Raw genomic sequence first — 144,179 nt, forward strand, 5'->3', positions numbered from 1 at the left:
TGTATTGTATTTCCAGGCTGGAAACAAAATCCAAACAAGTCTGGAATTTAATCAGTTATGAAGGGCATAACTGAAACCACGTGCTTGGGGCCAGTTAAGAGACACTCAAGTGGCAGCTTCTGTCTTTATCCAAATTGAGTATATTCTACTTCGTGGGGGTGGGGATGGACAATTCTTCTTGCTAAAGCATTAAGGCTCCATTTTGAGACCAAAATTTGTCACTACATCTAGCTTTTAACACGTCCATAGAATCTTGATGCATAAAGTTGTGTAAAAACGGATCACTGCTATGTGCTGCCTCATCATTAACTGCTATTTACAGCCAAATGCATGAGTGCCCTGCTTCCCTCTGGTGCTGTCTTCCTTTAACCTGTCTCAACCATGAGTGCAAAGCACGGAACTAAGTTTTGCTTCTTATAGATCTATCACAGCTATACCTCGGCAGCCCCTGTGGATCATACGCTGTTCGAGGGTATCTGCTGTTCTGTGTGTGGCTGATGTCATTGCATTTGAAGGACCCTCATTCAAAGCCCAACTGCAGATGGGTTGGTAGAGACGTGGATGTTTCCGATGAGATATGTGATCTTGCCAAGGCTAGCGTGGTAACTTGTTTAGAAGTTGTCAAAAGAAAGTTTTTCACCATTTTTGCCACTGCCTTTAGCAATAAATTCCACTGTATTGACTGTGCTAGGCCTGCTTTGAGTTTTGTTTATACGCAGACTCGTGCCCTTTTGTGAAATCCTTAAACAACTTTTGCTAAACTCCCTTAGGGCCATGCCTGATACGCAGTAATTTACTGATGCTGAGTATGACCATGGATGGTTACAGTGCAGCTCTGTGGGATATTTTGGGGTTTTTTTTCTGTGCATACTTTGGCTTAAATCACAGTGGATGTCTCAGGGAAGACTTTAATTTCACTGAATAGAAGGCATTCTTTCAAAACCTTTCACTATGTTAAAAATCCTCTAACTTTAACATTATGTTTAGCTTCTGTTAACACTAACCGATATTTTGATTTGGGTGGACTAGCTGTTCACCTTTAACCACTGATTGCAAGCTGAGGCAAAATGCGCAAGTGTTGAATTCAGCTGTGTCTGCTGAATACTCTGAAATGATATGTGGGATTATAGAGCCCATAAAGAGAAAAATGGCAGGGATCTATATAAGGGCTATTTCCTTTCTCCCCCTTGGTGAGATTTTGACACAAAAAACCAGATCTGTGAAGAAATGCATGGCCTGGCTCTCTATAGCTTTATGCATGTATTTGAGTGCCTGCCTAAGCCACCTGGGTATGAATTGGCCTCTGGTTAGAAGCTGTGCAGACATGCTGATGTGGCAACAAGCCTGGGGCCTTTGGGATGTGTAAAAGGGCCCATGTGTCTATCAGCCAGAGGAAGGCTCATGTCTAGCCAGCCTCAAACATGGGCTGCTTGTGGCTGCTTGCAAAGAGAGTTTAGATGAGCCTTCAATGGATGCAAGTAAAGGTGAGGACCACTGGTCCCCTATGCAGGGTAAGAGTCACAGTGCCTTTCTGACCCCTTTTGCTGTGCTGCTCTTCACTAGCTGGGGAGAAACAAGACTTGGACAGCTAAAGAGTCAAAGGAAATCCTTCTGCTGTGCTTTGTTTGCAACCTACTGGGATTAAAAGAGAAAAGAAAGCAGTAGATCACTAGTTTCTTCCTTTAGTAAGGAAGTGTCACAATCTCAGCCTAGGGTTTTAGCTCAAGTTTTAACAGCCTGTGTTTTCAGCTCTGGAAGCTGTGGGCTTGCTCTCTGGAGAAATGATTTAGATGGTGATTTTTCAAGCATCTGTTTGTGTGGAACTGACTGCAAAGGTGAAAAAAATGAACATGACAAACACCAAATACCAGGCCCTGCTGTAAAGAAACTGCGTACCACTGTTTGCCCTCTGTTCCTCCATCCATAGCCCTGTGAGTGAAGGTCCTTGGCTCCCATACTGAAAGCTCAGGCAGAAATGCTCCTAATTAACAGCTGACTAATGTTCAGCTGATGAAATCATTTAACCATAATCCCAAATGGCAAAACTTGTAAATGATGGGTTCACATTTTTGTTTTGAGTGTAAAAAGGGGGTGGAAGGGGAGTTGTTTTGATTCCATTCTTCTTATCTGTTTTTAACCTCAAAAGCAGTTGGCGTGGAAAAAAGAATTCTCCAAAGACTGTGAAAATAGCAAATCTGAATAAGAATATTTTGCAAATGAGATAGCACAAGCACACACAGTGTCCCAGCGGTAGTGCCCTGAGAGGAGGAACATGAGCAGTCACCTCCAAGGAACGAAGGCATTCATCTCAGGAGCAGAAAACAAAGAGGAAACATTGAAACAGACACCTAAACATGAGTCATTACACCATTTGTCTCAATTAACATACAGAGACAATGGACTGATTGTCTCAGTGACACTGGGTCATGTTATACCCAACAGTATGTGTCAAGGAGGAATTAGCCTCTCATCATGAAGTAATATATAATGTCCTCCTTAGACAGTAGCTGAGTACTTTCATCAGTCATGAAAGAGGAAATAAATCCTAAAGAGGAAAAGTGGTTAATTGATTAGAGCAAAGGAGCAAGAGCTCGGGGCTCCCTGGTCCAACCTCTGACTTTAAAATGACTCATTGAAACCCTGGCCAAGACATCTAACCTTTGTGTGCCTCTATTTCCTCCAAATGAGATAAACTATATTTGTCTCACAAGAAGGGCTGCCTTTTGACTCTTTTGTTATTGAACACAGTGTCTCACAGTCATTACTGGATATATATCTCCTCGTTCCTATGAGGATCCAACATTTCTGATTTAAAGCTGCAACACTCACAGAGAAGTTAGATGACTACCCTAAGGTGCAAACAAGGGAGGTGGAAAACAGGCACAAATGACATGAACATTGGAGAGGGGAGGGACTACTGAAGTGAGAGAGGTAATGAGAGTTTGACCATTAAGGAGCTTTTTTTTTTTTTGTTTCACAGTGATAGAAAAAATGTTAAATGTGTTCCGCATGAGAAAAAATGTTTCTCTCAATCAGTGAGCCATTGATGTTGCAATACAATAATTAATGTTGTTGACCTGTGATTTTTTTTTTTTAAGAAACTTTTTATTTTCAATTCCTGTTCTGTCTCCTAGGAACTATACAGGCAGGGACTTATGAGCTTTTCTGTTTTTCTGTTTAGCAGAGATCGATTTTTCTCGATGGAGGAGATTGAAAACAGGACTTATCCTTGCTTCTTGAGCTAAGAAGTGAGATAATACTTCTCTGGCTTGTTCTAATTCTATATAGCTAGGAAAAAAATGGTAAACATATTTCAGCTGAGACCAACACTGGTTTGGGAAGGGAATTTCATTAGTGAAACAGACTTGCAGAGACAGGAAGGTGGCAGAAACAATCTTTGGTTTAGTATTTAAAGTGGGGCAGCTGTTTGCAGTGTTGCTTCTCTAAAGCTTTTAAAGAATCTGGTTTATCCTCTTTCTGTATCTGTCCTCAGACTACTATGTGCTGTGATAGCTTCAAAAGCTGGCATAACTTTGCAGACTGATATGTTGCAATGCATGGCATGAAGTGTTTTAAATTACAAGCTAGTTACTGGTTTTGTCATCGAAGTAGTTTATCTACAGAAGTTTACAGGAGCTTGCCGGATGCATGGTGCAGTTACAGGTGTTGATGGGAGTTGCAATGTTGCAGGGAGAGGAGCGCTAGCTCTCCTGAAGCCCAGTCCTGCCAACACACCAGGAGAAAGGAAGGTAAGCATGAATGGAAATGCTAAAAGGTTAATGCAGCATTCCACTTTATATTGCACTGCTTTTTCCCTGTGAGCCTTTTTCATGTGTAAATTACCTAAGAACAGATTTAAGAGTAAAGATTTGCTGTTGGTCTTTATGCCATCTGTGTCTCACCTCTTGAATAATTTTACTGCTGTCTTTCAGTGAGCAATGGTGACTCTGCCCCTCAGATTCCGCTACACTGTCTTACTAATGTCTGGTTATAACATCTCAGCTCTCATGTCTGAATTTCTCATCTTTACAGTCCAGAATGTTTCCTCTTCCCTATAAGACTCTCCAGAGACTGTGTCTGCTTGGTTACCTGAGCCTTTGCCAGATGTCCCCTCAAGATGCCAGCCTATTCATTAAGATGCCACCACGTAGAATCAGGCCCTACCTATGCCTGTTAGAAACAGCTCTCCAGTTACGTTTTCAGACTATGCATGCTTTTAGGAAGTCTTGCATCAGACCAGACCTCAGTCTCCTTGTGTATTTTACTTCTCAGTAAAGCTTGTATCTCTTCTGTTTCTTCCCTGTTTTTGCCTCAGTCTCCTTCTTCCTCCTCCTGCTCTGTCTTGCCTTCCTTACATGTGAGAATGCTTCTCCTTTACAAAGGAGTAATAGCTTGTTGTAGCCTAAATAGCTAAGAGTGAAGAGCCTCTCTACAAGCAGTGTGGAGTCGAGGGCATGTTTTCAGTGACAATGCAGGCAGACCTTATTTGCACTACTTCTGTTCCAAGAAAGCCTGACATCAGGCAGTTCAGATCCATACCAAGAGAGAAGCAAGGCATAGTAACTTGTACTCTGGTGTCCAGTTAAAATGGTTGCTACACATCTGACCTACTCAGAGTATAAGTAAGTTTGGCTCAACTATAAGGCAAGACTTTAAAACAGAGTTTACTACACTTACAGTGTAAGGTTGGTAATGCACTTGCATTTCCCATTTCTGTGGTATATCCATAAAATTCTGGACAAATAGTTGAAAGAAAAAAAAAACAAAAAACCTGAGTGATCCACCATCTTATTTCTTACAAAAATGATAAAACTGGCATATACCGACTAGTATGTATGACAAAACACATCTGAGTGAAGGAATATTCATAGAAAGGTTTTGGATCTACCTCTGAAGTTTAGCCTGGTTTTCAGAATCTCCCCTACCTTATTCTGTGTAGGAAACATAATGGAATTGGTTCCAGACTGCGATACTGTTACTGACAGGGAGCTGCATCTTGCTCCAAATATGTTTTCCACCAATTCCTGCCAAATGTGACATAGGTAAGGGTGTGTTGGTGAAGACTGGCCACACAGGGAATGTACGTGGAACACTGCTGTGATGCTGTGAAGTACGTGCTTGCAGGCTTCCTTTGTGGCTTACTGGTTAATCTTTGGATACTGCTATTTCTTTTCCTACTGGGAAGGGGGAATTTCATTCCCTACTGCGTAAACCCACGGCAGCTTTCTGAATGAAATGGAGATGTTAGCAGGTATTCCAAAGGAGTGGGTCACAAAATGCTCCAATTTCCTAGGTAGTTGCCCGTAATGAAGGACTCCTTTATTCACCGCTATTTTTAAAAGAAACAAGGCAGTTCTAGTGTGTTTGCATTTTCCAGCCTATGTCAAAGAAAGTGTGTCTGTGTGGTCGGTCTGTGAATGGGGTACCTCACCTACATAAACAGATAATGATCATCCCGGTTTATGCAAAATTTTGAGTTTTGTTTTTGATAGCAATGTGACCAAAAAGTATGAGGTAGGTAGTGTATGCATGGAAGGTAATGATTTCCTGTGAGACAGTAATGTCTTTAACAGAAAAAGCTTTCAGGAGGGAGCAGGATCACTGCAGATAGTTGATAGCTTTTGCAGGGATTAGTGTTGTTAAAGGAAACACCTCAGAACATTCCCTGGAAAAGTAAATTCACAGTTGAAATTGTGCATTGTGTAGAAATTAATTACAGGGACCACAATGCCGAGCACTTCCAGAAACTCCTGACAAATTAAAGAGGGGGAATTGCTTAACACCCAGATGTGACACAAAGGGTAGGGAAGCCTAAATGCATTTGCAGGGTATGTAATTGTAGCAAAAAGCCAGCACGGCATGGCAAAGCTGAAGAGAAGCCTCCTGGTTCCTGAGTTTCTGGCCATTGCTCTGGAAAGCAGGTGACAGTGAAGCCCTGATCTCCCTCACTGGATTTGTTAGCTGCTCTTAGATTGTTTTAACCTGAGCTCAGCAGACAGGACAAAGCAAAGGGGGAGCTGCTGCCTGGCCATAGCTTTCTCATCAAACATAGTTATGGAACAAACTGATAACCAGACAATTAAAAGGTTTCGCCATCTGTCACAGGATGTGGAAGACTCTGTAAGGTTGATTACCTCCCAGGTTTCCTAGGAAAAAAAAAATCTCCTGTTTAACTACACTTAGGTTTTTGGGCTTGGCAGGAATGTTGTGGTTTCTTGCTTGTCTGCTCAGAGGGCAAGTGAGCTGTAGGTTAAGAGCTGATTTCCTCAAAAGCTGCTCTTGCATGTCTGGGTTGGTTGCTGCTTTCTTACTGTAAGTGATCAGCTAAAGAGATAGTGCTGAAGACTGAGTTCCTGTCTTCTCTGCTCCTCTAGTTCATCCCCACCCAAACCCAGAGCTACAGCCAGTTCTCTTGACATCGGTCAAGCCCTACAACACTGGCTGCCTCAGAGCCTGGTCCCCAGAGTCCCTGCTCCACCTGAGTAGGGAAATAGCTAAGGAGTGGTAAGAAAAATACTGTGTGGTGATTGCATTCCTCTCTCTTTGTTACAAGTCTTCAAAAAGTAGCTGCCATGGCCTTTTGAGGAATGTCAGTCAAGCGTTTAGAAAAGCAATGAGTTTGTGGTTTTTCCAGGGGAGGCTCTGTGAGCATGGTGCACAGTTGGCCGAGCAATATTGTGCTTTTGACCGTCACTGCAGACTGTCTTTAAAAGAAGTAGCAGAAAGCCAGCAGGGTTAGTGATGAGTGAGATTTTGGAAAAGATAATGCTCTACCATCTGCCAGGGTATTCTGCAATTTAGGATGCTAAAGCAGTGGATCTTCTAGATAAGTGATCTGTTAAAGCCACATAGGTATGTCTTAACAGTTCTTGTGATAAGGATCGAAGCTGCAACGTGAAGCTTCTCCAATAATGTCTGTGCCTGAAAGAGTTTGCTGACAGGAGTATTAATGGCAGAGATCTTAGCTTTGCTGAGTTCCCCTGTTCTTGTTGTTTATCTGGTGAAGCCCAAAGGGTGAATATGGATCTGTTTATGTTTTTAGCAGTTTGCTCTGCAGCAGATGACTATGCATTGAAGCACTCATTTCTTCTACTGTAGTACAAACAACTACAGTCTGAACTTGTTTGTTGACAAACCAAAATGTTTGGACAGCAGACGTTCATGGGGAGACACTCTAAATCCAGGGAGTGAAATACATTGTGGTTTCACGTGATCTCTTTTAATTGAAAAGTAGAAAATAAAACAAATCTGATCGCATCCCGTGTCAGAGCTTGTAGCTGGTTTAGACATTCAGATCAACTTGCTCTTGAGCACAAGATGAGATTCTTGTTTCCTTCCCCAGCAGTGAAGAAAAATGATGGTCAATGTAAGTGGCAATTAAGAGCACTGAATTCCCAGGGGAAGATGCTGTACAAATGGCTTTTGATTGCTTGTTAATGTCTTATTTTGGTAATGAACTGTTTCACAAATACTTTAATCCATTTTGTATATTTATTACTTGACAAATGAAGCTTGGTTCTTTTAAAGACCCTAAAATAAAATAAACCTGAAATCATAATAAGAACAACTTGATGGTCTTCAGATGTGCAGCTTGCAACAATTACTTTTTGGCCTTCTGAAAGCAGATTTCTCGAAGTGGTGAGGTTTGCTGAACAGTCTGATTTGCGATGTTGGTGTGACAGCTGCCCCTTCTGCAGGCACATGGTGGAGATCTTCAGAAGAGTGGCTGTATTCCAATAGCTGGTTCTTGATTCTTATAAAAGTATTTTAAAACAAATAAACCCCCCAAACAAACAAACAGAAACCCCAACATCAAACAAACCCAAAACAAAAAGAGTAAGAAAAACAGGGCTTCTGTTAATTGCCAGATGTGCAAATGGCCACAGTTCTTTTTTTGGCCTCCTGAAACGGGATTTTCCAAGTTGTTTGTTTTGCTTGACAGTTTCTTCCTACTGGCAATTAAAAAATTACCTGTCATCCACTGCTGGTGGTGTTTGCAGGATGTGCCAGTGCTTGGTTTCTCAGAATCAAGCTGCAAACACTGCCAGGACTTCTCCAGCAAGCTGCATGCTCAGCTTCATGCGGAGCCTCATTTTACTGAGGCGTGACGCTTTGAGCAGTAACTTGAACTTACTTTAGCACAATTCTTAGAAGTGCAGTGGACACTAATTTCTTAGCTATTTCTTGGGGTTTATAGTTAGTTTTCTGAATAGAATGAAAATGTTTTTATTTCATCCTAATGTGACATGAAAAAAAAAAAACATTTGAAGTTTTACTTTTTTTTTAGCAAATGGGTATAATTTTTTTTTTCCAGTCATCTTTTGTAGTGAAATATCCTGATGTTGCTGCAAGTTCCAGAATGTGCTACAGAGCACATGTGAGCGTGAGAGATGTGGTGAATATGGTGAATAGTGCCCTATTGTCTGAATTTTTTATCTTGATAAGTGGATTGACTGCAATGGTAGTTCTGATCCTGTTACTCTGATTTAGTTACTGAACACAAGATTTCATGCTTAATTTTAATCTGTATTAGGATTGCCTCATATTATTGGTTTGAAAGCAGACAGCAGACATGAGTTATCCTCCTTCCAACATCCCACTCGCACTCTGAGAAGCTTACGTGTCGGTGAGATCCACGTGCCAGCTGCAATGAGCAGCCTGCTGTCCTGTGCCGATGCGGCACTGTCTTGGTTTAGCCCTGATGCTGTAATGTGTTAAACATCTTCATGTTGGCCTGACTTTAGAACTGAGTAGGACTCCAAGAAATTTGCAGTGACGTACGTTGCCACTGCAAATCATTTTTGTATGCCTCATATGGAAGAAAGGGCCAAAGCTGTGCTCTGTGCTAGAAATGAGCAGAACTTTTTGGATAATAACACTGGACTGATTTGATTTAAATGTGTGTAACTTCTGAGATATTTTGCAGAACAACTTTTGAGTGTTGCAACAGTATTTTTTTATCACCATTGTTATGAAATAGGAAAAATTCTCAAGTATCTCACAGAAAGAAGGTAAAATAAATTGAGATTTTCTGCTCAGAATTTTGCTTCTAGAAAAAGCAAAAAAAAAAGTCTGCACTGCAAGTTGTGGTAGGGGCAGCCTTTGCTTAATCCTCACAAAAGTGACTTTGACAACTAGCCCTTTTAAAGGAAAACTTTACTGGCAATAATTTTTTTCCATTTTTTTGTGAAGACAGAAATCTGGCTTAATGTGCATGCTGCTACACCATTTGGGCTCAGAGTTTAATTTATGAGTGATAAGGATCACTTTGTCTTTCTGTTTCCTGAAACGCATGTTTTCCTCCATGTCTTTGCTTCATTCCCTCCAGTAGTTTGTTCTGCCTAATTACACAGAGTGTCACAGCACGCGCAGGTGGTAAGTGCCACAAAGAGCTGTGCTATCCATTTTCCCAGCCAGAAGCTGCCTCTGGTGTCACTAAGGTTTCCATAAGGCTTGTTTTGCAACTTGTTCTCTTTTGCAGAGCTAGCATTTTCTCCAGAATACACAATTTTTTCTTACTGTCAGCCTTTCAGTTCAACTATAATAGAGGTTTACAAGACACTTAACGAGTTTTCACTGTCCCTCAAGACATTTTGCTGAGTCCTGTTACACAATTTGCAGATTCTTGTGCTTTACCTTACACATTAATTGGTGTGGTGTATCTAACTGCTGAGGGCAGCTAGCTGTATCTGCCTCACTATAGACCTTCATGGTATATCTTGCATCTTCAAGCAGTTTTCTTGTTCTGCTGCAGCTCAGCCTTGCAGCTGTGGGTGTTCCTCAGGCAGCGGGGCCAGTACCAATGGAGAGGTAACAGTGAAGGTTCTGAATAATTCACTCTAGCTACTTGCAATGTAGTGCTGTTTCCTTAATGATATAGCAATTAGTGCCTGACACTAGGGAAAATGCCTGATGTAGTTGTTGCTCATCTTTTCTCTAACTATAGAAGCAAACATAAGTCTGTGCAGCTTTTTTTTTTTGAGTAGAATTTGTGGTTGGTGAGAGTGGAACTAGTTTGCGTAAAGTAACTAGTTGAAAGAGAATCACCCCTTTATAGCTGTGCTAAATTTAAATCAGATCTTGACTTCTTAGTTCTCTGAAGTGCATTGTGTGTATTTTATTTGTATGTTCTTGGCACACTTGTCATATGCTGGGGCAAAAAAAAAATGCCAACCCTTAGAGAAAACAACTTTCTTCTAAATTAAAGAGGATCTCTTCTTCTTGGTAAGCAAGCCACTGTTTAATTTTCTGCATTTGATGTTTGAGTGTAAAAGGAGGTTGCACAACAAACCATATTCTTAATTTACAAATGAATCAACATCTTACTAAGAAATAAACTGCGTAAAAATCCAGCCAGCATATTGATATACAGCAGCTTTTATTGTTGCTTTGTTGTTTCCAAGGAGGCGCCCAGATTGAAAACTTAAAGGAAGTCCACGATCCTTTTCTAGTTGTGAGGAGCAACAGAAACATGAGGCTTTATGATAGAACAACTTTTCTGTTCCCTTTTTACCTGCTCTGTCTTGGATGGCATCAAGGACACACTTTTCACACTGACATTCTGATATGTAATAAGAATTTTAAAAGTCTGCTAAATGGATATTTCTTAGAATCTTGATACGGTTAAAAGTAGGATAGATTATTCCTCTGCTTGTATAACACAAGTAATCATGTAATCTTGAGAAAGCTGGCTTTGCATATCCAAGAGGACTTGATCTTACATTTCCAGGCAGCACAGGAAGACTGGCTGTAGGACCCTGGGTACCCTGCTGTCCCTCCGAGTGTGTGCATCTGCAGTTGCTCTTTATACTCTCACTCAGCTGCCAGCTTGCCATGCTTTACCCCAAATCTCTGAATCTTGATTTTTATTCCTAAAAATCAGACTAAACTTCTGCTAACTTACGTTCATCCATGACAACACTAACGAAGCTGACAGCTCTTTCACAGTACTAACTTTCAGTGTAGATATTGCCTTCTCTATGTTGTGTGTCTGATTCAGCAGCTGGACTTGGAGAATGCTTTGATCTGCTGGGGAAAAAAAAAACTTCAGGTGAAAGTGTTCCCTGTTCCATCTGGTAGCTCTGTAAGTAAATTCTCCTTCTGCCTGGCTCAAAGACTTGGAAATGGTCTTCTCTAGCAGCTCATCTGGGGTGACTTGCTCTCCCACTCCAAATGCTTCACTTGATATGGGGTATGACACAAATACAGGAAAAGCTTCCCATCCTTGCTCCAAGAAATGTTTAGCTAGTGACACAAAGCAGAGCAAGTTCATGAGGAGAAGCTGAGAGACTGCCAGCTGGTAATTAGTGACTGCTGTGGGAGCTTTGACTCAAGGGTTCCCATCCTTGCTCCAAATCTAACAAAGCTGGGTCTTGGTCCTAAGTCTCTTTAACCTTAAAAGGCTTTGTTTGAGTTTGAGCTGAAGAGGATAGCACTACCTGTTGTCTCCTGGCTTTTGTGTGAGATGGGATTCACCTGCGTTGGTGCTGGAGATAAGCATCTCCTTTCAGTCCAGAATTAAACACTGAATTTTCTTCAAAGTTCACCTCTCTTCAGTCATTCTTAAGATCTTAGTGATCTGTTGTTCAATATACCGGCTCCTTGCTGCAAAACCGTATGAGACACCGCCTTTGTTATTGTGATAATTGATGAAGTTTTTGCATTTCTCAGTAATCACAAATGGCTGGGCATAGGATCAAGAACCTGTTCTTATTTACCTTGTTCTTTGAAGATTTTTATTCTAAATGTGAAGCTTCTCACCTCAGCTGCAGCAGGAGAGGTGAATAGATTAGGGGTAAATGAAGTGTTGACATAAATGGAATAGAAAAAGTATAAATGAGACAGAAGTGGAATTTAAAATAGTATTTTTCAGTTTGCTCAGAAGTTTGCCTGCTTTTCTTGCTCTGAAATCAAAGTATAAATCACATTGGGTCTAATCTCAAAGCAGCATCTCCTAATCTTGAAAGCATTTTGCTTTGTGACACCTCTCTAAGGTCGGATTGATGTTGGGGTTTTCCAGGTGAGTAAGAGTGACATGAAAGGACTGAGCATCAGCTGAAATCACACAAGATTTCTAGTAGGGGAGGGGGGGGAATGTTGAATACACATCTTTAGCTAGTACCTTAATCTCTAACCTCTTAATTTCCAGAGTGAAGGCTCTGTATATGGGAAAAGAGTGAAAAATGAAGGTTAAGCAAAGCTGAATCCTATACTGTTGATGTCTTTCTCAGCTGAAGTTTTCCACTGTTCCTATAGTCACCTTCAGCTATTTCAAGTTGTTGTTGGGTTGGGTTTTTTGCACTCTAATATTGCTGTTAGCAATTAGGATATCACTGAACTGATGACAAAGTGTGCTTAGCAAGAAAGATGTGACCAAGGCTGGCATAAATATTTTATCTACCTCTACTCTTGTAAAAGAAGGATGGGAAAGGTCTTCCCTAGGTCTGCAAATGTGCTTCATTACAATGAAGTGAGGTATGTTCTTATCTGACCTTGAAGGAAAACCTTGATCGTGTGCATCTGGGCAGTATCCCTGGGTCAGAGCTACTATATTCGCCCAGGCAGGATTACTCAGCCTGTGCAATTTAGGGAGGCACAAGAGATTGAGCTGTTCTGAAAACTAAGTGCCACAAACATCACCGGATGCAGAGTCACGTGAAAACAATTGTTTAAATGCTAAATGAAACCTCGTAACAAGGCCCAAAACACCCCATTTATGGTCTGATTTGAGCCCCAGCTGTGTCTGAGTGATTTTTCACTGGCTTCGTGGCCCAGAAAGTTGAAGCTCCAGCTGTGTTTCTGGGAGAAAGCTGTCCCGTGTTGCCCCAGGAGCACGATGTGGAGGTGGCAGAGGAGGAGGAAGCCACCCCAGCCGAGAGCACTAGGGACACGCAGAGGAAGTGACTGCGTACCGCTTTTGAGGTTCGTTTCACAGAGGAGGAGTTGGCTAAAGCCCTGCAAATATGATTTGGCCTAGGGCCACGCAGAAGCTAGGAATGACCTTAAATAGTAGTCTAGCTTGTGTTAGCATATGCTGCCTGCACGGCAGCTAGGGACATCCCCGACTGCTGACTCACCGGCTGCTGGGGTGAGAGCTGGCGACGCCACGGCTTGCTCAATGTGGAGGATGAATGTTGCGTTATTCATCACCGTTTGGGATGGGATGTTGTAAGGTGTCCATAGGATCTTGCAGGAATTGGCATGTCCTGATTTCCTTTGCGTCAGAGCAGGGTGTCGGTGTTCCTGTGGAATAGAGGCCGCTGGCTACAAACTTTGGCAAAAGCCAAATTCAGCTGAAATCCAGATCAGACTCTGGGTGTACTGATCTGCAGCATGGATGTTGTCCTACCATTTCAACAAGGAAGCTTCATGGGCATTTCCATTTGTACAGAACAGTGCTTTGCCCCTGTGCTTTAGGGGCAAACACACATTTTTTAAAAATTAAGAAAAAGCCTCTCATTTTGCATAAAGTTTATAAAAGTGTGTACTGGGTGAAGGTGGCAAGGTTTTGGCAGTGAGGGGAGGCCAGGGCTGCCCGGTGCTGGACACAGCCAGTTCCAGCCGGCTCCAGCAGCCTCGCTGCGGGCCACAGCTGGGCCTGCAAGATATGCTGGTGGTGCCTCTGTGAAAAATGTGTTTTAAGAAGGGGCAAAACACCACACAGGTAGGGAGGATGAGGAAAACAGTGTGAGGAAGCAGCCTTGTGAGCACCCAGGCCAGTGAAGGAGCAGAGGGAGCAGGTGTTTCCCTGCAGCCTGTGGTGAGGACCGCACCAGAGCACAGATCCACGCTGCGGGCCCTGCAGGACCCCATGCTGGAACAGAGGGATATTTCCTGACAGGAACTGTGGCCCGTGGAGGCCCCATGCTGGAACAGGTGAAAAATGTGAGGAGGGATGTGTGTCAGAGAGGAGCTGTTGTGGACTGACCACAACCTTCTATTTTGCATCTCCCTGCACTGCTCAGGGTTGTTGGGGGGGAGCAGAGGAGCCAGGAGTGAAGTTGAGCCTCTCAAGGTGGGGAAATGTGTTTTAATTTGTTTCTCACTTTCCAAACTTATTTTAATTGCCAATACACTAAATTACTTCTCAAAAAAAGTCTGTTTCGGCTGTGGCTGTAGTTGGTGAGTGATCTCCCTGTCTTTATCTCAGCCCACAAGTTTTCCATCTTGTTTTTTTCCCTTGCCCAGTTGAGGAAGGGGGAGTTTTCCTAGTCTCCTAACATTTAACCAAAATCTCTTCAGGAAGAATCAGTACCTCGGTATCAGCTTTTTCATCAGAACAGCCACCACTGCCCACGGCCTTGACAGCTGCTGCACCTCCCTGAGAGCCTGGGAGGTCTGCGAGAAGTGCAGGAGGTACCATACAGCTAGAAGCTGTACACAATTTTCAAGCGCTTACTAATGCTAGATAGGAATATAATGTTACCTTGGGCTAAGAGTTTTAAAATAAATCATCTGAATAGACACCTGCTGAGGTACTCACCATAGCAATTTCAAAACAAACAATAGTAACCTTAAAATTATCAAGAGAATCTAAGGAAAATGAGGACCTGCGTTGCAGTTTTGGAGAGTATTTAAGTTTATGCCTACATGGTCTTCTGCAGGCAAACATGAGCTTGTTTGCCACATGCACTGACCTGACCAAAAGATGTGACTATGCAGGACTGTGCCTGAACTAGTACACACATCTCCACAGATTTCATTAACTTGAGCAAAAGTATTTACTTGCAAAAGCTCTACCATGTTAGTTTCCAAGGGACTGTGGCTGTCTGGACCTGAACAAACTCCTGCCTGTCTGCTGGATACCATGTCAACATATCCAAAGTGAATCAAGAGCTGAAGCTTATGGCCTGTTAGTGGATCAGCCGTCCCTGAGCCGCCCTGGTATCAAAACTGTTCAGTGGATCTTCAGCCCTCAAGCTGTTCAGGGAACATCTTCCTAACTGTGTGTATACATATCTTTCCCTCAAAGTCACGCATGCAGCTGACTGAGCTGCTTGAATTAATCATTTGGATTAAAGAGAAAAACCAGTAAGTATGATTAAGTGGATATTAAAAGGAATCTGAAGGAAGAAAAAGGGCACAGGCACCCGTATATCTCACTCTGGAGTATCTGTGTCAACAAAGCCAGAAAAGCAGCTGTTGGGATTGTTAGGAAAGAGCTCTTAAGTGATGATGTCTTTACATGAAAATGTGCAGTTAGCATCCTGCTGTGATAGGATCAGCAGCTGCTTCTAGCTTCAGCCATTCTCTGGAGTTCAGGCTACACATGCAAACCAGCTGAACTCTGTCTGTCCACATCGAGAGGGGAATACTAGGCACTTGGACTGGCTTCCCTGCTCTAATCTGGAAGAATCAACGAGTTCACGGTTCAGGAATGCTCCTAAGAAACCACAACAAGGGAATATGTGCAACTGCAGACATGGAAAGTCTGTGCACCACAGGCCGAACTTCCCTGCAGAGAAGAGGAAAAGGGAGAGGGAGGTGGAGATGACACAAAGAAGGAAAAGCTCCAGGATTTCTGACTTACCTTTAAAACAGCACATCATTCTGCTTCCTATGGACAACATGGGATTTCCTGGTGCCACCTGTAATAGGCAGGGGCATGTCTTGCCCCTCTGGTCCTCCCCTTGGCATTTGTGAGCTGTGCCAAATGTGATGTACGTGTGCAGGCAGCAGGAACAGCTCTCGTAGCTGTACCTCGTGGAGGAAGGGCATTGAATAAGGAAGCATCTCCTGGATGACTAGTGATCTTCAAAGACACATGGCAAAAAGGATTGTATGCCACAGACCCATAGTTTTACAAAGAACCAGACCTTCAATGTGTGATTTATTTAAGAAAAAAAAAAAAGAGAGAAAAGAGGAAAAAAACCCACCATTACAACCGTTGAATGCCAGCATAACCTGTTTTTAATGATATCTCTCCTTCATCTGTCTCACAAAGCAGATGGGTGTTATTTTGCCTGTGAGAAGATAGAGGCTATAAAAGGCAATTAGTTGAAGAATGTTTCTGGTTTTACAGATCCTGGAATTGTGCTAGCTCTGCATATTGTTTATGATTTTTCAGTTACTCCAGGTTTTTTTTCCAAAATGTCCAGTGACTTTGGATACCCAAAGCTGGGATGATTGGTGCGTGTGTGCAGGTATATACAGACAAAAACATGCTGCGGGTGTGTTTAGAAAAGAAAAAAAATAGATGTTTATACATAATGGGAATGCTGTAATTTCTCCAGTATGTTTACAGATAAAGGACAGACCAAACAACAAAAGAAGCACCATAAAAGATTTTAATAGGTATTTTTTTTTTTTAGTACTGGTCTCCCTTTGATTATTTTTTTTCCAGTCAGATGTTCCTAATAGAAAATTACAATATAGCATCAAACAGCTCAGACTGAAATGAATATGAGCAGTAATTCTGATGTGACAAACACATGTTTATAAAGCCTGATAATTATTAACAATTGTAAAAATTGTTGTAGAAATACTTTTTACTCTTTTCGGCATAGTGGTATAAGTATCTACGAAGGACAGAGTCTTTCAGCTGGGTTATGGGGAAAAATTCTCACTTGGGACCAAATACCATTTTTGGCTTTGGATTGTAAAATAGAAAAATCTCATTTCATGGATTGTTGTGTTTGTTTACATCATAGCTTTTGACAAGGGCTGTCCCAGCTTTGACAGTATTCTTTCACACCCCTCTTTCTCCAGCATACCGAACAACCCTGCGCGCTTCCCAGAGCAACTCTGTATGTGCAAAACTCCTCTGAGACCGATAACCCTGCTAGCTTCCTGGTACAAAACAAAACATGCAGGAGGTTGTTGCTCCTGCTATAGAAGTCATGCCTAACTTAAGAATTTCCCAGGGTTGTATAGCTAGCCACCGATGCCCTAAAAGCCTGATTCTTCTGAAGAAATGCATACTGCACATACTTGATTGTCTGACTCATAACACTGGTGCCAGGACTTCAGCTTTTCATTTCTATTTATTCACCACGGGAAACCTAAAGTACAAATACACTGGATGAAAGCCTGGCTCCAGTGAAGTCAAGGACAAAATTCTCATTGATTTCTGTAGGCAGAGAGCTTCACTTCTGTGCTTTTGGTTGTACTTCCCTGTTCCTGGCTTAGGGCTAAAGTGACATTTGAAAAGGCTCTATTACCCATAGCGATGATGAATTCCAGTGGCACTGTCAAACACAGCCCATGTGTACAAGAAGCATCTGTTTCTGTCCTGAAGAGCTTGTAACTTATGAAGTATGCCAGATTTGAAGAAGTGTGCAGTAAAAATTTTCTGACTGCAGCACATACTGAGACCTTGAGTCTGCTTGAAGCTCCCTTATGCTAGGCCATAGAGGGGAAAAAAAGGTAATTGTGGCTCACCTGGGTGCTGATTAGCTTTTAGCAGCACGCAGAAGCTTGGTAACAAGCAGTTTCCATACAGTGAAGCTTGTGCTCGCCTGCCCCACACGGAGAGGCTGTGTCCCACCAGCCCAGGTTTTGCCAGTCCTTTCAGCACGGAACCAGCCGCGTGGTGGTATAAGGTGCCCAGCGTACATCGCAGCAGCCCTGCTTTTGCTCTAATTTGTGCTGCAGTACCTAGTTTTGCTGCTTCTCTACAGAAGCGAAAAAACTTATTTTGGATTATACTGCAGTTAGGGAGCTGGACTTGGCTGCAGCCTTCTTATTAACGCATTGCAAGGGCTCAGTGTCTTTTCATGTGCTTTGTCAAATACAAATTCTGATAAAGAATCTTTAAAAAACAACCAACCAGAAAACTCAAACCAAACTTATGAACATAAAATTTCAAGGAAAAAAGAAACAAGTATCTTGGAGTGCTTAGCATCTGAGTTGAGAAAGGCTCATTGGTTAAAAAACATAATACCGACAGCTCCCCAGTGCCCAATTAATCATTTCCTTTAACAACAGAGACTCACAGGCGGACACAAAAGTGGAACAGGAAAGCAGGAGAAATGAAATGGTCCTTTGTCTTGTGGCTGAACTTGGTGCTCTTGCCGGGATGCAAACAGTTCATCTGGGCAGAGAAACCCACTGGCCCACTTGGCATTCTGCAGCTCCTGGCACGTGTTAAACAGGTCGGTAGGTGGTCTGGCACAGACCTCTTGGACGTGCTTTCTCACAAGGTTCCTTGCTTTGTGAGGGGAAAAACAGTTCATCAGCAAGATCTTTTCCATAGGGTTCGTAAACTGTTTCATGGTGCTTAGAGTATTCTATTAAACATGTAGCTGAACTTTAAAAATGTAAATTAATTCTGTAAGGCTGTGTAGTTATTTCAGTGCTACCCCATATAATTTCTGTGGAAATCTATTTGTTTTGTCTCAATGATCTACGCAACCATTTTAGTAGAGAAATTGTAGATAAAACAGAATTTGTGCATTCAGAAATCATTACAATTAGCAGGTGAAATAATCTGGCTGAAACTTTTAGCTAGTCTAATGAAGAATCACAGTGCTTCTCTCTGCCTGATATCTATCAGTGTGTTTTGACTCTGAAGGCTCTGACAGATTTTACTTGCTAACTTCAAATCTACTAGGGAGTTGATTATGCTGGTAGTTAAAGTGTCTTTTACTGCTTTATTTTTTTTATTATTATATTATTACTGCAGGAATATATTAATCTTTATATAAGTATGCCTGGCTTACACTAAACTCTTAGAAGAACTTTCAAGTTTTAAGTGGGGAGTGAGATGGAAAAAGGAGGAAGGATGTGGAACGTTTAGGACATACTGGCCCAATTTGACACATTTTCTGTCAGCTTGGTGTTACCTCTTAGTGCTTCTCCCTTCAGAGGTTGTTGGTATAACAACTGATGGTTACTTGCAAAGATAACAATTTTCCTCTACAACTTTTCATTTACGTGCAGCAGCGGCAACACTAGGCCATGACTCCTAAGGTTGAGGCTGTGAGACATTACTGAAGTCTGTAGTTACAGCCTCAGCAGCGTTACTGCTTGTCAACTGGATCAGCAAAGAAATGACCTGAGGTGGAAGATTGTTTGTCTTCCATCGGTGTTCAATCTGAGGTGCTTTTGCTCCTTTTCTTTCAGCAGCTTAAATTGGTGCATTTTGCATGGGATTACGTGTGCTGATGACCTCATGAGTGGGTAACTCCTCAAGCAGATGTGCTTAATTTGATAGAATTGTCCAAATCTTTTATTTTAAATATTTGAATTTACTTCCATTACTCTTTACTATAAAGCGCATAAGCTATGGATGCTCTTGCTCTGTTAACTCGGTGACTGTTTGGTTGTTTTCTATGAACTGGCTTTAGATGGATTGTTCCCCACCAGTGTAAAAGTGGCAAAGTGGCCTACGGTTAAAAACAGCCCTTCGCATACATGAGCTAAACGAACTATTCTGTGAAATGAAGAAACAGGGCTTTAGATATCAAGGGGAGTTTTACTGGAAAAAAAAATGTAAATAACAACAAAGTTAAAGGGGCTTTTGAAACTGTTTGAGATGCCCAAATTCTGCCAACATTCCACTTCAAAATACCTAGACCTTATCTTTCCCATGTCTCGCATCTTTAGTGAAGGCAGTAAGCTGCCTTCTTTCACGAGGAACATTGTGAGTCTCCGCTCTTGGAAGCTGTCAGGCAAGTGGGTAGCGCAGGAAAGGGATTCCTAAAATATATATGAACAACAGCTTTTCATTCAGAGTCTGTTCTGTCTCCCAAATCAAGGAATTGAATGTGCTACATAGTAAGCTGAAAAATTTTGAATTGAATATTCTTTTTTAAAAGAAGGGAGTGCAGACAACCAGCTTTGTGTCCCACTATCAAGCAGAGTCTTGTCCATGAAATCTGAAGGTCCAGATGTTGCCACAGCTCTTTAAGTCACTGAAGATTTAATGAGTTCCACCAGCAGACATGAAGTCAAGGCAGCAGAATATTGTTCGGAGATGCTCCCACTGCCTTTCTAGCCAAATGTACCCCCTTTGTTGGTCTGGATTGGACTCCTGAATCATAAAATGTTTGCATCTGCTTCCCATTACTGCCGCCTCCTTCGTCGTTAATTCCATAATGTCAGGGACATTTCTGCCTGACTGGTTTTTGTACAAGTAGATAACACACTTTATTCCTTAAGCATCTGTTCCTAGGGAGAAAAAAAAAAAGTCACTCTTTTCCAAACAATTGTCAAGAGCTCCTAAGCCTTCTGGAGCATCACACAAAAGCAACTTAATCCTGCTCTCTGCAAATGTCATGTTGCCTTGATCTCTCTTAACAGGAATTTGTTAAGTTGCCGCTACAACGTTTGCAACAATCGTGCCCTGTGTCACTGCCGCGTGCCACAAATCACATGCAGAGAGCTGTTGGGAGTCACAATAACATATCAGGGATGAAATGGCTTACGTCCCATGTGAAAGGAGTGCCATAATTTCAGTTTGTTCGTTGGTTTTTCTCTGTGTGCTTCTGCTGGTTCCTTTGAGACTGAATTAGGTCATGGATCTGTAGAAGTGGTGGAATTTGCTGTGTAGAGTAAAAAGACAAAATCTACTGCAAGTAGTTTTGCAGTGTGACCTAGTCTTCAGCTGCAGAGCCAGCATGGGGAAAAAGGGAAATTGCTACAGCTTTGCTGTCGGGGCAGAGCAGAGAACAAACTAGCTCAAGAGCTGTCTGTCTTTACTGCTGTTAAAGTTCATTATCTTACTTTTTTCTTTTTTTTTTTTTTTTTTTTTTTTTTTTTTTTTTTTTTTCAGTAAATCCTCCGGTGGACATTCTTCTGAGGGCCTTCATGCAGCTTCAGCTCATCTGCTTCTGAACTGGGTTAAGGTAAGCCTTATAATAGCTACGTAGACAGGAGCAGACAAACACGTATTTGTACATGAGCTCTAAGTTGCCAGATGTGCACCAGCTCTGGTTAAGGAGCTGTAACTGTTAAAATGGCATTGAAATCCCAGGTGGTGCCAAGGAGGATATATCACCTTGGGTTTAGTGTTGGGCTGTCATAGCTGCAGATTTGCTGGCTTGTGACCTGCCAGCGTGCTTGCACGTGCCCTTGTACGTCAACTGTTAGTACTGCACAGGCATCTCTATGGGAGGAGAGTAAAGGCAAATTAAGTGGTTCACAGTAGTTTTTGTCAACTCTTTCTTCCTCAAAGCCAGAGACCCCATCTCTTCCTTTACTCAAAATGAATAGCAGCTTACTTCAAAACTCTCTGCAGCAGACTTCCCTTTCCCCCCTCCCCGTGTAGTAGCCAGCTAGAAAGAGGAGTAATTGAGGAACTACTTCTCTCCCTGGCACATGCATGTCAATGGGATGATAAACGTGATGTGTCTTACAGTTAGCTGTAGTGGTGTAGACCTAGCTGAGCAGCTGTTTGCTTAGTAGATTTATCTGAAGGTTCAAGTACTGTTCAAGAGATTAAAGGTATTTCTGCTGTAGAGGTACCACACTGCCAAGCTATTTACTTTCCCATGGAAGTTCTAGGTAATGCCTTGTTTCATACAAAGCTTAAAATCCCTTTATTAGGCAGAGACTAAAATAGTATGGCTTGATTTAACTCTGAAAGAGATCAGCTGTGCTGAAAATAAGCAAAAGATAAAGCATTCCAAGCTTCCTCATCTTTTTTATTGACTCTATTTTTAGCATGTTTTCCTAGGGAAATGAGGTTTATATGACTTACATATTAGTGAATTTAACCATCCAGCCTGCCTGGCACGTCTCCTTTCCCTGCGCTCCACATGTGCCTTTATCATAAACATATTGTCAGATTCTGATCAGATGTTTGAAGGGTGAAAGTCTTTATGTTAGTAAATCTGTGCGCATTCATGAACCCAGAAACTATGCGGACCAGAAGAGCCAAATCTGTGTGCCCAGTAATGGCCAGGCAGGAAGAATTCAGCTGTGACATGGCTTGGTCACAGTCAGCTGACCCGTCAGCCTTGGATGTACGGACTGGCCTGCTTGGGCTCTGTAGGTCTTAAATGGGAACAGAACATGATGTCTTATGCTTGGTAGAACTATTGTGGCAGGGAAGGGCAGAGCCGGAATTTTGGGAGCAAAAGACAAAAATTGATAGGAATTCAGTCTGTCCCGCTTTTTCTGGAACAACTAGTTTTGTACACAGCGTAGTTTTGAGCTGTATGTATATATTTGGCAGGGGAAGGTACAAGACAGGATAAAGATTGCAGTAATGGTTCTTGTTTGAAATAAAGCCTGTTCACACCAAATTAGTCCCATAAGGAGCCTTTAAGTCATTAATTTCACTTGCTCTCCCTCCAGGGCAGGCAATTCAAGTGGGAATTAGTACAACTGAGAATCTTCTCTTTAGTTTGTACAGTGATGTTTTATTCTCCTCCTGTACAAGAAAAGATGACCTTCACCTTAAGATTAAATGAAAACCTTTACTAATGCATTTTTGATGCGTATTTATTCTTGGTGACCGATAATTTCAAATGGTTTGCAATTAGACGTCACACTTGCATCTCCACACCTGCTAAAACTACATGATATAGGCCCTGAATCAGCAAAACTGTTAAGAATACACTAGACTTTAAGCTTAATTAGTGAATTTGAAGATTTTGGATTGCAGTGTTTTGGGTTTGTTTTTTTTTAAGGTTAAATACAGGCACATATCTGAAGTTCAGCATGTCATATGGCGGAGTTTGGGGTACCATGCAGGCATTTCCATTGTAAGTTATGTGCTTTCCAAACCTCTTTGCATCACCCCTTTGAGGAGAGATGGTTTCTTGTCTCTGGTGTATTAGAAGCCCCTGACTCCCTTTGTCATTCAAATGAAGTCTATGATGTATGAGGGGGAGGCTTTTTTCCCCTTGTCAGATGCTAGAAATATTTCTTTTGACTGTGGATATACAGGTTTTGTGTTCTTACCTGGGTGTACATTTTCTGGTACCAGAACAGTATCTGTGAAGTCCCCATACATTCCTACTCTAAATGTGGCTTTCCCAATGGTCTCCACACAGAAATATCTTTCAATTGGAGAAGGAAATCCTCTGGAATTAATTTTCCAAACTGATTTCACCTTTGTAATTTCCAGTCATAAAATGGGACTTTATAGACTTTGGGGAGGAGGGGGAAAAGACAGACCTACAGCCTTGGCCAAAGGTAATGAAGGGAAATGACAGGATAAACAGCTTACCCCAGTCCTCAACTGATTTTTTTGCAGATCTGTTCTCTTAGAGTGAGAACCCTACTGAATACATAAGCGTTCCCCCTACAGCTCTTTTATTTAAGAAAGTATTTTTCACATGTGAATTCCATTCAGTTGTCAGTGGTGACTCCATGACACCAGCTGTGGGACAATGCACATCCTATGGAGGGGGCAATTGACAGTGGATGTAGAAAAAAGTGCTGGAATTAGCTATGCAAGTGGCCTTTGCACATGCACGGTTATAGATCATTAGTTGTTACTCAGTTTATTTTGGTGGTCTAACTTCTCCAGTGAAAGATACACAAAAGGTGCAGGAAGAGCCTCCATCTCTGTGTCCTGATGAAAACATTCTTCACCCCTGGAACAGTAAGTGGCAAAGGAAACACATTTCTTTTATTATGATAGTAGGATGAAGTGGGAGGAGATCCAGTTCTTCTAACAGGGCTTTGAAAAAATTTGTCAAAGTGATTGCTCTGTCCATCCTGCCCATTGAAGACCTCTGGGACTTGCAGGGAGCTTGTGTCTTCTGTCAGAGGGGACTGGCCTTCAACAGAGAATTAATATTATTACTGATTTCCAGATATACCTACTAGATGCAGCACCTTACCACCTCTATGGAAAAAAAAAAAACAAACTTGTTTCTAGAGAGGATTTAATGGCAGTAGCTTCTCTTTTCTCTTATAAAGTAACTCCTAATCAACACTTTAAAGAGAACTTTGTAGAGAAGGAATTCTCTATCTGGAGGAAAGATGTGGTGTGTGGATTCAGATTTTCTGTTATAATAACAAAACTGTATAGTCTGCTAGCTGATTTCTGCAGCTAAATCACTGAGCCAACTGTTTTGAACCTGAGCTGAGTGAAGGTTGATCAAGAATGGTGCATAATGTGCTTACAAAGTTTTCTCAAGGGCTTGCAATTAGAGACTATTGTGTCATCACGGAGAAGGGGCAGCCTGGAGGTCATATCTGGTATGGGAAACCCCAGGCAGGTCTTTTAAAATAGCAAGGGCAAATCAAAATGACACACTAATGAGAGAAGGCCAGCTTGTTACTCAGCATGACTTCACCAAAATCAGCTGTGCTGCATCAGAGTAGAGATCTGGCCCTGAATACAAATACATTTGCAGCATATGTGAACTATAGGATGTCATACCCTTATAAAGTATAAATTCAAGCAGAGTCTTTTCTTGTAGACCTTCCTCATATAAACAGTCTATAAACACATGAGTTGTTGGTCTGATTATTCATGTAAGTGAAGATTAAGATCTGCCCCGTGATTTCATGTGTGTGTGTCTGTGCAAATCACAGAAGGGCTGTGAGACATGAAAAGAGTAAATCTGCTGGTGTGTTTGGAGGCTCGGGTGTCTGTGGCTGAGACAGCAGCAGATGTTTCTGTGTGGATACCCACGCAGTTTGGGAGAATTGTGTATCCACTTCATTTGTTTCTGTTCTGTGTGCAATATCACTGTGACATTAAAGAAATGGTTCCTTCAGTCATGAGGTCAGAACATGCATCAAGTCAGGAGCGCTAGATCAGCAGCATCTGGCATGCAGAGTGTGTGTTGTTTCAAGAGCAGCAGGACAGAAGGACACTTTAAAGCAAACAAAAGGTTGAAACAATCTGGCTCCAGGCAGCTAGGAGAAGGAGGACGTAGGTTCAGGGTGTGGAAACACAGCCAACACATGCTCTAACCCCAGGCTGCATGACGTTTCACAGCAGCTATGTAAAACAAGAACTCTTTCACACTTGAGTCCCCCACAGCTATGGCGCGTTGCACTGGGCTAAGTGTTACCTGACTTTGATGTTCTCCAGACAGACCCCGTATTTGTTCATGTTTACACGTTTTGACAGGGAAGGAACAGCTCTGCTTAATATCCTTTGGGTTTCCTTGCAGCAGTTTTAAACACTGCAGTGCAAATACCAAACTCAGCAGGTCCTGCGACAACTCGGCTCCCACCAGGCAGGGTTTGTGTCTGGCAGGGCAGTGGGCGACAGCACAGATTGCTGACATAGATTTCAGACCTACAGCCTCTGCTGCATCCAGATATTTGGAAAGCTCCCGTTCCCTCCAAATAGGGATAGGAAAGTGATGGAGAAGCTGTGATAGGCCACTCGGTTATCTCCCTCCTCCTCCTTTCCTTTTTAATCCATTTTAGCATGCTTCAGAAATACTTTTCGCAGTAGCTGGACATTGAGGAGCTATTCCAACATACCAGTTGTGGAGATGTATTGGAATTGCATGTTCAGTCAGTAGTGTCCTGCCTTTAATATCATGTGTGACTACATTGCTAAATCCCAGGGGTTTGGAACATTTGGTTTTATGGAGTTGGTGCTTTCTTTTTGACACTGAACTTAATTCCGATTTGAGCCTTTATATATAACTGAGGTGGGGCTGATGTACTGAGCACCCTTGGTCAAATTTTGTCCTCAGTTGCACTGGTTTTACACAGTACTTGTCCTACTACAGGCTCTGCTTTAATCTGTTGTGTTATGCGCAGAGAACCTGGAAAGTAACGTAGTTCCTGCCCTGAAAACTTGAAAGAAATAAAGGACTTATAGGTATCACTGGATTTCTGATGAGGAAACTCAGGCACAAAGACTATTAAATGATTTGTCTTGGGGGTAATCAGGGCATTTACTTCAGGACTGTCTTTTCTCATCATTCTGAACTTTGATTATATTTAATATCTTCTTTTTAAATGATTTTTCCTTTTGAGTTAAGAAGGAGAAGCAACAAAGAAGCCAAAAGTGAATCTGAAATGTATAAAGTCTGTATACTGAAGTTATAGCATGCCTTCCTCTGAAGGACCTTTCATCTAAATCCTAGGAAGCTGTATTATCACTACAGGGAATAACAAAGAATTACAGTTACCTGAAAGACAAGATAAGGCAGGAAGGCAGGCAAGGAATATATCCACATGAAAACAAGTGGCCTGTATTGAGGTGAAGCTTTTCTCTTTGCAAACAAGCATATTTGGTTCAGTGAATTCCAGCACTGGTCTTCTCTCGATCTTTTTGAGAACTTGGACTTTTCTTGATTTCTTTTTCCCTCCTCTCTGAATATTGTGAAATATAACAATGTGTCGTACTTTAAACTGGAATCCAACAAGTTGAAACTTTACATGCAGAATCAATAAGGTTAAATGCTGCAGCCAAAACTTTCATTAAAAGGCATTTTCAGTGTCCAACGTGCAGGAATGCAAAGAAGCAGCAACTAGAAATAATGAATACACTGCAGAGCTGTTGAAATTATGTGAGTCTATTTATATCTAATAGCTGTATTCAATAAAAGACAACCCGGTCTTACTAGTAATTAGAAATACAGGACAAAACTGAGAAGGGTGAAGCCTCATTGTCTCTAAATGGATATTGTAAGAAAACAGACTGGCCTGCTGCTACTGCAGTATCATCAGTGTTTGGCTGTAAGGCCTGGGTTTGTGCTGTGAGGAAGACGAAAAGAGAGTGAATTTAGAGCCTTCCTCTTCCCATCCCAAAGTTTCCTTCAGTCTGTAAATAAAATGTGGAAGAAAACGAAGCACTGGGCTAAAAAGCCAAACCCAATGCTTGTGGTGTTCTGTACTCGAACTGTGCATTCGGTGACAGCACCCATCTACTCAGTTCATACAAACATCACGGATAAGGAGCTGTCATATGGCTGAAACTCATTACAGTTCATAACTGGGGTAGAATTTGACATGCACTGGGCTGGGAAAGAATGGACCAAATAGCCTAACCCCATTCTTATGTGTGAGATCAGTATCAACACTTAACAAGACACAGAAAGCTTAGTGAGGCGAAGGACTTTTGGGGAGCAGCAGGAGAAGGTGTGCAAGGTTATGTGTGTGAAGCTTCTGAAGTTTAGGAGGGACTTCTCAACTAAACCGTGAGAAAACATAGCAACCAAAGTAGACAAAACAGGTAGTCTGGAGATCTCATAGTAAACCAAAGAAACAAGTGGTGTTATGAGGTCCTAAATGGAAACTGTACACAAAACCAGATCTGCAGCTGATGAAAATTGGCTGAACTCTATTTGAGCAAAGTTGAACTGTATTGCTTTATATTTCATGAGTTCTCTGTATTTGGCAGTGTAATAGTTTAGGCTCTCTGACACACTTAAGTGTAGATGGCAGGATGGAACAAAGTATGATTTCATTCAGCTAGTTGTTGTAAATATTTATGAGCATAGCCATCATTGGCAGGGAATGCGTCGTTACTTGGCATAATAGGAATGAAAAGGGCAAACATGACTGAGGCTTATGCGGGCAGAACTGGGGCCAGTGAAATTTATATAAGGGTCTGTTCCTTGCCAGATCTTGGATATCCTTCTGAAGCTCTAGACAGGTAGGTAAACAGCTACGCAGAGGTGTAGACGCCTGTTTCAAGCTGAGAATTACTCCTGCATTGATATTAATGTACTGAATTAGAGGAAGTATTTTGGTTTGTTGAGGACAAAAGTTTGGTTTCAGTGATGTTTGTTCCATGCTGACTCTAATAAGCCATAAGATTCATTCTCCGTGATGCTTGGGGTCCCAGTGAGCCATTATAACACTAATGAAACAGATTTTGTGATGTGGGTTGTAGTTAACTGAATGTGTGTCTGCAAGTTCAGGGTCTGACAGTTATCATAAGTCATTAGGAAAAAGTATCCTTTAACTTAAAAGTTAGGAAAGACTTGTTGGGTTTTTTTTTCCTTTTTGAAAAGCTGAAACAGTTTTTTCTCAGAGATGTCTATTCCAAATAAAGTTTCTTTCTATTTCTGCCTTGTCCAGAAGCCACACATTCCATTGCAGACTTGCAAAGTGATGAAGGATTTAATTTGGCTGAGGCATCTTCCTGGGTGCAAGTACATCTAACTGCTGCTGGCTCTGTCACAGACACTGCATGTAACCTTATCGAAGTCATTTGGTCTTTGTTTCATTTTCTGTTTGTAACTATACAAAGTGTAGTGAGTTTCATGTAGAGGATTTTAGAAAGGCAAGGAATAGAACTAATATACGTTCGTTTTTTTGGGGGTCACTTTCAAACTTATCCCTATATTATTCCAGAAAGGATTTTATTGTGGTTTGCTCTACTGGGAAGAACAAGATCTGTATCATGGAATATTCATCCTTTCTCCTTTATGAGACTATCTATACAAGTATTTCCATCCTTCACTGCACTACTCTAATACTTTGATTATCTTACTGAAGGAAGAATCTGCCACAATAATCTGAAGCAGACAAAGGTGAAACCAAACATCTTCACTCGCACAGTTCTAGTCCAACACCTTAGGGACCTGTTTTGTAGGCACAGATACATGTCTCCAATTCTTCTGGCTAACACTTCTGCAAGACCAGGTGTGTTTAGGTCTTTGGCTTGCTGTCTTCTGGCTTCCAGACTTCATTCTTGGAGTGAGAGTCAGGAAAGAATGTCCCCGGCTCCTCTCTGCCGCCTTTGCCACAATCCTCTTTAGCTTCCAGCCTGCCTTACCGGCACCTTCCTTAGCAGCATATGATTTCTGGAAGTCTCTACACATTGCTTAGATTTCAAGATGATGGGCTTGGCCAGATCCTGGCCTGTGGAACTCAGTGGTAAACATTCTCATGAAAGGCTTACCGTCTGTCACAATAATTTGCTAATCTGTTTATAGCTGAGATTCTTACAAAATGAAAACAGTTCCCCACATAGCTTTTTCATCCAAATATCTCCAAGAAATAGACTTGATGTCTTTGATGACATCACTTTGCTTCAATGACATTAAGCAATGTGCCTCCAGGATTTTTCCTACTTTGGAGCTCACAAGGTAGAAGAACAATTAAAAGGGTTCTTACATCCCCCTTCCTTATTACAAGGGGCCCCTGAACTGAAGATGTTCAGGATTGTCTGCTGGAAACTGATTTATAGTAAATGTTGGCCAGACAGTGCATGGGAGCCAAAGCCATGTTTACCAAGTACATTTGGAGCTTCAGTGAGTTAGAGAGTCATTAAAGGGTGGCCATTAGCCACTTAAATGGTTGCACTGTTTCTGTTATCCTGTGTTAGAAGTTCATGAAGACTCTGTAGCTAGAGAGCTTATGGATGTCATTTGTGCCATAACTTTGGGGCTCCTCCAGCTGCTTTGAAAGGAACCTGCACTGAACTTGTTCAGTTACCTGTCCTTTCTGTCCTCACATATTGCCAGCAAAACAGAGAGCTGGTTGTACTATATGCAGGCATGACTTCCAAGTACGCTTCAAACTGGGTGGCATGAATAGTAAGGACTATTAAAATACACGATAATTTTAGTACTGGAGAGATGCCACATTGTACAGCTACAGCCTCCAGTCGGCTCTCAAAGCTGAGTTCAGTTGCAGCCAAATCCTCCACTGCCACCTCCTTATTACGGTCATTATCTGTGTCACTGAGGTGAAAGCAATACAGCAAGTCGCACATGTATTTTGCCGTGCAGCTGCGTCCCAAGAATACATTAGTGAACAGCAGTAGCCTTTTCAGAGCAGATCGTACAGCTGCAAGGCTGAAGATCAGTGTTACTCTAGGGCAGGGCTAACCTAGAAGCCCCTGTAAAGAAGCTGATGTTAAGTATCTCAAAATAACTCAGTAACTGTCAATACAAAGAGCTTCCCAGTCTTTACTGTGGACAATTTGCACAGATTCTTAGCAAAATTATGCTACCCTGTTATTTACATTCTTCTCTTAACTGATATAAAGGGATAAGTTTTGCAAATCTGTGCACAGCTTTTAAAAAATACATATTTATTATCAGTCCCCAATCCAGCTGTCGTGTTCCTTTCTTTTGTGCTTAATGTGTATTTGAAAGTGCTCAGTAACTCCAGATAAATCACTGCATCCAGTCAAGAATCATCATGGAAATGTAAAATCCCTAGTTGTCTGGCTGAGGACGCTCAGACAAGGCTGTGTAATCCGTGCAGAGCTGTTCTGCTCTGTGAAGGGACGCACACAGCCCTGTAATATCCGGCTCAGGTGCAGCCTAAACCCCTGGCAAAGGGGAAAGCATAGGCCAAAAGTCACTCCAGAAAATATTTCATTTTCTAGGAGTTTCAGGTATTTGGCATGTATCTTTGTTTTATTTTCTCTTTCAATTTGAAAGAGCCAGACACTTATATGGAGCCTTTGGGTACGTCTGTACTGCAGGCCAATGGTGTGATAGCAGTTTAACCTTGTCTCAGCTATATGCCTAGAAACGTCCTAGTTCTGGTAGAAGAACCACTGTGGTGCTCAAAGAGGCCTTCAAAACTCAGCTGGTATTCTGAAACACACCTTCGGTGACATCTCTGTTGTAAGGCAACCTCTTACCAAGTAGTCTGTGTACACTTTCTTTCCTATGCCTTCACATTCATTCCTGCCTTTGCCATCTGGTCTAAAACCAGTTGGCATAAGCTGCTTTCACGATTTTTAAACTGCAATTTTTCTAGCAATCAAAAGCATGTTGTATGTTGTTTAAAGGAGATACTTAAGAGGCTGCAACAGTTTGCAAGAGCTGTATGCGATGCAGGGGTAGATTATGAAGCAGGAGAAAACATCTTTACAAGCTGTTTCTGAACCTTCCCCCGGATCCTGAGTTCAGGTTGAATACGGAGACATACGGCTTCACAGTGCCTGGCTGCTGGAACAGAAGGTACCGAGCACCTGCTCCTCTACCCGCCATTTCCACTGCAGGTACGAGAATGGACAGGATTTTGTGCAGAGGGTGTAAAACGAATGAGACAAGTTGTTTCTCCAAAAATATTTTGGCAGCAGTCTAGTATCAGTTGCACATGCTGGACAGGCTTATCCTAGGCGTGAGACTACAGAGGCTGCAGAGTGTGCTGTGGGTCTGAGGATAAAAGAAACATTGAGCTGATTTCTAAGGCCACCTTCATTGTTTCTGTAGTTGTCCGTCTAGATAATACCTGTCATGACTTAGTGGGAATGACAGCTAGTTAAGTTGTGATATAATACCTTCTGGTATTCAGGACTGGAAATTCATAGCAAGAGCAAAGTGCCTTTCTAATGTGGTGGGGTATGTGGTCTCAAACTTGCATGACATAGATGGGGTCATTTAATATCCTTTGACCGCCTTGTCTAGAGAGTGGAAATCATTAGGTTTGCCCAGTTCTTATAATTGACTTCAGGATGGGTCTGTGATCAGGAACCTTCATCAATGAACTTATTGGAAAACTAAGTTAGCTATTTATTTTAAGTCCTAAAAACCTCCTGTGCAGCTTGCATTTAGCAAGAAAAGGAAACCATTCAAATTATGCCTAGCAAGTCCCATTGCTCTCTGAGGAGGGCTGGGTCTCATGCTGTGCTCAGCCTAGTTTCCAAGCCAATGTGGCACAGGGGGGGTTGGAGAAAGCTTTGTAGAAGTGTCCAGATTGTTGACGTTTTCTCCAAATAGACCTATTAACCTGCGAAGGAATTCGAGATTTGCACACCCTGAGTCGTGAGGGTCCCCGAGGCACACTTTCAATGATCACATTATTCATATTCTCGAGGTAAAAAAATATTCCATTGACATATTATGTCTGGCTGTGTGTTTCCTGATACTATATAGGAGGCTGCACCTATGCATTTCTGATGTCAAATTTGACCACATGTAGAAACTTTCTTTCTCGAGGTGGAATATGGTCTATTGACACAGTTGGCTTTTTACGGTGCGGTGAAACATTAACCGCTTCCCCTTCTCCAGTCCACAACATCAAACTTTTAACCTGTCATTTAGGACACAAGCTCGTTTATACTGATCAAAACCTGAAGTAATGTTGTTTTGTTTTTCAGGGAAGTTATTTTGGATTTACACTCCCTTAAGAGCAGAACTTGCTTTTGAGTGCTCTCCTTCCTCTCAGCCTCTTCCTGCCTAATTAAGACATTCAAGTTTTTGTAGGCTCCCACATTAAATCCACAGCAGCCTGGAGGTCAGGCAGTCCTGCGCCACTGTGGTGAATATATCAACTGGCTTTGAAATAGATTTGCCTTTCATCAGATTCTTCTTTAATGAGGTAAGAGATTTCATTTAGTGGTTAAAAAAATAAAATGAAATAAAAGATATGTGATACATCAGCAACTCCATTAGACTGTAGGAAAAGGGGAACTGCCACATGAGGTCTAGACAGCAGTTCAGTAACTTGTCTCTGAAATGGTTAATGATGGAACAAACAGCTCACTCTCGATGCTGCCTTGAGAAAAGGTATGACTATCAGATAGTCCAGAACCTGGAAAGGAAATGAGCTTGGTAATAAGCGCATCTCGTACAATCTTGCCTTGGCAAAGTGCAGTACGCTTAAGCAAAGCCTAAGTATAAGGATTGGAGAAAAAAAGGGAAAGGGCAGAGCAGGTGTATCTGTGCAAAATAAACAGGTTTGTACACGTATGTATGTATACGCCTGAACGACCACCGTCCTGCGCAGACCCTTCTGGCCAGCCCGTGGGCACGGGCCAGGGCAGATCCCCACGGGTGGGGGGAGGCGAGAGCGCAGCATGGTGTCACGAGTGCCCCAGTTGGGGGGGCTGGATTTGACCCAGGAAGAGCTGCGCACAGGGGCTCTCAGGCCTCTACAAGCAAATCCTGTAGCTTTTAATCCCAGTCTTTTATGCACAAGAGTTGTTTGCTTTGTTTTCTTTTCTTTTTTTTTTTTTTTTTTTTTTTTTTTATACAGTCTGAGAAGTACTAATTCCCTGGACTGCTTTCAGAAAAGTAAACCTGAAAGGCGTCTGTGGTGTCTGTTGTTCCCCTCAATATAGTTCTTACACCAACAGTACCCTTTGCAGTCAGCTTCTGGAGAGGACACGAGTTAGAAAACTCAGAACATTTTGTATGTTCCTTGCCCTCGTTACTGGGCTGTTTGCTTTTGTCTGTTGTTAGATTAAAAACAGGAAAATATTTTTTTCCTCTTTTACTGCGGGTTAATTTATTCATCTGTACCATAGTATTGCAACAGGCACAGGTGCCAAGAGCCACTTCCAAGATTATATCTTAATAACTTCCTCAAGTGTCTATTAGCCTGGGGATGCAAATTGTTTTACTGAGGCATTGCTTGTTATTCTCTCTGCGCTTTTTATTTTTTTTCTGAATTGGAGACCCCCTGAATCCATGTCTCTGCTGTTTGAGCCAGCTGCTGAAAGGAGTAAAATCTGCTGTACTATCCTTCCTGAACTGTAATGTGTATTTAAACATATGCAACTCATAACAGAGGGCCCCAGAGAATAAAAAGGGCATTTTTCCCTAGTTCTCTTGCTGTCTTGGCTGGCTGACTGCTCAGGGGCAGCTTACCTTACTTGTTTTCAATATCGTAGGACTGCGACACCTCCACTGAAAAGGACACAGGCTTGCTTATACCTGCTCACACTCCTGACTGGTTACAAATACCTGTTAAGCCAACTAAATATGAGTATTCAAATCAGTCGTGTTGCATTCACATTGCTAGCACGGGGCTCTGGGCCGGTAGGAGAGTCAATGCAGCCAGGGTTCGTATGCCCCTTGCAGCCCTGTCTGGAATGCCTGAGATCTGGGAACAAGGATGGGGACGTGGCACAAACAGGAAAGATGCTTGCTGGCTCTGTGAAGCCTTCCTGTGCTGCCTCACCTAAAGGAAGAGCGGTTTAATAGGGGCTCAGTGTCTTTTCATGGTAGTCTCTCAGTGGGGCTGAGCATCCTCTACCCGTGGAGGACAGTTTATTTGTGTTGTGGCTGCTCAAAAAACACTGAGATGCTCCAGCTCTTTTCTTCAGCTACCTTGTGGGATACTCTGAATGCAAAGGAAGTTATTTGGTGGCTTGTTTCAGCAGACAATGTCACTGTTATTGCCAAATGCTTTTCTCCTGGCTTGCCTCAGAGTGGGCAGGCAGGGGAATACCCGCAGCTAATTAGAAACAGGTATTCGTCTGCAGGTGACACTGCCAGACAGAAGCCCTTTTGCATCTCACGGAGTCCATGCAATCTGCTACATCTGAACAAGCCCCATGGGGAAAGAGATGAATTTTTCACACCTGTTTCTCCAAATGTAATAATAATAAAAAATTCCATGCGAGCTCAAGAAGGCAACATTCCAGTAACATTTTGCTTTTACTGACTGAAATTTCCCGTAAGATGGGCCTCTGGCTATAGAATGGAAAATCTGTCCTCACTCACTTCCCCCTCAGTACTGGGCGGACGTATGGAGTCTGGTTGCTTTTTTATTCTTGCCAGGGCTGCTGCAGTAGCTCTGTGCCTGTTAGTCCCGGGTGCCATGAAGTCAGAGCCACTGACTCCCCGTCGCAGTAGGCGATGGGAGTTGGTGGTTTGTTCCAGGGGACGTTCCTAAGCCCTGTGTCACTTCATTACGCAGCAAATTGGTAACAGACACCAGTCATGTAGACAGAAGAAAAAAAAAAAAAAGGGGAGTCATAATACTATCGGAGAAATATGTGTAAAGTCCGTAAGTGCTCCTGCGCCTTGGCCAAATGCCAGGTTGAAATCCAAGACGCTTGATGTGTTGAACTCTGAGTTTCCCACCACGCTGCTCTTTTTTATATTTTATTTTTATTTAAACCAGGTAGTGAGATACAAGCTTTATTCTGTAGCAGTTAACATGTTGAGGTGGTGGAAAACTACAGGAGGAGGCTCTGGGCTGAATTTGGCTATAATTGACTGGAATTCATGACATGGAGTATCTTTTGTTGGCTTTACAAAATGGAATCACTTCCTAACTGTAATGAGAAATCTTGGACTTAATCATTTTGGGATACTAAAGCACTGGCTGTTACATGAGTACTTCTAATCCTCATTGCATAATGGTGTCTGTAAAAAGCTTTCAAAGAAGAAATAAAATATTTGGAATGTGATACCTATATGGTTTCTGAGTCCTCTCTCTTCTCCAGGCATCAGTTTTAGAATTCAGCCCTGTGGGAGGCACTGCCTTTGCCAGAATAAATGCAGTTTAAAACAAGAACAGTAGAAAAAAAAAAACTCTCCTAATGTAAAACTTTGCCCTAAAAGTTGCTTTAGATGAGAGAAACCTAACTGCATTCTGACAAAATCAGGGCTGTGCTGGAGATGACAGGTTAAAGCAGAGGTCTACAGCAGGAACTTTTTTTTTCCCCCTTCCTTGCTTAGATGCTCATTTTAGTTGTGTGCTTCTGAGCATTCCTCGTTGTAGACAGTGACTGAGATTTGTTTGGGATAATAAAAGTGGGGATAAAGTTGAATTTACCCCTGTACACAGTAACAAGACTTCTGCTCTGTCTCAATTGTTTTGAAAACATAGGTATTATTAAATAATTGATAATGATCATGAAAAAAAATAAAAAAAGAAATGTCTGTTCTTTTGTGAATTGAACTTGTGCATTCAATTAACTTCAATTTTGTAAATGAAGTTTTGGAGGAGTGTCTGCACAATACTGTCATACAATTTGCACTCCAAAAGTATGAGGATAAAAGAATTGTATTCAGAATAAAAGCAGCATACATGATTTCTATTGTTGTGCTGTCCTATAAATAGGTTGTAAGCATCCTTATTTCAATGTGGAATGATTTGAATTACTCTGTTGTGGATGGTTTGCCTTGTTTTCTAGCTCTGAAAGGGAGATAATCTTAAATCTGAACTAAGAAAGATGGTTACAAGCAAGAGAGAAGGTTTAAACTGACCTTTTTTTTAATTTCTTTTTTTCCACTGTTGATGTTAAGAGACATCCAAACTTATAAGTAGATAACAGGATTTTAGAGAATGCAGGGAAGGCACTTTGTAGAAGTCAGTTATGCATTATCCTGTCTTACTCTAGTGTGTTTTGCTTCTGCTGTGTTATCTGATGGGTCCCAGTCTCAGCTGAGGGTGGACTGCACTGCCCTATTAAATATATGAAGAACTGGGAAATAAGAAAGAATTGGTCAGGGCTCAATTACAACCTTGCACTTTTTTGTTAAATCATGACTTGGATGCTTTTGACAAATGCAGTCTTTTTTTGGGGGGTTGTTTTTTTGGGTTTTGTTTTTTTTTTTTTGGCTCAAAATTTTTGTTAAGCCTGGATTTCTAAAGATACGGAAGCAACATAAGAAGTGAGCTAACCCACTTGAAGAAGTCTAGGATTACAGCTGTGTTTAATAAAATCTGAGTTAGCTACAGAAAATGTTAAGTAAGCTAAATCCCATCTGCTTTGAGGTTTCCCTTTGGTCCCAGAAGAAGGCAAATGCAGGATATGAGGAGAGGTGTATGGGCTCCTACCGGAAATGCTGGGAAAAAGGCAAGGAAAAAAGGTCTCCCTCTGCTCCTTTGGTCTGCTTTTATGATGTGACCTCACTAGCGACACAGTGCTGTGTGTTGAGCGATGCACAAGGAGAGAGCAGAAAGAGCTTGTGTTTCTCCTCACAGCTGTAGGAATGGGATCAGAGCTCTGTGAAGAGCCAGCATCACCTCTTCCTGTTCCCATTGCTTTGCCGTGTCCCTAGATATCTCAGGTGAAACCGGCAGCACCAGGAATTGGGCTGGTAGGACTGTGCTCCTGTCTCTCTGTGCCTGGGTGCAAACTGGAGATGAACAGCAGGATGTTTCTGAGGACCCTTGTGAGTGATGTGGGATTAATCATGCAGCTGGTCCTTGCCAGTCTTTGACAACTTGGATATGATATCCCAGCTGGTCAGGGAACAACTCTGAGAAAAAACAGACCAGAGGGAAAGACTAATTAGCACTTCTCACTAAATATCAGCAAGACTGGAGCTGGGCAGTCAAGTGCCAATTCTCACAAGTCTGCTTTTCCTTGACCACATTTCTTGTTACATTGTCAAGAAGTGAGGCAATAATTAGGCCAATGTAGGTGTAAAAACTTTTTTGTTAGTACTTGAGGAAGCCAGAAATTACATTTTCAAGTATATATATCTATTGTACTTACCAGCCCCCCTCGCTTCTCGCGGGCTATTTCTCTTGAACCTGAGGTTCAACATGCAGAGTTAGTTCTTCCTTGAAAATGAACAGATTAGTTCCAGCTCTCACACTAAGGCATTTGGCTGCTCCATAGGAATGCTGTGCAGGTCAAACAGCTCTGCTGTCTGGCTGAAGCTTCTGCTGTTTCCGTGAACCTTTCACCTCTTCAGCTGGTTGCAGTGGCTGCAGGTTACAAAGCAAGTGATCGGTTCTCCCTCAGCCAGATTCTTCGCTATCTCCAGTGACTTTGTCTGCTGCTCATCCCCAAAAGCTGGACAGAGAAGTTAAATATCCCTGTTTGTGAGTCTGGGACCATGATTTATTAGTTTAGAACAATTTTAGGATATATCTAGAAGACTAGAGACACAAGTGCTTAAGGCCAGCGCAAACAGGTAGTTTATAGAAGGTGTGGGACGTTTCCTGTCTTCTCAACCACACCTTGAGATCTCTAGTGCTTAGACAGCCAGCTTTCCTTCAAGGCTTGTTGAGGGACATTTTTTTTTTTTTTTATTTTCTTTTACTGGAAGGACAGACAAACAGGTCTCTTTCTCCGATCAGGGTGCTTTGAATAGAAATATTTTTTTACCTTCTCTTTCCTATCAGTCGATCAGGACTGGCTTTGTAAAAGCTAGTCAAACTGTGTGTCTGCTTATTCTCACGTGGATCTTTTGTGGACGCTGTTGATAGAACTGGTTGAAATACTGATCATAAATACCAATTTGTCTATATGCTTGCTTACCTTCACTCACAGGAATGCCAGTGATGATGTGGATGGTTTGTCCTTTGTAAATGTGGCTAAAGAGCAGCTTTAATTTCCAGGGGGTATGTAACTGAAGGTCCTTCTGCCACATTTTCCTACTGTGTCCTCTTGCGTCAGGGTTTTGCTTTAGGATTAAGACAGCTGTTGTGACCAGCTTTCTACTTTAAAGGTTGGACATGGTTACCTTGACAGCCCATGCATCCTCTCTCTCCAATTAGCAAAAATCAATCACTGATCAGTGATCATCAAACCCACCACCTTCAAGTCCATGTATCCAAACCTTTGTAAAGTTTCTCTTTTGTTATGCATATGTACATTTGTTATGGGTTACCTGCTTAATACCTAACCAGGCCAGGTACAGCTTTTAGATTAATTGACAGCTTTGCCTGAAGCATGAGTGACTAAACTGAGCTGCAATCTTTCTACTTTTTATCTTCTTTTTTTTTTTTCCCTTTAGAAAATATTTTTTTTACTGTTTTCCTCAGAATAGAGGCCTTCATCCTAAGGCAGGAATTATAACAGAACTGGGATGTTGTGTATTTGGGTATGGATAGCTGAAAAATGTCAAATTTGTTGTGTAGGCTTCCGACTGGGTATTAGAAAGTCTTGAGCATTGTCTTTGATTTCTTATTCTGCCACTGACATCATGTTTAATTTTGGTGTAGTTCCCCCTCAAAAAAAAAGGTGCTGTACTCTTTGCCAAGCTTGTTTCACTAAACTGTATAGGTTTGGTGCAGCTCTCAGCCTCTCCCCATCTTTCTTCTAGGCCCCCTTTAGGCACTGGGAGGCTGCTCTAAGGTCTCCCCGGAGCCTCCTCTTCTCCAGGCTGAACAGCCCCAGCTCTCTCAGCCTGGTCTCATAGGAAAGGTGCTCCAGCCCTCTCATCATCTTCGTGGCCCTCCTCTGGACCATCTCCAACTGGTCCATGTCCTTCTTGTGCTGGGGGCTCCAAAACTGGACACAGTACTCCAGGTGGGGTCTCACCAGGGCAGAGTAGAGGGGCAGAATCCCCTCCCTCGACCTGCTGGCCACGCTTCTCTTGATGCAGGCCAGGATGTGGTTGGCCTTCTGGCCCATAAGAGCACATTGCCTGTTCATGTTGAGCTTCGCATCCACCAGCACCCCCAAGTCCTTCTCCTCAGGGCTGCTGAAGCTTTGATTTTTCTTGAGTGAATTTTGCATAGTACTGTCTAGATTATATTTGTAAATGTTTGTGATATCACTAACAACAAATTATTGTCTAGTGTATATTATCAATGTGTTGATGTCTATCTAGCAAAAGACAATTATTTTATAGATCAGGGAAAGAGATGATCAGGGTTAAGGCAGATCTTGTGTTAGCATCCAAGTCATCTGGCTCCACTCTCATGTATCCCTTAACAGGCACGTAGCTTTTATTCACTAATGTGATAACAGAGTTTGAAATTTATTAAACATCAACATATTCTCGGTTATCTCTTGTTTGTGGTTAAGCTTGTGATCTTTCCCGGTCATGCAAATACTACCAAGACACACTTAGCTCTTAAAAGAACAGTTAAAGAAAGGCTAAATTGATATCTGTCACAACCATCTTCCTGTGTACAGGCAGTACACAAGCCCTGTGGATCTGCTCTCAAACAGCTGCTTCCTATTTATTCATTTAGGGAACGAATACAACGCTTGGGAAGTGTCCTGATAATAATAATAATAATAAATACAAATAATAGAGGAAATTTCCTTTTCCTTTTTGGAGATAATCTCTTAAAAATTCCAAAATTGACAAGTGTGTTTTTGTAAGGTAGTGTTTGGTGTGATATTTAGCATTTTAATGGACATTATGGGGCCCCAACTTTACTATCTTTACATGTGCAGTTGATTCCACTGAAGTTCACGGTAGTGCTGATCTGTGCAGCAACTGCAAACTTGCACCTTCAGTTTCCGTGTTTGTTTAGGTCAGACTTCCCCTGGGTTAAGAACGAGCTTCTGCATGCTCTGACACCGAAACAGGGGAGACTTTTCCTGCCTTTTAACACGGGTTGCAATTATCAGGATCAATCCAGCCTCAAAGCAGTGTTGTCTTTGGCATGGTTGAACACGGTCATGCCAGTGCTCATAACATATGGGGAAGGATGGTCTGTGTATAACTGTGTAGTGTTCTCACCAGCGCTGGTGTCCTGGTTTTGGCAGGGATGGAGTTAACTTGTCCTACTCTAACATTAGTTTTCCATGAGAAATATTCTCCCTTCCAGCCACAGGCATTGAATATTTCTGGCTCCTAAAATTGTTCATATCGGGTACCTGTTTCCCTGCCCCAAAGCAGTACCATCTGGCCATTTCTGTTTCTTAAGTTCTATTCCAGTGGCTCTCTGCGTTACCAAAGTCACTGCACTATGTGCGTGGCAAAAGACACCTCAGGCTATGCTAACGGTAGCGTTAACTCCCCCTGTGTTCATGTCTTGGTGTTCAGGGCAGCCTTCAGTCTCTCAGATACACTGCTACGAAGTAGATTATTCCTAGGACTAGGGGAACCAACAGAGGTATTAAACTGGAACTGAGTCTAATTACCTGTGTTGTAACAGTTTTGTCCCAAGGCAATGCTGAGTGTACTTCTTGCAATTCACTAATATTTTCCCAAATGATTACTTGTCTCTTTTATGCTTTCATAAATATTAAGATATTCCTAGATTTGTCTATCTGTTATGATCTTCCGTACATGTTTGAATTTCATCTCTAATATGAACTTGTAAACACATAAAAACATAGCAACAAACTCAAGACTGTGCAGTTCAGTGTTCATTTAACTTCTCCCTGTTCCTTTCATTTAAAAAAAAAAATCAGTTGCTATCTGTGTTTATCTAATGAAAGAGGACACCATGGGGCATAGAATTCATTTTTAGTCTCGCTTGTTACAGATCACAACCTAAAGCTATCTTTGTGATTAAAATACATTTTCCCTGTTTTTTTCATGTTATCATTTACTTCTGACTCAGTGTATCATTCAGTGTTTGCAATGGAGCATGATTAAGGATGGGTGAGCCCCAAAAGATAAAACAAGAACAGGTCTGAACTCTTACCTGAAACTCATCTCATATGGCTTTTTTTTTAAGTCAGGTAAGTGGGTGGAGAATTATTGGAGAAAAATTAAGTTTAAATTTTGATTCAACAGCTGTTGGCAGAAATGCTAGTATTAAGAAATGTTCCAAAACCAAATTCTGCAAGTCGCTTTCCGCAGTTTACACACAAGTTTTAACTACCTTGTTTAGCCCTGTGGGTATGGACAATGAAATAAAATGTTTTGCAAGTGTATGTGAAAGGACTACTGAAGTAAGAGACAGCAAACTGTTCACCACATGGGGAACTGTATTTTTCTGAGTTCCCATCAGATTTTGTTGGAAAAAATTGTGTTACATCTCACGTTCGGTTTTTGGCCTTGAGTACATATCTTAATTGAATTTCACAGGACTGTAATAACTGAGGGAGAGCTAATGTAGGCTGGTATCAGGACCATCCCAAGAATATTTTGAGAAGAATTACACCCACAATTTGGAACCTTAGTACTGGCTGTATACAGTAACCCCACTGCCTTTGAGCTTGGTGGAGATATCCCGACCAAGATTTGCTTTTAAGAAGTCATCAGTCAAAGAGGATTTGATGCCTTTACTGGGGATTAGTCAACATTTCTGACCCTCTCTCCGACAGACTCTCATTTATTCTCTTAGGGAATGACTGCTATGAAACACAGCATGTCAAAAAATTAACATCCTTCAGATGTGTTCAGCTAAGTCTTGTTTTCTAAATCGTCAAGCAGAAGAGTGTTTTTGTCCATTATCCTAGAAGACAGACCTGAAAGTTAAAGATTAATCTTTCTCTCTCACCCTGTGGCACTGTGCCCCCCTCCTTTCAAACAAACAAACAAACAAAAAAACCAACCCCAAAAAAACCACAAAATCCCCCCAAAACAATGAAACAAAATACAAACCTACATTGGACTGGGGTGTAGGCAAAGGAGAGGCAAACTTTTAGTATCAGGTAGGAGGGAGACCGGTGTTAATGAGAATCCTTTGACTGTGATCTTTGTTTTGCCACAAGCCTGAGGTTCACGGGTGCTCAGAGACAACAAACAGCGCTGAAAGGGTCCCAGACGAGTGCTCTGTTACTGACAGCTCTGGGATGGGAAGCGGAGAGCATGCAATGACTGAGAAACCATAAGCTTCACAAAAGTGACTGGGTTGTCTTTACAGCACACAGCCAGTAATCTGTTCTTATCAGATCTGAGAAGAAAGGGAATCCCGACTGTGTCATTCTCTTCGGGCTTTTATCTCTCTCTCCTTTAAAAGAAAATAAAAAGTCAGGCTAAGACTCTGCTCCCTAGACCTTTCTCTTGACGTCTCCACTCTTCTCCCTCCAGCGCTGGAGAGAGCAGGAGTGCAAAAGGACGCAAAGGGGATCACAGGCTTGAAAATATGGGGATATGCCAGCTCCTCAGCTTGTGTACATCTGATTTTTTTTTTTAGTTTATTCCACTGGAGTGGGGTTGATTTGTATTAACTGCACATTAGACTGGTTACATTCTGTATCAGTTCCTGGAATTGAATCCTACTTTTAATTCCTTTGATTTTATTTAAGTTTGCTACTCTTTCGCAATGTTAAAATAATGGGCATGAGGGGATTAAAACTCCTGATAATGTGCTCTGCTGATGCTGTAAGGAAAATATTCTGCTTTCTGAGTCATTTGCCCTGAGCTAACTTTCTTTTTTAGTGGTTCAGGGGTTTCCTTCTTTAGCCATAAATTGCATGCAAATTCTTTTTTTGTGTGTGTGTGTGCATGCCTGCGTATGACAGCGTGTGTCTGTGAGTGTGCGTGTGTGCCTTTCAGAAGCTCAGCCAAAGAGAGAGGCTGTTCCTTTAAAGCAAAACTGAAAAAAAATGCCTTCAGGCATCCTATTACAGTGGAATGAGCCAAGGATCAGGATTTGCAGCTCAGCTATATAAACCCAGCAGAATCTGGCTGATCTGACCAGTTTGCCTTACTGTCAAACGTTTCTGTCTTTCACACACTCACATGAGAAATTAGGCAGCACAACTTCCCTGAGTTCTGACAGGACGGCAACAAAGTCAGAAGCAGCTAGCTGACTTGAACATCATATTTATTTCATGGAGGCTGCTCACAGCGGGATCTAATCTCTGTCAGTCTGTAAGGTAAGTCTGCTTCCTTCCTGAATTAAAAAAACAGGAGCTCTTCTCCCACCCAAGTTTGCAGTAACACAGAGTTCTGTCACGACCTTCGTGCTTACGACTGTCAGGCTGAATAGTCAGGGATCTTATTAGGGAATGGTCTCTAGCTGAAGCATGCCTGTCTTTAGTTTGTCTTTATTATCCGGTGTATTAGTGTGAGAAATAACTCAGTGGCATCAGTCTGATCCCAAGAATGCATGAAGGATGAGTGAGTTGACTGCTGGACACCTACAGAAATACAGACAGAAACCTAATTGACAAGAAGGGCAGAAAAGCAGATTTGGGATTTCCTCTTGGCTACTGAAGTAGCATTAATGGTTCCCCCATCCTCACCTCGTGTACCAGGCTAAATCCACTTGCAGTTCTTAAACCTGCCAGGTAACTCCGCTTCCTGTGCTGTTGTGTATGCCTCGAGAAGTCAGGCCCTTTTCCTTTTTAATTTGCTGTCTGCACACTTATTTGCACTGCAGCCTTTGTCACCTTCCCTGCCCCCGCTGGACTCCCGTCGCTTTTAAAAGTATGGGAACATCAGTCTGCAGTGGGGAGCAAAAGACAAAGGAAGATTCAACTGGTATCTTATTACCAGTGCTTAAATGGGTGGCTTCTGGGAAGCGGGAACGTGAAATTCTCCATCATCCTGGAAAAATGGAAACACTTGCTTTACAGTGCATCTTAACTACTTGCTCCCTTGTGCACTGAGATTTTCTGCATGGCTGCATCTGCACTTACCAGTTAGGCTCAAATGGGCTTAAAATAGAGAAGCTGACTGGGAGAAGGTGATTGCACTTGGGAGTTAAGCCCACTTACTCAAACCTGTGTGTTACATCACCTTTGCAGAGTTTTCCCTGGCTGGTTTCCTCTCTGGCTACCGGGAGATAGAGTTTTTGGCAGTTATTCTAAACTTTTGAAAAGTCAGTAGCATGTCCTCTTGCACAGTGGAGACATTGTAGAATTAAAAAGAATAATAAAGATATTTATCAAATTTTCCTTAATGAAAAAAAATAGTAACCAATGAAGTGTATACAATTCTATGGACTGGGTAAAAGCCTTATTGTGAAGCTGTTTGTTTTTCTCTCCCAGTTTATTTTTTTTTAAATCATATTAAATGGGAATTCATTTTACACACTTCCTGATTAAGGTTATATGTAGGGTTTTTTTTTTATTATTATTATGCTGGGGTTGTGCACTTGCCTTTTAAAGCTGTGAAATCTTAAGGGTGCTGTAGCCTGACTGGGGGCTAGCACCGGTTCTTTGAATCCTAGGAAGACTTGCAGAAAAGCGTTATGATGTCTTTTGGGTTTTTTCTTACTGCTCTTGCAAGCTCAGGAGCAAATGTTTGATCAAATAAAATTACTTAGCCAAAAGAAGAGAATCGGTCTATCTGCAGTTCACCTTCCCTGGCAGTGGATTTTGAAAGTACCTGGAAGAGCTATGGGTGTTCCCAGCGCATCCCCTTTGCAGCTGCTGCACCTCTGCTCCGTTGCTCAGGAAGGGATGGATGCGCGTCTGAACGGAGCAGGGGGATTAGCAGCTGAAAAGGGGCAGAGTGAGAGGGATGCTGTACAGGGGACTGTCACTCACCCTACCACTGTCACTATCCTGAGCAAATCGCTATTTGTTTCCTGTAATTTTACTCATTGATTTTATTCTCTAACTCCTCTCAGCCCAGAGAAAATTCTTTGCAAGTTCCAATTCTATAACTACAGTTACTTTATCGGGGTTTCCAAAGCTGTAGAACAGCCAAAGGATCTGCTGAAAAGCATACAGCCTGCAGATTGTAATGTCATGTTTCATTTGGAGACCAAACTCATGTTCTGCTGAAGAAGTCTCATCCAGGTGCATTGTGGTGACAGACACACACAAAGAGAACCACCCAGATCCAGTTCTCCTGTTGAAATAATGATACTTAACGATGCTAGAACTTGCTGGGAGTATCCCTGAACTCAGCCTAAAAAGTGCTCCACGAAATTATGAGTAACTGTGTTAGCTGGAGATTTTTTGTTAATGGAAATCTATTCTCTTTTTTTGATCCCAACTCTTTTCAGACTGGACCATTTCTCTTTGGTATTCACTTAAATTTAGTTATCGCGTTGCTAGAACAGCATTTCTAAAGGTGTTTGAAGTTCAGATCAGGTGACTTTTTTTCCCTATTACTGCTTTTTATAAAATATTTTAAAAAAAGCCAAAGACTAATAATGTATGAAGATGTTCTGACTTGCTGTAAAAACTGTCAAAATTTGTTCTTGAGTATTGTTTCACTTTTTGATGAGAAAATGAGATTAAATGACAGAGTCTGTGCTTCTCGGGACTTTTTCATCCTTCTCAAGAGTGAAGCAGAACTGAGAAGCAAGCGTGCATTTGAAACAGTGATGTGTTTTGGAGCCAGAGCTTTAACTCTTTCATCCCCTCTGGTAAAACCATTTGAAATACTGGACCTGCTTGTGCGGTTCTCTGCTGTTTTCCTCGTACAACACAACAGCGCATCTGTTCATCTAGCTTTGTAGGGTGTGTTCAGAGGCTTGAGTGGTGCTAAATGGCAGTGAGGTGTACTGAACTGTGTAATAGTTTTCTGGTGTAACTAGATGTCCCGTATTGTCAAATCTGTGAGGGAGAAACAGTGTTTGTTCACTTGACTGTTTCCATAAGTGAACCTTGGTATCTGTCTAGTTTGAATATTACATTTGGAAGTAAGTGTAAATGCAAAGGGTGGTGTCTGCTTCATTATCAGCCCCACATTTACCTGTCGTACCTCTGTGACATATATTGAAACATGAGAAATTCAGTGTGGTTAAAAATTACTCTAATTTGCAGCCTGTGACTTGATATATTTGTCCTTGGATGTGTGCCATCACAGTCTGCTAGGCTGAATGGCCATTGACAGTTTTAAGGTCCAGTGTCTTATAAAGCTCTAGGCTTAGAAACGAATGATTTATGTCACTAGAAAGTTAAAATCTCAGCTTTCCAATAATAAAAAGGCATTTGCTTTGAACTGTGGCAGTTTGAGATATTGGGCTTTAAAATTGTGCTCTGATTTACCAACATGCACTTTCTCACACTCAATTTCTGATGTGAATTTAGCACACTCGTCTCAAAGACAAAGATGTCTCTGTTATCAAAACCAGGGGTTATAAATTACAGAAGTCTGAAGCTACTGTAGAATGTAATATCTACCCTTAGTAGTTTTAAGGAAGTTGCTGATGTAATATTGCATTAAAATCGTTGTTATTGAAGTAGGAAATCAAGGAAGATAGCAGAGTGAATTAGATTGAGTAAATATTTTATCTTCACCCAGGCTGAGAAATATGCAAAAGTAGTGCAAGCAATTACAGGACTAGTAACTAGTAAGTTCTGGCCAGGAAACATCATAACTTGTGGTCAAGAGCTGAAAAATAAGGGATGTGTACAGATCACTCATGAATTTAGAAGATGCAATTTAATTCATTAAACTGCTTGATATCAAAGTGGACTTGCTGTCCATGGCTTCTCTTGGTTTTGTGTAGGAATGTATCTGGAGTTGATGATGTTGTCACTATTGCTACAGCATTTTAGGGCCTTGTATCGGGAAGAGTGAGTAGACATAACAAGTGACACTCTCTGCAACAAAGAATTTGCAATTGCTATTATTAGCTGTTTCAAAAAGTTATTTGTATAGTGAAGAGGAAGAAGGCAGCTCTTTGAGGAATGGGACTACTGGAAAGAAGGAAAATTAACAACCCCAAGGGGCAATCTTCAGCCGTCTCAGTTTCCACCGAGCTCTGGGGTTTATACAAGTGTGAAACTTCTCCTAACTCAGTGTTACTGTCCACTCGTGCGTTTGACCCTCTGTCCAATCTGAGCTGAAGTTAAATGCCTTCCACATGTGAGAGAAGTTAAAAACCGGGCGTTCTTCCAGCTAGTGAAATCTTTCAGTGTATGATGTAACTAAACTGTGCAGAACGGGCAGACGAGGGAGAAGGAGTTAGAAAGGGATTCTGCCTGACAAGAGACATCTCTTGATTCATCAGGAAGTGTTCAGACATTGAAATAAGAAAAGTAAAAAGGATCCTTCTCATAAAAGGACAAAGTTTGAATTACTTTTAACATTCACTGAAACAACATGCATGCCCTTATAACTAATGCCTTAATGTAATATCTTACTGGATTTCTATAGGCATCACTTTTTTTCCTCTCTTATATACTGCATATCCTGTTGCTGACACAGTGACAACAAAGCTGTTGTCAGTGAGTGTATCTGAATGTAGACTTTAAAGGATACTGGTTAATATGCATTATATCTCATAAACAAATATGAGATTTTGCTGCTCAGGTTGTGGAGTCAATGAGAATAACTTTTCATTTATGTTTTTCTTTTTGGCTTATGCATGAGTCAATCACCAAAGATAAATTCATCCTGACTTGATCTTGTTGCAATAAATTTCTCCAAATTCACATCCTTAATTGTTTTGCCCTCTAGTTTCAATTAAACTAAGGTGGGATGTTGCCAAGTTTTCAGAACTTCCAAGTAGAGAGTCCCTGTGTACGAATTGCCTGTGGCATTTTGTATTCTTTGGGTAGCAGGGAACAACGTTGCCAAGTTTGCATTCAGTCATCCATCACATATTAGCCTACTGGAGGTCCATTCTTCCCTAGCAATAGGGGAGCTCTGCTTCCTACTTGGAAAGATTACTCACACAGAAAGCTCTTTCCCCATAACCAGAACTGCACAGGGAAGAGAAAGGAAGCTTTCTTCAATTCATACAAGTGCTTGCTTTCCAAACTCCTGACAAAAATGATATTGTTTCATGCTTAGAAAACATATTCTTTTTAGTAATTGAGTAGAAAGGACAGAGTGGTAGAACAGAAATCTTTAATACAGATTTTAAAAACAATTGCTTGAATCACAAGCGCAACAAAGGTCTGTTGTGTTAGTCTGCCTCTTCCCCATGCCAGGCTGGGGCATTGACTAGATGGGTGTAGATATTGGCCAGGGTACTCTGAAAAGTCTGAAATTGGGTGCCTGGCGAAATTCCACCGTAGTGATTCTGCTTCCACTACATACTTGAGCATTTGTCCATGCCAAGATGCATCAGAACATCATAAGCTCATAAAGCTGAAATTACAAATGCTCATTTTCTTACCAGATTAGTATATTAACCATAATTTTAATCGAAGCTCTTGATTCTTCTTTAAATTGATGCTCTTTTACATCATTCTGGCAGCACAAAGCTAAAAGGGGATGTACATGTAGTCTTCTCAGAATGCATGAATGTTAAACTGTGAGGTTGTTTTCCTGTGTGCCCATCAGAACTGGCTAAACAGTTATTTCTACCTTTGAGAATCTCCTGCTGGAAAGGGATTAAGAAAAAGATTTCTTTCCAAGAAAGGAGTTTGCTTTTAATTCCCAAGAAATTAAAATAACTGGAAAGAGACAGATTTTGCCAATCAGTTTTGGGCTTGGCTCAAAGACACAAGATGCAGGGCTAGCAGGTGAGAGAGCCAGCTGTGAGCTGAGCACTTGTGACTGTGGTGTTCTGCCTCTTCAGTCTGGTGAAAAGCCTTTATTTGGACAAGAAGGGGTCACTTTCAGTATGTGCTACACACTTCGGTACAAGACCTCACCGGTTATCTTCCTTCTTGGCCTGGCATGTTCTCATTTTGCCAGAAGTCTGTTTGTTAGACTTTCAAAAGGAGCTCAGTGTCTACTTTGCACTGTTTCTTTGTTTTTACTGGTTCTTTCGGAAAGCTGGCTTCTTTTGGATATGCTGAATTCTCCTAAATAGTTCCTCTGTGCTCTGTGACAAAGGCCTATGCCAAGAAAGATATAAAGGTAGTCTGTGATGTGTGGGCAATCCATTCCTCTTAGTGAGACAGCATAATGCATATTTTTCCTTTACTTGCGGCTTGTACTTCCCTTCTGCATTGCTTGTACTGCAGTAATTCAAGTCTGACTCAGAATGAATGCTGCACACTGTAGACTACAAGTCAAATGAGAACAGGATGCGTATTAAGGGAAAGATCTCAGATCATTTTTCTTATTGAAGTATTTTGGCAATGTACATAGTTTCCAGGAAAAAATGCTGGCATTTCCCATGGTGAGCACTCCGTATGAATGTCCTATCTATTTTTCCAGTTTGGTGGCCAAGTGAAGTGTTTATGGAAGGATATACTATCTACAAGCCAGGGATTTTATATTTTCACTGCCAAGCGTTAATTATAATGTAGACTTATACACTTTACAGGTTAGCAACTCAATCACAGTGATCCAGCACTACAAGTGCTGCAGTGCCAGATTTGGTGGAAAGAATGCAGGACCTAGAGAGAGCGCCATTCTCAAGTGCATTAGCCATTGTTTGTACTTTATTTGTCATTCTCAGGCTGTTATTTCATATACTGTTTATTTGCCTTAGTGGAGTACACTGGGATTTCACAGGGTTGCTGTAAGAAGGATGGTTTACTCCCATCCAGCCACGTGTCTCTGTCCGGGCTCTCCCCATCACTGGACATGGTGCCTAGGCTCTTACGTCTCTGGGAACTCAGTGTCACCACCCCATCTGCGTTCTTGGAAGCCCTGTGCTTCTGGTATTGTAATGCCATGTCAGTGCTGAGGAAGGTCATTTTGGACACAGAGTTAATTTGCTTTGGTTTGGTTGGGGTCCCTCTACATTTGGATGTGATTACATTTCCACATTAAAATGGTCCCACTGGCACCACTCAAATGGGTGAAGTCTCATCTGTAAGGGAAGATCCTGAATTAACACAGTGCTTTCCAGGCTGTGGCCTGACTCTCTTTTGTTCTATTTAAGCTGCTCAGAACATGTGCAGGAACTCTTAAACTGCATTTGTTTATGTGTATTTATATAAAACTCCCACTTGATGTAAGAAAAGTGCAATTCCTATAAATAGAAATGTGCCCTATATATCCTATAATCCTATACCCTAATATCCCTAATATACCTACTACACTGACAAAAAGGGGGTCTTAATGTAAATAAAAATTGAGTCTATAGTGTCTAACTTCAGCAGTTTCACCTGGGGAGAGAGCTTTTTCCGCTAACATGAGCAATGGTTATTTCACTTTGATACGGGGTGTTGAATATGCACATAGTACACCTGCTTGATTATATAGTCTTAATTATAATAGTAGAGAAGTCTCTTTGTGCAGAGGATCTGTTTTAGTTTATGCTCATACAGGTCAGGAGTACTGCTCATGGAGTAATAAGGGGATAAACCCAGTCTGACAAAGGGAAATTAGAATCCACCGAGCGTTTTTCATGCAGAGAGTGGCACTTCATTGTCTGCATTATTCCTTGTCTGCTTCGCTTAAGCTTGCATTTCTGAGGGGATGGTTTTCTCCTATGCAGAACTCAGAGGCTGCCAGCCAAATTCTCATGTGACACAATTGCATTGATTTCACTGGAGATCTGTTGCTGGATAATTGAGCTCCACATCCCTTCTTTTATTCCACAGCTCAAATTGCTGTCAGCTAAGACTTCAGCACAGACAGGTCTCAAGTCACTGTGGGTTAAGAGAACGAGGTCAGAGCGTTGTTGGTGGAGGTCTCTGAAGTCTCCCATTAGTGTAACAGTGCCCAATTTGTTGACATTTGAAACAGCAGCACAGATTTTTGTCCAAGTTCAGTCACCATCGCAACTAATCACTTGCTCAGGGCTGTGTATATGGCTGTATTTTCCATTACATTACATAAGTGCTTCTGCTTTACATCAGAGCACGGAGAAACATCCTCAGACCGGACTTTTTAGAAACAGTCTCCTCTCTTTTTCCAAATGCCTTGCACTCAATTTGTTTCATATTTTGTGAATCTAATTTGTATTTCATTTCGTTTTGCCAAGCCGTGGTTGATTTAGCTTCGTCTTCACTCTCATTATGTATTTTGTTTTACTAAGAGTTTGCTACCCTACCCTAGGTTGCCAAAGATGCAAATTCTTGATGCTACCACATCTGACAGAACTAGGCCAAGCAGAATCTAGCCTGAGGGGCTGTTACTGGAAGTCAGATTTCAAGGAACTCCTTCTGTGGTCTTGGGAGTTGGAAAAACGTGCACATTCCCGCACGTTTCGGATGCTAGTACCAAGGACAGAGGAGCTCCGGCAGGGAGGAGAGCCGCCCAAGGAAACGAATAATTGGCTTAAAAGCAAAGAATCGTCTGGGGAAGGGTTACCCATATATTTCCCCAGCTTCTTTTAAGATGACGACCAAAGTCTGCTAATGATAGGAGAGAAGTAATAATATTTCTGGTCACTGAGAATAGTACAGGCTTTCATGACTGAGTTCCGAAACGTTTTCAGTGCTTGACTAAGTATATGGTTAAATCAAAGTAAAATTACAGGCTGCATGCAAATAACCACAATGAATTCTGGAAGTATCCTGCTGCCTGCTGACCAATATCCTCCATAGCAATCATACTTCTTAAACACTTTTTGTTATTCCAAACCAATACACACGTAAATTATTTGTGCTCTTAGTTACAGCAAAGTCATTAAACCAGAAGAATTCCATACCACTTGCCTCTGTACATGACACTCCTTCAGCTAAAATCACTGTAAATACGGAAAAGTGTGATGCTGGGTGTATGGAGTAGAATTTTGGCTGACTTCTTCCTTCTGACCTCCAGGAGAAATTTAGAAACCAGCTTCATGAGAGATGTTGTACCAAGCAACGTTGGCTCAGTGTGCTTAGCCTATTCACTTGTATACTACGTGAGTATCTATTTAATACGCCAGTAGTTCATGGTTCTTATAAATGCAAAGATCCTGTTTTCTACAGCACAGATTTCTCCAATATTTTTTTGCAAGTTTAGTAGTTTGGCATCTACTTTTTATAGCAGATCACCTCTTTGTTCACCTATTCATATTATATTTATCAAGAGTATTGATGATTTATTTCCCACCTTTCATTATCTATAGAAAAGCTAATGTTTGATACCTCAGTTGTGAATTTTAGGGACAAATGAGACTGTCCAGGCTCCTGTCCCCAGAATTCCCAGACCTGGCTGCTGCTTTGTTCTCAAAAACGTTTGCTCAGCATGAAAGGAGTGGGGAAAAAATTCAGAAGTCCTGAATTTCTGCTCTTCCCATCTCATCACAAAGCCATCTAGAACTTTGTGAAATGGGCTGTGGAAGAAACACTGTGAAGGGTCTGAAAATGAAGGAGAGCTTTGTATGTGGAATGAACGTAAGTTGCTGTGATTCATGCAAAAAAAAAAAAGCACACAAACCTCATAGTTTGAAACAGCAAAGCCCTCGAAATAATTCAGAGTGAAGTCTCTAGTGTCTACCCAGAAAATAATGAGCTCCTGACAAAGTGTAACTTGGCAAAGAAACTTTCCAAAGACAAGTTTAGAAAACCGTAGATCTTTTCCAGCTCTGCATCTTCGCTATGAGGAGGAAAAAGCCAGAGACCAAGCGAATGCTTTTGCTATTAGGAAAGGCTTTATTAAAAGGTACAGTACATACTTAGGAGACAAGAGTGATTTCTGCTGTGAGAGTATGCGCAAAAGTTGCTTTTGCTGTGAAAAGAGTTTTTTATATTGGAAAAGTCACTAATCTGGGCTTCAATGTCTGTGTCAGATCTCTGGTGGACCTGATTCAATTCCACATTTAGCAATCCAGAGCTCCACATACGTCTTCAGAGTCTAGTGGATAAAACTCACTTCTGTGCTGTAAATGCAAATGGGGATTTCAGTGGGAAACTAGGCAAAAGGAAGGTGCAAACACATCCCTTCTGCTCTCCAACGGAGTCCTTCTGAGATGACCTGTTTCTATAGTTTTGCTTCTGTTTTTAGAACAGTGACAGTTTTTCTGAATCTGTTTTCTTTGTTACTGTTGACATCACTGATGTGTCCTGCTGTTTCTAATCCACTGTTTTTGTCTAGGCTTTGTTCTTCCAGCTCTGAAAGCTACAGTAAGAGCAGACATTGCTTTGCAGATGTGAGAAAAAAAAGTATTTAGCAGTTGCATAGTCCCATCTTTTTTTTTTTTTTTTTTCCCCTCTCTGAAGTTTATAGAAAATTGTTCTACTTGGCCAATTGCTGTGCACCCTGCCGTGAGTCTGAATGCAGCTCAAAAGCACCCCACTGACCTGCTTGTTTTGTTTCTCCTTTCTGAGTTTTCATTTCGAGAAATCGATGCTCAAGTGTCCGAGCTCTTAACAAAAAGCCAGCTCCAAGGACAGACTGAATTCCCTATTAACTTGTGCCTCGTCTCAGTCACTGGGAGCTAGATGCCCAGTGGTGCAGTTCTCCCAGTTAATTCTTCTGTTTCTCTTTTTTTTTAGTTTATATGTAACACATTTGAATAATCTGCCAAAAAATAACTAGCTTGTTTCTTGTGGCTTGTATAAAAATCCTTCTGTGGTTTGAGCTGGATGTAGTATTCTTCTTTAGTTCCTGTCTGAAATGAGTCACTTCAATTGTGTAACAGCAGAAGACGTTGCTACCCAACAGCTCGTCATGGAGGAAGACGATCTGTACGTGTGTGTGAATGATTCCTCTGATTTCATAAAACGTCTGGAGGTTGTTATAAATGAAAGGGCATTCTGTAAATATAAGATAATTAGATGGGCCCATGAATTTTGTTTCAGTTGCAGATTTTTCTCAAATTTTCTCATATGTTTCTCTGTGGGTTTTGTTAACCTTATTTATTTCCATGGATTTATCTTCTTATTCTGGTAATTGGCTTGGCACATCCTATGTTTTGGCTTCAGAATAAGTCTTCCATTTTCTGTTCTTGCTCTAGAATTTCAAGCAGTAGTGCAGTTACCTGCATATTTGCTACACATCTCTGGTCAGAGTTTCTTCTTTAGTGAAGAAGACATTTCCCTGTCTGTGATTCTTTTTCTCCTTTACATTGCAGGGCATAACACTCCAGTTCTTTACTTTTTACTAATATATTTTCTGGCAGTTTTATAGCACTCTTCAGGAAGATGTTTAATTAAGGAAACGAGGATTTGATGGTACCTTTCCTGTGGGGTCCTTGGAATACTTAATTCATTGAGGCATACATTCTCCTTGTGAGGTTTTACCAGTGGAAAAACTGAGACACACCAGATGATTCAGAAAATAATTTCAGTGCAGGATGCCTGATATTCAGTCCTCAATTCTAACCACGAGACCACACTATTAATCCCAAGGTTGTGAGCACTTTCTGGAGTCTCTGCCGAGAGCACGTGGTTCTGTGGGAGCTCCACGCGTCCAGCCCTAACAAGCCAGCTCTGTTTAGCCTAATTTCTCTCATTACGGGGTTCAGAAGACTCTGAAATGGCAGACCCTTGGTTGGGAAGCTTTTGTCTCAACTACTGTTGAGATGTAGTTTTTCTGGGCCCGGGGAATCCATTCACTGGGAGACTTGTTAATTTTTCACCTTGCAATGGTACTGGAACGTAACAGTCTATGCCTCACCATTCCTTTGAACTGTAACTCAAGACAAATATGTTCTTTGGCTACCCTATATATTAGTTAATCTTAAACTTTATTTCCATTTTGATTTTTCCATCAGTCAGCAGTAGACTTCCTAGTAAGTCCATCTGGCAGTTTGTATTCCCAGTTTTCTTAAAGGAGAGGCTTTGCTCTCCAGAAAGATCCATCCTCACAGCACCACAGACCAAGAGTCAGTGGTAGAGCAAGGTGAGCTGCATGCTCAGGACAAATCCACAGGATAGATCCGTCTTTGCTTATGCTGCCTGAGTAGCAGGACCCAAATCACACTAACATACAAGCCCCTCTTGTCAATGTCAGCTGAAATATCTATTTTTTTTTTTTAAATTACTCCAAATGAACATTTGTTTGGCTTTTTCAGCTCAACATTCAGAGTTTCACTTCTTCACATAATAAAGGGAATAAACTTAATTTGTAAGAAAAGCATTTTATAGATGCAACATTTTAATTTCCTGGGCTTTGCACCTCTAAGGCAGAAAGAAGCAGCAACATAAACCATGTGAGACATTACTTCAGCCAAACCACTGCAGTTTGCATTATTCCCTCCAACTCATTCAGCGACATCATCTTATGCTTATTTTGCCTCAAACAAAAACTATTTTTAAAAAAGTAAGAGAGACATATTTTTAGCTGCTGTGAATCACTGGAGTGCCACAGGTCAAATTCACCAGCTGGTCTAACATGCTTTGTAGGAAAAGAGAAACTGAAGTTGGCTGATCCACCAGAACAGTACAATCAAATTAGAAAACTGAAAAATCTCAGTATCTGTCTGCTCTGCTCCCACTCCCCAGCTCTTCTTGTCTTGTCTTTTCCCAGGCTTTCAAGCTGTTTGTTTCACATCCTAAGCCAAGATGTTTTCCAGACAAACATGCTGAGGGGGAGCGGGGGCGAATGTTATTTATCAGTAGTTAGGATACTTTTTTGTATAATAAGCAGAACGTGCCTTGCAAACAGAAGAATCGATGTCCTCAAAGATGGTAAGAAACAGGAAGGTAATTGGACAGTGAGTCAGCCATCAATAAAAAGCTCATTGGCTCTTGGACCACTATTTTTGAAGTATTTTACTACCTGAAAATTCAGTGCGGTGTGTAATGGTGTTTTAAAATGCACTGATGTGATACTGACGTGTCTTACTTCCCATGGGCACATCTCTGCACTTTTAGAGATGTAAATGAACAGAAGGTTAATTGATTAATTCTCTTTCTTCTGTCTGGGGATGAAGGAGAGCATGAGCGCTGTAGTTTCACTTTTGTAATGCTTTTCACTTAGTAACTGCAGTTCAGGCTGCTCTGTGTTTTATCAGAAAAAGGAGGTTGAAGAAATTATTGAGGTGGTTATTCTTTGAAAAAGGCCATTTTGTTCAAAGGAAACCATAGCAGGAAAATTACTGGCTTCAAAGATTTCATTTTCTCAGAAAGCTTTTTCAAGGGTAGGATGGAATTTCTTCTTGAGAAAGGGAACTCCTGAAATGCTACTGACTGTATTTCAGTTTTCTTCTTACAGAGTTTTCAGAATTGAATGCAAAATGGCATCTTTCAGTGGCAAAATGTGTTGTGAAAAAATTTCAACCAGTTGTACCTGTTACTTTATGATCCCTTGGTCACAGTTCTTTCATAGTGCTCTTTTTACAGAGCCAATCTTTATACGTCTGTTTGGTTGCACAGACCAATCGAGAGGACAGGAAAATACTGAAAGAAATTATTCAAAATAAGAGGAACTGAGTTAATTTTTTTCTAATATATGGGATGACTGATGCCACTAAATAACTAATCTGAAATTATGTACTTCTAACAAGTACAGGTATTTAACAGCAGATATCTTACAGTTTATAAGCATCTTTGAGTGCTTACAGATAAATCAGTGCAAACAACTCAAATTGTGCCGCTCTCAGACTTCAGAAGCTAACGTGAGCTTGGATGTGTGCCCTGCAAGGGAAATTAGTAATGATTTTGTTATAACTCATTCTTTCCCTGCTGTCAGAGCTGAGCTGGTGTTCCTGCCACATGGTGAGGGGTACTACAAAGCATTACAAAACTTGTCTGACCTGCAGGACAAAATATTCTCATCCAAAGGGCTCTTTGTCTTCAAGTCAAATAAAAATTGGGGGCACACTTTAGTTTACCTGACCCGTAATGGAACAAAAGCCCGGTGTTTTGGTAAGGATTTCACTACTTCAGAAGACAGACACTGTGTCACTCCAGCAGTGAGAGGCATAGGATGGCTCCTGGGAGGCTTGCGCTGTGTGGATAGTGCACTGTGGGCCTTCAAGGTGAAGCTTGCCACATGGACGGATGTAACGAGTATCTGCCACAGGGTTGGGCTCTGTAGAAAATTTGAAAATAGATTAAGACCTTTGTTCTGTCAGCAGAGAATAATGAATCCCGTTCTTGTGCCCCTTTCCCATCTTATTCCTCTCTCCTTTTTCTGTTGGATGAAACAAAAAGAAAAAAAACCAATTTATTTATTCACTTCTCAATTCTGCCTGAGACTGTTTTTTAAAGACCCTTCTTTTGTGAGTTTAATCAGATGCTTGATAACAGAAAAAGCGTTGCTAACTAACCCAGGGTACAAAGAAGCCCCTTCAGAGAAACACATGACCTCATCGGCAGGATTACTCTATCACATGAATTCAGACTCCATCGCACACCCCAAATAAATGTTAGGCTCCGTTTGCAGTGAAGGGTTTTATTTGCCTCCATTCTGCAGGGCATATGCTTTGCCAATGTCTTCCTCAGTCCCTGGGATTAAACATGTATGGAAATTCAGCACAAGAAGCAAATTTTCCTGGTCACAAACAGCCTGCCGTGCACTCAAAAGCTGCTGGCTGGACCGTGCCTTTGGGCCAGTGCCCTCCTGGAACCAGTGAGCTCTGGCACAGGTTTGCAGTCGTGGAGCAAGTCTGGTTTTCACTCACAGCTCCCATTGTCTGCGTTGGTTTTGTTGTGTACTCAGAGCCTTGGCAGCCAGGAGCTGACTCTGGGAACGCTTGTAGGGTCACACACAGCGGTCCTAAAACTAATCCTTTGCCAGGAGGTGGCACGCATCCTTCCTTAGTATACAAGAAGTGACACCACTGTATTGCCTCAATGCTGTCAGGATTTCTAGCACCTGATGTTGGGCAGCATCGCTATCCTCAGGATATCGTTTTATAGACACTTCTTGGGAAGTATGTGGTTTTCCGGCCAGGTGCTTTGAAATCCCACTTTGGGTGTAAAGAGGTTGCTTGTATTGCCCCTGTGAATGAAGAGGAGCAGTGCAGCCTTCCACCCTGACACACTTTTGCTGGACAAGCTATAGCAGCAGAGACCTTATGGTCTCCAAGGAAAGGCAGGAAAGGCTTCTACAGTTGTTGAAGTAAAATTAACTAAAAGGCAAGACACTGCCAAGTCACAAGCTGGAGGCATATTTGGTGTAAGCCACATTATCCATAGTCAGGAGCCGTCATGCTGGAAGACAACACATTTGCAACTCACGTTGAGCTGTATCATTTATTTGTTTCCAATTATGCACATTTAACAGTATATTACATGAGAGATTAAACACCAAGTTATGAGCATGGTCTGATTAATTCCGCATTATGAATGTAAGTCACCCAGAAACTACCCTCATTCATTTTGAACTCAGATAATGTTATTAATTCTGATGGTACCAAAAATGAGTTATGAAGAGTTTTTGATTTTTCTGTTTAGTATGGGTCTCTTCCTGAGTCTGGCTGCCTATGTGTAGCTATTAAGTAGTGCCATTTTGGATGCTTCTCATATAAACAACTGTGTTTAAATAGCCATAAGGGTCTGAGAAAAAAACAAGAGAAGCTGGGGTATTCTAGGATTCAGCAGATGCCATTTCCTTAGGGTCCGATTCTGTACACGTGAATGTTGCACGATGTTTGTGATACCTGTTGGTGAGACAACAGAAGTCGCAAACCCTTGTTGCTGAGTTTTCCCAGTTGATATTCATGATCGTTTTGATTGAGTGAGGATTCAAGGCATTATGAGAGCATCGTGTTACAATATACGCTGTGGCTTTATGGGACAGCAGTCTGCTTTTTAGCGTGACAGCCTGAACATGCAGTATTTCCATAAGACTAATCTTCTTTTAATGATGTTGAACACAGATTTGTTATTTAATTTCCTTCACTGGTGGCTGGCTTCTGGAATGACTCCAAAGGAAGCAGTGAGTTTATTCTATAAATAATTGCATAGGCATGGCCTTAACAAAAGTATCTGATACCCAGCAGCCCTAAACAACATGGTAGTTGCTTCAGAGCAGCTCTGCTCTAGCCAGATTGTGAAATTTCCAAAGGCATCTCATTTGCACTTTCACCATCAGCCTTGTCTGCTGTATATCTGTGGCCTATTTAGGTGACTGTGATTAAACGTTATTAAGAACTGTAGCCGCTTGGCTACTGTTGTTTAACACACTTGGGGCTTCCTCTAATGTAGGTACTACATAAATGCATTAAGAGAGAGCCTCTAGCATGAAGATCATAAAACTTAGGCAGAAAAATTGAGAGCGCAGGGCAAGTCTTTTCATAAAGAGTAAACTGAAGAATCTGTCTAGAGGAACAATTGGAAGCATAAAAATAATTAAGTAATTTAGTTTAATTATTTGCACTTTGTTTAGGGTGCAAATCTGCCATAGACTTATTAGAAATCAGGATGATAATTGACTTGGCTAACCTCATGCCAGAAATTAGGCATGACCTCAGATCTCGCAGGTCCCAGCACAGTGCTGTTTCCACAAACCTGTCTCTCCTCTGAGTTCTTGCTCCTTTGCTCTTGATGGAATAGCAATAGCAGTAGTAGTGTGTTCAGGCAGAATTTCTTTGCTTTTCTCATCATCAGCTAGGTAATTCCTAAGAAGCATAAATCAAAAAAAAGTCCTTAGGACTATGAAACTGGAAGGCACGTCTTGGTTGTTGAGTTCAATATCCTGTAATTGCAGGCACCTCATCAAATAATCTGTTTTTCACTTCTGTTTAATTATTGCATGTTTTCAGCAGTCATTTTCCCCCAGCTGTATCTCTGCCAGCTGACTTAATTTTTCATTTAATTCATGAGTTTGCTCATTATATTTAATACTTTATTGATCAAAAGTGTTACTGATACTGGGAGAAGACCATCTCTGATCTCTGAACTTTTGCTCTGCTTTGAAAAACAGCCAGACTCATTGTTTAGTTTGGAAAAGTCTGTTCTCTCTCTGAGATCCTGAACAAGGATAGACCTAAGAGATTTTCCATGGCTAAGAGTACAAAACTTTTGAAACAAAGTAGTTTATAATGGAATAATCATGCTAATTTAATTCAAAATAGTCACTGTACGGCAGAAGGTTTAGTCTCTCATGGGGCTCCTTTTATGCTTATCATTCAGAATTTACCATAGCTCTTTCATGTTTTTATGGATATTGGCTGCAGTGGCTTATTTTTTCCTTCCCCTTTTGTGGCACTGTCATGCTGATGGCTTTGAAATATGAGCCTTTGCTAAATTCTAAATTGTACACAAAGCAATTAATTAAAATTCCTTCCAAAACAGCCTTGGCAAAGCCCTGCCTATATGGTGCTTTTCAGCCAAGGTAGAATGGATCCAAATGGTTTTATTTAACGATGACGTACAGTAGGATCTGTGAACCAGAAACTTTACAGCTTCCCCAAAGTAGAAATGTCATCTAAGAGCTGAAGCCAAAGATGAAAAATTAACTGGAGTGAAGAGTTCATGCTTAGCTGAGTGGTGTTTAATTCAGGACCTCAAGGGCAGGATGGGGCAAAAAAAAAAATCTCTATATTTGTTTTGATTGTTGTTCTTTGAAACAATCTGAGGTATAAATCTGATCGCAATTCTAGTGATCACTAGGATCTACAGTAGGGTTCATTTATGACAAGCTAAAATTTGTTTTGTTTTTATTAGTAATTCCAGTGGCATGGGCAAGGCCCTCAAAACGTATGATGGATGCATTCTGCACATGAAAACTCTAATCTAGGAGAGCTCAGAAATCAACCATGAATTAACTGTGAAAATCAGCTCCCACCTCTGCATTCAAAGCGATCAGATATGTAAGTGTTCTCCATCCCATGAACGGGACTGCTCTTAAATGTGCGGTGCCAGCACTAGACGAAACACGGGTAGGTTCAGGGTGTGTCCGGAGCTCTGAGTTGTGGGTGCTCACCTACATCAAACACAAACTGCCAGTTTGCCCTCGAAGAAAAAGGATTTAAGTCATCGGGGCAGACTCATGAAAAGGGTCTGGTGCTGCAAGGTGCTATAAATGCCTTCTGGCAGGTGCTTGTGTTTGAAGTACTGCGGTGGGACTTAGCAAAGCTGGATCAGCTTCATTAGTCTTGTAGGGGGGGAAATAATTAGACCTAATGTAGAGGCTTCTAGGAGCTTGGGTGTCTCAGTGCCAGCCTCTCAGTGCCTCAGTTTTCTGTATCTAAAGTGGAGGAATGATGCTTTATGTATCCACTATAATTACAAAATCTTTTGGAGAAAAGACTTTCTGCCTTTCCTCTACAGGACACGTGGATGCTGTGGGGCCCTTGTTCTGGGGCTACAGACCTCACTGAATTACTTTTGAAAGAGGAAGTGTATTTTTGTACCTATACCATCTTATATCTTTAGACTTCATACTTCTCTAGTTAAACAAACGTGTTTTAAATCTTCCTTCCCAGTTGTTTCCTCTCTGCCTTTCTCCATGCAGTTGTTCCAGAGGGTACTTCCTCTCCCTTTTTCATTGTTGGTGAACATCCGCAAACAGATCTTTTTGGTTAATGTTTTCTTTTCCTTTTAACTTCCAGGAATAGGTTCAGACTGCAAATCTGGAGCAGAGTGGGGTTGCAAAGGCTTTCAAATCGGTGCCTTCACGTTTTGCTATTTATAAAGGTAGGGGTGCCACTGAGTCTGGATCCGCAGGTTTTCCAGATATGGGATTTCTTATGTAGAAAACTGTTGAGTATATGCAGGATGTTTTTTTTCTTCATGAACCTGGTCATGGAGGTAGAAGTGAAGTTGTCTGAATACAGATTAGAGGTAAAGCTTCATTGTGCACTTGGAAACTGGATGGATTACAGGTTATCACACTGCATTTTATCTACTAGAAATTTTGAGAATGAGGGAATCAGCTTGCTTTCGTTGATAGTTATGATCCTCTTCTCTTCATGCCCTCATGATTTAAGACTTTGAAGAAAATTTCTGAATCATGAGTATTTCTTTGGAGCTTCACATCCTAAGGATGTATTCATATCTGTGGTGCCTAATTGGTGTTGAAACAATTGCAACATCTCTTTGCACACGCGTTCTCTGTGAGTCTTGGGGAACACAACGAATTTTGTGCATTACCCTGGATTGGGCTGCCTTAAAATTCTTCTCCTTAGAATGAATACAATGTAAATAAAGAAGAAGAAGAAGGAAAAAAAAAAGCAATAATTTGGCTTTGATCATTTCTGCTGGAAAGCTTCAGTACTGATGGTTTAGGACTGTTATGAATTTCTGCTCTCCACTGTGATTTAATGTAGTTTGACCTACCCTGAGTATCCCTGCTGATTCTTTTGCCCTGTTAGAATCGGGAACAGAAAGAAAATTATTTTCTGTAGTCATGAATGTATGGAAACAGCAGTGAAAGATGATGAAGTCAGAACTGTTCATGTTTTGGTCTGCCGTGTCAGAGCTTTCAGGCCTGCCTGCCTCCCCTTGTCTCTTTCTTTGAGAACATTTCAATTTACTTCAGACTTAATCCATCTGTGTTTGAGAAGACGCCTGGAGCCTGCTCAAGAGTCACATGCTCTTGGCAAAGCTACACGAGCACTTTCTCTTTTAAAAGATTGCATCTTTTGAAGCTTCACCTTGTAAAAACACATTCTGGCAGACAGTTTCAATTTATTAATCCTCTGTAATAGTACTACTAGTATTCCTTGTAGAAAATGCACAAATTCCCTGTGTCTGCAAAAAGGGCGTGCTACAGGCCAGACCAAATTCTTAACGTGGCTCTTTTGTCTGTACGATAACAGATGAAGAGAAGAGCACCGTGACACCATGATGCCAGTGCCTACACATGTGCACTGCTGGATACCCCAGTCTTGAGGGAACAGATGGCCAGGTCACATCTTGATGAAAATCCGTGAAACATGAAGTTTCTTCAGTTAGTGGATCACAGAAAAAAAAGATGTTTTGGGATTAGCAACTAACAAACCTCAAAATGCACCATTTTTTTTTATTTTCTGTAGAGGGCTATGGCTCTTCTCTAATGGAGCCTTCCTCTCTGTCAGAATCCAACCCATTGCTACTTTTATGCAGATTTAACAAGATGTGCTTGAATCCACTATATGATCCCCTCCTGCATTAATGGTGGAAGTATCTGTTTAGAGATGAATTGTTTCATTTTATTGTCTCTCTTTTTTTTTTTTTCCCCTGCCTCCTTTAAGTCTAATTTCCAAGTCATGACATGTAGAGGGTGTCTGAGCAAATCTTATCAGCCTTCTGCCTCCAATGAGAAGGACAGCTGAGATACATTTAGCACTTCCATTTCTTCACTGCTGCAATCTGTTTTGATTAATAGCGCAGAGGGTTCTCATTTGCATATTTATCGCTCCACGTACCCACAAATCATCTCCCAACTCTGCCACTCCTGAATTTGCAAGAGAGACTAGAGTGGTACAGTAGAAATTTAAACTATGTAAATATTAATTTAGTTTCTCACACCTGCTGAGATATGTCTTTGGGGAAGGAAAATATTCATATATTACCTTTGCTTAGTATTCCCCAGGAGTCAGAATTCCTGGGTTTTTTTCAAGATTGATTGAAAATTTGCTATTAAGAAACAAATTTCTAATTAAATGGAAAGGTCCTGAAAAGGTTGTGATGTTGGGGCGCGAGGGGAGGCTGGGAAATCTGAACAAAAAAAAACCCTAACGTTTTTTCAGCTTTTCACAGACAGACTGTGATGTGCTTTCAGATCCTCAGATGAAAGGGCTGCAGTGGAAAAAAAAAATATTCCTTTCGTTTGTGCTATTGACAGTCCATCTTACTTCCAGTACATATTATTAAAAATATTACTAGCAAGTGATCTGGTTTTAAAGCAGTGTTTTTCTAGGAATGATCTTTTTTTTTCTCTTTGGATATCATCTAACTTTTACAGTTAGTGTTTATACAAGACAAGGAATGGTTTTTTTTTTTTCTGAAACTCTTTCTGCATCAGCTGGTACTGCATAGACGCCATGATTATCTTCTCCATTCATAGAGGCCAAACAAACTCTAAAATCAATAGTGACATACTCTGAGCCAGCCATGACAGAGGAGTAGAGAGGAGATAAGTTTAGCCTGTGGCTAGGATGAAAAAACGTCTATGATCTTCATACTCTTCTGACTTGAACCCAACTGTCCTTGCAGAGATTCCAGACTTCCAACACCACCACTGCCCCGGTGGCTGAGCCATTGCCAAACGCCCTCTTCCCATGTCACATTGAGAAGGACAGCATGTTTATCAGAGACTGAAGGACATCTCTATCCTGGGCACCCAAACCAACGATTTAATATATATCACTTGTTAAGTTTATGTGGTCTAAAGAAGATCTTACACAATTTAACAAAAAGGAAAAAAAAGTACAAAAAAAAAGTGCAAGGAGAGAAGTAAACCAACTATTCTGTGTTTTTAACTATTCTATAACAGGTGACTCTTGCCCAGTGAGGGTGATGGCCATGGGAAGATGCCAGTGATCAAACTGGGAGACCAGGAGCTGCTAGAGTTTATTGTTCTGCATGACAAGCAGAATATTTTGCAGACCAACCACATAATCATTGCCAGTTTTTTTGAAGCAGTTGTGTTGTAGTCAGGATGGCAGGAAGACGTGAGGGGCACAGTTCATAGGGATCAGTAATATTCCATATTAGACAAACTGCTTATAAAAGATGGACACATTCTTGGTCATCCCATCCTCTCAACATATCTGAGAGAGATGCTACAAACATCACCCAGCTCCTTTCATATGCATTACAGCAAGGCCAAACACATGATGAGAAGGGTCATCTTCTTTCGCAAACTCTTGGTGCGAGACTTTTAGGTGCCTGTAGTATCTGCAAAGAAAACATAAAGGGGATGTCTCCAAGAGGCAGGTTTAAAATACAATCTACATGAGCCATTCTGAAGGGAGAAGATGGGGGAAATGCAGGAACAACTGAGCCTGTTGCTGTGGTTTCCCTTTCTCTCTAGAACGGCCTGCTCCTGGGTGGTCCATTGTGGTCTGAGCTGTTGTTTAGATATGTTTGAGAGATGGGAGTTGGCAAGAAGGATGTCATCTTTGTTCCTCCAGCCAAAAATATGGCTAATGTATAAATAATTGCATTAAGGTGTCTTGTTTTGTGGATCTAGGAGTGGAGCTCGGCTAGTCATGCTGGGTCTTGAGCAGATCAGATGAGAAACACGTGATCTGATTTAGCTCAGACATCACATTAGGTGTCAAAACACAGAGGTCACAGATCAGACACTGTGGAATGCTTCTTCGAGACCACCACAATGCTTCTTCATAAACTTCAGAAGGATGTCAGCCAAGATACAGTATCATCTGTAGGCTGGGAGGTTTGGCTGACCCTAATGCAGTAAGTATGCAGTAAAAGTAATGGTGTTCATGTGGCTTTCATCAATAGTGAAGGTAACAGTGACAGTGGCTCTTTTCAGAAGCAGGTTTTTCATTTTCCAGGCACATTAAAAAAATTCACAGTTTGTGTAATCATGAAATGATATGTAAACTCACGTCAGCAGAAAAAAATGGCAATCAATTTTCTTGGTTTGGGCAAGGCCCTTATTCTGGTAGGCTTTCCATAAGGAAATTGATGCTCGACTTTCACTGTAATTCAGTGAGAATTAGATGCAGAGCTGCTTCCAGTTTGTTCAGTTTTCCACTGGTGATGCATCTGTCCAGCAGCCTGGCCCTTAATAACTGCTTCAGGATTAGGCACCCATTTTAGCCATGTGACCTTGTCTCGGGGCAAAAAGTGTGTAGCACGTGGAATTTCATTGCATGGAAAGCAATTTGCAAACCCCAAGTGGGAATGTTTGAGAGTAAAATCCCACTTCATATATGGTCCTGAACACTTTTCATGAACTGGCAACCCAATTTAGGGGTTGGCTTGAGTCAGAAATAAGACCTGGACCATGTCTGTCTCTGTTATTCTTTTTTACCTACTTTGTGATCTCTTCTGGCGCAGACAGAGTTTACAGACGTATTTGAACAAATGGGTTAAGTGTTAGAAACGGCTTAAAGCTGAATGCTTTTGCATGACAAGAAAAAAAAAAGCCTCCACAGCTTCTGGTTTACTCCTGATTTATTCCCCAATAGAAATCAGTGAAGTTCACTCTTTGTGAGATCAATATTGTCTACAAAAAAATTAACTTTACTAAAGTATCTGATGTGTTATTGTCATTCTTTCACAAAAGCAGCTGGGATAGCATGGGAAAAAAACAATCGCTCCATTTTGGGGGAAGCAAAGGGGTGGAAGAAGCTAGTCTCCCATCTGACAAATGAATTATCACTAAAACCGTGGTGTTTAGAGAATAAATTGCTCTGTTTCCTCCATTACTGGCATTTCACTAGCTTACAACTAGTGAAAGGACAGTCACTGACCTAATCGTTTAACCAAGCTTTTCTGGGAGTAGAAAGAAAAACAAATGCTAAGATGACATTTATTAGGGGCACTTGTTCAGCCAGTCCATTAGCTGCTTCTGGTTCTCACTCTACCTGCTGCTGCAGGGTTGTTTCTGCATGGAAGTCATACATGTCTTTCAGCTGCCCTGGCTCATATAACTTGAAAGGAACGGGTACAGACTGAGGAGGAAGAGGAAATATTGACACTAATTGAAAAGAATGAGCTTCAGCAAGGGCTAGTACAGCCCAGCCAGGGGCTTGTAACCATACGCGAGCTATTGTGTTGTAGCTGATGAAAGATCAGACAGTGGGAAATGCTGCCTAATGGAAAGGTGTATTGGTTGCTAAAAAGACTTTTTTACACTTGTATTGATGTAAAGCTTTCTCTCTTTCTTGAAGGGCTTAGATGATCAAAGCATTTCTTTTCCTTCTCTTCCTCTCCCTTTGTTTTGTGTGTGCGTGCACGTGTATTTCTATTTGTTTCTCACAGTGCATCTCCCTTGTTGGAGTCTCCTCTTGCGTTGTGTCTCACTTCTATGCTAAAATATTGATAGCTATGATAAAAGCACTGACACCAGACCCTTCAACTTGCAGTGTTCTCCAGAGAGCTCTGTTTGTCTTCACGCAGTAGACAAATCATCAGTATCACAAAACCTACTATTGGGCTACAAGCCCTGGAGTTCAGATCCCCAAGCAACTGAAATAATTTAAAGCATATGGATAAGGGCTGCATGACCTTAGTAGTGTTGAGCCTTTTGACAATGTCTTGAGTTTCTTACGTGATCCAGCCTTCAAGTAGTGCACTAATAGGTGAAAGAAATACAGGCTTTTAACCTTAGTTGAATCCAAACAGAACACAGATTTATTTTACCTGCCTCTCTCTGAAAGTAGCGTTTTCAGCTGAGATGAGACTCAGCAGGCTTCTTTGCTCTGCTCTTCTGCTTGAGGCAGTTAAACCTTCCATACTCTGCTATACTTGCTCTAAATTGGAAATAATAGTAACTTCCTTCAGGATTCATGTCTTGTGATATCTTGTTCACAAGCACACTGAGATCCTGGGAAACAAGTTACCGCACCATTATTATATATAACAGCAAGCTCAGCAGCTTGAGTGAAGTGAGATTGTACATTCAGTAGCACCCCAATCGTATTCTTCATGGATGCCAGCACGCATTCAGTGTCACGGGCCTTCTGCTGGGTAGTGTAGCGGCGGTTCATCCCTTACACTGCTCCTTCTTCTTTTAGGGAACAAGCGTATCAGGAAAGGAAAGGATACCCGTCTTGGTTTGAACTGGCTCTCCAATTTCTGCTCCAGACTAAAAAGGCCAAACATCTATAAGACTCCATCAGCTTTGAAAAGGAACTCAGTGCCACAATGGGACTCCCCAGCCAGGTTTTGGCCTGTGTGGTGTTAGCTGTGCTGTACCAGCATGTCAGTGGTGGACTCATCAAGCGCATTATCCGGCAGAAGCGGGAGACCGGGCTAAACGTGACCTTGCCAGAGGATAATCAGCCCATGGTTTTTAACCACGTCTACAACATTAAGCTGCCTGCTGGCTCCCTTTGCTCTGTGGACCTGGATACAGCGAGCGGCGATGCAGACCTGAAGGCAGAAATTGAGCCCGTCAAGAATTACGAGGAGCACACGGTGAATGAGGGGAACCAGATTGTCTTCACGCACCGTATTAACATTCCCCGGCGGGCTTGTGGCTGTGCAGCTGCCCCAGACATTAAGGATCTGCTGAGCAGACTAGAGGAGCTGGAGGGGCTCGTATCCTCCCTACGGGAGCAGTGTGCCAGCGGGGCTGGATGCTGTCCTAATTCCCAGGCAGTAGAAGGTAAGGCAGACTGGGGAGCTGCTGTTGGGGAAATTCCTGTGCTGGCTGTAGATCTTGTTTAGAGCAGATACTCGAATCTGTTTCAAGAATGAGCAAAAGTCAACCTGTGAAATTTGAAACGTAATCAAAACTGGGGATGTGTTTGGCCAGCTTGCAAGACACAGTCATTCACAACTTTGCACTTTTATGAATCTGTGGGTCAGAAGTTTGCCTGCGCTGCTTTGTAGCTGTGGCATGGAGCATGTACTGCACTTGGCCACGGTGACAGTCTGTATCGGAGTTAAGATTAAAACTCACGCAGTCCAAGCTTTTAGCTCCACATTTTGTCCCCTTAAGTAAAGGGGACAACTGCCAATGTAAGCGTTTTAATTTCCAAGTTTTCTTCAATAGAGACTGATAAAAATACAGCAGGACATACGGCAATAGACAAGCACAAATAGTTAGCGAACAGGGAACAAAGGTATCCTTTGGGCTGTTTTTTAAACTGAGATTGGCCATACAAGAAAGAAAACACAGGTCTTCCCAGTAGTAATCTGTCCCTTCAAGCACAGAGCCAGTCTCACAGCTGATGATACAGTGTGCTGCCTACCTTTTTATGTTCTGGAGTGAATTGGTGAATAACGTTTCCTGGTGCGTTCCCTGCTGAAGCAGTCAGGAAAGCTGCTCAGTCACTGGAAGAGGGACTTTGAGAAGGGCAGAGGAATCCAGCATGCTTATTTACCAAGTAGTTGGCAGGGGCTCTTCCCTGGCATTAGTGTGAGTTAAAGCATTCCTGGTAAACTAAATCTCACTAGAGAAAGCAGGAGGAATCCCCATTCAAAAGCTTTTGTGATTCTGGAAATTATGTCCTGCAGGGAACAGGGAAAATCAGGCCCCTTTTAGGTCACGTGTACCACACTGGCCTAACGCACCCCAGAGCCAAGGCGAGTAATGGGTTTTCCAAATCCTTGGTACAGGTCGCCTGGACACAACACCCTATTGCAGCGGACATGGCAACTACAGCATTGAGATCTGTGGCTGTGTTTGTGAGCCTGGCTGGAAAGGCCCCAACTGCTCCGAACCGGCCTGCCCACACAACTGCTTCAACCGGGGCCTCTGCGTCCGGGGCAAATGCGTCTGCAACGAAGGCTTCACTGGCGAGGACTGCGGCCAGGCCACCTGCCCGTCTGACTGTAACGACCAAGGCAAGTGTGTGGATGGGGTCTGCGTGTGCTTTGAGGGGTACACAGGCACAGACTGCGGTGAAGAGCTCTGCTCCCAGGGGTGCAGCGTGCATGGGAGATGCGTGAACGGGCAGTGCGTGTGCCACGAGGGCTTCACCGGCCAGGACTGCAGCGAGCCCCTCTGCCCCAACAACTGCCACAACCGTGGGCGCTGTGTGGACAACGAGTGCGTCTGCGACGAGGGCTACACCGGCGAGGACTGCAGTGAGCTCATCTGTCCCAAAGACTGCTTCGACCGCGGGCGCTGCATCAACGGGACCTGTTTCTGCGAGGAGGGCTTCACTGGTGAGGACTGCGGGGAGCTGACCTGCCCTAACAACTGCAATGGCAATGGACGCTGCGAGAACGGGCTGTGCGTCTGCTACGAGGGCTTCGTGGGGGATGACTGCAGTGAGAAGAGGTGCCCAAAAGACTGCCACAACCGCGGGCGCTGTGTCAACGGGCAGTGCGTGTGCCACGAGGGGTACCTGGGCGAGGACTGTGGGGAGCTGCGGTGCCCCAACGACTGTCACAACCGCGGGCGCTGTGTCAACGGGCAGTGCGTGTGCCACGAAGGATTCATCGGAGAAGATTGTGGGGAGCTGCGGTGCCCCAGTGACTGCAACAACCGTGGGCGCTGTGTCAACGGGCAGTGTGTGTGCCATGAGGGATTCACTGGGGATGACTGTGGGGAGCTGCGGTGCCCCAACGATTGCAACAACCGCGGGCGCTGTGTCAACGGGCAGTGTGTGTGTGACGAGGGGTACACCGGGGAGGACTGTGGGGAGCTGCGGTGCCCCAACGACTGCAACAACCGTGGGCGCTGTGTGGAGGGGCGCTGCGAGTGTGACAATGGCTTCACGGGGGAGGACTGTGGTGAGCTGTCCTGCCCCAATGACTGCCACCGGCGTGGGCGCTGCATTGATGGGCGCTGCGTGTGCCATGAGGGCTTCACTGGGGAGGACTGCCGTGAACGGTCCTGCCCCAACGACTGCAACAATGCGGGCCGCTGTGTCGATGGACGGTGTGTCTGTGAGGATGGTTACATGGGGGACGACTGCTCCGATGGTAAGTTGCAATGTCCCTGTTGAACCACTTCCCCCGAGTAATTCCGTGTCCATCCAGAAGCCTCGGAGTTTCTGTGAGCCTTTTCCATACAGCTGGGCCCTGTTGCCACTCTTCTTTATCATAGTCCAAACAGCTAAATCAGAAAAGTAACACCACCAGTGGCCTTTCTTACTTTTCAGGGTAAAGTGTAGCTGTTGCTGGTGACTTTTGGCAAGCCAACAAGCTGATAATGCTGATGTTATTTGTTATCTCCAAGTTTGCTTCCACCACAATGTCCCTGCAGCTGGAGCTAGCACCAGCTGGGATTTGTCACCATGATCTTTAATTTTCTCCTAGTACCTCTTGGTGTCAAAAAAAAAAAAAAGGCATCTGAAAGAAACTGTTCTAGCTATGGAGAAGAGGGAGATGTGTCCAGAGTCGTCTTACTAGGTATTCATTGGAATTAGTCAAAAAATATGGACAGAATTTTAGCTAAAGAATAAGACTTTGGAGGAATGAGGTAATGTAGGTAATGAAGGTCAGTGAATAAAGAGCCTGAGTATCAAACCAGCCAGGTTCTGCTTCCCAGTCTCATGTTGGATGGGTAAGAAAGGGGTTTACATTTACAATGCCATCACTATTGCAGGAGCCAAAAATGAAACACACAGCACTGACAACGTACACTGACAGATGCCAAGGGCTCAGCGACTTTGCTTTGAAGGTAGATACCTGAGCCGGAGCCCCGGTGGAGGCAGAGGGTGTAGTGGAATCAAGGCACACACAGAAAATAACATTGTCCTGTCTGAGTGATCTGTGTGTGACAACTATCAAAATGAAATTGCCAGATGTTGCAAATATTGCAGTGCAAGCTTTCAGGATTATTGCAGGGGCCTTGGCTATCTCCTAATTGGCTAAATATATTTTTCTAACTAAAGTAAAAGTTGATTTTATATGTATATATGTATAAATATGTGTGTATGTGTAAATTAGACTAAAATCATGGAATCAGCTGGAGTGAAAAAGCAGCTATAAAGCCACAGGCTCAGTTTCCCAGTACCACTGACTCTATGGAAATTGATAGAAAATGTGGGCAGCTAGATAATGACAGGCATTATGCTATAAAGGAGGTAGTTTTCTTTAGTAGATCCCAGGAGGGACATTTTGGAACGAAGAACTTTGTAGAGTAATCAAAGAGTACTTTGGGGTTAGGAACATTATAAAACACAATGAATACCCTTGAAAAGAAATTCCCATTTTTAATCTCCTCCTCCTGGAAGATTCCCAAGCCACGTTTTGTGGTCTTGCATGTGCAAATGTGGAGTAACGCCTTGAAAGTATTTACAAAAATAATAATGTTTTATTTTAGTTTGGAAAATCTGTGCAATTCTGTGTATCCAAACCCCAGTACTTCCAACTAAAAAATAATGTGTTCCTGGCAGTTGAATTAAACTTCTGAATCCCTAGGGACCCTGCTGTAGTAGTCTTGTGCCTGTCCTAGCCAGGAGAGGAGGAGCTGGAACACAGTCAGCCATAGGTTGTGTGTAAGTGTGTGAGTAGAAATTGGCCCGTGACTTTTGGAAATGTCTGTAGTCTTCATCAGCTCAACATTCCTTTCTTCACATGGCTAATTTGTGTGACATGGCTTCCCCATGCCCTGTTTGTTAGATGATTCTTATAGACCGCTCCTGGGAAAATGTGAAACTGGGTAAGTCATTATTTTCTGAGCCTTGAAAACTTCTTATAAGTTTGTTTTGCGTTTTTCTCCTTCCTAGTGTCTCCTCCAACTGAGCTGACTGTGACAAATGTAACAGATAAAACCGTAAATCTGGAATGGAGGCATGAAAATCTCGTCAATGAGTACCTCATCACCTATGTCCCTACCAGCACTGGTGGCTTAGATATGCAGTTCACCGTGCCAGGAAACCAGACAGCTGCCACTATTCATGAACTGGAGCCAGGCGTAGAATACTTTATCCGTGTCTTTGCAATCCTTAAAAACAGGAGGAGTATTCCAGTCAGCGCCAGGGTAGCAACATGTGAGTTTAACATTATCTGTATTAATTCTTTGGTCTATTCCATAGTATGTATTTATTTGCATATGTCTTTCAGGGTATTATTACTTTTCTATTTTCAATTAATCTTCTTTCTGGACAAAGACTGCCTTCTGCACTTTCATTTTCTGTTACTTTCCAATACCACTGACTGTGTTAAAAGTACAATTCACTACCTCTTCTGCTCTCTGCAGGGCCTCCAATAAATATAATGGGGTCTTTGTAAATTAAGGTACATTTTATAAATCTGGTAATGCTTCCTGAAAAAATATAAAAATATAGCAGCATGTAAAAGAGTAACATGAAGTCACTTGAATTCAAACTGTTTTGACAGAAACTGAGGTTATATTTGTTTTGCATCTTCAGTGTGTTTTACCACAACTTACTTCCTATCTGCCTGTCTGTTCCTTTGTTGTTCATCGTCCTTTTCGTATTGTGCACACCACAGTCATATCTAAACATCCCAGCCTCAAAAGATGCTCTTTGAATTCTGTCACTGTCCTCATTTTTAAACATCTGGGGCAGGATTCATCTCACTGAACTTCAAATGTTCACACTAGGCTTCTTTCAAGAGGACAAAAAAAAAGAGATTTCTAGGGCAAAATTTGTTTTACACTAAGGTGACATATAAAACAGATCAGAGGAATGTCTCTCCAAAGACAGAATAACTGGCTGTGAAGAGGGTTTAAACATCTGGGATGCAGATATTTATACTGGTGGGAAGATGTCCCGCTCCCAGTGCCTTATTTATGGGAATTTGTTGCTCATGTAATGATATCCTTTTTTTTTTCTGTCCCAGATCTGCCTGCTCCAGAAGGTCTGAAATTCAAATCTGTTAGAGAAACATCTGTCCAGGTGGAGTGGGATCCTCTGAACTTTTCATTTGATGGCTGGGAGCTGATCTTCCGTAATATGGTAAGGAAGTAGTGTTTCTTGTTTAGAGGCCATGTCTAAGTGAAAGATCCTGGATTTTTTTTCTATTTATACTAATTGTTCCATGTCTTACAGAAAAAGGATGATAATGGAGATATAACCAGCAGCTTGAAAAGGCCAGAGACATCTTATATGCAGCCAGGTTTGGCACCAGGGCAACAGTATAATGTATCCCTTCATATAGTGAAAAACAATACCAGAGGACCGGGACTATCCAGAGTGATAACCACAAGTAAGCACAGCCTGTGTTTGGTGTAGTGCCACCAATAAACAACTGCTCTTTGGTGTAGCCTAGGGAGTTTTTAAACAAAGAGAAAGCCAAGCTCCATACTCTGAATTGATAGGGGTAGAAAAAACGATGTAGTGGAGCTGCTAATGAAGCATGAGAATAAATTAATTATCCAAATTACTTGTTTGAAGAGGAAATGAAATTTCTGTTTAACTAGAAGGTAGCAAGCAGTATGCACTTTAGTTCTTTTTCAAAATATGTATCAACAGGAACTAGAATTTCTTTCATCCTGGTGATATTTGCATAAAGGAATTATTTAAAGGAGAGTTTCTATTGTGCAGATGGAGAACCTCTTCGAGTTCCCGATTGTCTTTCCTTTGGCAGCTTCTGATACTAATGAATTTTGATGAATTTGCTTCTCATGAATTGACTTCATTTGGCACTTTCTTCTACAACTACAGAAAGTAAGGGAAGAAAGTAAATGAAGATAAGTTTCAGTTGGTAGAAGGCACTCATTTTAATTTTACTCTAAATCAGTAATTAAAAGCACTAGAATGTGTATGATTTTCCTAGCAAGATTTCTTTAAAAAAATCACCTTTTTCTCTTTTTGTAACAGAGCTTGATGCCCCTAGCCAAATCGAGGCAAAAGATGTCACAGACACCACAGCTCTTATCACATGGTCCAAACCCTTGGCTGAAATTGAAGGCATAGAGCTCACTTATGGCCCGAAGGATATTCCAGGGGACAGGACAACCATTGACCTCTCTGAAGATGAAAACCAATATTCTATTGGAAACTTGAGGCCCCACACAGAGTATGAAGTGACGCTCATCTCTCGTCGAGGGGACATGGAAAGCGACCCTATGAAAGAAGTCTTTGTCACAGGTAAGAGGCTTGGATACCAATCCAAACTTTTGGGAAGGTAATGCAGTTACCATCAGTCTTCCTATGCTGTTTGCATCATGTTGCTTGAGTTGGCAGTTACTGCATCAACACAGAATTCGCACTAATAAAATACCTGATCCACCAAGTGGCCCATCCGGCAAATCCACATCTCTCCAGTTATAGAGAGGATGTCATGTGGGCAGTGTCAAATGCTGAAAAATGGAAAATGCTTTTCTGTGCCTTATATACCTTACTGGCTCAACAAAATATTTAGAACACCCCCAGTTATCTAAATGTACTTTGAAAATGGGAATTATGTTATTAAGTCACTTCGAAGCTTTTGTTCATCGTACTCTAAGTCTCTGCCTCAGGAAACAAATTCCTCTGGATTACTTGCCTCTCTGCAGAGCTAAATATCTTCCATGGTTCCTGTTCCATCTCAGACCTTATTTCTGTTTGTCTCAATGTGTAACAGATTAGTAGAGAACTTTGCTTTTTTTTCCATCTTCAGTTCTGCAAATACTTTCTGTCATGCTTTTATAAATTTACTTTGTTCCTTAGTGATTCGGGGAATGCTTTATCAAAGCTGAGTCCTTTAGCATGTTATCAAGGTTAGATGCATTAAAGGAGCTGAGTAAACAGTACATAGAGAATTACCTCCCTTTTCATACCAAAATGTTCATTCAGAGTAGGATTTAAGTCTACTGCAGGTGTGAAGAGTGAAAGCCCATTGAATTTCTATATAATATTCACCTTTTGTTTTGAGACTTGATTTCCTTTCAGCCATGAATGCAAGATATTTACTGAACGGAAATTCTGGAGATGATAAATTATTTTTTCTTAGCAGCCTTTTTCCTTTTGAAATCTGAATTATTTATAAAGGAAAAACAGTATTTTCATCCAAATATGCTTTTCCACAAGCCTATTGTGTAATAAAAAGTAATTACTAAAATTGAAAATGTTATTTTTGTCTCAGGAGATAAAAGATTAATTTCTCCCAGTGATTTTTTTCCAAAGCTAGTGAAGTCTCCACTTTATGCTAGAAGAAATCTGCATGATTTAGTTAAGAACATAATGGTATCATGTGAGAGGAAATTTAACTTCTGCTTTATGGATCATTTCACCTTCTAAAAAGTACTGCCACAAGAGACTGCTGTCATAAGAGAATTATTCCTAATTATTTATTTTTTGGTTGATTGATTGCAGACTTGGATGCTCCAAGAAACCTGAAGCGGGTGTCACAGACAGACAACAGCATTACTTTGGAGTGGAAGAACAGCCATGCAAATATTGATAACTATAGAATTAAGTTTGCTCCCATCTCTGGCGGAGACCATGCTGAGATCACAGTTCCAAAGGGCAACCAAGCAACAACCAGAGCTACGCTCACAGGTAGGGGAACAGAGAGATTGTCGTTAATGTCGTGCCACTGTGATCACCCTAGAGCACAGTAGTGTAGTGAGAAATGTCCTTTAGGTCACTGGACGTAAGAGGCACAAGCAGAGGTTATGCATTTTGAGTACAAGCAATTAAAACACAGATGACATATATTTACACACCTGCAGATGGATAACTAGCCAGCAGAAGGTGTGTAACCATTCCACTTCCATGGGCCTCTCTGAATCCCCCTAGTCCGTTCCCTCAGTTCTAGGTAGGTACATGCCTTTGTGGCAATGGCTTCATATCCCTCAGTTTAAAAGGTTTTTGCATGTGCTAGGGCTGGTACTTACTGATGCCAGTCTGCAACTTTTCTGTGTACCTGCAAGTTGCCTTACCATCCTGCAAGGCTAGATAATGGTACCTTTTTCATGTCCTATGGATGTCTACCTGCTGTTCTTTGGCAAAAATACCTATACTGCATGCTCTTGAAAGTAGAAATTATCTCCGATTAAGCATTTGCACAGCGTTCAAAATGCAATCTCAGTCAGCCATAATCTTTATCCTTTGGCATGTACACAGAAAAAGATTTATTAGCATCAGGTCAGTTGGAGGATCAACTGAAACCTCAATTCTCTGCTTATACAGAAAAGCATTTATCTTACCTTGCATACATTCAGGCTTCCTTATTTAAACAAATGCCCATAGGCGTATTCCATGGACAGCAGCTCATACTTCTATTCCTCGTCTCTTAGGTTTGAGGCCTGGAACTGAATATGGCATTGGAGTGACAGCAGTGAGACAGGACAGGGAAAGTGCTCCTGCTACCATTAATGCTGGCACTGGTGAGTAGCTCTGGAGGAAGCAGCAAGTGGAGCCACTCCGATGTTTCTTTCTTTTCCAAGTAATGCTATAAGAAATATTTTAGAAAGTTCTTGATTTCATTTTGGTACCAAAGAGACATTTCACCTCAAAGAAAAAACATTTTGCAAAAGATCTTGACCTCTGAACTGGCTTCCTTTTCCTGTGTGAGGATCTCTTAATGCTCTGGGAGTTTCATCTTCAGGTGACCTCCTTAATGGTAATTATGCTTAAACTGATTACTCTGGCCATCCTCTAACTGTGAGGGTTTCTGACAGGAATGGTGGTTATGACCAAAAGGTTGATCTGACAAAGAGTGCAGCCTCAGCAGTTGCAATAGTCCTGACTGCCTTTCAAATCTAGGATTTTTCTCACACTGTCCCCCATTTCCCAGGTAAATTCTCTGAAGCCTTAAATTCTACCTCTGCTCCATGCAGTGCCTGCTGAAGTGAGTGTCAAGTGGGGGAAATGTTTTCTAGTGTGGTTTGTTTGTAAAGGAGAACTTCTTCATCCCCCACGCATATCAAGCAACATTGCTTCAAAAGCTCCAAATGGTGGATAAGACTCTGAGCTGTTGCTAGACACCAAGTATAAGTGTGACTGTCTACAGACGCCTGAAAAACTGACCCAGGGCAGTTCAGAGGCAACTCAACTTTGCTTTTTTAACTTGTAGATCTTGATAACCCTAAGGACTTGGAAGTCAGTGACCCCACTGAAACCACCTTATCCCTTCGCTGGAGAAGACCAGTGGCCAAGTTTGATCGTTATCGCCTCATTTACATTAGCCCCTCTGGAAGGAAGAACGAAGTGGAGATCCCTGTGGACAGCACCTCTTTTATCCTGCGAGGGTTGGAGGCAGGGACAGAATACACCATTAGTCTGGTGGCGGAGAAAGGCAGACACAAAAGCAAACCCACAACTGTCAAGGGTTCGACTGGTGAGTAACAGCTTTTGATGAGTGCCGTGCACCAGGTCATTGGGCAATTATTAGTCTAGTAGAGGCTGGTTTTGTTCATTTTGCCTTATAATTTGTTTTGTTTTCTACAGCCAAAAGCTAAGAGGAAAAGCAATCAGAATGTATTTAACATTGCTTGTTCCTGCCTAATGAATTCTCTTCACAGCATGCCTCCACCCATCATGCTTCAGCAGGGTCAACAGGGCTCTCCTGTTGTCCTTTTCCAATGTTCTCATCCAAAAGCAAGAAAGGCTACAGCCACAAATCCGGTCACAGTCACTGTTTCCATTGGATACCATGACTCTTACATTTGTCTACAAGGAAGGGATCCACTTCTGCCATCTCCATTTGTACAAACCACTCTACTTAACCAGTGTCAGTGGACTCCTATTGAATAAGGTTTTATTCTTTAGGAAACATTCTGACCCAAAGTTTGTTGCATACAGAATTCTATCTCAGTATAGAACACAAGGAAGTCCTGATTCTTTAGCTGCCTTCAGGCTAAATCCTGTGAGGCAAAGCCTCAAGTAAGCGGAGAGTGAAATCAGAATCAGCTGAGCTGCCGTTATTGTCCCTAGCAGATATCAAAGTGTTTATCTTTTTCTCCCCAAGGACCACCTATGAGGTAAACATATGCAGGAAGTTGTGGATTTTACAAATTAATAGCTATACAGCTTAATTTATCAAAACTGGTTTCATATTCCTTGGCAGTGTTCATATTAGGAGAACTTCTGAAAGCTTTACAGAGTCAAGTAATCCAGCAGAGCAGAGTACTATGTGGTATGGTTTAAATACACAAAACCATCAGTACTGAGTTACTTGTCTGACCTGTGTCCAGTGTGGGGAAAAATTAGGAATCCATGAGGCACACACATACAAAAGGGAGCTGAAGGTTTATGTGGCACGAGTGAGCAGGCTCCAGTTTTTCCAAAGTTATCTGGTTCCCCATCTGTCAGAAGACTGAGTGGTCTCAAAGGAAGTATGCACAGTCGGGGAAAAGGCAGAAACAATGTGCTGTGGAATTTCACAGTCTGGTCTTTCCAGCGCCAGTTTCCAAAGTCTCACAAGGTGGCTTCTTTTTCCCGGTTTGATTTTTGGGTTTTTAAAAATAATTCTATTCATCTGACCAGTGTATTTGTTTTAAGCCTTTGCTCAGAGCAGCCAGTAAACAGAGAGTTCTCTGCAGTGGGCTCCTTAGAAGCAGCAGCAGTAGTTGACATAACCTGCCTCTGTGACCTTCCTCCCACGCAGGAATGGACAAACCCAAACACATGAGCATGAGGAGGCAAAAATGCTCTGTAAGCCTGTGTGGTATAAGATAAGAGGTGTCGTCTTCAGTTTACTTTTTTTGTCCACCCTCAACTCAGTCTTCTTTATCCATGTTCCCAGTACTTGGGAGGTCCTGAAGTCCTCAGGTTAAGTCAAACAAACTGGGTTTACCCTATCTTGCAGAGTTATGGGGGACCTGAGGTCCATTGCACTGCTGGGGAGAGTACTTGGAGCAACCAGGGAGGGAGGAATGATTGAAGTGGGACATGCCAGTAGCACAGCAAGGGCTGGACTAGCTCTCCTCGGTGGGTGGAGGAGACAGTTCTGCTGTTCATAGAGGGGTGTGTGCCATCCCTGCTGAACAAGGGAGCCAGGGACTGTGGAAGGGCTGAGAGTTTTTCTTTTCAGGGTTTCATTTGCTTCTCCAGATTACTAGTTTTTCATCTTATATTCTTCTCTGCCTGCAGGTATTCAGGAGTTTCCCCCACGTTATTTTTATTTGTTTGCATAGTGAATTTTCTATCACTGAGGGTAAATATTCTTTCAGCCCCAGAGCTGAAGATCTTCTGTTGGTGCCTCCTTCCCCCTCTCACATTCTTCCTGTTATCTTTCTATGTGTACCAGCTCTTCACACACAGACAGCTGAAACATTCAGAGCTCATGAACCTCTAGTAAAGGACATGTCACAGAACCTTCTGTCATATAGGATGGCAGCCTTCTGTTGCTTCTGTCTCTTCATATGGCTGAAGTGCAGCTCAAGTGACAAAGGTTTTTTTTTTTGATGGACTGATGTCCATGATTCACATTCAAGAGATGGTAAAGATTATAAAGTGAATAGTCTGCTAAATGTTATTTTCTTTTTCTAAAGAGGAAAGACTGAATATTTCACATTGCCATTTGCTTGTTTGTTTCTTTGTAGCTCTGTATAGTCTAACCCTAACACAGGCAATGACTCCTGACCCAGAGGAGCTTTCTGGCTCCTGGAGCTTTCTTGCTCCAAAGACCTCAGGGATGCAGGAGGATGCACTGAGGGACCTTGTGGTCTCAAGAGTAACAGAGACAGACCCTACAGCTTTAGTGTCTCATGGTATGTGAATACAGGGGTCTACAGTAGTTTTGTGGTGGAGCACAGGGAAGTGTCTTTGGCAGCTGGGCCCCCTGCAGAAATCTTCCTGCCAAGGGAATCCCTAGGTGCTGTGATTGACGACCTCCAAGCTAACACTTCCTATAAAATCAAGGTGTATGGATTGGCTGGAGAACAGCGCTCTTCTTCTCTGGAAGCTGTGGCTACAACAGGTACCTCCTTTCTGTTGTTAATAAAGGTAAAACAAACTAGGGTATTACTTATTTGTTAGAGGTTCCGCCCAGCATTGCACTAAGGTTTTGGTTTTGAACCACTTCAGAAATCAACGAAAACAAGCCATTTTACTAGTTGGAGGGGCCTTTCTGGCAGTGTGTCTTGAGAATGTTACACCAGACTAACAACTAATCTGTAGGGTGAGCACGTAACTCGGCTCTGAGGAAGCTGAGCAGTCAGACTGCAGCTTTGTTCCTTTTTTGCTCTTGTTCTGGAACCCTGCCTGCATAGCACAATGTAGGTCCTGGAGGAGGACGGATGGTAATACCTCAGGCATGAGAGGCCTGTGGGGATAAATGAGTGGACATTAGAGAAACCAAGTGCCAACCTCAAATTCCTCTGCTGAAGGACCCACATTGTGCAGCAACTGCTGATGAATCATGGATGTGATACTCTTTTGCCTCTGGAAGTGAATTGCACATAGGAGCATGGCTTGGAGAAGTAACTTTTCCATTCTGTTGAATGTTTTTAAGATTTATGCTGTTTACCAAAGACCCTTGCCTGTGTTGTGCGTCAGTCCTTCTTCCTTTCCTGGCTTCTACTAGTCTTAGACTGCGCCACCCTTTTTTATACAAACTCAGAGAAACATTAGAAGGAATGATAGGGTGAGACAGTTCAGTGGGAAACTACAGTGCTGACCACTGGGAAAATAAATTTTCCAGTGAAGATTGTCTATTTCTTCAGCTGATTCCTCTGCTAAGAGTACCTGGAACCTGACTTCAGTATGAGGATTTTTATTGGTAGCTGCTGTAGCATTTCTGGCTTTTGATATACTACAATTCTTTCTTTATGAAATTCAGAGGTGCACCAGCACTGTAAGCCCAGTTTAATCATCTGGTTGAGAGAGGGGAAAGCTATTTAGCCAAAGGAGTCTGTAAAGAATGCAAATACCTCGGTAGGCCTTCATGTCTTACAGTGTGCTTGAGCTGATGAGAGACTCCACTATGAAACTGGCTGATAGCCCCTGCTGGAAAATAATATAAAATCCAAGAGACAGAAGGAAGAAATAATACAGAATACTGTTTGCTCCGTCCCAAAGAACTAGGGAAATGTCCTGGCAGGACATTAACGTTCTTTTTAGTAAATATGCCGGCGAAGCATTACAATGGAATTCCTCAAAAGGCCAGCAGCAGCAGTTAGATGTATTTAGGCCATATTCAGCCTGAAGACTTTAATAAGAGAATAATATTGAGAAATATTCCAGTCTGAGAAAGAGCATATGTTTGTTGTCCGTCCAGTTTCCCTTCTACATAACTTTTAGCTTTTTAGCATCTACTATTCACTCATCTTGCCACCATGAATCATCCTGTCTGTCATCCACCCACCTAGGCCTCCTAGAGCTCTCTTGCCCTTTTTCCGAACTATTCCCCTTGTTGATAAGTCGAGTGCTTGAACCCCGTTGGTCTTGTGATCCTACAGATTGTTTTCCAGATTCTCTGTTACAGCATTCTATCTGCTGAACAATGAACACTGATCCTGTCTGTGGTATCAGAATATTTTCTGTATATTCACATCATTGTCATTTCTCTATCTGTTGTACGTTTATACACAAAGCCACACATTCCTCCATTACACATGGACTTAGTGTGGGGTATATGTGTGTTTCTATGTGTGTGTAGAGAGTAAACCGCTCTTTCTTTCCACAAATTCATTTGTGGAGTCAAGTCATTAAATCTAAGGTAATATTTAGATTTAGACATGAAAAAAAAATGAGAGGTAATGTAACTACATATAATTACACGTGCTCCATGAGACAATGTGTACATGGAACCTCCTGTGTGGTTGTCAAAGTTGGCACAATAAAATTAACTCACTCACGACAGCAAAATTCCGAGTTAAAACGCCAGTTAGGTGTTTGGTCCCTCAGTTCTTTTATAAAGCAGTTGAACTGTTGCTGTATTTCCAGTTCAGATTAGAGAAACCAAGTCCTTGTGTGGTCATACTCTAACTGGCAGGAATCTGGTACAAATGTCAGTAGGGGGGTGGTCAAGTAAAATGAGGGAAAATGAGAAGCCAATTTTGATTAGTATTACACAGGGTTTCCCCAGGAATCCTCAGTATATCAGGAGCGTAATGCCAACTTTGATTTTTTTCTTTTTCGCTTGTATTTTTGGATGGTTTGTCCTAGGTTTACCATTCAGAGTGCATGGCAGTTTCCCAGTGGGACCATCCACAGCATGGAGCTGTGCCCGTGTAACGTACTGCTGCCCTTTCCTCCCCACGGATCTGTTCACTCTGTTTACGCATGTCTTCTGCAGAAATACTCCACAGCAAAGCCCAGCTACCACTATGCATGTTAAACAGACAATCCGAAGGCTGAACAAGTACCAGTTCACTTGGTGGCGTAGTGTTTTGCCTGTTCCCAGAACACGAAAGAGCTGGTTGGCATCTAACTACGCACAAGCAGCTGAGGGTCGCAGAAGGCTGATGGTTCCATACTGCATGGCTTCCTGCTTTGTTACGTGCGCTCAGTAACTCTGGTGCAGTCAGATAACAGTTCTGACAACCTGTTTACTGAGAAAGAGGGAATTACGCTAGTGGTTACCGTTGCAGGTATGCTGGTGTGATGACGACATGGCTGTCTTTAGGTTGCATCGTATGTAGGGCCTGGTTCAGATCATGTGCTGGGGTAATTTAAGGAGGGCCCTTATCTAAGTCAAGAATATAATGATATATGCAAATATAAATAACTGTGGTTATTTAAATATCTCTTTCTCTGGAGGTGAGCAGAAAACAATGCTTTTACGTCTGTATTTGTCCAGAGAGTGTATTTTCAAGATAAGATTTCTGCATTTATTTGAAAACGTTTTTAATTGATCTTTCACCTCTGAAAACTTTTTCTGATACATGTGTGAATTTGGAGACAGATACTGAATCCTCAGTACGTATTTGTGCTGATCTAATTGATGGTGGTAGATGACTTCCTCACTCTTAATCGAATGCAAGCAGAGCATGAAAACAAGGCAGTCACTGAGGTGTGAGATGATGTGGTTTTCCACTAATGAGGAGATAATTGTGCATGTCAGAAAATCACCTGCCTGTTGCCCTGCAGCTGTGATCAGAAACACATTCTCTGTGATCTCCACAGCTCTCAGATTTTCAGAATCTGACTGTACTACAGGATATGTTCACAGATCATTCAGCATGCTGAAGGCCAAGTCTTTTTTCCTTCCGTTCCTTCGGATCTCTTTAAAGAAAGATTGCTCGAGTTCTTTCTGTCTTGGTTTTTAGGTAAGGATGTGTGTCCTTGAAAATTCTGCATGTGTCCAGAGAGATAACTCCTCCAAGCCTGTTTTTGAGTGGATAGGACTGAGATTTAGCATGCTCCTGCTGTGGCTGCTTTCTCGGTCTGGATTCGGATGTGCTTGCAATATTGGGCGTGCATTCCACTTACAGTTTGTATCAGAAGCAGTAACTGATGTGCTGTAGTAAAGATAAAAGGCATGTTTGGGGGACTCAGGGTTCAAATCCTCACTGATGTAAATTAGCGAAGATCTTTGGAGGCAGTCAAAGTGTGCTGATTTACATCAACTGAGGATGTGCCTGCTTCTCTGCTGGAGGCATTCCAGCTCATCTTTGTGTTGAATGGTTGTTGCTCTGGATCTCCTAATTACTGTGGTTGTGAGGGAAACATGTTGTGCTCGGTGATGCTACCTTTGCTTGTGGCCTGGATTCAGTCTCCAAAGAAGAAATACCCATTTCTTTTCTCTGTTCTTAGAGCTCTCTAATGCAAGGCACACAAACTGTTTTGTAGCAGATGTTAGCTGTCTTTTGGTTTATTTGGGGGTTTATTATCAGGAAATTTTAACTTGTAATTTACCTCTGTTTAGCACATCTAGTCACACCATCTGGAGAATCAAACAATGAAACATCCTTTAATTCTACCAGTCCTGCACCTACAGAGCTAACTTATTTAACAAACCCCAGCGCTGATTCTCCTGCTCTGCTTTCGGTGCCCACTGACCTTCCCATCTCAGAAGCCACTGGTGCTCTTCATGACCTTAATGTAACACACAGGACTTTCAGTAGTTTCACGCTGTCTTGGGCAGCACAGGATGAGGTATTTGATCAGTTCTTTATCACTCTGAAAGACCTGTCCAGTTTAAATAACACACAGGAAATCTTTTTGCCGGGAAACCGCCGAGAAACAGAAATTACCAATCTCACAGCTGGCACACAATACCAGATTAACCTCCGTGGAAGCACTCAAGGTCAGCTCTCTTGGTCCCTGGAAGCCCTAGCTGCTACAGGTATTTTCTATGGATTCAGTAGCCATATGTTCTTTTTCTGCTTTGAAATACAGAACTTCATTTTCATACTACTGTTCCGTTGCAGAAATGCTAGGCTTTGTGAGTGATGCCTTTGGCCTTTTTCTTTCTTTCTTTCTTTCTTCCCTTTGCACGGGATAAAACTCTTATTGCTATGGAATGAGAGCCTTGAGCAGTGCAGCATGGACAATGCCCCATGCAGCTTTTAAGATGATGTAGCATCAATTTTCTCTTTTCAAGTTGCATGCAAAGAGAGACATTGATGCATCTGCTATTTACAAGGCACATGAAAATAGCAAGATGCTACAGGCATTTGTCTGGATTGTGGCTCAAGCACAAGAAAGATCGCAAGGCGGTTTCAGTTTGCAGCATTGGCATGGAAGTGGTGATGTCAGAGAAAAAAAAAGATTGTAACACATTGGGAGTATACCTTTCTGAAAACATCCACCTCTTATCCCTATTACACGAATTTATCGAGGAAACAGGCCTATAGCCACAGGGCTCAGTTCAGTAATGATCGAAGTGCCAGTGTGTAAGTTCATACTTGGAGAACCTAGCTGGAGAATAATGACCGGACCCGTTCATCACCCCAAACCAAATTCACAACGTGAGATAAAATATAGAAACACACAGATTATTTCACACCTACTGCAAGGCTAGCGCAGTCTCATCTCTCAATGGTTTGTTCTCTCTTTTTTTTTTTTTTTTTTTGAGTAAGAAACATCATCCCTTGATATCATTTGCCATGACATTGTCGTTGTTTTGTTGTATATGTTGGATGCTTTATGGATGAGGCTTTTGGAGGTCTCCAACAGTCCAAGTTGGTGCATGATTTTGTATGAGAATTCCTTGGTCCCTCGAGAGCATGATGGGGTTGCGTGCGCTTCCATTTCAGCCATGCATGAGAAACAAATGGGAGGAAAAGGGACTCTGCATCTTGGAGGCAAATGAAACTGAGCACTCTTCAGAGAAATCTGGATTGCTTTTAAACTGTGATGATTACTGCACTACTTATTATAACCAAGCTTTTTCTTAAAAGATTTTACCTTACTATAACTTTTGGGTTAGCTTCATTTTCTTTTTAAGGAAATGTGTTGGGTTTATTTGTTTTTGTTGCCACCAAAAGATCATTATTTCTGATATAACCAGTTCCTTTTCTGTCCTGCTTTGTCTTTTTCAGCTAAACAGTGCTATTTTGACAGGATTCATATTTTGCCTCAATGTTTCTCATTTCTGTTCCTGATAAAGCAAACCAGCTCTGGATTCATGCTTTTTTTTTTTTTTTTGTTAAACTTCATTGTGTTACTTCATAAACAATCTCTTCCTTTCTAACAGGATGCGAAAAGCTCGTCAAAACTTTTGTGTTCCCGAGTAGTAGCAATTTACTCTCACTGAAAATAAGTGTGATCTATGAGTCCTCAACCTCTGAAAATACAACCCCAGCTACCTACATAAGGCCATGAAGCAGTCATACAATAAGCACACTGTTTTTACAGGGGAACAATTTGTATAATTAATGTTGCTAAGCCTAATTTTAATTTATTCCAGGACCCCTTTCCCTTCTGCCTTAAAATATGCATAAAGCTTAAAGTTGAAGTTTAAAACTGACAAATCAGATCCATTTCCCTTCTGCATCATCTCTGACAAAGTCTTAGTCACACAGATTGGGATTGTTCTTGTTCAAATACTTGTGTATCAACAATGCAAGTACATAAGAAAAGTGCTAGAAAGTCATCACAGTCCACAGGTCAATGACAGATCATACAGCAAGATTTTCCATGTAGGAAAAACCTGGTATTACTCTCTTATTTTCCCATATGACTGCTAATTTTGAGGAATCAGTTGTATTTCCTCTGTAACAGAGGACTTTCTATTCTTGCTGAGAAAATGACCTAAACTTTCAGATTTAACAGCATCAGAGAGCTAGTTCTGGTGATTCCCAACTTCCTTGGCCATCCAGGTGATGGCTTATGAGAATACTGATGTCTGTGAATGCAGATTTCAATTTGACATTAATGTCAGTAATTCTGCAAATCCAAGCTTCTCTGCCCCTAGGAAGGTTGTGTGGACAGAGCAGTGTAGTATAAGGAAGCAAACCCATTAAACTGAAGACATGCAGACATGGAGGAATTTTCCCCTTCTTTATTGTTTTGGATTAGAAATAGTTTGGAAGAATAAATAGCATCCTTCATGTGGACACAATTAAAAGCATAAACATCTCAATCTCTGCTACACTAAATTCAGTGTATTCCCACCCTTACAAGAGGCATTATTTCAGTGTTCACAGTCACTTCATAACAGCAAACACCGAGTTATTAATAGTGCAGTAAAGTGGTTATAGTAACACTTACTTGTCTCACAGAGAGTTGGCGAAACACTTGCACCTGTAAGATGGTCTATGCGCTGCTTTCTGTAAGCAGTTTTTTAGTATTAATGTAGTTATTATTTATTATTACAGTTCTTTTCTTACTGTTCTGTTTTGCCACATCTCTGAAAAAACTTTACATGTTACCTGAGGCAGCTGAGAATGTAAATGTGTGTGTGTGGGTGCATCTCCGTGTCACTGATGAAATGCATTAACACGGAACATCATTAATACCTTATCACCGCGGGTCTGTAATCTGAGTAACCGATTGACTCTCTGTCCTTATTCAGAGGAGGAACCTAAGCTTGGAAAATTATCAGTATCAGAGACTGGCTGGGACAGTTTCCAGCTCACCTGGACAGCAGACGATGGGGCCTATGAGAACTTTGTCATTCAGGTGCAGGAGGCTGACAATCCCGAAGAAACCCGGAATATCACAGTCCCAGGAGGACTGCGCTTTATGAAGGTCACAGGCCTCAAGGCCAACACACCTTATAACATCACACTTCACGGTGTGATTCAAGGCTACAGGACCCAACCCCTTTCTGTTGAAACCATGACAGGTATCTTTTCAAGTCGCTCATCCAGTCTCATGGCTCCCTTTCTTTGCAAACAGCGAGGAGAGCCAGAGCTATTGCAACTGCTCGGCAAAGCTTGCTCACTTGGTTGGCTTTGCATGGGGTGCACTGAACTCATTAAAGCTTGGCTGAACATCTCTGGCATGGAAATGTCTCACAATCAGACTTTCCAATGCGTCTCAGTGCCCACATGGAGCCCTTTGCTTTTAGGAATGCTTTTTTCCCCCCACCTCAGAATGGCTTGTTTTGTTCCCTCTACTCACTTTTCTGCTGGTTGACACTAACAGCAAAGCCCAACTGGCTGTTGTACATGCTCGGGAAAGCCCAGGTTGCCTTGAAACGTTCTAAAAAACTGTTCTTTATAGTGCCGATAATCTAAGCCTGATAGCATGTTTAGTTTTTACCCTTCAGAAGCTATATCTGAAAATTCTGCACCAGCTTCTGTGTAAATACAAACTCAGGGGTGTAGTGTGTGCATCTGTCTCGAGCGCAAGGACAGACGCCTTCTATATGTTCTCATATAGGAAAGAAGACAAGTGAATTCCTATAGTACCATACATTAAGCCACACGAGTTTGTTAAAAAGTCTGAGTGGTCTGAAAAAGATATAATGCAAGAAGACCAAATTCAGCAGAACTACCCTGGCATAAAACTGACCTGAAGGAAGGAAAGTAAGCCCCACATTATCAGAAGGTTGCATGAAACTAATCAAGAGCCACAAAAATAATTTTCTGGCTGGTCTTGTGAAAGACTACAGTTTTAAATGAGAGCTTATAATGAGCTTTGACTGTGAGAAGCAAATACATACTTATGTCTGTCCTGTGTGGCTCACTGACTCTTCCAGATGTTAACATCATTGGCAACGAACAGGGTATAAATTAATTGTCAATAATGGGGAACTAGTGGCTGTTCCTTCAGATAATTTATTGTAGACAATATCTGCTGCCTCTGGGCTTCCTCACAGACCTTTGCAACCTCCTGTGATTGTGAGATGGCCAGCACTTGCTCATATTTACTTTCTCCAAGCACGTATTACCCAGCATAGAAGGGAATAAAAGTGCACATAAGAACTAAACAGAATTAAAATGTTAAACACAATAGAGCTTGCTTGTTTCAGTAATGCTTTAAGGAGCCTGGCTTAAGTAGAAATGTGTCTGGCACAAGGCGCTGGGCTGTGTCCCGCTGCAGGCTGGAAGTCCTGTGCTTTGAGAGTCCCGAGTGTGAGCTGGTAGCAGATTGCCGATTGAAAACAGACAAATGTGGCCAGGCAAAGGAGGCTGTGCAGGAACAAACAAGAAAACAGACATCATCGGTGTCCTGCCTAAATATGCAATGTGCTGTCTTTTTACTAACTAAGTGCAAACAGCAGAAGATGCCCTGCTGAGGTTTTCCCTTCCCTTTCTGGGTCATGCTCAGCATCCAGCTTTTCAAAATTTCCCCTTCTGGGGACTTCCAATTGTCAGAATTTTCTGAGCCTTCCTGTAACATGTCAGGGATGTCTACAGAGAGGAAGAAACCCCAAGGCAGCTATCACTGCTTTGCATTTTGGCTCCAGCTTCAAAATTACATGCCAGCTTTCATAAGCTTAAGCTGAAAGGGAAAGTAGAAGAGCAAAAAAACCACAGCCTTTTCCTTTGGATGAAGAAGTAGCTCTAGTTTTAGCTGCTCCTAAAACTGGCAGCTGACTTTTCCAAATGCCCTGGGGGCTTTCGGACAAGTTCTTTTGCATCTGCCTTCATGCTCACATCTCAAAGACACACAGCTGCTCCTGGAGGTAAAAGGAAATAGCCGTAGCTTTAAAGCTTGTTTTCCTTTTTATTTTTTTCTTTCTTTTTTCTTTTTTAACATTTTGCGATGCTTTCATTTGATTACTTCTGCTTGTAGCAAGCTTTTATTCAAACCCTTTTCTCCAACGGCAGCTCAGAGTGCTGCTAGCATGAGCAGCGAGAAGCACAGCATTTCTGAGCAGGAGGAGGTGCAGGGCTGTCCCCTTCTGACCAATGTTGTTTCCCTCCTCAGGAGTGCACCCCGAAGTTGTTGAGCTAACCGTTTCCGACATTACTCCTGAAAGCTTCAACCTTTCTTGGACAACCGCCGATGGGGACTTCGACATCTTTACTATTGAAATTATTGATTCTAACAGGTTGCTGGACCCCATGGAGTTCAACATCTCAGGCAATTCAAGAACTGCTCATATCTCAGGGCTTTCCCCCAGCACTGATTTTATTGTCTACCTCTATGGGATCGCTCATGGTTTCCGCACACGGGCAATAAGTGCTGCAGCTAAAACAGGTATATAAAACCTACCTCAGTGCTAACTTCCCTTTTTTCTAACTCTTTCTTACAGGTTGTGCCCCTTTCCCTGCCCTCAGCCAACCCATCAGGCTACCCATTACCAAATCCTCTACCTCATTGTTTGACACCTTCTAAGGAAGACCTGCCAGAAACATTTTGAACTGTGAATGTTAATCCACCATCACATCCAGCAAAGCCTGTCAATCACATTGTGATGTGATTTTATTCACACCATGTTTACTTTTCATCAGACATTAAGGTTACGGCAACCTCTGACACAGATGAGGAGAAAAACAAATTTCCCAAGAACAAAGCAGGAGGTTATTCATTATGTTGGCCTCGCAACGTGTGTTTGCATCTGTCACACAGCACAGAGGAGACACTGTTTCTCTCAGACAAGCTGATTTCTAGATACAGTTTTTATCTTGATTCTCTAAATAGATTTCAGGCACATTTCAGTCTGTGACAGTGGACTCCTACAAGGCAGCAGCATTGTTTGAATTCCGCTTCAGAATTCAGTTTACATGGGATGAGAAACTAAAAGTCGATTTGACTTGATGTTGGTGAATGAAGTAGATAGGCATTTCGTTGTTGGCACATTGTGCATCTCAAGGTTTTACAGTCAACAGTTTTTTCAAAAAAGAAAGGAAAGTCAAATGTTAGATGTGTTTTAGCCAATTGCAGTAAGAAAGTGGAAGGAGAGGACTAGAACAGGGAAGCAGAAGGTGCATTCTCATAGTAGGCAGATAATAGCTCACGTTGTGATCATTTAATATCTCTGCATAATTTTTCCTGCTGTCATGATCTTAGGAAAAGTTGTCATAGCAATAGAGTAACGTGGTCAATGACATTAGGATATGAAATTTCAGTGATCAGATAATACAGAGTTACAGTTTCTAGCATCAGCAGATGGTGAATAACCTCACTGAATCATGGGTAACATGGGCAAGGTGACTGCAGGGGTTGTGGTATGGAAAACGTTGAGAAACACAAGGCTAGATGATTTGTGTGACCTGTGGCTCATATGAACTCAGACTTCTATATTATTTTATTGTGTTGCTTTGTATTTTAATAATTGCAATACATTTCCATTTGTTTTTCTTCCTGTAGTAGAGGAACCTCTGCTTAGCAAACTCACTGTATCAAATGCTACCTCAGACAGCATGTCACTCACGTGGGAAGCACAGGACAATGCTTTTGACCAATTTATTCTAGAAGTCAGAAACTCTGACTTCCCTTTGGACTCCCTGGTGCACACAGTGCCAGGGGCCTCTCGGCACTATGTAGTCACCAACCTCAAAGCTGCCACTAATTACACTGTCCAACTCCATGGTGTAATTGATGGGCAAGGTGGTCAGACCTTGACAGCACTGGCAACCACAGGTATTTCAGTTTCACCTTCCAGGTTTGCTTTTTTTCTCTTCTTTTTTTTTTGCTTGTCCACCGAACTGCTCTAAAGCATGACTCCAACTCATCATTGTTCCTTTGGCAAATTATAGGGAGTCCGCTATGAGGGGAGGCTGAAATGAGCTGGGCTTGAGAGTGCTTGGAAAAAGAGATATCTGAGACAATGGAAAAGGCTGAAAAAGTGCCCTCAGCATTAAGGGAGCCAGTAGTAAACCGTGATTGGTTTCCTTATATATACACTTATCTGCAAGTTTTGTGTATATATAATTGACTTGCTCCAGGTGGTTAATATTTTTCACAGAGTATCTTTGCACTTGATCTGGCTTAAAGTTATTGCTCATCATCCTCACTTGCTTCGTTGTGAGTGGGAGGCCTTCATGTCTTTATCAGCCTGGAGAGGCACCTGCATGCCATTTCACTTCTTCGTTCTTAAAACCAAATGTTTTCTAAGATACTTGCATCTCTTGTGGGAGTTACATGGAGCATGCTAAATGACCAACCAAAACTGCATGGAGTGGTCTGGCCACCTTGTGCTGGTTCTGATGTTCTTCTCTGTCTAGCATTTTTGTGTTCCCAGCAGAGAGCAGGGCTCAAAAAGCAAGTTTCCTCTTTCTTGATGGTCAGCCCAGCACGCTGTCACTTGCGTTGCTACCTTTGAGTCTCCAAGATCTGTCTTGTTTCACTTGATGTCAAAGATTTTCCTATGGTGATTCCAGGATGGCAGAAGATCACTAAGACTTGCCTGAAGAGATAATTTCAACTTACTTTGCATGTAGTGTTCTTTGGAGTCTAGGTGTCATGCTGTGAATGTGTCTGACTGGATGCAAGTGGCATGTGAAGGAATGTGGCCAGTTCAGGATGAGACTGGAAAGGATCAGTTTGCCCTCTCTGATCTGCATGCGGGGCTGATAGCTCCATGCTCAGTTTCACTGGGTTCTGCACCCAAGCCTGTTTGTTTTGTGGATATTTTCTCATCTCCTCCCCTGTTTTCATAAGTACCATGCTTACATGGTGGCATCTTCACTGTCAACCATGAAGGCATTGGCGGTCACTGGTTGACAGCATGACAACAGCATGTGTCCTTAATCGGGGCCACTTGGATTCACCTGTTCCCAGACATTTCCAGAGAAGAAGGTGGGCTATTATTTGCAATGAGGGACAGGAGTAAAAGTTGGAACATCTTGCAGCAGTTCATGTTTTAGTGAAGGAAAGGTTTTCCTTCTTTCACTGTTCTCTTTGTCGGTGGGATACATCTTTCTTACTTTTCTACCAGCATGAATCACGTACATAGTTATTTTTCTGTATCTCACTGGCTGCATTTCCCAAGGTGTTCTTGGTTTATACTCAATTGGCAAGAGAAAAAAACAGAAAATCAGCCCTGAAAGGAGACACAGGATTCTCTGACCACTTGACTGCTGGGTCATGTTTGTGCTCTAATGAATCTTTAATGATTTTATGCTAAATGGAATAGCTTTAAAATAGGACGGGTGAGGAGCTCTCCTCCTCCTATAGCCTGAAGGTCAAGTTTCTCCCCTGGCAAGGGAGAGATGTGATTTTCAATTTCCTTTAGCAGAAAAAGAAAATCTTTGCTTCTTAAAGAAGTCCCCAGACTGCTGAACAGTCAGAAAGGAGAGCAACAGCAGTGTTGTGGGGTTTTTTTTGTTCAGTCTGTTAGATATTCTCTGATTATGCCTAATCAGAGGATGAGGAACACCTTATCTGTGGAGTCCAAGGAGGTTTTGGCCCGAGATTAGTGCTGAGATAGTCACTGTTAGGAATAAAACCCTTCATAAACTTCAGGGTCCAAAAATAAAAGTATCTGGAACTCCAAGCAACAGAAACACTAAACAGAAGCTGAATCGAACGTTCAAGGATGTCTATTTTGGACTCAACTAATTCCTGCCTGAATCCTACTTCATCTACTTTGGGATCACTGTGGATTTGTATTCCCATCAAATTCCCATTGTGGAGTTCCTACAGTTTCTATGGTTTTACCACAGGATTGCATGCTGTTGATGCTTCTATAAATCAGGACCACATTTAATTAGGAAAACTGAGAGTTTTTAAGAAAATTGAATGAAAAAATAAATTAAGAGTCAGCACTAATTTCAGTGGCTTCTTTCCAAAACCTTACAAAATAGCTTTTGCAATGCTCCTTTTTTTTTTTTTTTTCAGTCACTGCAAAACAAGGCTAAAACGTTGAGCCTTATCTTTAAGCACCTCTGAATCTCCACTGCTAATTCCCCCCGCTCCCCAGAGTAATGCCATCTCTTCACCTGTGTTCCTTTCTCCTTCAGAAGCTGAGCCACAGCTGGACACGCTCACACTCACAAATGTTACTCCCGACAGCTTCAACCTCTCGTGGACCACCAGAGATGGGCCTTTTGCCAAGTTTGTCATACACGTTAGAGATTCCTATGCAGCACACGAACCCCAGGAGCTTACGGTGTCGGGAGGTGCTCGCAGCGCTCACATCTCAGGCCTGCTAGATTACACTGGCTATGACATTAACATTAAGGGGACCACCAGTGCGGGTGTTCACACAGAGCCCCTCACTGCTTTTGTCATGACAGGTACCTGCTTAAAGCTTTGCAGTCTATTTATTGGCTTATAAAAATATATCGTCCTGCATGGATCAAAAGAAAGACTCTACAACACTGAATATCTTGTCCAGCATCAATGGTTTTGTTTGCAAGCTTAGTGCAAGGATGGGTCAGACCAGTCATGTTGACCTTAAAAAAAATTTTTCTAGGAGGTGTGCTATTTTAAAGTGAGTTGAGAGCCTTCTGGAGTCTTTCTCCCATGTCTAATAATCTTCTTTAACTCCTGAAGTTTGAGAGGGAAATTTGCCTAACACACAGTAGTTGCATCTGAAGGATCTGGAGAGGACCAGATTTTAGAACACCTCCTGTCCTCTCGTGTCTTCTCAACACATCCCTTATGTCTGAATATTTTGGCCAGATTTTGACTGGGATCAGTTGTACATCACATGCCTTCTAGATGATCAAATAAATGCCAGAGTTCACCTTCTATGTATTATGTGGCCAGGATATGCTGCTAGGTCTTGACACACAGACATATGGGTGCCCTAAACAGAGAAATTGAGACTTTTCCTTTTTCTCCTCACTTCATCAACATGCAGTGGGAACACCAGTTGCAGCAGCAGGATCCCTCACAGCATCTGGGCTGTCAGTTTCTGTGAAAGACGGTGTCCACGATCATTTTCCTTAAGAAAAACGGTTGCATTTTGCACCAGCTCTGACCTGCCTCCTGTTGACATTTAGTCACATAGTTAGAAGCAAGGAACTGTTGGCTTTCAAAACCCTGGTCTTTGGCTCCACCAGAGCACAAATGCTTCCTTTTTGAGAATAGGGTACGGACATTGATGTTTTGAAAGGAAGCTTCCCACAGCTAGGTAAACACCTGGCACTCTCTACAGCAGAAGGATGTGCCAACACTTCCGATAAACCTGCTGGGTTTAGAGTGGTGGTGTCACTCAACACCTATCCCAGGAAAACAATGTCAGCATTTTGGCCTCATTATTTGCTTACCCGCCTTCCCGAAGACCAAACCAAAATGCAGACCTTTGGGATTGCTTGATTAGAAGCAGGTAAGCTGCAAGAATGTCTCCAAACTGAGTAAATTTGAGCTGAATCTCTGGCACCCAAGTGTGTAAATATCCAAACACAAGGACTTCCAAATTATAAAACTTTAGGAGGGAATTTTTATGCCAAATTCTAACAGAACATCAATTTCTGTAGTTGTGAAATGTCAAAATCAAACCTCAAAGCCTTTCCCAGATAAAGTTCTGTGTTTAACTAACTGGTATTTTCTTAAGTGAGTGGAATTTGAGTGACTGGAAGATTGAAGGAGTCAGCTCCTGAGCCAACAACACAAGCTTTGACAAATAGTTTAGAGAAATATTAGCAAAGCCTGGGATCCAGGATCAAGGCCAGGGCTTAGCAGAGCCAGTTGATCTTTCTATTTGACTTGTCAGATCTTGAGTGAGCAAAAATACACTGAGAAACTATCTGGTGAAAATTTAGCCTTTTTTTTGTTTGTTTCCAGAAACTTGGTGGGAAAGTTTTAAGGAGTTGATCCACAAACTGTAAACTTTGACAAAGTTTACAGTGAAAAAAAAAAAAGACCCCTCACTGGAATTTCTTTAAGTTGTCAACATATATCCCACTAGCAGCTGCCTGTAAAGCTCTTTGGACGGATTATTGCTCTGTTCTGCTGTCATTAGCCCCTTCCCTGAGCCAGTGCAAACTCTGGCTTCTCTCCCCCCCCGATCCAAAAAAGAATCTTGCAATACACTGGCTATGACCCTGAGTGATTAATGTCCTGCTTCTGACAGCCCTGGCATCTCTGACCCCTCCGCCATTGAAAAGAAAAGCTGGAGATATTCATGTGAAGTAGAGAGGTGAAGAAGCAAAATGCAGGAGTTGTGAATGCCAAAGTTGAGGTTTGTCCCTAAAGCACTGATGGTGGAGACAAGTGGAAGGAAATGAAAGCTTTTTGCATAGTATTTCTAAAACAGCTTTGGTTATAGCTGCCTTACAGTGCATGTGTAACAGAAGAAATGTGCTTACACAGCCAGCTTGGAAGGAATTTCAATGGAGCTTGTGAGACGAAGTGCTGAGACACCCTTGATGAAAATTCACATCTAACTTCTGGAGGCTCCATTGAAAATCTTAGTCTTGTGGTCCTGGCTATGCACTTCTATTAAATCCATACTTTGGGGGAAAATGTGTTATATTTGGTGGAATCTGTGACACTTTCTAATTTGCAATGTTTTTTACTTCTTTTTTTTTTGTGTGTTTTTGCACCTTCCCTTCTTTTAGAGGCCATGCCCCCACTGGAAAACCTAACTGTCTCTGATATTAACCCTTATGGGTTCACAGTGTCGTGGATGGCATCGGAGAATGCCTTTGACAACTTTCTAGTAGTCGTGGTGGATTCTGGCAAGCTGCTGGACCCACAGGAGTTCCTCCTTACGGGAGCCCAGCGGCAACTGAAGCTTAAAGGCCTTATTACTGGCATTGGCTATGAGGTTATGCTTTATGGTTTTGCCAAGGGGCACCAAACAAAGCCCCTAAACACTGTGGCTGTTACAGGTATTTTAATGTGAACAAATTGTTCTCTTCCACCCTTTTTTTCTTGCTTTTCTTCTCACATGGACGATGTTTCATGCAATCCATTTGCAAAGCAAACCTTGGCTTTTGCATCCTTTTCTGCATCGTGGCTACACGTAACTCCTCATGACTGATAGGTTCACCAGTGAAATTCTGTTCCTTTTAACTTGATGTTTCCCTTTTGTCCTTATGAGGGATGCTGTAGAGGCGCATGACGTGGGTTGAGGGGTTGAAGTTTCTAGTATGGTCATGCAGGTACTTCTAACTGACATCTTTAAAGAAAAATGGCTGCATGTGGGAGTTTGTCTTGTTAAGAGCTGCTGGGCACATTAGCATTCTCCAGCTTGCTAAGTGTCAGGATCTTCAGGAAGAGTCATGGATTTCTTGCCCATGGCCTTCTTTCTTTCACTCTTTGCGTGGGTTCCACCCAAAGACCGTTGAGTGTGATCATTGCCACCCAAAAAGTTGGCCTCTCTCTCCAGAAAACCTTAGCTCATGTTTTCAGCCTCATCATGGCTGCTTTTTTCCAGCAGCACTTGAGCTTTCTTTAAAAATAATTGCAAACTGACTCTCTAGCCCCATAATCACCAGGTCTTATCTGCATGATGCTGTCTATGCAGCAGTAAAGCTGGGCGTTACCTGATTGGAGTTTCGTTAGAAAATAAATGGGAATGTTTTTCTGAAGAAGTGCATTGGAGATGCTGTAAGATAGTAACTCCAGTAGCATTTCTGTGGCTAGTGATGCCTGACCATACTGAGCTAAAGATATTTTGCAGGTAATTAATAACTTACAGGTCTTGGGATCCTCCTGAACGTGTTCTTCCACTAAAGACAGTGGGTCTTGCATTTGGATTTAAGTGTGCTGTTTAAGGGATATGACTTTTCATGATTTCCCTTTGCTGCTTCAGCATTTGTTTGCTACTGAAATAAAGGATTAATCTGATCAGAAGCATCATAGATGCCAGAAGTGCATGAAATAAGGGGTTTGCATGAAGAAAAAGACTCTTTCAAGTGGCTTCTGTGTTGTCCTCCTAACCGAGAGAGACTTGACGATATTACAGGCATGCCTGCAGTTCCGTAACAAGCTTGTTTGTGTCATACATAAAAGTTTCACATAGGTGGAAAGGGAGAAATGCACATGAAGCTTACTGTTAGCATGTGTAACTTTGCATGTCGGAGGCAAACGGTGTATGTCCATGCAGTGGATTAGCTGTCAAAGAGTGAAAGTTTGAATTGGCCTGCACACACTCATATATATCTTCCCCAGTATACAGATAATGCTAACAGTCGTCTTTTTTTTTTTTTTTTTTTTTTCCCAATAGCTTACAGATTGTTTCCCTTTCTTTGAACTGTGGTTGGATTCTTGCAGTGTGCTATATCCAGGCAGGTCTCTAATGAACTGATTAAAAAATCATTTTTTTTTCCCTACTGCTATCTTCTCCTTTTTTAGAAGCAGAACCCGAGGTCGACAACCTTCTGGTTTCAGATGCTACTCCAGATGGCTTCCGTCTGTCCTGGACTGCGGATGATGGGGTTTTCGACAGTTTTGTTCTAAAAATCAGGGATACCAAAAGGAAATCTGACCCGCTGGAACTAATAGTACCAGGCCATGAGCGTACCCAGGATATAACAGGGCTGAAAGAGGGTACTGAGTATGAAATTGAGCTCTATGGATTTAGCAGCGGACGACGTTCCCAACCCGTAAATGCAGTAGCAACCACAGGTATTGTCTTTGCATTAGGAAAAGTGTAACATGTTCATGCCTGTTTCTTTCAGCATCTCTCCTTTTCACAGCCAGCCTGAGCTGTTACTGAGGTCTCTGGACTTTCAGACTGGATCCTGCATGTTTCTTATCCAAGTGACTGGTTCAATGCGGTGTCGTTACTTATAATCAACCACTTCAGATTCCTTAGCTTCATCACTATCTATTTAATACGGTTTTATTTAATTACTTTCTTGATCTGGAATTAGGCAGCAGAGTCTAGCAATTTAAGTACTGGCTTTGAGGGCCAAGAAATATTGTCTCTGTATCAGCCTTTTTCAGTGATTTCCTGTAATTAATTACATATCACCACTGCACAACCTCCCTAGAAAAGAGGTATGGCAACATGAATTCACCAGAGCTATTGAGGACTTTATTTATGCCTTGATCAGCAAAGGACTAAGCACCATTAAATTAGATGGATCTTACCAGGAGCAACATAATTCAAGATAAACTTGAGTTTCTTGCAGAAGCAAAGCTTGGAACTCCCTCAGCAGAAGTTGCTGTATATTCTCATTCTTCTGTGTCAAAAATCCTGATGTAAATTAGCTTCATGACTTACCCAGGTTAAATAATCCAGAAGAAAAGATGTAGATATAGCTACCAATTCATGCCATTTTGGTATAAAAATACCAAGGCGTTAATCCTCAATTGCAGCATGCCAGTTCCACGAAGCTGAAGGTCTTGCCTTTCATAGTCTCACATTAATGGAGAAACATTGTAAACATAACTGCAAATGTCTTCTGTCTGAAGCTAGACTAAACCTACACGTTTCTGAAAATCTTCACCAGAACAGAGCTTCTTTTTCTCTGTGCCAGCGAGATGGAAATTTTTGCTATTTGTAACTGGAATATTTTTTCTTCTATTATTTTTCTATTAAAATATTGATATACTAATCAAGTAAAAAGTTCTTAAGGGTTAGGTTGAATTCCTTAGATTAATTTAAACAAAAAAAAAAAGCTTCATAATTTGAAGCAATTCATTTTGGCACTTTTGAATGAAAAATTTTCAATTTTTTTCCACCAAAATCATGGTTTCATTTTGAAACATATTTAGCAAATTAAGCAATGTCCTGTGAACCATATGCACTCTTTAAAAATTTTTGAGCTTGTTGATATGAAAACATAGTCATTTCAAATCAATCTAATTCCAGGAGGAAGGAAACGAGAAGGGGACAGGTAAGTTCAGTGTGTGAAGAAGCATAAAAGAAGCATTTGCCCAGCTGTAGCGGTGTGCTCCAGACAAGACAATAACTCAGTATTGAACAGCTTTTCCTGAAGTTGCATGGCCTCATGATTCACCTTAATGTCTGTGGTGGCAGTTGTTAGCATGGAAAGACACATTTCTGCCCAGCTCCACTGATTGCCATCACATCCCTTGAATAAACAGCAAGGGCATGTGTACACTCACCCAGACACTTACATGAAACAGAACATGCATCCATCACAAGCCACCTTTCTCCAGGGTCATGCGGGTTGACTAATAATGGAGAGGGATGTTTAAAGTCAACTGCAGTTGTTAGCAGCATGTCTCCATTCTCACTGACTTCCAGGATATTTATGGTAAACCACTAAGAGTTATCATTTTCCTCATGACTACATTCTTATTCAGTTCTTTCAGGAAGATTTAGCACATGTCACCTACTGAAGCCAATAGCCCAAAAGATGTTTGTCAGATGTAAATAGCCCATGGTGAATTGATGATAAAGCTGGAGCCACAAAAATCCAGCTAAATAATTCATACTGCGGGTTGCACCACACTGGGTAGCTGGGCCACCAAGGCATCTAACTAATTTCTTTTTTCAGAGTTGATTATTAGACAAACGTGTATTTATAGCATGTGCAGTTTGATTGCAAATAAATATTTCTGTCCCTGAAGAGTATAGCCCAGATAGGCTTATATTCAACCTTACTTTATTCTGGCCTGTGAGCAAGGAACAAATTAGCTAGAAAGCCTTCATCTTTAGTAGAGGAGTTTGCAACATAACAGTTGGAACAAAGCTAGCAAACAGACCAGCAAACCTCTACCAAACACTGCCATGGAGATGAAGTCAGGAAAATAATCTAGGTTGAAATTCCTTCTCTGTATGTATCACTCACTGCTTCCCCCTTCTTCCCTACCCGGCCATGTACCCTTGTATGCATAGATGTGGTCTTTAGGGATCAGGTCCCCAGCTGATGCAATCGGTGCATGCCAGGGAGTCTGGTTTGAGCACTGCCAAGCAATCCTCTCTGAGGGTCTGACCTCTTATCTCTGTACAGCAAACCACCTGCCTGTCAGGAGGAAAAAGGGGGAGGAAAGACCTTGCAGTGTTCACCTTTTGCTGCCTTGTCCTCCTCTGTGGTTTCCTTTCTTTCTCTTTTAAGAAGTCAACAAGGCAGTTCATGTGGTGACAGCCATGTGCTTTGGATGTGGAAAGGATGAACAGGGCAGGATTGGTGTTTGCCATTTTCTCCATGTAGCTTGTGTTGGTCCTGCAGCTGGTACCGTGCCTGAAGCTGAGATGACCTCCCTTGCTCTCATCACACCAGGAATGTAGCGTGAAACCGCTGGGCATGGGAGTTGACAGTCAAGTCATATGTCCCCACATCCCTCACAAGTAGTTCTTCCTCCATTATTTACTTGTGTGTACAATTGAACAGCAATCGTTTTCCCCCAAAGCTGCTGCTGCTGATATTGTTAAACGGTTATCCTCTTTGGGCTGATGATGGTACCCACTCTCCCTGCCCTCTGCTTTTGTCTGTCATTCTATCCTCATCAGTTCTGCTGTGATAGAAAACATTCATTATAAAATCACTGTAGCGCAGGGCAGCATCACACAGACCTGCAGCGTCTAATCAAGTTGGCACGTGGGAGCTTGCTGCTGCTGCTCTCAGAGGGACAGTCAGTGTCTTTTGGAAATTCATCTGTATAATGTCTGTTAAGGTGCAATTCAGCTCTCACTGAGGGACCACAACACAGCTCTGTGCCATTCAATATCCTTGGCAGGAAGCGTGGGTCTCATGATGCTACTTTCCTCTTCGTCTCATGGTGTTTTGCCACACTGTGACAGCATTTTTCATCTGAATCAGAAAACACTTCACGTGCTCTTTATGTGTGACAAATGCAACCTCATGCTTCCTGTTGCTTAGGAGAAGAAAGCCGGTGAACATACTCTTACAGTCTGTTAGTAAAGAAAGAACACTTTTTAGTAAAAAAATCTCCACAGAATAGCAGCTACCCAGGTATCATGGGTGTGTTAGCAACCTCACAGGAAAGTTCTCTGTCTCTCATACAGCTGATGGGGAATGATGCTGCAGGACAATGCTAATTACCTGTATCTGCCCAAAGATGAACTGAGGTTTTTTATGAGTGACAAGACAGAAGCATGCTGGCCATTTTTTATGCCTGCTTAATTTTTGCTTTCAGATAGCTTGAGAAGATTGTTTCATTTACTCCTTTTTAATTTCCCTGTGCTCAAAGGTACCACTCTCTTACATCTCTGAGACTCATTCCAGGACTGATGCTTGCTCTGATGGTCCGTTATACTTTCCTTGCCAAGTTTGCTGCCAGGGAAGTAGTTGTAGGTGGGGATGTGGAACTCTCACATAGTCAAGGCTCTTCTTACTACTGTTTGTTATGCGGTTCGCGTGGTACGGAAAAGAAGCATGAAGCCCATGTGCGCAGCAGAGTCCAAGTGGAATGGATTGGGTACTTGATTTTCTGGGAAAGGCTGGAATTCTGCACATGTATGAAAATGCAATGCTGGTCCATATCTTTGGTCTCCAGAGTCGTCGCTAGCAATTTTCACCAGTCACTAAGGGCACCTACAACGTGTAGCAGAATCAATATGATTTTGAATTCTCTCTTTCCCATTTTCTCTTTATGCTCTTCTGTTTCCTTCTGACTGTACCTAAATCGGTAGCAACTTTGTGTGCCATGCAGCTTTACTAACCCCACCTTGCTTTCTTTGTTATCTTTAATTCTTTTTTTTCTTTCTTTGGCAAACCCCACAAATGCCACATGCCTACTGAGCTCCAGAGAAATAATTTACATTTCTCTTGAGAGCTCAGTTGTTTTTCTTTCCTTGCCTCCAGTTGATTTAGTGCACTGCTGCTAGAGCTTTGGAGACACAGGGAACAAATAGCCCTCTGACTTCTTTCCCGCAGACACGTTCTTTCCACGCTATTTCAAGCACAGTCACTTTTTTCCTCCTCTTGCCCCCCTTCCCCTGCCCTCAGCCAGTCTCCACGGCTCTTAATGTGGCTGATGTTTGGTATCTCTCCTCTTTGTGCTAATGGCCTACTCTGTGTGTGCTGTTTATTTTATTAACACGTGTCAGGGTTGTTTTGGTTACAGTCAAAAAAGCAGATTGAAAGTGAGACGCTCAATGTAAACGTTGAAGTGGCAGGTCTCTTTACTATGTCCTTCCAGAAGGCCTTTCCGTGCTTGTTTTGCAGTAGCTTAATTAAGCCTTAAACTGGAATGTTTCAGATATTTGTTGCTTTGCATCTTAAGACTGGGTCATTTTGGCAAAACTTGGGCTTTGTTTGCCCAGCTTACTGATAAATGTAGTGCTCAGGTTTATGCAGGGAAAGCCTGGGTGTATGACAAAGAGCTACAGTGGAACCAGAAGTGCTTTTCTCATGATGGTTGTACTTGGATGTCCTCTGGATGGATGTGCTTGAATGTACCTAAGAAAACTCATAGTCTCAGATAGAGAAGAATAGTTGTCTTCTAAGAAGAAAATCTTGTTGCTTCTAGTTTGAAGCCAACAGAAGTTACAGGCAGTCAGTGCTTAAGAGGATGGACTCCTGATGGACTCATGCAACTTTAGCATCCTATCGTAGAAACTGTGTACTCAGGAAGAGAGATCTCTCCACTGCTAAGGGCTGTCGTTGCTGTGTGTCACACGTAGGGCTCTGAGACTCAAAGTCTGAAAATCATCCAAGTGGAAGAAGTTGTAAATACAATGACTCCTGGGTAATAGACTCCTGCCTTTAAAGATTCCTCCATACTTCTCTATAACACTGAAATCTCTGTTATTTCTATGTACATGTAGATATATGTTTGGGGATTTTTAAGCTATGCACTGCTGTAACGTTACTGAAAAAGGAAAATTTAGACAGAACAGATCATTGCTGTCACTATGTAATAAAACCATTCACTGTTTGGTGCTCCCTGCATTAGTGTTTAGGACAGAACATTGACAGCATCATCTCTTGGGAGAGAAGGATAAGACAAGTCAGTGTTCCGGCACAAAGGACTGATAAACAAATTATTTACCTTTTCTTTCCATGTGGTGTGTTTGTTCTCTGTTCTCCACCGACAGTTATTGGATCTCCCAAGGGAATTTCTTTCTCTGATATCACCGAAAACTCCGCTACAGTCAGCTGGACACCCCCTCGCACCCGCGTGGAGAGCTTCCGGATCTCCTATGTCCCTGTCACGGGAGGTGAGTAACTGCGAGGAGCGACAGGGAGGAAGATGGTAAAAGGGAGAGGAGAAAGGGTTTGTTGTGCTGATACCCATCTCTCATGCATCTCCAAGGTGATCTTACACAGATCATCTCTTTTTTCTTCAAACTGCTGTGGGTGTGCATACGGTTCCAGTAGTCAACCTCTGTCGGAACATTGTCCCACATCCCGTGGACAAGACTTGTAAAGGAGCTCAGAGCTAGATGCTGGAATGCTTGTACCCCATTAGGGCCATGTTCACAAAAATCTCTGTTCCTGCCTCCTAAGTAAGGATTTCTTTCCAAACTGTCTCATTATTTTGTAGGGACTGCATGAGCTAAGCATATTTTAAAGGATGGCCCTTGGAAATAATAGCCATAATCCATGGTTATAATAGTCTTCCAAGGCAATGGTTTTTCTTAGTATTCCCCGATGTTCTTTCATTCCATCCATTATATCTCTATTTTAGTGTTCAGCTTAAAAAACTTCCTATACTTAAAGAGATTTTTAGTGTAACTTAGGGACATCTCTGAAAGGAAACAGCTAAAGAGTAAACACTGCAGACATCAGGACCGTAAAAGACAGGCTATCGACTGGGACACGTAAAGACACAGGCATTATAGTACGTAAGCACACATGCAACTTCAAATACATAGTGATCCCCCAGAGGAAAAGGAGCAAGCCACAATCATAAGGTTAGGCACTTGCCTAAGTGCTTTCCTGGAATAAACCCAGAATTTGAAACAAATGTGTGCCCTGAGTCCTCCCCCTCTTAAAATAATACATAGTGTATCTTTATTCAACATGGGATGGGTGAAGGAGAAACTTCCAGCCCTTACCAGAAACAAAGCGGATCTAAACTGCAAGTCCTGTCCTTGCACGTGTATGAACTTCCATGTAGAGGGTTCTCTGTTTTCACCTTACATCTCATTTGTAAAATTACAGTTTTCTGAACAGAAATATTTTTTTTTTTCTTACTCTTAGCATACCACTAGAAATGAGTACAAGCCAATCTCTCAGATACAGGTGTCCTGGCAGCAATGTTTTTTCCTGAGGCTGCCCTTTGACAGTGGTCATTGAAACTAACTGGGGAAAATTCACCTCGTCCTGTACAAGTATGTCCATGTCAGTCACAATGCCTTTAACTTGAAACACATCCTTCAAGCTTTTACTGGAATATTGTGTCACTAATCCGTTGGCATTTGGCTTCATCCTAGGTACTCCAAATGTTGTTACCGTTGATGGAAGCAAGACAAGGACCAAGTTGGTGAAGTTAGTCCCAGGTGTAGACTACAATGTTAGTATCATCTCCGTGAAAGGCTTTGAAGAAAGTGAACCCATCTCTGGCACTCTGAAAACAGGTAATATATATTAAGAGGAAATAGCAGGTTTTCAAATGCATTGTCTGTGCTGTAGGAGAGACTCAGGAACTGGAGCTGGAGACCCACTGAGATCCCATTTTTGCTGTCCACACACACAGTAGGAAGTTTATTGCCTACTCTTTCTTTGTGTCTTTGTATTTCAGATGAATACAGAACTCGTAAGTTTGATCAGGCTCCCATTTGCTAAGTGCTGAACCAACTTCCAGTGAGACAGAGACAATTCATGTATTTACAGTCCTAATACCTCAGAAAAAAACCCAAAACCCTAGAAGTTTAATTAATACCATTTTACGGATGAGGGACAAAAGCCTAGCTCAGCTGAGCAGTTCAGACCACTTTCTGTTGTGGACAAAAACTCCACATCTCCTAGGTTCCCAGCCATGTTCCAAGCATAAAAACATTTTCTCCCCTGGTTTTCTTCAATACAGCTTTAAATATCCCTGCAGGAAACGAGGGCCTGCTCTACTCCTGCTGACCCTGCCCTGCAGTCGCATTCATTCATTGTTTTTTGTGGGGCTAACAAGTGTTCAGAGAACTGAAGCAAGGAACAAGATGATGAGTACTGGAGAACAACGTGAAATTTATAGCCTATTCCAGATGTACTGGAGGCAGATATCCATCCCAATTTAGGGAGAGCATAAAACTATGTGCAAAATAAAGTCCCATGAGGAAGCAAGGCAGGACGTGTGAGGATTTGGGATGGTTGGCTGGCTGTTGGATTGGTTTGTTTTTAAAAATGTGGGGCAAGCTGGTGGAAGGTCACAGTGGCTATCAGTTGCCGTCACATTAGTTATTTTTCCCATCTCTGTCTCCTGAGTTTGTTCCAAAAAGCAGTCCAGATTTGAGGGTGTTGAGAGAAATATGTCAGCTCTGACAGAGCCGTTAAGATTGATGATATCAAGACTGATCTGAGAACATAGCTGGTTATGTCTGCTCGAGTGCTGAATCTTTTCACACATTGACCTCCCTTTCCACTGGAGGCATTTGATGTCTCTTTATAGGCACTGACGTCTTTTCTGCAGAGCTCCACTATTCCAATGGGAATCATAAAAGCTGCATTGAGCAGCAGTGCTTGCACATTTTATACCGTATATTTACAACAGAGCATTTCACAGAGCTGAGAATGTCTGTCAAATTCCTTCAGTCTGTTATTCTCTCTTTCAGCTCTGGACAGCCCGTCAGGCCTAGTCGTGGTGAACATCACAGACTCTGAGGCTCTGGCAACCTGGCAGCCAGCAATTGCTGCTGTGGACAATTATGTTGTCTCCTATGCTTCTGAGGATGGTAAGAAGAGTTGGTGATGGGTCAGGGAGCTGACAGCATTGCAGCTCTCAAGAGGTGCTCAGCCATGGGTGCAGCAGTGTGACTCTGGGAGGATGGCAGGGGGCTGTTATTTGAAGAAGATGCCTCACCAAAAGCATTTTTAAAATTATAATTTTAGTTAAGCATTCCCAATTCAGATATGAACACAGATAACTGATATTCTTAAGACAAAACAGTGTTATAATTCATATGAACACTAGAGAGTGCTAATACTTTTAGATAGAGGACTGGTGTTAATTCAGATTCAGCATAGGTGTAAGCATAGAGATGGGCTCTGGACTTTTACTATTTTGCTCTTGTAAAAAAAAAATAATAAATCCCTAAGTGGAGCATGGGGTTGAATATATCATGAAATGTCTGAATAATGCCAAGACCTGTTACCTTCTCTGTTTTCTTCTTAGAACCAGAAGTCACTCAGATGGTCTCAGGGAACACTGTGGAATATGACCTGAAGGGCCTTCGACCTGCAACTGAGTATACGCTGAGCGTTCATGCGCTGAAGGACACGCAGAAGAGTGAGACCCTCTCCACCCAGTTTACTACAGGTGCTGCGTCCCACCTCACTATGGGGAGAGCTGCCATCTCTTCTAGTCCCAGCTGGCTTACATTTCTCTGATACCATAAAGTCAGCCACGACATTGTGCCTTTTTAACTAGAAACCTGGATGTTGATAATATTTGCACCCACTTTTTTCTGGTTGAAGGCTAGAGTGACTGATCCAGAAGGTTTTCAGTCACCAGTTCTACAGATTCTCACGCAAAGAGAGGGGGGCTGATGACGGGGTACCAATGCTGAAGGTATCCAGTTGGTTTCATACTTACAGCTTTCCATGAGCATCAATGAAATCATGGATGTTTTTCATTTTCCTGACTGGCATTAACTAGAGAGCCAAGAGCTGGGCCATGCAAATTCAGTGTTATAACAACAGTGGAGAAGGGAAACTGTAGCCAGACCAAGTATGAAAAGTTTTCCTATTCAAAAGAGGCATCACTGGAACCAAACTTTTCCTTCCTGGGAATATGTAAATACCAATCTGTCTTCTTGTGTGAAATAATGAAAGGCATAATTTTTTTTTCAAAAGACATTTTAGTGCAACTGCTTATACACTAAAGTGCCAGAGACAAGCAAATATTTTAACTTAGATAAAGTAAATACCCTTACTTTAAAGTTTCCAATGGGAAAATTACTTTTTAAGCACAAAATTTAGGTTGAAATATTTTTTTATTTCCAGTTTCTGGGAAGAAAATGTTTGCTTTCCTGACCTGTTTTAATATACTGCCCATAAGATATCCTGTGTACTAAACTCCATATAGATGTGATTGTAATTCATCTGTTGTCTCCTTCAGGACTGGATGCTCCAAGAGATTTAAGTGCCACTGAGGTTCAGTCAGAAACAGCTGTGATAACTTGGACACCTCCACGTGCTCCTGTCACTGGTTATCTCCTGATCTATGAGTCCGTTGATGGCCAAGTCAAGGTATAGCACTGTAACCAAACCAGAAAGGCTGTGCCTCACAACTGGGCAGTAGAGATGCTCTGAAGTGTCCAGCAATGGAACATAATCATATGCTTTAAGTTAAACATGGTAAAATATTATGTTCCTGTTTCAGAACTAGCTTGAACACAAATGCATTTAATACCTGCGTAAGTACTTTCCTATATCATATGCTGAAACAGAAGCTCAATTCCAGCTTAAATTTTGACAGTCATCTCCCCACCGTATGGACAAAAGCACAAGCAACCTTCTTCCCTCATTCCAAACCTCTACCATGGGATAAACTCACACACACCAAAGAATGGCGTTCCCCTTCCTAAACTCAGGAGAGTCCATCCCTGTGCAAGTCAGGTGCCTCAGGCAGGATGAATTGCCGTTGAAAGTGCCTCTTGCTCTCCAATAATTTTATTATGTTCCTACATAACTAGATTACATTAGATGCATAAACATGAATGAGGTGAATCCCAGCAAAAATGATAGACAATTTTGGATGCCCAGCCTGGTACATTGGAAGGGGTTCTGATTTTTAAGAAGGCAAATTCCCTAAGCATACTGAAAATCAGTCTTTTAAAATGACAGAAAAACAGCCTTTCGAAGACTGGACGACGATATTTCCTTGTCCAATGTTGTGGTTTTGTTTGGGGGGGGGGGGGTGTGCTGAGGTGGCCCTAAAGGGTGATTCTTCTGAATTTTTTATGAATTTCACAGAGACATCTATACAATGTGTATGTTCAAGGAATGTAAAGATTTATGCTGACTTGCTTTTAAACCACACAGCTTATACATTATGATGGTAAACATTCATTTCCAGGCAACTTTTCTCCAACTTCTGAAGAAAGTTAGCTTGATAAAAATCTTAGAGGAATAGAAATTTTGTATTAAATAATTTAGATGGTCAAAAAAAGCATAAATAATTACCACAAAAAATAATGTAACAAGCTAAAATGTGTAACGGTTCTAGTCATTATTATTTTCTCACTGAGATTTCCCTGTATTATTTCTCCTCCCCATAGGAAGTCATCCTAAACCCCGAGACAACTTCCTACAGCCTGACAGAGCTGAGCCCATCTACCCAGTACACGGTGAAACTCCAGGCGCTGAACAGATCCCTGAGAAGCAAAACAATCCAGACTATTTTCACCACAAGTAAGGACTTCAGAGCATGTGAAATACCATATAAGTTCCTGGTCTGAAGACAGAGCTGCTCTCTGCAATTAGCAGACACGGACCTAATAGAATATTTTTTAATCCAGTTGTCAGTGTGCACTCATTTTCTTGCAGTGTCAGTGCAAAAGTCCCCATTCCCCCTGAGCTGTAGTGTCATCTGCTTTCCTCAGACTGACAGGATAAAATTCTTTTCTTTATATCCATCCACATCACCTCTATAGTCCTCTCTCTGATAAAACATCCCGCCTTTCCCATGTAAAATATTCAAAGGAACATTACTGTTTAAAATCCAAACTGATTCCTTGATTTACCTCTGTATTGACCCATAGCAAGCTGTTAAAATAAATCAATGTTTTACATTGAAATGAAGCAAACCACGCACACACACACAAATCAGTTAAGTAGTCCAGGGATCTTTTTTATGTAGGATAGCAATTCCAAGCCTGTTCCCAGGCTCTGTACCCGGCTGTGCCATTGACCCACAACAGATTTTCATAAGTCATTTGTATTTAACAGGTTCCTTGTAATTGTCGATTTTTTATGGACTGCTTTGTCTTTTTTTTTTTTTCTGTGTGCAGCTGGTCTTCTCTATCCTTACCCTAAAGACTGCTCCCAGGCTCTCCTGAATGGAGAAACCAGCTCTGGGCTCTACACAATTTACCTGAATGGAGACAAGGCTCAGCCTCTGCAAGTCTTCTGCGACATGGACAAGGATGGGGGCGGATGGATTGTGAGTAAGAGGGATGGGAATCACACCACCCTCATGCACATCTGTCAGTGCTAAGAGCAGGAGTAGCAGATCCCATCCTTCTCATCTATGGCATCCCTCATGGTGCTCTATTATCAGAGTAGGGCTGACTTGTCTATAAATTTGGTGAATTTTATCTCGAGTGGGACACCTAGGTGCCTAGAACAAGGTGACCAGCTCTTTCTGTAGTTGGAGGAGAAAGAGGTGTCTCCAAAGGATGGGTCACATCAGTGGTTTCAGCACCTAAAAAAAGCACTGGTCTCTCTCCATTGGCTGTAGGGGGTGCTGAAATGCCCATCTTAGGTGGGATACGTACCTTCTAAATAGCTAATTAGGGGAGAGGAGGGGAGTTTGACTATTTGAATGAGAGAGACAGTGAAGGAAGTAGAAGAACAGGCCAGAGAAAACATTTGTTCAGCAACTACATGGCATGGTGGCTGGCTGGGCTCCCCAGGCCATTCTACAAGGGACACATCCCACCCAGACAACAAATGAATAGCGATTAAAATGCCAGCTCTCTGCACTGATGTCCTGAAATCTGAATGTGTCAGAAGGACCCAGGGCACAGAAGGGAAGAAGGAGCTGGAGAAATGCATGGGTAGGAGACCAGAGGATGTAGAAAGTCTTGGCTGAGAAATACAGAACTGCAAGGGGCTGTTAAAAAAAAAGCAGAGAGCAGGAACTGAAAGCCCACATCACTCAGGGGAGCCTGGGAACCCTGCAGAGAGTTAAAAAAAGCAAGGAGCATTCAACAGAGCTGGTACAATTCAGTGGTTAAAGTGAGATTGCTGCTTTGGGTGGGAATGGCAGGGGAGCAGCAATGCCAGCCTCTGCTTTTGTAAAAGCCCATTGCTAGTGCCCTTCCTGTCAAAGGCGGTCTGTGGGTAACACTTCTTGCACGTGGTGCTTGCAGGTGTTCCTGAGGCGCCAAAATGGAAAGGAAGACTTCTACAAGAACTGGAAGACTTATGTGGCTGGTTTTGGAGATCCTAAGGATGAATTCTGGATAGGTAAGTGGCAAGTATTTGCCTTTTTTGAAAAGGAAAACACAAAGCCCAAAAGAATAGGAGCCACTTTGGAGCCTCCATTTAGTTGGCAAGAGTATTTGTAAACAGGAATGTAATCTGTGCGAAGGAGGCCAGGGACAGCATGCTTTGAGGGAGATTGGAATTGCCAGTCCCTCCAGTTGCAATTCATAGATGTCATGCTTCTTGGGTCACCAAATGTACCAAACCAGTGCTCACTGGTGCTCTGTAAGAAGCCAGGAGGTGACCTGAGAAGCAACTGCAAACCACCTTCTTCCTGTACTCCTAGGACACCTCCAACCACAAAAGCAAAGAGGGGAAAATAGAAGTAAAAAGCAAATTTTCAAAGATTGTGCTACGTTTTATTTAGTTGTAAATGAAAGTCAATAATGACTACAGAGCACAGCTTTGATTGCTTTTCCCAAAGGGCTACCTGCTACTGTGATTTGAAGGGAAAACCTCTCTCAATCAGCCTGGTTTTATGGGTTTGTTTTTGTGCTAACGTTACCCTACAGCTGAAATAGTTCACTTTCCTCACCAGTGTTTATGCCCTGGTGTATCCATACACGCCAGTATGACCTCCTTTACAGTAGGCAAATAAACATGGGGAGACAAATGGATTGTTCATTTATTTCCACAGGTCTGGAGAACCTCCACAAAATCACTTCTCAGGGCCAGTACGAGCTGCGCGTGGATCTGCGGGACAAAGGTGAGACGGCTTACGCTGTCTACGACAGGTTTGGTGTTGGAGACGCGAGGACCAGATACCGGCTAAGAGTGGATGGGTACAGTGGCACGGCAGGTGAGATGAAATGTTTTTATTTTCCTTCTGATTTGCAATCTCCTCCCAGTTAGCTCAAGGTAACGGTGTGTGAATGTTGCAGGTCATCATCGCAGCAGGTACCTCTCGTGTGTCAGGTGTTGGAAAATATGAACATACCAATATATTTTATGTTTCTGTTTTAAATCCTCCAGTCATTTAGGTGCCACATTTTATGGCATGCTTATGACAGGATATACACAAGTATATCAAACAGCCACACATCTCATTTGGCCAGTGCTTGACTGTCACTGATACAGATAATAATATCTTGGCACAGCCTCATCTCTTGTCAGCGGAACATGCAGCAGAGTCCTGCTATACCATGATTTATCATTTTGCTGAACAAATCCTCCACCTTTTGTAATCATGCTGGGGCAAACCCTGCAGCCCTTATTGAGTCCTCTTCTGGGTTTCAGAGGAATAAGAGAGAAATCCAGCTCCACAGGGTGTCTTAAAGGAGACAGTTTTCGTGTTGCAAGGTGCATAAAATGGACCACAGAGATGCGTGTGTGGACTCTGCCCTGTGACCATCACATGAACTTTACGCACAGGGATGCAGACAAAGGAGATGCAGCAGTAGTAGAATTAATAGCTATTTAAGGCAAAAACACTGATGCAGAGCAGTAGTAGCTGCTACAGCTAGTAGGATTCAATCCTACTCCTTTCTGTTTCTAAGCATTCAGGTCTAAGATTAATGGATGGAGCAACGCAGATCCTGAGGCATGAATGCGAGCTCTGCTTCAGGCGTACACTGAAGGCTACTCCTGTTGCACCCAATTGTAAATGGGCACCCAGATCCTGGGAGTGGGAGGGCAACAGTATGCAGACATCTATCTGACTGTGTTTCCAGCTAATTAAATACGGGTGGCTTTGCTGCACGGAACAGCTAAGTGTGAAGACTCCTTTGGTGTTGACTCATTTCTTGTGGAGGTCCCTTTGGACCTGGTTTGTCCATATTGCCTTCTGTACAGGGCCAAAATCCAGCTTTCAGCAAGGAGTGCAGAAATTGAGCTGCATGAAAAAAAAAATCACTTAATAAATTGGGGATTACAGACCACCTGGAAAAATATTTTGACTTGCCTCCAACAACAAAAATTGTGTACTTCCTTCTGTAACAAAACAAGTCAATTTCTGAAAACAGATACACAGCCAGGTGTCACAATACAAACATTTTCTGCAGAATGGTCGCTCCCATTAATCTAAACTAGGCAAACCACTGACTTTGCTCTTTTTTTTGTCTCCTCCATCCAGGTGACTCCATGACATACCACAACGGAAGATCCTTCTCCACCTTTGACAAGGACAACGATTCTGCCATCACCAACTGTGCTTTGTCATACAAGGGTGCATTCTGGTACAAGAATTGTCACCGAGTCAATCTGATGGGCAGATATGGTGACAACAGCCACAGTCAGGTGAGCTTGGTGTTTGAAGGCTTTCATAATACATTAGAAAAAGGAGAATTGCAGTTATGGATCTGTCTGGTGGTTCAGCCAGCCAGACATCAGACCACCAACCAAGCCTGCTCTCCAGATCAGAAGATCATAGGGAAAGATACGGGCAGTTGCTCACAAAACAAGAATTTAATGTCAGCTGGTGAAATATTTGTATGATTTTCCAAAGGAATATCTCAAGTGTGCAGGGAACAACTGTAGTTTTCAACATGTGAAACAAAATGGTCTTCCTGCCATGACAGCCAGGCAAAGAGTGACAGCTCTGGGGGACAGCATGGGAGTTGTGCGTGCCGGTGGCCAGAGCCCTGTGCTTCCCAAAGCCCCCCTACTTTGTTGTGTCTCTGTTCCCAAGTTAGAAAACAGCCTGGAAGCTGAAACAAGAGCGGTAAAGGCTGACAACAGAAGAGGTGAATGCGTGACCTCTCACTCTTTGTCTTTGCAGGGTGTTAACTGGTTCCACTGGAAGGGCCACGAATATTCCATCCAGTTTGCGGAGATGAAGTTGAGACCCTCCAGCTTCCGAAATCTGGAAGGAAGACGAAAGCGAGCGTAAAGCCCCATACGTGGCGAAGGGGCTACGGGCAGGGTGATGGGGGGAGGGATGTAGAGTGAGGGTGTGGGGGGATCCTCTGGCATCACTGGGGTGGTGGGGTGTGAGGAGCTGGTAATCGTACCAAAGCATCAGAGACCCTTGGCCCAACAGAGGCTTCTGCAGTAGTCGAAACAACAAGCCTTAAGTGTCCCAGCGTTTTCAGCAGAGCAGCTCTGGCTGCCCATCAGTAATGTCCTCCACACCAAAGACAACGATCTCAAGGGTTGTGTGTTGTTTTGCTAATTTTTATTTTCTCAGAAAGCCTCTGGGATAAAGTTCTTCCACAGTCTGACTATCTCTTGGGTGGCCCAGGGTAGGGGAGGGAGAACAGCTTTGTACATTGGTAGTTTGTTTTAGAACCAGCCATGTTTTACACACAGAAATGTGTACAATTAATTATCATTATTATTATTATTAGTTATAATTGAAATTATTTGGTCATTGAAAAGCTTTTTATATATATATCAAGTACCACAGAGGAGGAAGGGATGGGAAGGGGAAAGCAGTATGTTTTTAAACTTAAGCATAAGATTAATATTATTAATATAATGACAAAGTAATAATAATAATGATGATAATAATAAGCTAAGTTTTTGTCATGTTTAAGAGAACCATGCTTTCGGAAACACAGCAGGACAGTGTCTGATTGTAAATTTTTTTTTTATAAATAAAAGCACAATTACTTTTAAATAAATTTCTACCTTGATTTCATACATGCTGAGTTTGTGCATGTCCAGGGTCTGTTTACTTAGAGGGCGAAGTAAAAGAAAGGCTGAGAACGATCAGGCTGCTGAGCCCGTACTGAACACTCTTTCTTTGTCAGTGATCGGATGTAAGTATTCTGCTGGGTTTGTTACAGTGAAACACCCATAAGGATTTGGTTTCTTTTAGAACATATTTCTTTTTTTTTTTTTCCTGCCCAAAAGCTTCTTAGCTGTTTTTCTAAGTGTTACTGACCAAGGCTTGCTCCATCTAGGTGGGAACGACTAACAAAAAATACAAAGGAAATACAGAGCTGTTGTTAGGTACCACGGGTGACTTTGCACACTTGTGTAAATAAAGGGCTCTCTTTTTGATAGGAAAGAAACCTGTGTGTAGTTCCTCTGTATCACACTCTTCTGTCGAAGACAATAAAAGATCTTTTGTTTTAATCCGGTCTCTCTGCCCTGCTTCAAGGTTGCACTTTGCAAACAGAGCAAACGTTTCTGCCTCCTCCTTGGCGATTGCTGGGAAGTGGCTGGGAAAGACGATGCTTCCAGTCAGAGCAAACATGATCAGCTCTGTGAATAAGACTGTGAAGTGCTAGCTATTGGGTAAGGTCAGATATTGTTGATTTGACTCAAAGGGTAAAAAATGCACCTGCATGGGATATATCACAAAAAAAAACCAACTTCAGAATCAGGAAGGAGGAAAGGGAGAAGGGAAGAAATCACTTCCCTTCACCCTTAGGTCCCATCTTCCTAAATTATTTTTTCTTCTTTTAATATTGATACTATTTTTAATTGCAATCTTTCGATTGTTGCATTTCTGTCTTCAGCTAAGCGTTAGCCCTTGGGAATTGTTACATCCCAGGACCATCTGGTTCACGGTTTTGACTGAAACTTTGGCATCACCCCAGAGGGGAGAGCCTGGTGGAGACCCCCCACACTGGGGTGTGCGCTGGAACCAGCTTTACTGAGAGGGAGCCATGCGACAGCAGGAACTGCTGCTTGGAGATGCAGAAGATGCTGCAGATAGGAGCATCAAAGCCTGTTGCTGTGCTTTATTAATAGTCAGTCTCAGCAACGACATCTCAGAAACGTCCCGTTTCTGCAGGTATTTCTAAGGCATCTCCCAGGAAACACCCTGCACAGCGCTAAGCAGAGTTTAGGATCACAGAGTAAGAGAGTGCACAGGGATGCTGCAGAGAATTTACCGGCTGGGAACAGGCAATGCCTGGCTGGGGCAATGGGAGATGTTCCTAATGGAGTTAGTAGAACATGGGAGGCCTTCTCTTCATACAGTTGCTATTCCAGTATCTCTTGGCAGCCCTGCTCGCTCTCCTCGTCCATTTTAAGCCTGGCTACCAGCAGATGGCACGCATCGCCCGTCCGTCTCGCTCTGTGCCCGCTCTGTTTGGCAGCACTTGGACATCCTGCAGGTATCCAGCCTTGGCCCACACGCTGCTGTTCTTCACTGGTGACGTCCGGCACGCCGAGCTTCCTAGCTGCTGTTGGTGTTTCTGCAGCAGTGGTCTCTGCAGCAGTGGTCTCCGTTAGGAAAATGAACTGCATGTGGTAAAGCATTGCCCTGTGGCCACACAGCAGGAACTTTGCAAGGACACCCATAAGAAAAAGTTTAATTTTGGCTTGCAGGAGCTAGGTCACAGCAAAAGCACATGTCAAAGAGGAACTCCTATTTACTTCATGAATATTATTTCACATACTTTGAATTTATTTCTTTCTCCCCCCTCCAGTTGAAGTTATACTAGTAATATTGTTTGATTTGTTCTTCTTTGACCTTCCAGAGCACTGGCAAGGGTCTGAGCTGCAGCACTATATTAAATTAATTCTCTGATATTAATAGCCCTTCTTTGGGGTTTGTCAGAGCGGATGACTGGCAGTATAAGAAAAAGCAAATCCAGTAATGAAGAAATATGCTCCCTTCTCAAGATGCTTTTCACATTATTAGGAAACAGCACTAAATCTGTATAACTGGGGACTTGAAAGCTCTTGCAGTCTGTTTGCAGACATTCAGAGGAAGAACTGACACTTATTAAATTATTTCCTCATTTCTAGTAACATCAAAAAGCTGACTGTATCTGGCTGTGATGTTATTTAGCTTGGCAGATCCAAACTGGGCTGCTGGAGACTGGCTCAGATTTGTATCTCGCTCCAGAAATGACGCGAACGCGCTGCACAGAAGAAAGATGATATTTCCTGTAATTACTCACTCACAGATGCCCTGCTTGGTATTTTTCATGATTACTACTGCAAGAGAGAAACTGGCATATCCTTGAAGTAATGCATGCCAGAACTCCCTTCAGAGCTGACACAAGCTTGACTGGGTGCCGAGCAGCTCCACCACCGGCCGTTGTGAGGGATATTCGCTTCTGGCTTTTCTCTCCCCCTCTCCTGATCGTCACTTGTGAGAATAGCTTAAACACATCCTCAGTTTTTAAATCTGTTTATAAACTTACAAAAAGTGCACCAAATTGCTGCCTGGTTGCTTTATCAGCTTAAAAACTGTAAGTCACCTTACTGCTGATGGTACTACTGAAGGTGACAAAGAGGTTTAGGAGCCTCAAGGGGGCAGAAGAGGAAGGGCTTCAAAAATACTTAGGCAGCACGAGTCAAGGTCTCAGAGGCACTGAAGGAGATATTTTGGGAAGCCAGTGGGATTTATGGGGTTAGGACTGTATCCCTCAGGGGTATTTTTGAGCCATGTGGAAGGCAGAGCATCTTCTCCAGTGCTGCTGCACCTACCATCCCTGCTTCAGCCAGTGTGCGTGCCCGGCCCTGCAGAGACCACATTGCAGTCCTAGCAAGGCCTCAGACTGGGATTTCTTACTTAAGTTTGGGTAAGGCAAGTGCCTTAAGCCAGTTGGGTGAAAGATATCTGGATAGGCAATTTTGGGGGGACTGAAGATTAAGCTGATGGCAGCTTTTATCTTACTAAATCCTCTGGCTTTCTGTGGAACTCAGGCTATTAAACAACAAGTTTTTTCCAAATCCAGGCAGGAGTGTGTAGCCACAATGACTGAGTGGCTGGAGCACTCCAATGTGATGTGGGAGATGACAGAGATTTTAAATTCATCTGCCTGAACCAGAGTAAGACCTTGATGCCAGCTCAGTCTGAGCCCAGGAGAGCACCCTGCTCTGCTGCACCACCTCTGGGCGCGGCTCCCTTACCTCTTCTCCTGATGCTGTTCCATTTTGTTCTTTAGTCAAGGGAGTTAATCTCACCTATTGCTGGGCTAAACGTAACCACAAAACCAGGGCATCTTACCCGAGCCTGCATTAGTGAATGAGACACTTTCTAGCAGAAAGGAAAGCTGAACAGAAATGTTCAGGCATCATCAATAAGCAGCAGCTTGATCCTCCACCCAGAAAACGGCAAGGTGGTGGCATCAGCCTCACAGGTACCTTGCCACTTCATACTTCTGCCATCCAGGGTTGTGGACCAGATGACACAGGCCTCTGGAGTAAAGCTGGGATTGCTGAGACGGCGCTTGGCTGGGTGCTGCTGGCTCTCTGCTCCGGCCAGGAGCTACAGGTGAACTGGAAGTAATGAGCAGATATGAGACTTTCATATAATGTGACAAATACAGGATCTTAACAAAATGATCAGGCAAAATGATAAAATACATTTTATGGGAAGCAGGGGAAAAAAATCTATATAAAATTAAAAAAAGACATGAAACCTTCATCAGCTTTAGAACTCCAGGTGGGGATATCCCCTGTTGAGGACTGCCATCTCATTTTCTTTGAAAAAAGTCTGCTCAGAAACCCTCCTGACTCCAGTCTTTGTTCATGTGCCTTTTTCTTGAGCATTTCCCCAGGTAAAGAAATCTCAGCCCGCAGTGCCATAGCAGCGTTGTGTGCGTACAACATATGTTTGTCTTGATAAACAAGGTGTGGTTTGTCACCAGGAGACTGCAAGCAAATATCAGCAAAAGCTGCACATATGATCTTTGTTCTTGGAAGGCTGAAAGCCTCACTGTAAAAAAACACATCTTAATCAAACCTTCAATCTAGAGAATAACATGACCTCTCTGCAGTGGAGAAGCAGCTGGTTTAGGTGAGAAGGAAAGAGAGTTCTCAGAAAAAATAAAAATAATAGAAAGACAATGTAAGAGCAGCTCTGGCTTTCTGGGTCATCCTCAGCTGGTTGCAAGCTGTTTCTGGCTCCAGCCCAAGAAGTCTAGGAGCAGCAACACAACCCTGATGATTGTGCAGTGAAGAGGGTTTCACTTGACTAGCAACCTTGGTGAGGAATTTCCACAGGGTTGAGAATGACTCTCCATCCGGGCCTGTATCAATCATGTTCCTTCTGCAAAATGAATCAGTCCTATTTCATTTTGCAGTGGAAATGACATCCTGAGTGCAGGATGGAGCAGGAAAATATAACTACATGCAAGCATTTCAACACCTCTGTAATTTAAAGGAAAGTTTTCTAGAGGTAGGAGTTGGAAAAGAAAGGCAGAGGAAGATATTGCGTTGTAGTTAAACAAAAAAAGAGCTGGTGTTCTACCTGAGTACACAATCTCTGTCTGTCTTTCATCCCTTCTACTCCTACATCTAGACACAGACACACTGAAAAACCCACTTCAGTTTCAGTCACTTGTAAATGTGGGAATTCATGGTTTCAGTGAGATGGTGTCTGCAGAGTTACTCACTTTTAGGTGACATTGAGGATAAGGGATTTTTGGGGTAAAAGTCCCTCTGCAGGACCTCAGAAATTGCCAAAGTTTGGCCTGAGCTTTCCAAAGGGGTCTTGCCATACAGGAGGCCCAAGTCGCATTCCTTATTGATGATGTTTTGCTCCCCCAACTTGGTTTCTCTTGGTTTTTGGGGGTTGGACTAGACGACCTTTGAAGGTCCCTTCCAATCCTAACCATTCTATGAAACTGTAGAGAGGAACAGAAGAGATAGACTCAAAATGGCAGTGATGGCTATGCCGTACGGACAGGAGCTGGCAAACTGCCTCCCCATCCCCAGTACCCCCATTGCAGCTCCCAAGAGCCAGCGTCACACTTTTCAGTCTCTGGAGATTGAGAGGAGCCTCCAAAGCCCATGCCTTTTTTTTTTTTTTGAGGTACAATGTGCAACATAACTAACAGCTGCTGTTTTTCAGGACTCCCTGTGCTTGGATTGCCGCAGGGAAAAATTCAAGCCTCCTGTACATCCTGCCTGCCACGCACTGGCAAAACCACTTCAAAGCTGTCTTGTTGCAAGATAGCGTCTCTGCCTGAAACCATCGAGGAGACATGGGTAGTGACGAAGTCAAAGGGCCTGATGATTTTACTCCTTCACCTCTTTGTCAGGTACTTTCCTCAGAGGAAATCATTCAGCTTCCTGTGTTTTTACAGTAAATTCTATGCTACAAAGAGGAAAGAGAGAAAGAGACCAAGACTGATAGACAGATTAGGAGGGAAAAAAATGAACACACGGGTGGTTTCAATACAGATAATCCCTTTCATTGCCACTTCGGTGGCTCCCTTTGCAAGAAGGCATTCCCCTTCTTTATAGTTGCACAGAAAGGGTTAAAAACAACAGCTAACCTGAAATTTTGTCCACTGCTTAAACTGAAACTACTTTCAGGACTGAAAGCGCTCATTTCCTTTCCACCCTTCCCCTGCCTCTTTGCTTTTACTTTACTTAGTGCCTTGGCCTTCTGTTTCTGTAACAGGCTGTCCTGGTTCACTGATTACCCACCAGCTGGGACAGGTTACCCAAACTGGCCCAAGGGCTGTTCCACCCCATGTGACTCATGCTCAGGGTATAAAGTGGGGATGGGGCTGAGGGGCTGGTTTTGCTGCTCAGGAGGGAGCTGGGCATCAGGATCCGCAGTGAGCTATTGTACTGGAAATTACATGCTGTAGTATATTCTGCTATTGGTTTTGTTTTCAATCTCTGTTTTCTTTTCCTCTGTCATTGTCTTAAACTGTTTTTATCTCAGCCCAGCAGTTTTGCCTTCTTTTCTTTCCAGATTCTCCTCATCCCACTAAGGGTGAGGAGTGAGTGAGCAACTGTGATGTCTTAGCTGCTGAGTGGGGCTAAAACACGACACAGGCAAAGAGAGAGGAGAAATACTATGAAACAGACTGTTTCTTGTCTAAGTGAAAGAAAAAAAAAATCCTAGCTACATCACTAGAGAGCCCAACCATTCAGATTTATTCTCAAAGATAATATCTACTTTTTAATCAAACTGATTGTAAAAGTCTCAACTTTAGCAAGAGTTTAGACTTTTTTATTAAGATGTTCTAGATTTCCATGTAAATAGGATGCTCCTTGCAAAGAAGGCACTCAGCCAAATAAAATATCTTCCCTAGAAAAAAGTTTGAAGGAAATTTTTGAAGTAGCCTGCACAAAGAGGTTTCAAGTCTGCTATGACAGACCCAGGAAGTATAAGTGACTGAGATAAACCAAAAAAAAAAAAAAATCCATCATATTCTCAGTATGCGGACACTTCAAAGCATTTGCCTCTTCCTTAGAAAATAAATAGTAAAAATGAGCCTAGGCCCCTGAGATGTCCATTTTATATGTTTTAAGTACAAGCTCTGTGCATCCTCTACCTTATAGTGTCCAGACTATGTGGAAATAACACACCCCACTGCAGTGCTGGCACATCAGTCAAATTAATTGCAGATGCTTTTTTTTGATAAGAAGTTCACCAGACCAATGAGACGTGTGGCAGCCTCCCACCAGCCCAAGGAAGTCTCCTCTGAAGCCTGGGTGTGAACGTGTCCCAGCCATGGCTGTACTTGGGGGTGTGGGTACATGAGGGGAGCTTGAGGAGGAAACCCTGATTTCACGTTTGTGATTGCATCTGACCAGCCTGATCCCTGCTTTCCAAAAGGCTTTCCAAGAGCTCACAGCCACTGCTCTGAACTCTTGTCACTGAAATGGGTTATGGTCTGGCAGGTACCAAAATTTCAGTTCGCTGGAGCAAAAACCTCAATTCTAAGCCCTGCTTAACCCCGAGCCATCTCCCCTGTCCCAAACCCTTGTCATCTTACTTGGCTATGGAGATGAAAAACAGCTTGCTTTTTTTTTTTTTTTTTTTTTTTAACTTTCCCTCCTGCTACTTCCGCACCATAGCAGGAGACCCTCTCTTTGCTGCAAGGGCAAACAGCATTGCTCTGTGTGTAGAATGCAGTGCTGACAGGTACCAGTGCAGATGGGAGGCAGGGGTGGGGGTATGTTTGTGTTTTGGGGTGGGGGGATGCACACCAGCACCCTTAGCTGTGCTGCCTTACAACTGCCATCAGACCAAGGGATGAATTCAGACAGGAAACTCCCCTGGTAAAACCCCATGTGCTGGAGGATGGAGTAAGTTACTTTAGCTGACACATCCCTGGTCACTTCTGCACCGGCGCGGTGCTGCCGGGTGCAGTCCCTGTAGCTTGTTTTCCTTCCTGTTTGCGTTGTGCCGCTGTGTGTGGGCCGCTGTGGGTTTGCAGAGGCCCTTGGGCCACGGCTGTGCCAGGGCGAAGGCTCTCCCCAGCAGCTTTGGGACTGGCTTAGCGTCCTGCACCCTGCCAGCTTCCCTTCTTTTGGCACCTTAAATGATGCTCCGAGCGCAGGGGACGCACTGCCAAGGAGCTTCAGCCTGCGGTGAGCCAGCCATACTCCAGCAGGCAATAGATACATATATCCGTATGCGTATATGTCTGTACCTATGCATAGCTAGAAACTATCCGTGTCTGCGCGTGCGTGTGCCCACACATATCCATCTGTGCCAGGGTGTAGTCATTGTCCATGAGACAGAGCGCATGCACACGTGCGTGTGTATGCTCACGAACGGCACGTATGTGCGTGCATTCACGTGTATATATATATATGATCATGGCAAGGCTGGGAGGTGTTTAGCTGAGCATCACTGGTACAGAGACCCCAAAATGCTACCAGCTCAGCATAAATGTCAGTATTTCTTTTGGCAGCTTAGGAAGAGCAGAAACAATGGAGGTTTCAGACGGCAGCAGGTATCAGGATCTCAGCGAGCCGATAGCAACTGATCGCTGACGAGTCCCAGCAGCCCCATGCTGCCTGCCAACAGAGATCACCGACGCGCCAGGACGTTTTGATGGACGCCCCCTTCCACCCCTCTGTTACTGCATGAGAAAAGCACGTTCATCTTTCTTGACATAGTGTGTTTGTGAGTAGGAGTTCTCTCTGTAGCAATCAGTTCATTCACTTACGTATATGCTTCAAAGTATGTAACAGAAAAAAAAGAAAGAACCAAAGCGGTGTCTCTGTCCTGGGAAGGCTTCATCCCAGATCGGAGCTTGCTTCACGTGCCTAAGGCCTGAGCAGATGTGGAATGTAATCAGAGTAAGTGTCATAGTTCAGCCCCGATCGGGACCAGACTACGCAGTCTCTCTCTCGCTCCCCCCACCCTCCGAGAGAATAGGAGGAGATGATATAAGGAAAAACAGCTCAAGGTTTGAGATAAGGACAGGGAGAAATCCTTAAAGTTACCGTCACGGGCAAAACAGACTCGACTTGGGGAAAACTATTCATTTATTTTCTAAAATTAGCAGGAGAATGAGACAGGGAACAAGATAACCTCCCCCCACCCCTCCCTCTTCCCGGGCTTAACATTATCTATACTACCTCCCCTCCCGAGCTGCACGGGGGGGGAAAGGGAATGGGGGTCGTGGTCAGTTCATCATGTGTTGTTTTACGCCTCTGTGTCATTGTCGGGGGAAGAACTCCTCGCATTCCTCCTCTGTTCCAGCGTGGGGTCCCTCCCACGGGCCACAGTCCTTCGTGAAACTGCTCTGGCGTGGGTCATCTCTTCCACGGGGTGCAGTCCCTCTAGAACAGCTGTCCCAGCGGGCCCTCCACGGGCCACAGCCTCCTTCAGGCCTCCACCTGCTCTGGCGTGGGGTCCTCCACGGGCTGCAGGTGGATCTCTGCCCCTCCGTGGACCTCCATGGGCTGCAGGGGGACAACCCGCTCCACCATGGTCTTCACCACGAGTTGCAGACGTGGTGGTGCCGCGTTACTCCTCCCCCTCCTTCTTCACTGACCTTGGCGTCTGCAGCCGTTCCTCACAACAGGCTGGCAGACGCCTCTCAGGATCCTTTTTACATCTTATTCACTTCTCATCTCCTCTCCACTTCTTGCAGCCGGGCCGGGCCGAGTTGGGCCCAGTCGGCTGCCTGGCGGGAGGCCAGAGGGTGAGGCCTGCAAGGCCCACGAGGCCTGCGCCTCCCCCTTCTGCCCCCCGCTCAGCTGCTTCACATCTCTCCTCCTTTTTTTTCCTGTTTTCCCCTTCTTAAATACGTTATCGCAGAGGCGTTATCACGGAACATTCTGCTACCAATCGGCTCGGCCTTGGCCAGCAGCAGGTCCGCCCTAGGCCCGGCCGAGTCCACTGAACAAAGGGGAGCGACTTCTAGCAGTTTCCTACAGAAGCTACCACCTTAGGCCCCCCCTCACTAACAAAACCAGAACAGTAAGGGAACAGTAACTGCGTACTTCCAGCTCAGTTTAATGGTCTTAGCTGGGAAATTTTGGTTCTCCCAGGTAAGGATTTTAACATCTGTGCCTTTAGAGCCTCTCTCCTTGCTGCAGTTTGGCAAGTCTCACCAGAATTCCCATCTCAATACAGCGCTGAGTTGGGAGGCTTTGCCACACGCTGGGTTCTGGAGAAGTCCGCTTTCTTTGTCTGAGCTGAACACTGAACAAACACCTCCCGATCACATTACCTACGCGGATACCCAGGGAACTTCACATCGCAGCAAAAAACAGAGACGCCGCGCACCTCTGAGCTAAGAGACCAACTTTTCATTCAAGTGGGAGGCACTGGAAATGAGGATATCCCCTTGGCTCTTCCCCAGTGGCAACAAAACCAAAGGCAGCTGCAGCTGATGGGCTGTCTGGAGTGAGAATGTAGCCAGAAAGCAAACCATCGATGTGCTCAGCTGCCTGAAGAGTCAGTGCCCGGATGAAAAGTGGGTAAGTTGTTGTACGCTTGGTTAGACCACGGATCTGGGAAAGACATAGCAGCAAGTACACAGGTGGTTGACAAGTGACTTTTATTCCAACTGCAAAGCAAACAACACATGATGAGAGTTTAAGGTTTCTGTAGCAAAAAACCCGTGAGCTTTGCATACATCGCTGGCCAAGGAAACGCCCGCTGCTTTATTTTCCAGTTGGAGGCTGCAAAACCAGAACACGTTGTTAGGGCTTTGCTCTCTCCTGGGTATTCCTTTGTGAAGCACTGAAGGTACAGCAGATTTGGGGGGGGGGTGTGTGTGAGACGGGGATGGGGACGGGGGGGAGCTGTTCTGCATGAGGCATTTGTGGAACTAAGAGCCCCTTGCTAAGTGGCCATGTAGAGATTTAAAACCTTCACTGAGAGTCTGATCTGATGTCAGTTTAGTCCTGAGATAGGTATGCATGTGCATACAGGTTAGGAATCGGATCTGGAGGCCCCAACATCAGAAGGACATGGACCAGTTGGAGAGGGTCCAGAGGAGGCCACGCAGATGATGAGAGGGCTGGAGCACCTCTCCTGTGAGGCCAGGCTGAGAGAGCTGGGGCTGTTCAGCCTGGAGAAGAGGAGGCTCCGGGGAGACCTTAGAGCAGCCTCCCAGTGCCTGAAGGGGGCTGCAGGAAAGGTGGGGAGAGACTCTTCAGCAGGGCCTGGTGTGACAGGACGAGGGGTGATGGTTTCAAAATAGAGGGAGGTAGGTTTAGATTAGATATTAGGAAAAAAATGTTTTACCCTGAGGATGGTGGAACACTGGCCCAGGTTGCCCAGAGAGGTGGTGGATGCCCCATCCCTGGAAACATTCCAGGCCAGGTTGGCCGGGGCTGTGAGCAACCTGATCTGGTTGGAGATGTCCCTGCTCCTTGCAGGGGAGTTGGACTGGATGGGCTTGTAAGGTCCCTTCCCACCAAACCATTCTGTGATTCTATGAATATATGACAGTAGTGTGTGCTGTTCCTGCTAGGAAATCACTTCTGTTTCAGACAGTGGGTGTATAATGATAGTTTTTAAATCTTTTATTGGTGATCAGCATCTGTGAATATGTGTGGGTATATGTATTTTTAACACACATCTATCACAGAAAGATGTTATCTGTCTCTTGTAAACAGCATGGCAAGAACTGTCCCGTCAGCACAAATGTGTTGTGTGTGATCCTTCAGTGTGAACGGCAAGAATATTCCGTGGAGTTTCAGTGCAAACATTTCACAGAAGGCTTCGGTTATTATTATTGTTATTTGCAGCGCAGTACTTCCTAGAAGCTCCAACAGAGAAGATGCAGCTTTTCAGGGGGACCATAGCGTGAGCGTCTGACACCCTGCCTGGCGCTTAGCCCAGCCACCACCTTCTTGGAATACGAGCTTTGGAAAATTAAGGCAGCGTATCCTGAGTACGCCATCCCATAGCGCACACGGGCATCTGCCTTCAGATGTTTTTCCACTGACAAATCAACCGAACGCCTGGGCTGGTGCGGCACTGCTGGGTTTCTTTGAAAAACAGCCTCTCCTTCCTGGGAAGACAGCTGATGTCAGGGGCCGAACGCGCCACACGGGCCAACCGGCCAAGGGCGCCCGCGGGGTCTGCAGCGGTGGCAGGGAGCGGAGCTGCCTTTCGCGGCCATGGCGGCCCACCCCAGGAGAAATTGATGGAGAAGCTGGCAGGCCTTGATGTCTGCAACGGGCAAAGTGAGAAAATAATAAAGGACGGCAGGCTGTCAAAGAGGATTTTTAGCAACCAGTACTCGTGTTAATCCTCTGACCTAGTTTCTGAAAGGCCTATATAAGGAAGAATATTCTCCACTGAGCAAGCAGTTAATAAGCAGTGCCAGCATTTAAGAGTTTGGAGTGCATCACTTCTGAGACTCAGCTATCTCTTCCTGGAAAAAAAAAATAAAGCACAGAAAACACACACTCTTCAAAAAAACCCACACCGCTGCCCCTCCTCTATTTCTAACAAAAGCTTTGCACCTTAGCAATGTTGTGAGTTGGCACCATGGCCACAGAGACATCACTATGTTTGCCCACTTGTGGGTAAGCTGCCAGACGGACTTCATGGGAAAGGAAAATCCCTCCCCTCAAATTACTGCAGCTCATTTGAATGGAGTTACTGCAAACAAACATCCCTTAGAACCACATGCGTACACAAGCAGCCATTGGTGCAGTCCCAGCACCATACTCTTCAACTACCTTTATAGATTCTTTCCCTTTTTTTTTGTGGTCTAAAGCTGTTGACAGCTTTAAGCCTACAACCTGTGTAGGTAGGTCTAAGTTGGGCAGAAAAGCCTCTCATTTCAGCCACCATGACCACTCTTTGGACATCACCTGTGGCTTTGGGAGCCTTCGTTTCCACTTGGCTGATGTGAGATATTTCAAGGCTTCTCCCTTCAGCCAGGCTTAGCTGCAGGACCTTCCCTTTGACTTCCAGTGGGGCTGAAGGTACGCAACAAATAAGTATGACTTCAAAAAGCAGGAAACCTAGTGCTGTTGTCCAAATCTGATCATTTTTGGCTGGTTTGCACATTTGGCAGCACTTATTTCACTGCTTAAGTTAGTTCTAGCTGGGTGTCCAGCAACAAATGGCACTGGTGTTATTTATTTATAATTTCCTAAGTCAAGGGCTACAGAGTTAGTCCTTGTAAGCATCATGAGATTATTTTTCATGTCATTGCCCTTCCAAGAGACGCTTCATATGTTCTAGTGTAAGAGACAACTCAGTGTTTCAGTGCTTCTTACCTTGATGGGTGTACCTTCTGGTATGTGGTGTACTTTTTGGTATATCTGTCAGAAAAAGGTGTACCAGAAATTATACAGAAATGCCTTCCTTTCTGAGAGCCCCAGTCCCTTCTATAGAACGTGGTATACAAACAACAGCTCGAAACAGCTTGCTCCTCAGGGTGAGGATGTGTACAAGGCCATTGGGAGAAAGTGAAAACCCGTTGTGCGGTGCTGTGGTTGGGGGAAGAGAGATGGTTTCGTTCATTAATTGTCTAGTGTCATTGATTCTATAACTTTCTTCCTTTCTTCTTAGGTGAACACTGACAGAAGAAGGTACTTTTCTTTGCTTGTATAATTCCAAAAAAGCACAGCCAGATATAGGTGTTTTCCAGGGACACGTGGTCATGGGGAAGAGTGCAAAATAAGAGCTACTTACTGCCATTCTGTACTTCAAATGTTTTCCTAATCTTTCTTCATAGCTTAAATTTTTCTTCTCACAGAGAAATATGATAGAGAAGACTTTTTATTGGAGCCTTTCAAACACATCCAGAGACAGCAGCCCCACAGCCACCCTCCTCACTCCTGAGGATTTCCATTTTATCTGTGTCAAAACCCAAGCACAGAAGCACTCAATGCCCAGTTCAGTACATGCAGCAAATGACTGCCAGAGCCAAAACCATCACCGCTTTCCTCCCTTGACTGCCATCTCCATTGCTTTGCCTGTACAAGCACCTGCTCCCGTCCTTGGCTCTCTCCTCCTCGAGGCACAGGGATTGGGATGAGCTCAGCACGCAGACGGAGGCTGCCTGGCTCCTTCCTACAATGCTGCTGTAATAGTTTCCACTGAATGTCTCTGTGAAAGAAAAAAAAAAAACAAAAACCAGACCTCTAAAGCTTTTTCCTTTTTTTTTTTCAATAATAAACTAGCGAGCCCTAGGGGAACATATGACACAATCACCTCCCTCCTCCTGTTCTTTCTGCATCATCTTCTACAACGCATGCTGCCTTGTGGGAGGACCTCTGAGAGGAATTTGCCACAGGTGCTAGTAAAACCAACCGCATTTTTTTCGCAGCTTCACCACCGCCCGCCTCATTGGTGTGTCAAACTCCCTCGGCGCGGCGCGCTCGTTTGCTGCGAGGGGCCAGCCGACGAGCCGACCGTGGCGAGGCTGCAATATTTGTGCCCCTCGCTAACCTTTCACAACACCTGCCTGTTTATTAGCGCTTTAAAGCACTTAGGCAGACTTGCGGGTTTCTGTAAAACTGCAAAACAAGAAATGTCCTCTGATTCTCAGGAAACCATACAAAACCACACCAGAAATCTGCCAGCTAGTCTGAAGTGCGTTCTCGCTGCGCCTGCCTCAACAGGGATGAGGGGACTAATGCAGATGAAAAGAAAAACTGACCTAGTGTTAGCAGAAAGGAAAACAAACCTAAAAACCTGCCTCAGCTCCTTTAACAAGTAAATATTGCTTCACTGTAGTTTTTCTTCATAATTTCGACCAGCTTGGGCTTTCCTGCTCTTGGATAGATGTGGCAAGGTGAAGCAGAGATGCTCGGTGTTTCCCCCCAGGATGGGCTGCATCCCTCCTGGCTCCTGGCGCAGAGGATGGGGCCTGCGGGCTCTGGTCCCCACCATGGGCACGGGCAGGGAATCCTACCTCCTGCCTCTGCCGCTTCCGCCCAGAAACCCGCAGTGACACCTTCCCCTTTCACTCTCCTCATCTTTAACACCTTTTGCTCCAAAGCCAGAACACCACACACGATGCCTTTTGCTCGTTGTCTTGTGGGGTTTCATCAGTGGCTGCCGGGGCTGCTCCTAGGGAGCACGGTCCTTCAGGTCTGGGTGGCCTGCAGAGTTCATGCTGAAGAGCACACCTTGATTTTGGTTTTCCTTATTAGCACACCTTGAATTTGATTTTCTTATTCTTTCCCACGGTCTAACGCTTCAGGCAGCTGTTCCCCTGTATGGCCAGGCTCTCTGCTCAGACGTTCGGATGGCTCGGAAACAGAGCCCTCTTGGCAAAAGGCTACTGCTGGGGCATCACTCATCCCCTCCTGAAGCAGACAGATGATAGATAAAATAAGCCAGACAAACTCCTGAAAAGTGTCTACTTCTCCCTCTTGCTTGCAAAGTTAAGAGCACAATATGCAGGGAAGTCCCATGGCAGATATCTAAAGCTGGGTGACAGTAACTCTCTGGTGTCCTCCAAAACCAGCAGTCGCTAAATAAAAAGGCTCTCGGTGCTCTCCCAGCTCAGTCTGCGTGCCATAAAATGGAAGCACAGATCTAGGGGTCCTTTTGGTTAAGGGAATGCTCCCCATCGACAGCCATCTCCTGCACCCAAAGGCTGCAGCTGTCATTTCCCTGGGACAGCCTCTTGTACCGAGGTTTGCTCACAGGGAAAGCCTTGCACCACGCGCTGACGCTCTCAGCTGTTGTTTTGCCAACAAGTGTTTGGGCAACGTTACTCACGTACTAGAAGAGGCACTTTTTGGTGCTGTGGCTGCTGTCTCATCCCATGAGGAGCTGGAAGGTCTGGAAAGGGGCAGGCAGAGAGGAGGGTACAGGGAGGGTTCAAGGATGCCACAGGTTCTGACCTTCACTGCCACCCCTGAGAGAGGAGGTGTGAAAGAGCACAACAAAATACTGAGTGCAAGGCAGCAGCAAGCCAGAGATGAATCCAGCCCTTTATCTAGCAAGCCTAAGGGCCATGCCAGGAAAATAAACCCTTCGAAACATTTAAAATAAATGAAAATAATATTTGCTTTATGCATTGTATGATTAAATCATAGATCCCATTGTCGCAGTGCATAACTGGACTCAATTAGGAACTGAAGGACGCAGGTGAATGCCCACTATATTTTGCCTGTTGCTTACACTCTCTCCCAGAGCATCTTGTACTTAATTACTGTGCTTGCAGATGGTGTGTCGGGCCAGGTGGGCACCTGGTCTGACTCAATACCATGCTCTGATTCATTGCAGTGGCCAAAGACAGCGAGTGGTGACCTAGTTGACATTTCGTTAAGTGGCTCTTGACAATCTGCGTTTGCCGGCCCCAGAATGGTTTCATTGTACGCATGGAGCACACCTCTCTAGTGCCTATTGCTGCTGCTGTTCCTGGCATAAATGTAAAATTGCAGTGCTCTCCTTCTCTGTCTAATATTGAAAGGGTTGGTGATCTCCTGCGAGCGAGGTCACAAGTGTTTGAATTCACAGACTTATTTAATGGGTACTCATCCTGTAAAAGTAAGTCCCAGGAAGGGAATTATACCTTGCAGTTTTCAGGAAATTATTATCAGGTAGTTTCCTACCCTTTCATTCAGTTTCTGGTATTCTGGTTTGTGCATGCTATTTAATAATAATGATTTGTTGATGAAGGGAGATTACCCAATCTATGGTCTGAATTACTCAGAGAGGGAGATCATATCCACAGTTACTGTGGTGTGTATTGGTACCTTAATTAGCAAGTTAATGGATGAGGAACAACGTCTCTATCACCTAGCTCAGGTTTTGGCAAGAGCGAAATCCGTCAGAAATGCAAAAGCAATTAAGTATTGATCGGCCTAAACAACTGTTTAATCTTGTCTAATTCCAGTGTTTCAGCACTTCCAAAAGTTTTCATCACTTGTGGTTTTTGCCTCAAGCATTCAGCAAAATTCAACTCAAATTTATGAACTGGGTTGGCTAACCTGAAAGTGCCTTTTCCAATGAATTGATGATTCATTGAACCATCTTCTCCCGGCTTTAAAGCCACAGCATTTCATGGAAGCCAGTTCTTTGCTCAGAGAGATGGCTATCACAAGCGATTCCACCATGGAAGTGTTGAAACTGCAGGCTGTGGGCTGGGCAGCCACCTAGGACTGCCTTCTGCGGCAACTTGAACACTTGTGGTACCTTCTCCCCTACCTTCTAACAAATTTATTGCCATTCAGGTACTTCATTAAGCAAACTATTTTCCAGGGTTACACTTACCAGACTTTGCAATCTCCTTACGATTGGGATGTGCTTTGATTTGCAGGTCCATTCTGTGCTCTGTCATTTTGCTTTCCACCTGGCTGGTTTCCCTTCCTTTCTGCTGCACAGTCAGTCTAAATATTTAGATTTTTAAATTATATATATAAAAAAAAAGAGAGGTAAAAAGCCTCAAAGGTGGCCTATAGAAAATTCCCCTTGGTGTGGAGAATTGCTGTCTCAGTGACTGGTTTGAATCAGAAAAAAAGGTCTCCAAGCCCACAGTTTCCCTGCTGAAATAAGGCACAGTCACCAGTGTCTGCCTGCTGCTCTGCTGGAGCACTCACCAGAGGAGCTGCCCAGCCTCTGCCTGTCTTCATTCCCAGTGGCAGTGGCCTGCAAGGATGGGCACCTGCTCCTTGTGTCCGGGTCCCGTGAAGCCTGGCCAAGCTGTCCCCTCAGGTGTCTCTCCCCGCTGCTGCTCACTCTGCTCCAAAGTAAAGGGGTGAGCACCAGCGGTGGGGCTGGGTCTTCCCCGCTCCTCCAAGCCATGTACCGCATCCTCTGCCTACATAGTGACTCACCACCGGTTGCACCGTCCAGCGTCTGTGCATCGTCCTGGCATCAGCTCAGGGCACACAGCCTCTGCTGCCCCCACTGCGCTGCCTTCATCCCCAGTCACTGCTGTTCCTCTTCAGTCCCCCAATCATATGTGTAAATGTCCTGTCCAACTCTGGACTGTATCCATACAGTCTCTTCATCCTTGGTTTGCTCCCAGGCTCCTACCTTGACGCTCATCCCAGGCACCCCATGGCTGTCCCATCACCCCAGCTCCCTCCTCCCGCCCTCTGCCGCTCTCTCAAACGCTGCACCAAGGGCAGAAGCTGCTCCCTTGCTAGCAAGGCAGCTCAGTCTCTTGTTGATTTAAGAGTGCAGCAGGTCATCTGCATTGTGTGGCTGTATTGTGAGTAGTCACAACCCTTTGGTGGCCCTACACTCCTTTTCCAGGGAAGCCCAGTGCACTTGACAGTGTTCCCAAGTGAAATTTAATGGTGGCAGAATCAGGGAGCCCCAGCTCTAGCCCATGTCACGGTAGACTTGTCTTCTTAAAGAACATCCTTTCCATTCCCATGGACCAACAAACTTTCAGCCACCCAGTCCCCCACCTATTGCTACAGCTCCTTACTTCTCCTCCAGCTCTTCCTATATTCCATCTACCTTGCCTGTCTGCTAGTCCCTGACCCCTCTCCCATGTCTTTATGCAGAATCATCCAATCCTTATTGCACTGAGGTCACTTCAGGAAGCAGACTGATCAATTTTCAAAGTGTTATGAAATTTTTTACAATGAGAGTGGTAGAACACTGGCCCAGGTTGTCTAGAGAAGCGGTGGATGCCCCATCCCTGGAAACATTCCAGGCCAGGTTGGACGGGGCTCTGAGCAACCCGATCTGGTTGGAGATGTCCCTGCTTCTTGCAGGAGAGTTGGACTGGATGGGCTTTAGTGTTCCCTTCCAACCCAAACTATTCTGTGATTCTATGAAATTGATTAGATTGGCAGTAAGAACTACTGACAGAGTTCTGACAGAGTTCTGACAGAGTTTGCTATCACTGGAGAACCACTGGTCATGCAAATATGTCATCAGGAACGAGCTTTTGTCTGTGGGTTGTAATGTTGCAGTTTAAGACTAACTTCTATTAAAAAAAAAAAAATCCTAGAAATGCATCACAAAGCAAAAGTCCCTTCCTCAGCCACCAAAGTGTAGCAAACAGAAATCAAAGGGCTTAATTTTTCCCACAGTTTCAAGCTGAATAAATACATTGAATAAATAAAACAAGTGAGGTGTTCCAAAACAAAACATCATTTTAACAGAAAAATTAAATCACTTTGTTCCCAAAATGCTGAACTTACATCTTTCGAGTTTATTAAAATGTAAGGGATTTTTTTTTTAATTTTCTGAAAAATTTTATCAGTTTTATTTTTACAAAGAAAGATTTTGCTTTTAACAAACCAGTACTTTCAAGGAGGGTGGGGAGGGGATCCACTGCAATATTTCCAACTGGTTGCATGCCTTTTTGGACTCGAACTCAGAAGCCCATAGCCCCAGCGTGGGAGCTGACACAGACCTGCTGCATGACTGTCACAGGTCACTTCTTTCAGGGCAGAGCTACCCTGGTAGTTAAGGTTGCCCTCAAGGTCACTCTAAAGCCTGCAGTGGCCAGATGTGTCCAAATACACCATGGCACCCATAGGATTAAGGTTTCCTTGGGTTTGGTGATCCCACCAGCACGTATCTACCAGCTGTCGCTTGCTGAGACTCTCCCCCATGCCTGGAGCCCACCTGGGTGTGCAGAAATACCTGCGGGTGCCCTAGGAGCCCCATCTCCAGAGTTCCTGCTCCTGCTGGTCCTCCCTTCCTCTCTCCCCAAGGCTCCTTGCAGGATGCATCCTCCAAGGACCAGCACTGAAGGGCTTTGTTACCCACCCCGGGATGCTGCAGGCAAGCAAGGGCAGCTCATGCACGCCGTGCTGGAAGACGGAACCTTAAAGAGCAGATAACCGGTGCTCCGCGCTTTTGCTTCCTATCAGACTTTGTATCGCCTGTTCAGACTGCAGACTCACAAGACTGCTGTGCAATGTTTGTACAGCAACCAATACCGCATGTTTCCATTGCTGGCTGTCACCGCAACACGAGCAAGGCTTCATCAAGGCTGAAAAAGCTTTCTTAAACAAGTGTCCTGATAACTCTGTCTAGCTGCTTATCAATGCTTTTATGTCTGGTTGGGAGTTTTTAGACTTTGAGCTCTTTGTGTCTCTGCCTAAGTTATCTTTTGTTAAAAAAACTGCTTATAGGAATATAGATCGTATCGCAAAGCAACAACAATCACAGCCACAGATTAGCGGTTTGGCTGTGCTGTCCCTCCTTCATCACAGACGAGTTAGGGACCTATATTTGGTTTGTGGCTAGCCCCTTACCTGGTACGTCGCAGCCTCAGCCCTTGCCCGCCCGTTCTTCATATTGACTAATAATAACAACAACTCCTTTGCGAGCTGTTTACCACCCACATATATCTACCCCTAAAAAACCCCAGAGGAAATAACATGAGGTAACATGCTTTTTCTATTTATAAACAGAAAAAAAAAAGATGATTCCCAGTAATAAAAGAGATAGATAGATGTTTATCTGCTACGGCAGAAATGTTGAGTCGATTTTTTGAAATTCCAAACATGAAGTTTCCTTTGCTTGTGTCAAAGCTGTTTCATCTTCTCTCACAACCTACACTACCACCTCCTCTTTCTCTCTTTCTCACTCTCTGAGTGAGGCTGGATGGCTGCATTCAGAGAGTGGTGGTCAATATCCAAGTGGAGACCAGTGATGAGTGGCACTCCTCAGGGGTCCGTGTTGGGCCCGGCCCTGTTCAATATCTTTGTTGGTGACATGGACAGTGGGATAGAGTGCACCCTCAGCAAGTTCGCTGATGACACCAAGTTGTGTGGTGCCATTGACATGCAGGAGGGGAGGGATGCCATCCAGAGGGACCTGGACAGGCTGGAAAGGTGGGCCCGTGCCAACCTCATGAAGTTCAACCAGGCCAAGTGCAAGGTCCTGCACCTGGGTCTGGGTAATCCCAAGCACAAATACAGAGTGGGTGGAGAATGGATGGAAAGCAGCCCTGAGGAGAAGGACCTGGGAGTGATGGTGGATGAGAAGCTCAGTATGAACTGGCAATGGGTCCTTGCAGCCCAGAAGGCCAACCACATCCTGGGCTGCATCAAGAGGAGCATGGGCAGCAGGTCGAGGGAGGGGATTCTGCCCCTCTACTCTGCCCTGGTGAGACCCCACCTGCAGCACTGCGTCCAGCTCTAGAGCCCCCAATATCAGGACATGGACCAGTTGGAGAAGGTCCAGAGGAGGCCATGCAGATGATGAGAGGGCTGGAGCACCTCTCCTGTGAGGCCAGGCTGAGAGAGCTGGGGTTGTTCAGCCTGGAGAAGAGGAGGCTCCGGGGAGACCTTATAGCGGCCTTCCAGTACCTCAAGGGGGGCTAGAGGAGAGATGGGGAGAGACTCTTCAGTAGGGCCTGTTGTGACAGGACAAGGGGTAATGGTTTCAAAATAGAGGGAGGTAGATTCAGATTAGATATTAGGAAAACATTTTTTACACTGAGGGTGGTGGGGCACTGGCCCAGGTTGCCCAGAGAGGTGGTGGATGCCCCATCCCTGGAACCATCCAAGACCAAGTGGGACAGGGCTCTGAGCAACCTGATCTGGTTGGACATGTCCCTGCTCCTTGCAGGAAGGTTGGACTGCATGGGCTTGAAAAGTCCTTTCCAACCCAAACCGTTCTGTGATTCTGTGATTCTCATTATATTCAGCAAAGTCCTTCCCTCATTCCTTGCCTTGCCTGGCTGCATGTGAAGAGACTGCCCTGGCCCAGCCAGCACGGCAGGGACAATCCACTGTCACAAGCACCTGCAGAGCTTTTCCTCAGCCCCTGATGCTGTTTCTGTAAATTGAGTTCAGGGTAGAAACTCACTGCAGCTCTACAGATCTCACTTGTGCAAAGCATCTGGTAAAGGCTTTGGAAAGACGCAAAGCATCTCTCCTCCGTTGGTTGCTTCTCTATCCTCTGCCTCATTTTTTCTGTCTGTGAAATGGTAGAGATCAGGTAGATCTTTCCTATAAAAGGGATTTGAGCTCTGGGGTGGAAAAGGTTGGAGTTTGGTGTATTGCAATGGACCTAAAGGCATTAGCAGGTCCTTCTGCTCAGTGCTGGATTCAAACGTGTCTCTTCCCAAAGCATCCACAGAAGACGCAGGCAAGTTCAGCGCGTGCGTTGCTCGCTTTCCTTGTGGAGCGGTCATTCAGTCCGTCCCCCCCCCGCCTTCCCTTGGGCTTTTGGCCTAAGAAACTCAAGGCAAAGTCATTACCATCTTGTCTAAAATTATCCTCCTCTTTCAAGAGCTGCTGACAGATGGCGAGGCCGTATGCTTGCACAGCTCCCACCCGGGTGAGCGTGTCACTCTCCTCCCAAAGGAAAGTGGGACACAGACAATGACATAGCACCGGTCAGGCCAGACGGTGATGGCAGAGCCCAAACGTGAAACCAGATTTCCTTTCAGCCTGGGTTTTACCCACGGGCCAATCCCCTCTAGAAAAGAGCTGAACCAAACCAAACCAAGCCAACTTGTCAAGACACATCTTGAAACTGCCTAATTACCTTTAACTGTGTCCACAGAGAAAATGGGATATTTTTGCATTTGAGTGGGTGCCTCTAACTTTCAATTGTTTGCTGTGCTTTTTTTTCATTCGAAGCACTGTTTGAAGCTGCAGTCTGCAGTTTGGCATCCTGTGTGTTCTGAGAAACACTCTGCTACAGATTTTCCCTGCTGAACAGTTGCAGTGTCAGGAGCAAGCAAATGATCATGGTCTAGAAAATGCTTTTAATGAGAGAAATTTGAGCAATTCCATTTATTTATTTAATCAAAGTGAGGAATTAAGAAAATTTGAACCTGGGTCCATGTGAATTTGAGCCAAGAATAGGAAAGTTCTGGCCAGTGAAATGAGAGTTAATGACAGATGAGGTGAAAGAAAACCCCAAAGCTTTTCTCTTTCTTATCTTTCTGCCTAACTCTTTGTCAATCCAACGGGATAGAGAAGCAAATCCATGAGACTAAAGTTAATTAAACACTGGCATGACTCCTCGAAGGAAATGGCAGGTCCATCATGACTTGAAGTCTTTGAAATGAAAGCTACCTGTCTTTTAAAACAAAATCTTCCAGTCTAGTTGAGTTTCCCGGTCAATAAGGTAATTTCCAAGGAATTCAGCAGGAGAATTAGTACTGATGTATTTTGGATGACAGAATTGGCTCAGTAGGTGAGACACAGCCTTCAGAAAAGTATCTGGCAAAAATACACACATTTGGTTGTGTATCACTAAAAATGTATCATATTTCAAGACAAATTTTCTGCAGTATAATATATCTCTAGTACTGCCCGTCCTTCATCTCAATCCTATTTTCATTTATCTACTGTTTGACTGTCATGACTTCAAGGCTGAAGATATCTTTTCCATGCATGACCCTTGCTGCACCACACTCACATGCGTGTGAGTAGCCTGAGCTTGATGAGTTCCCTGGCCTGACTCAGAAATGATCCAAGTTTTATTCTCTACTGGAAGAAGCTGTTGTTACTCAGTAAGAGAGAACAACACTAGAACCTTAATATTTTCCCAGTCTTTTTACACCCTAATAAACAAAAGATGAAGACTTGTCTATGTATGTCAAGTCTGCACCATTCATAGATTTCCCACCACGACAAAGAGAATCCTTGATTTCTGTCATCCAGGTATGTATTCAATTATGAAACTACACTGATAAGACCAATACAAGGGCCAAAACCAAGTCCAAAGCTCAGAAGCCAAGGAGCGCCCATAAACCCATCTAATTTCACTTAAAAAAAAACGTGAGGGTTCACACAGTGCAGAGAAATATTTGCAACCAGGCATCTGATAGCAAAGACTTGCATTGTCAACCATTACATTCCCAGTATAGATAGCATTTCAAAGTGCTTAATCTTCATGCTTATTTTTTTTTTCAGACTCCATGAAACTTTCATAATGAAACCCCAGAAAACTAGGTGAAATGTATGGTTTGGTCTGGAAACCATGAGCAATTCTGTGGTTTTGCTTAGGTTTGTACTGAAACTAGTCCAAACTAGGTAGTTTCTTCTAGCTGAATTTTACCTAAAGATTTTGAATTCATTCATACCTGAAACTGAGAGTGAAATTTAGGGGGCATGAACCTAAAAGTCTAAAAGAACGAAAAAGGGTTTGCATGAAACCGCAGGTCAGGTTTGCTAACTGAGTTTAGCACCATTTCGAGTTGCTCTGCATGGCATTTGCTGCCAAGTCACGGAACCATGGCTGCTCTTTGGTGGACCCCACGCCTTTGGCTACTTGTGACCTGTCAAGTTGCAGCAGGAACACACAGGTGCCCGAATGTGGCTGTTTTCATAGCAGCAGCTTTGAGTGTATGGCTGAGCCTCTCCTGGTGGCATTCCTTCTGCTTTGCCAGAAGTCCACATATAGGCTTGCAGGCTTCCAGTATGGAAAAGTCTGGGGAAAAAGTATGGAAAAGTAGTATTGCTAGAAAATCACTTGCTATTCGGTACAGTTGTTCGTGTTGATGGGTTTTCTTGATTGTCCTTCCAGCATCTCAGTGTCCAGCTCTTCTGGGCAGGGTGAAAAAGCTGGTTTTCCATCAGCAAAACCTGCTGTGTGCTGTACGCCCAAGGAAGTACTGAGATATTTGCATAAAGGCATCAAAGAGAGAAATAAAGGAATTTGGAGGAGAGGGGAAATTCAAGAACAGACAAGATTACATTTTTCAGCATAAGCCTGCATAAATTGAGACTGACATTGCTAAAGTTCCTGGGTTACATTAATTCAAGAGAAGCTGAAGTAGAAATGATCTGAATACCAATTGAAATGCACAGAGCTTTTGTACGCTGTGGTTGGAATCAAAGACAGAAACAGCAAATTTGATTCCGTGGAGGGCAAACAAAACAGAATCCATATGTCCTTCTTGAGGATAAGAAACACAGCTTTAATAAAAGCTTTGGGTGTTTTTAGGATAACTGTTCTAGTGAAAATACTGGCAGATGCAGCTGTTTACCTGACATTTACCTTTGTAGGGACAAAGGGACAAAGAAGGGACTGTCATTCAAGGCAGAATATTTTGATTTTGCTTTTTCATTTTCCTGTGACTTATACGTTTTCTATGGCTTACATGAATGAACAGCCAGTCCTTGCAGAGGTGATCGTGCCCTGGCAGTCACAGCTGTAGTGTGACACAGTCACGCCTCAATTTCCTTATCCTGCTGTTACTGCTCCTCCCTGGATGCACCCGACTGAGATTGCTCTCAATCCCTGGGTCATCCCTGCTTGATGATGGCCTTTCATCATTTCCTTCCTGAACATGGTTTATTATGCTTATTTGGTGGCTGCCACCTTCAGCAGGGTGATGTCAACAGGCGAGTGTGATTTTTCACAATAACCACAATGATTAACTTCCCAGCCCTCTGCCTGCTAATGAGGCTAATGAGCCGTCAGTCATTTTTCCTGCCTTTAGCTATCTGAAAGATACCTAGACCAAACAACTTGTCTAGGCTGTTTCTAGAATCCCCCCATGACATGGGCTGGGGACACAAACACTACGGAACTGATTCACCTCACCTAACTCTATTACTTTAAGCCAGGACTAATCACTTACCAAGAAAGCATCTTACACCAATACCTGCCTTCAGAATCAGCCTGGAGAGTGGAGAAGCATTTCATCCAACACATTAATGAAAATCTTGCTCCTTGTCAATGAGTGGAGCTTGTAAGAAACCAAGCAACTCTGAAAATTCACTGCAGAAAAATGCTCATCCGGAGTTGTAAATTAGTACAACTGTAAATTAGCATAATTGTAAATGGCATAGGGCTGGGAGCTGAACAGCTCTGTTTAGAGACGTTGATTGCAGTCGGGTGCTACACTGCTCCAAGGAGGGAACTTGCAGCTTTTCTTATGGTGTTTTTTGTCTTTAACTATAGTTATGGGAAACTAGAGAGCAGCTACGGCTTTCAGGTGTCCCAGGCCCAAGCTCATAAGCAAGACCTACCAGTAGCTTCAAGCTGACCTTGTGCTAATTGCTGTGAATAACAAGCTCCAGAAGACTTTCATCATTTAAGGCTTCTTCAAATATTGTTCGTGCCACATTCTTAGGATTTCTACCAATCCCACACCTGAAGAGAAAGCTCCTGTCTCCCTGAGGAGATAGGGTTTATTTCCTTCTTTTACCTCTGATTCTGTGTGTGAATTTTGACAGATCACTGAAGTTAAGGTGCCCTTGGCTGCAGCTTTTCTGTGTGTGCTCAGGGTCCCCAGCCGTGTCACATCAACTCTTCAGGGAGCCTTTCTGGGCACCAACACCTGAAGAGCATCCCCAGTCTCAAGTGCAGAGCTGTATTTAACCACTGAGGCCATGTAGAGGCACTTTCAGCTTCTGATGCTTCACTACTTGTTTTTAACAGGGAGACAGAAGTGAAATGGCAGCATTGACCCACTTTAAACAGGTGTTGTGAGGATAAACCCATCTCAGGCTGTGCGGTGACCTAAGGTAGCTCTGGTACCTAAGGCAGCTAACTGTCACATATTCTATGGTGGAGATTTTGCAAGCCTTTTCCTTCCTTGCCCTAAATGGGTAGAAAAAATAAACAACTTCACAGTTTTTTCCCTGAGAAGGAGAGTGATGAAGTTTCATTATTTTGAGCAAGGTGAACTACTGAAGCCTTTCAACTTGCCAGAATTATAATACACTTTCATCCTACATTCCTGCTCTTTCTGTGATATATACTGCATTTCAAGCTAGTTGCGACTTTGCCTTTTTGCTTGTTCTCATTTTGTTTCCCAATAGGGTTTAGTGTACAAATGACACCTGTGTATTTCCCTCTTTATAAGACACAGGGAGATTTGGTAGCTGTCAAATGTAGAATGCTCTATTTCGTGGGTTCTTTATTTCTAATCTGGATATATTACACTGCCAGCTAAATTCAGTCATAATGTAATTCTGTTCTTCTAGTGAAGTTTAACCAGAGATGATGTGATACCTATGAAGGTTTCATTATTTTCCATCTGCCCTCGAGATCACTCATCTCTCTTCAAGCAAAAGCTTTCAGCACACTTCTAATGCACGGGAACACAAGTAATAGCTTTTGATGTAAATCAGGCTAACTAGTCTTTAGTTCAGGATTCCACTTCATACCATGGCCAATTACTAAAAGTTTCATATTCACACACAGGAAAAATCATATTATTACAGCCTAACATTTCCAGAGCAATGCCTTTCCTAACTTAGACCCTGATATCTATGTCTCCAAAGACACCCGAGTTTCCCTTTCTCTCTAAGAGGCGCTGTCATCATTTCCAAAACCAACGTCTATCTGCATCCCCAGGTGTCTACACGCCTCACGTTCTTCCTTAGGTGGGGCGGGAGTGCCACACGTAGATGCAAAACGCCGCTCGAGTCTGATCATGTCCTACAACTCAGACTCCACCTGACGTTTCTTTGCCCAGCTCATCAGCATTATTATTTTCCAGGTTTTCTGGGTAAAACTGTATTCCCTTTTCCTGAGTAGCATGTCAGGTAGTATGATCTAAAAGCCCTTTTCTGACCTAAAAATCTGTGAATCTGTTATGCACATTGAGTGTAAGATCTTTTCCTACGACGCCTTGATCGCAGTGTGCATTTCTCTGCCAGCCCTGGGTACATCTGGATGTGGCTGGTTTCAGTGCTGCTTCCCCTCCTACAACGCATGGCCAAAGTGTCTTGTCTGCAGGTCTCACCCAAAGACCAGCACAATAAAACGGAGCCGTTCCCTTCATTTCTGTGGCTTTCAGTGCTTATGATTATTTCTTCCTGCCACCAAAGTCCATTTATTAGAACTTCTTCCTGCTGACCCAAAACCACCATATGATTTGCTTGGGCCAAGATTTTCAGGTGTGTCCAGAGACTTTAAGAGCCATACTCAGACCAGAAAGTTTAAATGTCCTTTTCTTTTTCTCTCTTAATGTACTTCAAAGTGATAAGGTCCTCTTTCTTCTGAATTTAGACACCAGAGGAGGTGCCAGAGTCTGGCTTATTTTTTTTTTTTTTATGCTGCTTGAATCACACAGAAATTCCCTGATTTTCAGGAAGTCAGAACCATGCTGGAAATGAAGATCCTTCCAGTGTTTTGTAACTGTGTAACTGGAATTTCAGGTATCTGAAATCTCTAGAAATGCCTGAAAATCACATTCTAAATAACTCTGCTTTTTTAAAAAAAATAAGCTATCTTATTAATTATCCCATTTCTTCTAACTTTGTCATTCATGTGTTATCTTCCTCACCTTACTCCCAAGTCGTTAATCAGAATACAGAGGGATTTCGTACCCAGAAAAGAGCTTTTCCACTTGGATTGACTTTTACCGGCTGCTGAAAGATACCAAAGGTTTTCCAGCAAAGCGGGCAGCTCCCTTCACTGGGAGGATGCTACAAGGGAAGAAGTGTTACTGTTTGAGCAGCCAACAGCTTCTACTGAGCAAACACATGCTCTGACAAATCTGTGGAAGTTACTGCACTTTTATAACTGTTCCATTCGTACTGCTTTATTATTGCATTTTATTATCTATCCTAATGCCTCCGGTTTTCACCTGTACTTCTAAAGAGATGGATGATGCCATCCATCACCAACAGTATAAAAAAGTGTTTTTTCCCCTATAGCCAATTTTCATCTAATTTCATATACCTATTTTTCCATTGCCTTACCCAGCCTAGTGATATAATTCTTTTGAACAGGAAGAGTTGCACAGCATGGATAAACACTACGTAGCGTCCCAAGGAGATAATACTACGCAATGGCAGCTCTAATCTTTCTTTTTTTCTCTCTTATTTTCCTCCTGTCTGGTGTCTATTTTTATTCAGTAATTCTATTTGAGAAATGAAATGAAGAAAAGAACATTGCTATTCCTGGAAACCTTCCAATGTTTCAGGAGCAGAAGGCTTGGATACACAGCATCTCCCTCAGAAGACAGTTTTATGGTGACAGCCAACAATATAGTCACAACAGGGTTAGGAGTGTGATATTGGAGTGTCATTTACTTCATTCTGTGACCAACCTTTGGATCAGGATCACATGAATAGGCACTGATTCTAATAAATATAATTAAAAAAAACCCAATCAACAACAAAACACAACTTTGCCAGCCCTGACCCAGGCACCCATCTCCCTTGGCTTGGGCTGAGATGTGGAGTGCAAACATAATGCTGAAGTGCAATATGAGAGACTGATTCATCAGAGGAAACTTAAAAACCTCTGACAACAAGGTGATTCATACCTTGAGTGCTTATGGTGTTCTGCAGTAACCTCAGATTACTGATTTTGCATTTCCATGTCAACTGATTTACAAGTCCCCACATGTGCTCACATGTTTCTGTGTGTGTACTCGGGTACAATTCAGCTGAAGTTAAATAACTCGATATTTAATGGGGTCTCTCTCTGAAGATAAGAAGCCAAATAGCATCTTTGCTATCTAAGATCCTTAATTAGAGGGTATTAGGAATCACTCAGGATAATTAAATATACATTACAGTGCATCTTCTCTTAGCTCTCTTAGGTCTTGAAAAGCTAAGGATGAGGTTCTGGTAGGAAATTACTTGGGCGTAAGCATGAATGATGGTTTTGATGACCCTTCAGTCAGCGGTGAATTTCCGTTGACCACATGGATGGGTTTTCAGTTCTCAGCAAGTCTATTTCCTTTTAGCAGATGAGTGGATAAATAAATATTAAAAAGGAGCTGGGATATTTTGTATTTTTCTGCTAAAGAGTCACTTGCAAACTGTACCAAGAAATAATTAGAACTGCCGGCTTTGTGGTTCTCTTGTTTTCTCCCTCTTTTACGCAAAGCTCTTTGCTGCAGAGGGTGCATCACGTGCCGATGCAAATACAGGGCAAGCAGCTGCTATGGAGCCTCTTGAACCAGAGCTTGTGAGAATTGATGCAATGCTGGGCAGAAGGTGTGAAAGCAGTGAACTGTGCTCTGGAAATCAGGCATAATCAGAGAGATAGTGCGACAGGGTTTGTCGAGTGACGCTGTTAGGAACTGGAGAGTAACAGAACATTGCACTAAAGTTACGTTTGAAAGTGCATCACCACCTACAAGACAGGATACACAGCCACGATACCCCAAGAACCCCTGTTTAACAGGGAGTTACAGTGGTTTATTTACTGCCAAAGACAAAGCTAGAGAAATCTCCACTCATCCTGCAGTGCTACCTCATTTAAAATTCACTGGCTGCCTTATCTGTATAGTTGTCTTGGCTGAGCAGTATTTCACTTCTACATTTCAAGGTATTTCACCCATCACTCTGCATGAGTGGATGCTCTGTGCTCCTATATATTGTTATACAGTTGGAGATGTCCCTGCTCCTTGCAGGGGTGTTGGACTAGATGACCTTTACAGGTCCCTTCCAACCCTAGCCGTTCTGTCACTCTATGATTATGTGACCTTCTCAGCAGATTTCAGCATTTCCAACTCACTGAACTCTGTGGGTTTCCAATGCTGTACTAGTGGGCTAAACAAATTTAGCTTAGAAATTAATAGGCCAAATCAAATCTGGATTGCATTGTTTACACAGGGGCTGAATTTGTCCTGTTATCCCTCACTGGCCTTCACTGATCTCTTTTTATTTTGTAGTCATCACCACTACAGTGTCTGGTTGTCCCCTTATAAGTGAGTTTAGCACAAGTGTTTCACAGTTTGAAGAGCTGACCATGAACACCCATGTGCAACCACAGAAGACTACAAGCTCACAGAGGACTGTGCCCTCCTCATGACACCAAGCACGATGAGACATCCTTAAAACTACACCACTATTATTCCCTCGAAAATCATCTTCCTTGCTGAGGTATGTGTCTGCTCAGCCATGAGCAAGAGA

At 42.9% G+C, this 144,179-nt stretch overlaps 2 protein-coding genes across 5 annotated transcripts; both read left to right on the top strand.

Moving 5' to 3' along the window:
- Positions 1-42,761: 42,761 nt before the first annotated feature.
- TNC (tenascin C) lies at positions 42,762-113,279 on the top strand. Of its 4 annotated transcripts, XM_086763722.1 has the most exons (25): positions 42,762-42,937; positions 67,279-67,871; positions 68,828-70,141; positions 71,893-72,156; positions 72,971-73,086; positions 73,180-73,336; positions 73,951-74,220; positions 75,427-75,612; positions 76,353-76,442; positions 77,132-77,395; positions 83,870-84,289; positions 86,963-87,235; positions 89,269-89,541; positions 97,537-97,809; positions 103,160-103,282; positions 104,501-104,644; positions 105,830-105,949; positions 106,390-106,533; positions 107,335-107,465; positions 108,497-108,629; positions 109,229-109,380; positions 110,312-110,408; positions 111,064-111,225; positions 112,498-112,661; positions 113,143-113,279. In XM_086763722.1, the coding sequence occupies exons 2-25, from the start codon at positions 67,409-67,411 to the stop codon at positions 113,251-113,253; spliced, it is 5,844 nt and encodes a 1,947-aa protein (XP_086619848.1). In that variant the 5' UTR covers positions 42,762-42,937; positions 67,279-67,408; the 3' UTR covers positions 113,254-113,279. The 4 variants fall into 4 exon arrangements, with proteins under 4 accessions (XP_086619848.1, XP_086619845.1, XP_086619846.1 ...); XM_086763719.1 differs by lacking the exon at positions 83,870-84,289 and having other exon boundaries at positions 42,765-42,937; XM_086763720.1 differs by lacking the exons at positions 83,870-84,289; positions 86,963-87,235; positions 89,269-89,541 and having other exon boundaries at positions 42,765-42,937.
- On the top strand, positions 90,477-96,082 carry LOC147598258 (tenascin-like). Its single transcript, XM_086763823.1, has 4 exons — positions 90,477-90,480; positions 90,655-90,927; positions 93,249-93,524; positions 95,796-96,082. Exons 1-4 carry the CDS (start codon positions 90,477-90,479, stop codon positions 96,080-96,082), a joined length of 840 nt encoding a protein of 279 aa, XP_086619949.1.
- Positions 113,280-144,179: the final 30,900 nt, after the last annotated feature.

This window comes from Chlamydotis macqueenii, chromosome 20 (assembly GCF_036417535.1).
Source record: "Chlamydotis macqueenii isolate bChlMac1 chromosome 20, bChlMac1.mat, whole genome shotgun sequence".
Classification (NCBI taxonomy): domain Eukaryota; kingdom Metazoa; phylum Chordata; class Aves; order Otidiformes; family Otididae; genus Chlamydotis; species Chlamydotis macqueenii.

What these genes read in the sequence shown, in the direction of transcription:
- TNC (XM_086763722.1), top strand. Translation starts at nt 67,409, where the DNA reads ATGGGACTCCCCAGCCAGGTTTTGGCCTGTGTGGTGTTAGCTGTGCTG. An exon ending in TACCATTAATGCTGGCACTG is followed by an intron (nt 76,443 to 77,131) that starts GTGAGTAGCTCT and finishes TTTAACTTGTAG; the next exon opens with ATCTTGATAACCCTAAGGAC. An exon ending in AACTGTCAAGGGTTCGACTG is followed by an intron (nt 77,396 to 83,869) that starts GTGAGTAACAGC and finishes ACCTCTGTTTAG; the next exon opens with CACATCTAGTCACACCATCT.
- LOC147598258 (XM_086763823.1), top strand. An exon ending in GACAGCACTGGCAACCACAG is followed by an intron (nt 90,928 to 93,248) that starts GTATTTCAGTTT and finishes TTTCTCCTTCAG; the next exon opens with AAGCTGAGCCACAGCTGGAC. An exon ending in CACTGCTTTTGTCATGACAG is followed by an intron (nt 93,525 to 95,795) that starts GTACCTGCTTAA and finishes CCCTTCTTTTAG; the next exon opens with AGGCCATGCCCCCACTGGAA.